At 56.5% G+C, this 137,783-nt stretch overlaps 4 protein-coding genes across 21 annotated transcripts in view; 1 reads left to right on the forward strand and 3 right to left on the reverse strand.

Moving 5' to 3' along the window:
* The first annotated feature begins 2,721 nt into the window (after window positions 1-2,721).
* Window positions 2,722-12,520, forward strand: HCRTR1 (hypocretin receptor 1). The gene is made up of 8 exons (XM_024554496.3): window positions 2,722-2,807; window positions 3,921-4,266; window positions 4,455-4,633; window positions 5,813-6,056; window positions 6,405-6,520; window positions 7,987-8,213; window positions 9,441-9,562; window positions 11,232-12,520. Exons 2-8 carry the CDS (start codon window positions 4,062-4,064, stop codon window positions 11,420-11,422), a joined length of 1,284 nt encoding a protein of 427 aa, XP_024410264.2. The 5' UTR covers window positions 2,722-2,807; window positions 3,921-4,061; the 3' UTR covers window positions 11,423-12,520.
* Window positions 12,521-14,110: 1,590 nt separating this feature from the next.
* PEF1 (penta-EF-hand domain containing 1) lies at window positions 14,111-30,209 on the reverse strand. Its single transcript, XM_024554497.4, has 5 exons — window positions 30,053-30,209; window positions 21,580-21,856; window positions 17,302-17,457; window positions 16,656-16,799; window positions 14,111-15,120 (listed from the first exon to the last, which is right to left on the reverse strand). The coding sequence occupies exons 1-5, from the start codon at window positions 30,074-30,076 to the stop codon at window positions 14,891-14,893; spliced, it is 831 nt and encodes a 276-aa protein (XP_024410265.1). The 5' UTR covers window positions 30,077-30,209; the 3' UTR covers window positions 14,111-14,890.
* Window positions 30,210-37,303: 7,094 nt separating this feature from the next.
* Window positions 37,304-86,080, reverse strand: COL16A1 (collagen type XVI alpha 1 chain). Of its 6 annotated transcripts, none has more exons than XM_045190765.3 (72): window positions 85,647-86,080; window positions 83,950-84,056; window positions 81,957-82,031; window positions 81,732-81,849; window positions 80,735-80,858; window positions 80,181-80,447; window positions 79,499-79,579; window positions 79,223-79,348; window positions 78,375-78,428; window positions 78,049-78,075; window positions 77,452-77,487; window positions 76,427-76,453; window positions 75,319-75,381; window positions 75,001-75,042; window positions 74,835-74,879; window positions 74,699-74,734; window positions 74,315-74,377; window positions 73,938-73,982; window positions 73,760-73,855; window positions 73,551-73,589; window positions 73,001-73,045; window positions 72,808-72,843; window positions 72,218-72,328; window positions 71,782-71,817; window positions 71,516-71,551; window positions 71,328-71,438; window positions 70,904-70,948; window positions 70,103-70,138; window positions 69,911-69,955; window positions 69,484-69,615; window positions 68,695-68,730; window positions 68,381-68,488; window positions 67,936-68,058; window positions 67,784-67,837; window positions 67,528-67,569; window positions 67,146-67,181; window positions 67,006-67,059; window positions 66,767-66,835; window positions 65,311-65,364; window positions 65,193-65,219; window positions 64,416-64,475; window positions 64,186-64,233; window positions 64,000-64,053; window positions 60,619-60,672; window positions 60,352-60,384; window positions 57,918-58,034; window positions 57,790-57,831; window positions 57,595-57,681; window positions 56,897-56,941; window positions 55,925-55,969; window positions 54,139-54,192; window positions 53,539-53,592; window positions 52,968-53,021; window positions 51,369-51,413; window positions 51,201-51,254; window positions 50,867-50,902; window positions 50,474-50,536; window positions 48,059-48,130; window positions 47,824-47,877; window positions 46,947-46,991; window positions 46,714-46,758; window positions 46,342-46,395; window positions 45,852-45,905; window positions 44,170-44,220; window positions 43,716-43,805; window positions 42,242-42,277; window positions 41,387-41,431; window positions 39,899-40,087; window positions 39,502-39,568; window positions 38,592-38,768; window positions 38,341-38,418; window positions 37,304-37,630 (listed from the first exon to the last, which is right to left on the reverse strand). In XM_045190765.3, exons 2-72 carry the CDS (start codon window positions 84,020-84,022, stop codon window positions 37,428-37,430), a joined length of 4,878 nt encoding a protein of 1,625 aa, XP_045046700.2. In that variant the 5' UTR covers window positions 84,023-84,056; window positions 85,647-86,080; the 3' UTR covers window positions 37,304-37,427. The 6 variants fall into 6 exon arrangements, with proteins under 6 accessions (XP_045046700.2, XP_045046701.2, XP_024410266.2 ...); XM_045190766.3 differs by having other exon boundaries at window positions 85,626-86,080; XM_024554498.4 differs by lacking the exon at window positions 78,049-78,075.
* Window positions 86,081-104,687: 18,607 nt separating this feature from the next.
* The window catches only part of ADGRB2 (adhesion G protein-coupled receptor B2), a 35,755-nt gene continuing 2,659 nt past the window's right edge, over window positions 104,688-137,783 (reverse strand). For 2 of the 13 annotated variants that reach the window (XM_053921337.2, XM_053921338.1), the window contains exons 2-31: window positions 132,676-133,486; window positions 121,918-122,001; window positions 121,499-121,663; window positions 120,208-120,372; window positions 119,451-119,615; window positions 119,203-119,370; window positions 119,027-119,128; window positions 118,767-118,873; window positions 117,782-117,976; window positions 117,538-117,606; window positions 117,350-117,458; window positions 116,683-117,013; window positions 116,216-116,321; window positions 115,993-116,036; window positions 115,637-115,763; window positions 115,102-115,205; window positions 114,899-115,001; window positions 114,014-114,164; window positions 113,767-113,836; window positions 113,292-113,358; window positions 113,064-113,149; window positions 112,664-112,762; window positions 110,467-110,638; window positions 110,070-110,165; window positions 109,680-109,719; window positions 108,436-109,055; window positions 106,101-106,136; window positions 105,715-105,813; window positions 105,561-105,617; window positions 104,688-105,174 (exon numbers count right to left, since the gene is read on the reverse strand). In XM_053921337.2, the coding sequence (XP_053777312.1) occupies window positions 104,989-105,174; window positions 105,561-105,617; window positions 105,715-105,813; window positions 106,101-106,136; window positions 108,436-109,055; window positions 109,680-109,719; window positions 110,070-110,165; window positions 110,467-110,638; window positions 112,664-112,762; window positions 113,064-113,149; window positions 113,292-113,358; window positions 113,767-113,836; window positions 114,014-114,164; window positions 114,899-115,001; window positions 115,102-115,205; window positions 115,637-115,763; window positions 115,993-116,036; window positions 116,216-116,321; window positions 116,683-117,013; window positions 117,350-117,458; window positions 117,538-117,606; window positions 117,782-117,976; window positions 118,767-118,873; window positions 119,027-119,128; window positions 119,203-119,370; window positions 119,451-119,615; window positions 120,208-120,372; window positions 121,499-121,663; window positions 121,918-122,001; window positions 132,676-133,471 (4,719 nt within the window). In that variant the 5' untranslated portion in view covers window positions 133,472-133,486 and the 3' untranslated portion in view covers window positions 104,688-104,988. Of the gene's footprint in view, window positions 105,175-105,560; window positions 105,618-105,714; window positions 105,814-106,100; window positions 106,137-108,435; window positions 109,056-109,679; window positions 109,720-110,069; window positions 110,166-110,466; window positions 110,639-112,663; window positions 112,763-113,063; window positions 113,150-113,291; window positions 113,359-113,766; window positions 113,837-114,013; window positions 114,165-114,898; window positions 115,002-115,101; window positions 115,206-115,636; window positions 115,764-115,992; window positions 116,037-116,215; window positions 116,322-116,682; window positions 117,014-117,349; window positions 117,459-117,537; window positions 117,607-117,781; window positions 117,977-118,766; window positions 118,874-119,026; window positions 119,129-119,202; window positions 119,371-119,450; window positions 119,616-120,207; window positions 120,373-121,498; window positions 121,664-121,917; window positions 122,002-132,675; window positions 133,487-137,783 lie in introns of those variants that run through there. The other 11 variants (XM_053921341.2, XM_053921340.2, XM_071220865.1 and 8 more) reach the window with 11 other exon arrangements.

The raw sequence follows: 137,783 nt of genomic DNA on the forward strand, positions 1-137,783 counted from the left end.
ACCGGGTGACAGGCAGCTCTGGCAAACCTCCCTGGGGGGAGGAGGAGCTGGCCTGGAGCTGGAGGACGTGCGGTTCCTGGATCCCTCTGTGGACATGGCACCTGCCAAGAGTGGCCTAGCTCAACCTCGGGCCGTAGCTGAGGGAGCCAGACTCAGGACCAGAGGGACCTGGGGACACAGAGCCTGGCCAGGGTCTGAGAGGGGAGGAAGAAGAATCGTTCATGATCCTTTGTCCTGGGGAGCAGCCATCTCTGGGTACCAAGGGGTGAAGGAAGGGTTTGGCAATGGGATTCCCCCTTAAGGACAGGTAGGACTGTTTCTGTAAAAGTGGATATTGCAGGTGAGAGGGTGGATTCTCAGTCATGACTCCTTCCCCACACAGACACGTGTACCCCCATGTGTAAAGATGTGGGGGGACCTGGGGAGCCCCTTGCTCAATCCAGCCCCGGGTGCATAAATCATGGTGCTCTGAGCTATGGACTGGGTTCTAAGCCTGGGCTGTGTTGGGCTCAGCCGGTGCCCTCCGCCCATACAGACACACACGGTCTGCACCTTTGGAGTCACAGCTGTACCTCGTTAGCTGCAGCTGGTCATTTGAGCATTCTGTACCATCTGCCTCCCATCCCCCATGCCCTGCAGCCCCCTCCCCAACCCCTACATAGCGAACAGTCAGCAGCTCTAGAAGGGGGGGTTAATGTGGGGACACTGGATGAGTCATCTCTGTGGGGGCAGACGTACGAAGTCCATGTACACACACTCACAGAGCCATGGACTCCAGGCGTACCCACATTCCCTTCCCACCCTCACGGGGAGCATACCGGGAGGCCAGTGTTAGTCTAAGCCACATACGCACATCCAGACACACAGAGACAGACACCTCCACACACACATTCCCCACAGATACAAACACCAACACACCAATACACACAGAGACCCATCTAGACACATCCCACCCAGGGCGACTCAGTCATCAACCCGGACCCTGTCCTCTACCCACATGCACCCTCAGAGGCTTGAACACACACACGGGACTCCTCCAGGCACACGCTCACAGCCCTTAATAAAACACAGACACACACACGTGTGGGGACAGGTAGACACACACACACACACACACCCCAACCAGTCCTCTCTTGTGTCACTTCGTCCATCCCCCTACCTCTGCCAGCACCTTGGGCAGGCAGGACAGAGCTTTGTAACCAGAAGGATGCTGGGACACACCGTCCACTGCGCGGACGGCAAGCCCGCCCAGACAGAGTGGGCCTGCGAGTTACCTTCACTCCTCCCCCTGCTCTGGAGAGGCGAAGGTTACCGGACCATCCCCCTATGCTGCCTAAGCTCTCCTCCCACACACTATGCCTAACAGCACCATCCCCGATCCTTTGAAAGGGGGCTGTGGCTGCAACAGGGAAGATGGAGGTTACATCTCAGGAGTCCCCTCCCAGGAGGGAAAGGTGTGTCTCGGAAGGTGAGAGAGGAGGGTGGGTCTGATGTGATACGAAGGTCGTGTCTTGAGGCAGGGGATGGCCAAGGTGACTGCCTGAGGCCCTGGAGGTAGCCCTTCACCTCCCTGTGTTTCCCCGGAAGGCCTGACTCCCACACCTTTGCACCTGCTGTTTCCTCTACCTTGAATTCTCTCTGCTGTTACCACAATCCCCTTGTAGGGCTGTGTTCTCATTCTTCAGGTCTGCCTAGAGGCTCCTGCTCTAGGAAGCCAATCCTGATGCTCTGGCTAGATCAATCTGTCCTTCTGTGCCCCACGACCCCCTGGCCCCCTCACAGCTCACCTCACACCATAGAGGACTTGCCAGGCCGAGAGCCTGCCTGCCTCCCACCAGCCTGGGCACCTCTGTCTGGTGAGGAGGCCGACAGACCTGGAGAGAAGCACAGGCTTAAATCCTAGCTGTGGCTCTGCCGTGTGACCTTGGGCAAGTCACCGCAACATGTGAAACATGATGAGTGCAGTGTTCTCATCAGTAAAATGGGGACAATAACAACTACCTCCAGATTGATGAAATGAGATCACGCATGGCCAGGACTATACAAATGGCAGCTGCATTATTGTAGCTGAGTGCCTGGCACACTGCTTAGTAAATGTTTGTTGAGGCAACCAGCCTCTCTGACTCCCAGCTTCTCGTCGCCACCTACCACCTCTGTCTTGGGAGGGGGAACGTAGGTATAAACAAAAAGGATGGGGTGGGGCAGATAGAATGCGGGCTGGGAAGGGGCGCAGGGCCCCTGGCATCGCTGGGGACTAGCAGCTGCAGTAGCGTCCAAAGCTTGGCCGGGGGCGGTCATCCCTGTGACCCACCTGTGCCATCCTCCTCCTCAGCGAGGTGACAGCGAGGAGGGGTGCAGCTGGGATCCCCTCTGCACTGTGACTCTCGGAAGCTGACCCCGCACCGCCCGCCGGCACTCAGTAGGTGTGCTCTGAATGCGGAGGCCGAAATGTTGAATGAATGCGAAAGGTATGAATGAACGGATGGACGCATGAATGGAAGTGGGATGGAAGCGTGAAGTGGGCAGCGAGGAGGGACCAGCATCTCTCTCCGCCCTCCGGGTCTCGGGTCTCTAAGCTGGGAGACGTGAAGAGGAGACCGGCTGGGGGGCTCCCCTCTCCGCCCTGCCCCTCCCGCCCCGGCCACCCCGCCCGGCGGCGCGCAGCCCAGCGGATCCCGCGCCAGCCACAGCCCGCTTTGGAGCCACAGCACCCTCAAGAGCCCAGCCTTCAGGGCAGGGAGGCGAAGTCCCCGGTTCACTGTCCAGGAAATCAGCAACCGAGGACGCCGGCGTCCCGGAGCCAACAGGTGAGGGCGTGAGGGACCCCAGGCCCAGGGTGGGGGGTTCAAAGGACCCTCGGCGAGAGCCAGGAGTCTCGGGGGATAACCTGGGTGCTGGGAAGCTGAGTCCCCAGGAGGCTTTCCTCCCGGCAAGCTCCTGCAAACCCCCTAAAGCCCTCGCTCTGCCCTCCCCCGCCCCGCCCCACAGCCCCTCACAGCTCGGGAGGTGCAGGGAGGTCCGGCTCAGGGAGTGGGTCCGCCGACGCTCCGGGGGGTCTGGAGGAGTCCCCTCCCCCTCGCCCAGGGGCCTCCAGGGCCCGGCAACCCGCCTACACAGTCCGGGGTCGTCCCTGCCCAGGCGAGAGAAGGAGGGGTCTGAGCCAGAGAGGAGGGGCGGGGAGCGAGGCCGGATTTATGAATGGAGGGAGCGTCCTCCTCGCCGGCCGCCAGCGACCCCTGGCGGCCTCGGGGGGCTTCGCGGCCCGGGGGTGTTCTAGAGCGGCTAGCCCCGGGGTTGAGCGGTCCCGCCCGCGGCTGGGCCTCGGGCTCTCGCCCCACTTCCAGAGACACCGCCAGTTCCTCCCCGCACCCTTCCCCCACCGTGTCCCCGGTGCGTGTCCCCACCGGGGAGGGTCTGGCAGGTCCGGTGGGCGGGCCTGCGTTTCTAAAGCCTCTCTTGAACTTTTTTTCAACCAAAAATTCAGGCCTGTGAACTGATATTCGGGGAAGAATATTTGCAATCGGATGACTTCCCCTCTCAAATCTGTGATGTTTGGTGCATCCAGACAGACTTGGCACAGTAGCTTTGTGACCTTGAGCGAGGGACTCAACCTCTCTGAGCTCCCATCTCCTCCTCCGCAAAGCAGGGTTCTCTGATAATGGGGAAGCCAGCTCCCCGCGCCAGCTTCTGGGTAAAGCACTAGGCACGCCTTAGAGCCCATTGCTCCCCGCTGAGGTCCTGTGAGGTAGGTATGGTCATCACTCCGTTGAATAGATGGGGAAACTGAGGCTGAACGGGGCGAGGTCTGTCCTCCGCAGTAACCCACAGCACAGAGCTGTGAGGACTAAGAGAGAGTTTATATGCAAATTGCCTGGCACTCCCTAATGTCTCCTTTCTTCCTGCTCCCTCCCTTCCTTCAGGAGGTTTGGGGCTGGAACCCCAAAAGAGCTGAGTGCAAGACTCCCGGCTCCCTGAGGGCAGTGGGCCGAGGCCCCGCCCGGCCCAGTGCCCTTCCTCCCCGGAGCCAAGGATGCCTCTAGGCCGCAGCGGCTCCTGAGCTCATGGAGCCCTCGGCCACCCCAGGGATCCAGTCGGGAGTCCCCAATGGCAGCAGGGAACCGTCCCCAGTGCCTCCCGACTACTACTACGAAGACGAGTTTCTCCGCTATTTGTGGCGCGATTATCTGTATCCAAAGCAATACGAGTGGGTTCTCATCGCAGCCTATGTGGCTGTGTTCCTCGTGGCCCTGGTGGGCAACACGCTGGGTAGGTCCCTGTGTCCCTGTGGTGCTTGGGGATTCCCCTGGGGACCGGAAGGAATCATGGGCCTCCCTCTCTCTCCTACCCCCAGCCTCTCTCTACCTGGACGCCTGGGTAGTGAGGGGTGGGGGCTCACTGTGTGGGAGGGTGTGGCTCTGCCACTGGCTTCCCCTCATCCCCACCCTGACCCTCAGTCTGCCTGGCGGTGTGGCGGAACCACCACATGAGGACCGTCACCAACTACTTCATCGTCAACCTGTCCCTGGCGGATGTGCTGGTGACAGCCATCTGCTTGCCAGCCAGCCTGCTGGTGGACATCACCGAGTCCTGGCTGTTTGGCCATGCCCTCTGCAAGGTCATCCCCTACCTACAGGTGAGCTCTGCCTGGTGCCCCTCATCACCCCACTGTCACATCAAATACAAAAACCCTGGCCTTACAGAAGTCTCAGTGACCCTCAGACTTGCCCTTCAGACAGGACGCTGTGGCTCAGTCAGCACCTGTGTGGTGTCATCCTCTAGTGTCAGCAAGGGCAGGCCTTGATCAAGCCTTACATTGGAGGCCACAGACACTGCCCCACATACTCGTACAGAGCCCCCCACCCCCCCCATCACACGCGCAGACACAGCCAGCCACATTCGGACACATGCACAGTCACCTCCAGGTACACGGCACACAGTGGAGGAGAGAGGCACAAGCCCACGGTGACAGACACAAATGCACACTCAGCCTGCCTCCCTGATCGCAAAGGAGGCAGATGTGAGAGGCCCTGCTGGAAAGTCTCCTTCCCTGCCCCCGCCCCTTGCCAGGGCCTTCCCAACCCCCACTGGGAATCAGGATGTTCAGGTGGGGTTGGGGTCTGGGTGGAAAGAGGGTGGCCAGAGGCCTGAATGTCCCCTCCGCTACCTCCCTGTAACACAGAAGGCGGGGGCTCTCCTGGAGGCAGTGCTCACTGCAGGCCTCAGCTCATCCCTGCCTCCCAGAATGAGGACTCTTTCCCAACAGCCTAGGGAAGGGATGGCCTCCCAGGGCAGAGAGAAATGCCTCTTGAAGTTCCCATTGTTTTGAGGTTTTCCACTCAACTGATTAGCGCTAGCAACCCCGAGAATAAAGACAGCAGAGGAAAATCACCCTGGGGAGGTATTTACCCTTTCTGTGCCTGGGTTTCCTCATCTGTAACATGGGGTGAGAGTCCCCGCCTCATGGCGTGGTTGTGAGGGTAATGAGAATGGGAGTGTCTGGTATGCACGAGTTCTGGAAGTGTAGGTTATTATTCATAGCAGGGAACACCTACTCTGTGCCAGGTCTCAGGCTGGACATTTTCTCTCCATGGTTGCATTTATTTTTATGAGGCTCCTGCAGGTGAATGGTATATTCCCACTCCGCAGGTGGGGCTGAGAGGGTGAGTGATTTGCCCAAATCGACACAGCCAGCAAGTGGAGTCAGCATGTACACTGCACCTGGCTCCCGGCATTGCTGGGCTGTGAGTCCCTCATTCACCCCACATCTCTGGGCGGCCCCCAAGAGGACTGACATGGTGTCTCCATGGGGCAGGCCGTGTCTGTGTCAGTGGCAGTGCTAACTCTCAGCTTCATCGCCCTGGACCGCTGGTATGCCATCTGCCACCCGCTGTTGTTCAAGAGCACCGCCCGGCGTGCCCGCGGCTCCATCCTGGGGATCTGGGCTGTGTCGCTGGCTGTCATGGTGCCCCAGGCCGCTGTCATGGAATGCAGCAGTGTGCTGCCCGAGCTGGCCAATCGCACCCGGCTCTTCTCCGTCTGTGACGAACACTGGGCAGGTAATGGTGGCAGCCTTGGGCAGGCCCTCCTGAAGTGGGCACCTCTGGGACACGTTCCCCTGGGGCAGGCATCTGTCTGGACACCCAGGGGGAGTATCTCCCGAGAGGACACTTTAGAGCGGGCACCTACCGAGGACACCTTCAGGGTGGGTCACTCCTCTAGTACATACAGACTTCTGCTAGGGCTCCCCCCAGGATGGATGCCCTCAGACTGGGCAACTCCGGGGTCTCTCTGCCATGGAGCCTCTATGGGGCCCAGCTGCTTGCTTTGGCCCTAATTGGGGCTGGGTGGCATTGCTAAGCAGGACAGGCTGGGGGCCCAACCTTTGCATCTCTTGGCCCCTGCAGATGACCTCTATCCCAAGATCTACCACAGTTGCTTCTTCATTGTCACCTACCTGGCCCCGCTGGGTCTCATGGCCATGGCGTATTTCCAGATCTTCCGCAAGCTCTGGGGGCGCCAGGTGAGGCCCACACTGGTGTCGCTGTCTGGGCTGGGAGAGGGTAGGGTACTGGTGTAAGGGAGTAGACAGCCCTCTGCCTTCAGAACACACTATCCTGGTTACAACCAGAGAGAGGCAAGGCCCAGGGACTTTCAAACTCAGGCCAAACATACTAGAGCTGACTCTGGAACTGAATAGTATCAGTAGCTGCCATTGACTGTACCACTCACTTCCAGCTAGTCTTGCATCCTCTTAACCACCACATATTACCCCCAACTTAATATATGAGAAAACAGGCTGAGAGAGGCAAAGCAACTTCCCCAAACCCCCCAGCCAGGGAGGGGAAGGTCAGGGACTCAAACCGCGGTCAGTGGGACCCAGTGCTCAGCTCAATGCCGCAACACCGTGGCGCCTCCATGTTGCTTGCCGAATCATGCGCTTTGCTCACAATGTTTTCACCGCTATCTCACCAAAGCAGCAATGTTACCCACTTTACAGACGCCAAGTAACGGCAACCAACTTGCCACAGCCAGAGAGTGGCAGAGCCTTTTTGGCTCCAGGGCCTGCTTTCTTTCCTCTATTACACACTGACCCATGGCAGGTTTTGTGGGATGTGTCGTGGGGGCGGGGGCTGCTCAGAGGCCCTTGGCCCCGTGGCAGTGAATCCCAGATGGAGCGGTGCAGCAAGAGCACGCAGGCCAGAGTGTGGGCAGCCTCGCACCCACCAGCACGCGCACCTGCTCCTACAGCCCCCGATCAAGATGGCAGCCATCACTCTCTTCATCTAACAGGCAGGAAAACCAAGGCTCTGAAAAGGAAAGTGAGTTGACCAAGGTCACATAGCTCAGGAATGGCTGAGCTGGCCCTAGACCCCAAGTTTCCTGGACTGTAGCTTCATGCCCTCTGTCATGGGGTGATTCAGGTGCCCAGTGGTGGGAGAGGCTTCAGGAAATCTGTGGCTGCTCCAGGCACCCGGAACCATCACAGCCTTATGGGACCGCCTAAGGCTGGGACCTGTGCTCTGAGGCCCAGGCCCTTCCATGCCACTCACCTGCTCACCCCTTGCCAAGGCTTCCCCACAGGCAGGCGTGGGCCAGGCGAAGGCACAACTCACCTCCACCCTGCCCCCCCCAGCTGGAGAGGGTGATCCGAGGAGGTTGGGTGGGCACTGGGAGGATGTTGCCATGGGTCCCCTGCCTCACTGGGTTTCAGTTGCCTCATCTGTGACTGAGGGCCGGTGACATCTTCCCCAAAGGCACGTTGGGGGTGGTCTCACAATGAGCTAATGGAAAACGAAGGTGGGTTGTTCACCCTTGGTCCACAGTGTCGGTCTCTATCATAAATATTAGGTTCCTTCCTTTGCAAGGGTTGTTCCCTTCGCCCACCTCCACCTGCCCCAGGGTCCAACCCGAAACGGGTCCCAGCAAAGGGGACTGACTTCCCGAGGCGCTCCTCCCACCACCGCTACCTCTGTCTGTGCTGGACAGATCCCCGGCACCACGTCGGCCCTGGTGAGGAACTGGAAGCGGCCCTCAGACCGGTCGGAGGAGCAGGGGCAGGGCCAGGGCACAGAGCCCCCGCCACGAGCCCGGGCCTTCCTGGCTGAGGTGAAGCAGATGCGCGCTCGGAGGAAGACAGCCAAGATGCTGATGGTGGTGCTGCTGGTCTTTGCCCTGTGCTACCTGCCCATCAGCGTCCTCAATGTCCTTAAGAGGTGACGGCACTCAGGGAGCAGTCGGGGGGAGGGGCGGTGTGCGGTCAGAGGAAGGAGCTGTCTCTGCTTTGGAGAAAGACCTGGCTCCACCCCAAGGCAGGTCATTTCTCTTCTCTGAGCCTCAGTCTCCTCATCTGTGACATGCGAATATTAACCGCCCCGGCCTCCTAGGGCTGCTGTGAAAACTCCTCCATCCAGCCACTCAGTTGTCAGATGGAAGGGCTGGGAACACAGACAGTGCACAAGACAGAGTCCCCGCCACACGGAGGCCACATCCAGCGGGAGGAGGAATAAATACACTGGAATATACACTAGAAAATATACACTAGAATGCCGGGCGATGATAACTGCTAAGAAGAAAATAAATAGGGAAAGTGGGTAGACAGTGGCAGTAACAGGGGCTAATGGGATTTTTAAAAATCTTTTAAAAACATACAATGGGTTAAGAAAAAAGCCTCTCTGAGGCAGTGACAGTTGGCAGAGACTGAAGGGAGGGGCTGAGCCCCGCAGGAGGAAGAGCAGGCTGAGTGGAAGGGGCCCCGGCAGGCACGGCCAGTGGGGGCCCACAGGGCGCAGGGAAAGAGCAAGACAGTCTCGGTGTGCCTCTGTACCTGGCCACTTCCTGGCTGGGTGATCGTGGGCCTGTCATTTACTTCTTCGAGCCTCAGTTTCCCTGTTTGAGAAAATGGACAGTGTCTGGGACTCACTGTGTTGCTGCGAGGGAGGATGAGAACGTGGATGGGGAGAATAGCCGGTGACTGAGCAGACGTGCCCTGGTGCCAGTCCCCAGGCCCACACTAGTCATCCTCTGGGCCCCAGAACCCAAAACTAGTCAACACCCCAGACCCAGAGGCCTGGGAAAGGGCCACTGGGTTGGTGTAAGGGGCAGTAGGGACTCCTGTGCTTTACAGCCCTGGGTCTTGAATTCTGTGAGCATCACCACGTAAACACACATGCATCTGCCCCATTTCTTTTCTTTAAGATTTCATCTCTCTACTTAGAGAGAGGGGAAGGAGAAAGAGCGGGAGAGAAACATCGAGGTGAGAGAGAAACATCAATCGGTTGTTTCTCCCAAGTGCCCTGACTGGGACCAAACCCGAAATCCAGGCATGTGCCCCAACTTGGAATCGAACCGGCAACCTTTAAGTTCATGGGATGATGCCCTATCAACTGAGCCTCATCGGTCAGGGCTGCCCCACTTCTGACTGTCCTCCCCCCTGGTCCTAGGGTGTTCGGGATGTTCCACCAAGCCAGCGACAGAGAAGCCGTCTACGCCTGCTTCACCTTCTCCCACTGGCTGGTGTACGCCAACAGCGCTGCCAACCCCATCATCTACAACTTCCTCAGCGGTGAGTGGGCGGGGCAGGCAGAGTGGCGGAGGGCAGCAACAGTCCCCCAGGACAGCCGTCCTCCGCCCCCAATACGAGATGGCTGGGGATACCAGATACGTATGTGCTCCTTCCTGGGAATCATGGCTCCGCTCTGGTAACTCCCACTCAGGGGGAAGATGTAACCCCACCCCCAGGAGCCCTGGTCTGAGCGGGAGGCTGGCCACAACCCCAGCTGTGGCCAAAGGTAGTTAGCTGACCAGCACCTAGGACCCAGTTTTGCAGAATATGCAGACCAGTGAGTGGGTGGGAAGGGCAGCAGCTAGGCCGGCTCACCTCCACCCCTTCCAGGTACATGCATTGCAGGGCCTTCCATCAGCCTGCCCCGTCAACACAGGCTCCCATGGGAGCCGAGGCTCCCATGGGAGCCGGGCCTCCCCATAGTGGAGGCATTGGGGCTAAGGGAGAATGCCTGGCAGAGGGAGAGGGCTTCCCCGTGCCCAGCTAGACACACACTGGCAGAGGGCCCAGAATTTGGGGTCTATCCCTAGATCTGTCCTCTAACACTAGCCCCCTTACTCCCCCCTCTGGAAATCCGGGCCTCCCAGTCCCTCACCCCAACCCAGGCCTCCTCTCTGCTTTCCCACAGTTCCCCCGCCTTCCCTCTACCTCTGTTTCAGGGTGGTCATGCCCCCCCTTCCCCCTTCCCCGACCCCCAGCAGCCCAGCAAAAGTGTGACTCACCAGGGCTCTGACCCTGGGACAAGGCCTAGAGGACAGTTCCAGCTGACTGTTCAAGCCTGGACACAAACAATCTTCAAGAAAATGTTGACAGGGACCAGGGGTCAATGTTATAACCCTCAGTGAGACTCAAGAATTACTCAACGAAGGCTGGCTAGGGGTTTCCAGCTGGGAGGAGAGAACAGGAGAGATGAGCTCTGCAGCAGAGGACACACTGTGTTCCTCTCTTTGGTCTACATTTACTGATCACCTACTTTGTGCACAGCCCTCTGCTGGGCGCCAGACAGCTGGCGGGATGCTGGAACACGAGGTTTCAGTTCCAGATAAAATGTTTCCCTGCTGTCCTTCGGCTGAACAAGGTGGCTGTGGTAGCCCCTCCTCCCCACTCTCTCTTCCTCTTTAAGTTCTTCAGGGTTAGAACCGGGCTGGGTTAGAACTTCTAGCTGGGTGACCTTGGGCAAGCCACCGCACAGCCGTGTGTCCCATCTCTGCAGTGAAGATGAAGGACACCAGCTTCTCAGGCACTGAGGCACCTGGCATGGTGCCTGGTGTGAGGGCTGCTGCTGCTGGCATCTTCATTGCCATGGGACAGAGATGGGGAAAGCCTAGGCGAGCCCCGGGTCACTCCACCTACTCGCCAAGGAGGGCAGAGATGATCCGAGGCCCCTGAGCCAGACAGCAGGTTTGGAGCCGCTGGGCTCAGGGCCAGAGCACAGTCAAGGAATCAGATACAAATCGCATTTCTCCTCGGGAACCTGCTCTGCGGCCTCTGTCCTCTCTCCCTGGTGGTGATGAGGTGGCTCTGGGGCTCTGTCCATCCAGCCCTACCCTTCCTTCCTGGCCCCTCACAGGCAGCTTGGCTTGAGCTGCATGGGCGTCCCAGGGCCCAAGGCCCCTTCTTGCTGTAGTATTTGTCTCCTCACAGCTGTGTCTTCTGTCTCCCAACCAAGGCAAATTCCGGGAGCAGTTTAAAGCTGCCTTCTCCTGCTGCCTGCCTGGCCTGGGTCCCTGCGGCTCTCTGAAGGCCCCCAGCCCCCGCTCCTCTGCCAGGCACAAGTCCTTGTCCTTGCAGAGTCGGTGTTCCGTCTCCAAAGTCTCAGAGCACGTGGTGCTGACCAGCGTCACCACAGTGCTCCCCTGAGCCAGCGCCACCCTGGCTGCTCGAGGGGTGGGCAACCTGTTCCCTGCCTGGGTGGCTCCTCTGGCTCCTGGGGCCAGCCCTGACTCCCTGTGGAGACTGCTGAGTAGAGCGCAAGGCCAGGGCTCCTGCCCTGATTTTTTACCTCTTTGCCCCTGGGCAAGTAACATCCCTTCTCTGAGCTGTGTCCCCTAAACAGGACGGGTGTGAGGGTTAAGCATGCACGACAAAGTGGAAAGCTCTTTGTAAACGGTAGTGTTGTGGCCAAGATTACCACTGTGCTCCTCTCACTGGGCTACACTTCACAGCGCATCAATCCCGATCATCGTCCAGACCTCGGCCTCCTTCCCAAAGAGCCCTCTCCTACCAGTCACAGGCCTTCCCCAGAGCCTGCTAGAAGGGCCCAGCAGCATCTCCACCTGGCCCAGGGACTCCCCAATGCCCAGGCTGCCCTCAGCCAGCCCTGCTCTGCTACCCATGTAAGGAATCAGGGCCCAGGCTTCCCACGGTGGGAACACAGCCCCACCCCCACCAGGTGCCGAACGCACACGCATCGCAGACTGGATCCCTTTGGCTTTGTGGTGTGATAAAACCCTCTCCCTGTGACCACCTGGTGTGGAGGCCGGCAGCCCGGAGCAATAGTAATTAAAAGCCTGGCACTGAATGTTCCCTTTCCTTGTCATTGCACAAAATCTGTGCTGCGTAGGTTAGGAGCAAGGAGGGTGGGGAAGTCAGCGTGGGGGCGGCGGGGAGACAAGCAAGGCAGCCCTGCAGCGCTGTTGTTTGCTGACTACTCCCACCTCCCACACTGGGTCCCCGATGGGCTCCTCGCCAGGCCTCAGAGCACACGAGGTGCTGCTTCGCCAGTTCCCTGATGCCCCGGACCTCAATCCTTGACACATTTGCCTGTTCAGGGGCCCAGGCAAGCGGGGGAAGGGGGGCAGACAGCAGAGTTAACAGACTGCCTTACTATTATCTTCACCTTCTCGGAAATCAGGGCTTGCATTTATTCTCCATGAACTCACAGAATAAAGAGAGAAAGCCACAGACTTGGCTGGATGTGCTTCGTTTGCCTCTGAGATGCTTGGGGGGCTGCCAGAGGCCCTGATCCTCGTTGCCAGCGCAGGAGGAGGAGCAGACTGAATCCCTACTCTGCTGAGAGGAGCGCGAGACATCTGGCAGAGGCCAGCCTGCCTCTTGCACCACCAGGTCCCCTTAACCCGATTAATGAAGGTCCTTCTGACCTCACCAGGCAGGAAGCAGGGCAAAACTACAGTCCTGCCAGGGGCCCAGCCCAGGAATGCGCAAGCGCCCCTCCTCTAAGGCACCGCCAGGACAGGTGGAAGGTGTGGTCTGCCACCCTCCTCTCCAGATGACTCACCAGCCCTGCTCTTGTAGACGTTTTCACAGTTGTGCAGGTGTGGCTAGGTGGGCTGGCCTGGCCGGCCCACTGCGCCCTCCTGGTTGGCCTCAGGATCCAAAGCTGTTCGTTAGGTTTGTAGCCAGGCTTGGAGGTGCGGTGTGCAGAATGAGGTGTGAGGGCTGGCACCCAGCTCAGAACTAACCATGCCTACAAGGACCAACCCAGGTCCTGGGCTCCCCAGCCCCAGCAGACCACAAGGCTGAGACTACGATTGGCATCTTTCTAAAGGTGGGTTTCTGGAGACACTGGGCTCAGTGGGAACAAAAGAATGGCAGAAGCTTCCCCTAACAGCAACAGTTGAGCCCCGTGCCACGGTGAGGCTCAGGCCTCCATTTGGCAGACTCCGGTGAACTGGAGAAAATCCCAGGGAGGTGGCCAGTGTGACAAGGGGAGAGGTGCTCAGGGAGGAGCTGCTGAAGAGCCCAGGAGGACTTGGGGGGGGGTGTGGTGGCAGATTTCCAGGTGTCTGGAGGGTTGGCATGCAGAATGGGTTGCCTGGAAACGCACTGAGCTTTCTCCCTGGAGGTTGTCAAGCAGAGGGTGGACTCGCAGTGGGGCCATGGAGGGGACTCCAGCTCTGGGCGCTGGCTGGCCTCTGGGAACTGATTCCATGTAGTTCCACAGCTAGTCTACAGAGAATGGGACTGACCTGCTGGGACCGACAGAGCTGCTGGGCCTCAGGGAGCTGCAGAACAGCCAGTCCCCTTTCCCAACCATCCTCAGCTTAGGGTCTGGAGTTCTTATCGTCACCCCAAAAGCAAAAGGATTATTACATTGTCACCCTTCACAAGGTCCCCCAGGAGAACCAGAACAGCTGGTGTCTTCGCTTCTGACTGAAATTTTGTCAGCTCACGAGAGACACGCAGGGTGGACTGGCGACCACGCTGATCGAAGAGCAGCAGGAGAGCAGATGTCTGTGCTTCCTGCAAGTGGGAGGAAAGGTGTGCACCTTGTCTGGATGGTAGAACTAGGGCTCGAGATAACAGAAAGGCCACACTTCTGGGCTTCCAGCCCAGGATGCCATCCCTACAACTGTTATAAAACACACAATCGGGTCCTTGAGCTGAGCCCAGCTCCCTACCTGTCAACTTCAACTGGGTAAATGACCTCACGCAGCCTCATGCAGACTACGTCCCCCTCAGCAGCTTCTTTCTGCATGGCGTGGTATGTAGCACATACTTACGTATTTGCTGAATGGAAGAATAAAGGAGCGACTGAATGGATGAGCATATAAACCTGTGGCTGGGAAGGCACAGTGGAGACTGTGGAACAGTTTCATCCTTTTATTGAAGCTTACAGTTTCACTAAACTTTTGGCCCCGAATGAAAAAAAAAAAGACAATAAGAAAGGCATTGGCAGTGGAGGTGGCAACTGTGCCCTGGGCACTGCAGCCAAGCGGAGAATGGTGGGCAAGCCAGGGTCCGAGCTGCAGAGTGCAGGGGCCTGGCCCGAGACACCCAGAGAACAGACTGTCCAAGCTCCCCGAGCAGGGACAGCCCCCAGGCAGCTAGAAGTTAACCCACACGGACTTGTGGGCATGGGGGGGTGGGTTGGAATCCAAGCCACTGGTCCCCAGGGCAAATCTCTTTCATGCTTGGTCAGAGTCCACTTTGAAGAAACTGGCTTCATCTGACAGAGAGCGTGGGAGAGGGGACACAGTTGCTAATGGTAAGAGGCCAGTGGACACTTACCACTGGGGCACAGGGGAGAAAGCTAGAGGCTGGAGCCCAGCCAGTTTACTTGGACGCAAACCCTTACAATGACTGGCATCTCCTGCACCAAGGCTGTGCCACTTAAATGCTCAGGGCTGTAAGGACATTTAATTTCCAGTCCTCTCCTAGCTCAGGACCCTACCTGGGTGGCCCTGGCCCAGGACCCCACCATTTGGTGGCTATGACACAGCCCTCTTGGGGAGCAGTGCTGCATCAGGCAAGGGAGAATCTTTTTCTACAAGGGGCAGGGAAAGACAAGAGGCCCGAGTGCTTCTCCCACTCTAAAGAGCCAGGGGAGGTCCCCTGGAGCAGGCCACTCTCTACAGATAAGCTGGGTCATAGCAGCCGAGAAGCTGTCATGGTAACAAAGTCCTCGAAGCTGAGCCGAATGTTGCCCTGCACAGCTGTGTCCTTCTCCCGGAAGGCCTCGGTCAGCACCTGCAGCTGTGTGCACACCTGGATGAAGCGGTCTAGCTGCATGGCGGGACTGGCAGAGCGCGGGCAGTAGCGGGAGACCAGGAGCTGGGTGAACTGTGGGCTCAGGTTGTAGCCCATCTGGGACAGAGCTGGAGAGGAAGCACACAGAGCAGGCACAAACCTGTCATGAGCACTGCCATCGGCCAGCCCCGCAGAGCACAGCACTTCAGGGGACTTGAACACCAAAGCAGAAAGGGGACAGAAGTCCCGAGGGCCTGTCCAGGGTGGCGCAGTGCAACAGGGCTCTGTCCAGATGTTCCCCTGGGCTGGAGGGCCTCAGCCCTCCTTCTCCAAATCTCCCTACCTGTTCAGGCAGGGGCCTCGGAATGACACCGGGCCGCCCACGCTCGTCTCTTGCCTTCATTATGGAGGGAAGCGAGAGCCCCATCAACTGCCCTGACCAGAGTGGACGGCAGAGGGAGCACAGCACAGGGGTCCCGAGGCCTGCTCTGGAGTCAGAACAGCCCCTCGGCGAGTTGCTTCAGCTCCCTCATCCTCTGACTTATCACCTCTTAGTGGGAACAATACTTACCTGGGGGTTTCAGGAAGGACGAAAGATCACGCACAGCCCTTGGCACAGTGCCTGGCACATAACAGGCACTCAGTAACTGTGGCTACAGTAAGTGAAATCCTCCTCCTCTCCCCAGGCAGGGCTGCTGGGCAGTTCCAAGGTCACAGCCTACGTGCCACTGCCCATGTCCCACCCCTGACAGGCTTCCTTCCTTCCTCCCAAACTGTCTACCAGCCTAGCCTCTCTCATTTCCCCTTTTGCTGGGTGGCCTGAGGGCATGTTATGTAGACCAAGCCTCAGCTTTCTCATCCATAAAAGGACAATCGCAAGGAACCCTTCATCTAAGCAGGGGCTTGGGCGGGGGGCGGGGTGGAGGGAATAATAAACAGTATCTGTCACGCGGGGAGAATGAATGATGTGACATGTCAGAAGCCTTACTACAGTGCCTGGCACGTGGCCAGCATTCATTCAGTAAATACTAGTTTTGTTATGACAATATCCCCCAACCCACGGCCCGGACAAGGGGCTGGGTTTGCTGGGGAACCCTTCTCCCTCCCAGGTGGCAAAGCTCCATGTCAGGTTCTCATGACCCCACTCAGCACCCATCCTCCACAGGCAGAACTGGAAGCAGACCTGGGACCACGGCCTCAGGCCACCCTCCCCATCTGCAATACTTAGAGTGGCCTGGGTCCCAGCGTTGGGAAGCTAACTGCCTTCTGGCAGAGCCAGTAATAGGCCATCTTTCTGAGCCCCTACATGGGGTTCTTTCCATTCTGCATGCTAGAAACCAGAGCAAGAAGAGTCCCACAGTACCCTGGGCCACTACATTCCCATCCCCGAGGCTCCCCGCAGGCGGGGCCTGTCTCGCCCAGCACTGCCAGAGCTCCCAGCACCGGGAGTCCCGCCCTGATCCTGGACCCAGGTGTTCCCTTGCCCAGGGTCTTGGCTCCAAGCCCCAGCCAGGGCCCAAAAGGGGCAGAGAGCAGGTCTGTCCTGCAGGCAGTGTTTTGCAGTGCGGCTGGCATTCGGAGGTCAGAGCCGGAGAAGAGCCCCTGCTCTCCCTTAGGGAGTACAGAGACACCCCGGGCACCGTGTCCCTGCCACGGCCCTCACCTTGCTGCAGCTCCGTGTAGCTGATGGAGCCCGAGCGGTCTCGGTCGTACTGCTGGAAGAGGTTCTTCCACTGCTGGATGAACTTCCACAGGGCTGAGAAACCGTAGACATCGATGCGGCCCGACTTGGTCTTGTCAAACATGTCTTGGGGAGAAGGGAAAGGAAGGCAGGCTTCAAGATTGAGGGCCAAGGGTCCTCAGGTAGTCCTTCTCCATGGAGGCAGCCCTTCTCCCCAGGCGGGATGGAGCAGGAGACCCCACAGGCCCACAGGCCCATACCCGAGACATACCCTCATCAAGTGCCACACCAGCCCCCCTCCTGGCCACCCTTTCCAGAACTGCATCTTCTCTGCGGGCTTGGCAGGTGACCCCCCCACCCCCTGCTGTCTCCTACCGGAGCATGCTGTCCCATCCTGCAGAATGGGAAATGGAGTCAGCCTGTGATTCCACAGGAACTAGAACTAGAACTTAGAAAAAGATCTAAGGGGAAGAGCTCTCAGTCTAGATCTCACCTTGAACTCAGTGCCCTGTCTGAAGTCCTCCCTGGCCAAAAGACTTTCCCCCAGAATGGTCGCCCGCCCACCTGCTGTCAGCCCTCAGGTGGCTCTGCCCCCAGCCTGGGCCCACAGGGAAGAGCGAGCACTCACTTATCATCATGAGGCATGTCTCGTCGTTGAACGAGGACCAGTTGGAGTTGACCAGGGCCTGCTTCAGCTCCTTGATGGAGATGTAGCCGCTGTGATCGGAGTCCACTGACTGGAACCAGGAGTAAGCCTCGGGATCCACGTTGGGAGGGGCGCCACCTGCAGGAAGGGCCAGTCCAAGTGCCTCCCTGACTACGGGTTCGCCCTGCCCACAGTCTCACAAACCCACCTACGCCCGTCTCCCATCAAGCCAACACCCTGACTCTGATGGAAGAGGACCTTCAGCGCACACTCCCGGGTGTTTGGTCACCCTCCACTCTGAATCTACCAGCTTGCCCTGCAGCACTCTAGCCACCTCTACTTGGTTCGCAGTTTCCAAGGAACAAGGACCAGTCCAGCTATTAAGACTTCTCTGAGAGGAGGGATTATGTCTTCCTCAGACTGGAGACCCAAAAATGTTTGCTCGGCACCTAACACGCACAGCCCAGGCACAAGTATTTAAGAGTCCCAGCAGCAGGGAGCCTGGGGGTGGGAACCGGGCCTGACGGCCCTGGCACCCAGGGGAGCTGACAGTCTGTCAGGAGCTGCCAGAGGGCAGGTGACCACAGGGCTCCACCTCTCTTCCTCCCCCGTCACCTCTGATGTCCCTGGAGACATCTCCTCGTCCCACACATCCAGAGAGCTACCCAGTTCTGTCGGTTCGCACACAGGTATCTATCTCCTCCCCTCTGTTCCTCCTGCACCTGCCCGGGTTCAGGCACCTGTCACCTGCACTGTTGTAACAAACCAAACGACCTGGTCACATGGACCGCACAGTTACTCTCGCCACCCTTCACCTGCTGCGAGTGATCTCCGTAAAATTCAACTCTGCCCCCACCAATTTCCCCCAACTCAACTCAGAACTCTTCAAAGGCTCCCGCTGCCTACACAATAAAGTCCAGCATCCTTAAAACGGCATCCCAGGGGCCCCCAAATGGGGTCTACTCCTGTCGGCCTCTCCCACTCCGTCCCCACTGCCCTCCTCCCACCTCTGGCCCAGCCCAGACGAAGCATCGCACTTGCTCTTACCCACACCTGTACCTGCCCACCGCAGGGCCTTTACTCACCCCGTCCTCTCCGCCTCCACCCCTTCTCCCTCAGCTCTCTGCATCCACTTCCTTACACCCTTCAATACCCAAATGAAAGGCTGTTCCTTCCATAAAGCCTTCCTATTTCCCTGTCCCTGGAAAGGCCTTCTTCCCCTCTCCTTCCACTCTTTCTCTTTTATGGCCCTGGTCACTCCACGTTTTTAAACCACCTTCCACGTTAGACTTGGGGCCACCTGTGGGGAGGAGCCTAACTCATCTCTGAATCCCCAGGGGCGGGCACAAGGCCAGACACAGAAAGGGAGGGTGTTGGATTCATGGTAGAGCAGCCTCAGTTTGAGTTCCAGCTCCCGCCCCATGGGCTACTTACAGCCCTGGTTAAGTTACTTAAATTCCCTGTGTATCAGTTCTCTTATTTAAGAAATGAGGGTGCAACAGCATCTACTTCATCAATTGTGAAGATGTACAAAAACCCTTAAATCAGCACCTGCCGCAACCTAAGCACCATATAACTGCTGTTAGTGTGGCTGTGGTTCAAACAGCTTTGTGTGTATGTCGGGAGTGCGTACGCAGCATCTGTATGCACACATGTGTGTGTGTCAGTGGACGGAAGAAGGGATCATTCACTTGGAAGGACATGCAGAGTGAGCTGGAGTGCAGCGGAAGGCTGACAGGTGAGTGTGGAGAAGCACGGACTATCTTAGGAGAAAGCCAGGGTTACACAGCATTGCTAAACCTACTCAGCTGGCCACAGAAAGGGCTCCTTTGCACGGGCAGTACCGGGACAGCCACAGACAGCTATGGAGCCAGAAACCACAGCCCCGCCCCAACGGTAAGGCCAGAGGCTTTGCTGACTGAGGGACCATCTGACAGCCTTGAATAGGGGACCAGGCAGGAGCCACTGTCCTTCCTGAAACAGCAGCTTTGCCATGGGAGATTGAGGGCCACAGCCCCTCCAGCTCTGGAAGCAAAGAGCTCTGACCCTTGCTAGCCTGTGTGACTTTAGACAAATTGTTTCATTTTCTGAATGGTAATCCCCCCGTTTCTAAAACGGACCTACTTCCCAGGGTGGTTGTGATGACTAAATGAAGTAACAGCGAAAGGGAGCTTTAGTGAAGGACGTGGACCGTGTGTGTCCCGTTTCTGCAGAGGAAGGAACATTTACACCGGGCCTGCAAGGACGACAGAGTGGTGACATAGAGCAGAAAAGGCACGTGGCAGGGAAACCGAGTGTGTTCAGAGACTCTGAGGGTTCCTGGGTTGACAGGAGGGAGAAGCAATTCAGGTGAGGGGGCTGGGAAGGCCCCTTAGGTTTGGGGTGCCTTTAAGGTATCTCCTGTGGGCAGTGGGCACTTTATGGGTCAACCCTGTCTTACAGAGCAGTGGCACGCCAGCCTTGGATCCTGGACTCAGCGGGGCTGACATGGGGCTTCAGGTGACCAATACAAGTGACATATGGCTCATGCTTTAAGAAGCACTGCTCCAGGAGGCCACCAGCTGCCCTGGAGAGGAGGCCGAGGTGCCAGGTGAGAGAAAGCTATAGAGGGTAAGTAGCTAAGAGCCTAAGGCACAGCTTTCCTTTCCCCTGCAGCCCCAGAGATTATCTCTGGCCTCAGGCCCTGGAGGGATAAGCCCCACAGCCAGGGGCTCCTTTCCTTGCAAAGACCTCCTGTAGACTGAGAGACAAGATTTTAAAAGGATAAGGAAATCCACCAAGAAGCTGCTGAGCTGAAAGCAAACAGCCAGAAGCTCTGGGCTCTGACAAGATAAAGGGCACTGCTGTGGTGTTTAGAACCCCCGAGGTTTGAGGTTTGCACATCTCCCTCCGAGTCCCCCCCACCCCGGGTGTCTACGATAAGATGCTGCAGCTTCCCAGCAGCGCCATTCCCTGGAGGCCCGTCAGGTGCACCAGAGTGGTTCCAGGCTGCTTTCCTGCTGGCTTGGTCTCCCGGGAACAGCGCACCGTCTAAAGAGGCTGCCTGAATGAGTCTGGGAGGAAGCAGGGGACTGGGCACTCACCTTCCCTGACCCCTGTCTGAGACCACTCGGAAATCTTCACTGAGCCCTCACCCAGGGTTCTCTGCCAGCACTGAATCACCAAGCCCTGCCCCCCACCCCCCATCTTGTCCAGTACCTCACCTTTAGAATCTCTGCTCTTCACCCCACCCCTAGCTCATGCCATCATTCTGCCTGCCTCAGCATCTTTCACAGCATCTGCTGTCACAATAAATGCTGAACACCTCTTTGCTAAAAATGCCCCAGTACGAGTCCTCCCACGGAATATTGTTTATTAAGCCCTTCCCTTGTGCCAAGCACTATTCTCACGTTTACCTGCATGTTCTTATTTTTACTGCATCCTGACTAACCAGCTTGGGAGAGACAGTCACCATTTTTACAGATGTAAACACCAAGATTTAAAGAGGTAAAATAATTTGGTCTGTTCAGTAGGTAGCCTGATCTCAAAAGCCCCAGCTTTTAACAACTACACTATCTTGCTTTTCTACATATAGTAATCGGTCTCCCTCACACAGAAATGAGGCTCCCCCCATGACTGACTGCATCATTATCTGCCATTACTTGCTGATCTATGCCCGCACCTCCACCACCTTCCCCGTGAGGGCACCGACCATCCTGTCCCCTGCCTGGTGGCCTACAGAGCCCCTCAGGAAAGGAGCATCCATTCCATCCTATTGGTATCAGGCTGTACCAGGGGATGTGGTTTGGCCAATAGCAGGTGAGTGGAAGAGATACAAAGTAATTGAAAGGAGAAGCTTTAAGAGGCATCATGCATTCCTTCATGCTGGGTCTCCTGCTCTTTTTTTTCTCCTGCCACAAGAACACACTTATCTCAAATAGGGGCTATTCCTCCAGCCTGGATCCTGGCAAGAAAAGACACTTGGAGCAGAACCTCAGCAGCCAAAACCATAGCTGTCGACATGTAAGCAAGAATAAATAACTGTGAGCAAGCAATAGAAATAAACGTTTGTGGTTGTGAGCCAAAGAGACTGTGGGGTTGCTGTTACCACTGCAAAGCTAACGAGCAGATTTCCATTCCGCCAATGCAAGTTGAAGGTAGAAGCAAGACGCTAAGGTGTCAGAGACCAGGCTGCCTGCACATCCACAGGAAGGGCAAGAATGGACCCTGGATAACTCAGAACAAGGTCAGAGGCACCTGCAGCCCCAAATCCCTACTTACCTGGAGGAGGTCCCTGTCCATAAGGCCCAGGATGCTGGGCACCATACGAATTTGGAGGTGGCTGACCATAGGGGCCCCCTGGGGCCATACCGCCATATGGCCCTCCTGGAGCCCCAGAGGGGAGCCCTCCAGGGTTGGGGTGTCCATAAGGCCCTCCAGGGGCAGGACCTCCTCCATAACCGCCACCAGGGGGTACCCCGCTGCCATAATGCCCTCCACCAGGGTAGTAGCTACCCGGAGGGGCTCCGGGTGCTTGTCCTCCAGCTCCTGGGCAGCCCTGCAAGGAGAGCAAAATGTCAGTCAGAATGGTAAGGCCCGAAACTGGTCACAGCATGGCACCTGACAGCTATAGGGCGGCCACTGCCATTCTTTCAGCTGCTCCTACAGGCAAGGCTGGAACCATGGCCCCGTTACTCAGATGGGGAGCCCGAGGCTTCTAGAGATACAACCTACCCAAAGTTGTAACACCGATGACATACAGCCAAGGCTGGAACCCTACCCTCACGGCTCCCCTTCCCTGCACCCTAAGGGGGCTCCCCAAGGGCTGGGATCATGTCTGGTTTGCCATTTTATCCCCAGCCCCCAGTGCAGAATGGACGCTCAGTAAACATTTATTGTATGAATGAGTAGACCAATGAATCAAATAGAATTCCAAATCCTCACCCTGTGGTAGGTATCCCATCCCCATCTGCAAATTCACAGTACAGAAGTGACCCTCTTCTGTTACAAATGATGTGTCCACTGCATGGAGTCATCCTTAGCACGCCCCTTACCCCACTCCAGCTCATGACGCAACAGCTTTCCCATCCTCACTCATGGACCTGTGGGCCAGGCAGGCCAGACCCTGTTCCTAAGGCAATATAGTGCAATGGTTAAGAGACAAAAAGATCAGTTCAAGTTCAGGTTCTGCCACTTACTAACTGGTCTCAGGACTTACCCTCTCTCAGCCCTCCTACCTCCCAGGTTGGTGTGTGAATGAAATGAGACCAGTCACATGAAGCACTCTGACACAGATCTCCGCACAGAGTAAACACTTGATATCCACGAACTATGAATAATAGCACCTTTCTATGGAGCAGGAAACTCAAGTCTAGGAAAACCATACACAGACTGTGTGGAGGGGCTGGGCCAGAACCCAGGTCTCCTGGCTGTTAATCCCAGGCCATTTGTACATTAGGGCATATGGGGCAGGAGGGTGAGGGGGAGCACACGGGGGGGGGGGGACGGGACAGGGGGCAGCATTCCCTTCTTGTCCGTACTCTCACACTTCTAGCCAGGGATCCCTGAGGCTCAGAGTGTTCAGCGCCAACTCCCTAAATGGCCAGCGAAGGGCCTGGCAGAGCACGGCCCCAACCCACCTGCAGACAGGCTGAGCTCAAGGGCACCAGGAGCAGCTGGGCCCAGCCCTGAGGGGTGTGAGGGGGTAACACCTAGACGGGTTCTAGCTTGATCAGCCTGCAAGGCACACCAATGGCCTAGCCCCCGAGAGCCTGAACTTTCTCTTTTTATTGTGTTTGATAGTTTCTGGGACAGATGTCCTCAAGGCTAAAGACAAATTCACACTTTATCTAATGAGGGTCTGCTTGTTCAAGGAAGGCTTCTGGAGGGAGGACCCTCCACCTTCCCCATGAAGCATCATGGGAGCTCTCCCACCCTGGAAGTGGCCGTAGCTAGGACTATAGCAAGACCCCTTCACAGGCAACGATGTCACAGGCAAATCTCAATTCAAAACTCTGCTCTTACCAGCTGAGTTCATGACCATGGGCCAATGGCTTAATCTCTCTGAGCTTGTTCCTTCACGAGTAAAATATAACAACCCTTTCCTCAACGAGTTGCAAATTATAACAAATAAATGCAGCAGAGTTTTGTTGGTTGAATTTTGACCTGAAGAATCTTTTGATAAAATAAAATTTTTAAAACTGGTAAAAGAGCCCTGGCTGGTGTAGCTCAGTGAATTGGGTGCAGGCCTGTGAACCAAAGGGTTGCTTGCAGTCAGGTTCACATGCCTGGGTTCGATTCCCAGTCAGGACACATGCCTGAGTTGCAGGCCATGTCCCCAGTAGGGGGCGTGTAAGAGGCAACCACACATTGATGTTTCTTTCACTCTCTTTCTCCCTCATTTATCCTCTCTCTAAAAATAACTAAATAAAATCTTAGAAAAAAAACTGGTAAGAGAAAGTTGCTCTGGCGGAAGCAAGGTGGGGGTCCAGAGCCCTCATTGTGAGGGACCCTTCCCTTGCTGGATTGTGAGGGAGCTCTGCAGAATGCTCAATGACCCAAAAGACAGTATGAAAACCATTAACATAAGAGAAAAAAAGTTCTTACAACGGTGTCTGGGATAAAGGAAATGATCAATAAACCATAGCAGCCACTGTTACCATTGTATTACTATTATCAGAAAAGTTCTGGGCCAGGAAACCTCGGGGCGGGGATGGAGGGGGCACTTCAGGAGTGGAAAGTTCTGAAGGAGCTCACAGTTAACAGGAGAGGTACGGAGCTTCTCTCTGTAACACCTAACTAGACAGCACAAGGAAACAGGTGTTTACAATGGACGCCTAAGCCACGTGCCACGGGGTCACAAAGGACAGGTGTGCAATCAGGGAGGGTTCCTATAAGAAAGCAGCTTTCGGCTGAGACTTGAATGAAAAAGATAACCAAGGGAGTTGGAGAGGCCTAATGGGAGAGGTGAGTCATCTAATTGAACCCCTTCAGCTTACAGATGGGGAAATTAAGGCCAAGAAAGGGGAAGGAACTTGTCATGTCGCACTGAGTTGGAGGCGGAGGCAGAGCTGGATCACTCCGCACCCATGCCCCAGTGACCCCCACTGCCGCCTGCTCCCGCATTGCTCCCTTAAGCAGTAGGGAACGGGATTCCGGTGTTGGGCAGAAGGAGGGGCGGGGGTGGGCACTCTGCAAAGAAGAGTCTGGGCACAAAGAACAGGCTGAACACCAAGCCAGGAAGTAGGTGCCCCACAATAAGCCCTGTGAACAAAGCCATAAAGTGCATCCGGCCTAGGGCACGCTGGGAAATGCCCCCAGGCCAACAAGGAAGGTGCTGCCAGCCTGATCTTCTGTATCACCTCCTAGGGGCCTGGTGCAGCCTGGCAGCAACCAACCCTTTCCTTTCTGTCCTCCGTTAAAGCCTTCCCCTATACAGTTTACACAGCACTTTCACACACACACGCACACAGACACTGCTGGCAGCACCCTGCCGAACTCTACGGAAGAAAGGAAGAAAGTAGTAGGCCCATTTTCACACGAGGAAACTGAGGTCCACACCTGTTAAAAGACTTCATTTAGCAAGCCTTATAGAACGACAATCTTGTGTTAGGCTCTGTGCTAGGCTCGGGGCCACGAAACTAAGCAGGGTCTGTCCTTGAGGAGCCCACAGATAATTACAAAGCACTCTGATTAGTGCCACCAGAAAAATCCACTTAAATGCTATCAAGGAGGCACGGGCAGAGGAATTTGTTCTGCTTACTGAATGATAAATAAGCAATAATATGAATAAATGTACGAAGTGGGTCAAGGAAGGCTTCCTGGAGGAGGCAGGGGTAATATGGGAGATGGCAGTGAAGGATGCAAGGGCTTTCTCTAAAAGGCAGGCATAGAAGGACATTCCAGACAGAAGGGAGAAGAGAGAGAAAGGCACGGACCTATGAACAAGCATGGAGTGGTCAAGGAATAGAGTGATAAGCAGGGGCCCAGGGCAAGAACTCAGAAAGGCAGACTCTTCACACCCTCCTTGTCCAAGCACCTCTGCTGCTGCATTTCAGTTAGCTGGTGAGTTACTGGTGTCTCAGAACAGTGTCTGCCCAGGGTCTCCTCCACGCAGCAGTGAGCTCCCCAGGGGCAGACACTAGGCTCATTCATCACGGTACCCCAGGGTCCTGCGCAGTGCCTGGCACCTGCAAGCCTCCATAAATATCTGAACAAATGAATACCACTCTAAAGAGTTTGGACTCGATGCTGGAAGCAACAGAACACCATAGAAGGGTTTCCAATAGGGGAGGAACACGTTAGGAGAATTAACGGGCAGCGCCGTGGAGGATGAGCTAGCAGAGGAGGCAGCAGGCTAGGCGCCGGGCAAGCAGGGCTCGAGCCAGACAGCAGACTTGAAGCTGGAGAAAACAGGATGAATTCTGAAGCTATTTCAGAGACAAACAAGACATGACTTGGCAACTAATTAGGTTAGGCAAGAGCTGGAGGGAGGAGGAGTGAGGAAAGGGAAATGTTTGGAATGATGCAGGTTTCTAGCTGCACCAGAATATGAAGGGAGTGGGGCCACCCAGCGGGCCAAATCCAGGCTGGGGAAGACGGTTCCCAGGGTCACCGAGTTGTCAGTGAAGGTCTGAATCAGAAACGAAAACCTGAGTCCCTGACGCCAGGTTCTTTTATCCTACTCCATGCCGCCAACCTTTTTGAGAGCGTTTCCAAGAGAATTTTATACTGATAAACACAAGATGATAAAAGGAAAAATAAAAAGGCAGGAAGAGTTCAGTAACCCTGGTTTCTAAAGCATTACAGAAACCCTGGGGTGGGGGAGGGGCAGTCAGCGTTTTATTCGGGCTCCGCTAAATGCTACCAGTTCAATGGGCTCTCACTGATCCTCCGTCCTGTGACGCGTTGTCTCCTTTCTCAGACGAGAAAATGAAGGTGCAGAGAGTTTCACACTGTGCCTGTGGTGACGCAGCTGGACGAGGTGAGCAGGGATTCAAACCAGGGTCTGCGTGGCCCCACTATACCACCCCCTTCTGTGCGTTCATTCCATAAATGAGTGGGCGGCTACCATGTGCGCATGCCGGGGACTGTCCTAAATGTATCTGTCTAGTATGATGGATGTCTACAGTGGGGGGGAGAAGCGGAAGGGCTGGATTGGTGCTCGTTCTGAGGCTCCAAGCCCAGTCACCAGGGAGATTCAGAGGATCTTATCCTTCCTTCGCCCCAGCATCTGGAGCCCAATTTGAAAGCCGCAGTATAGTAAGAGACCCCAAAGGCCCTGCAGCCTAACCTCTCAGCCAGTTTGGAACCTCTGGAATCTCTGTCTGTATTCCTGCAAGTGGTGGGGAGCTTCACTGCATCCCAAATAATCCACTCAGAAAGTCCTGTATTTTCTTAGGGCTCTGAGGACTCATTTTTCCACCTCCAAAACCCTTGAGAGGCTTGGAGGGTCAAAGGCTGGTCCCCGCTGAGTCCTGGAGGGGAAGAGAGCAGGCTGCATTGCCGAGACAGCCCCTGCTCTAGAGCTACCCCTCATGTGCCTGCTGTGGGGGCGCTAGTGCCCATTCCAAGGGGTTAAACAATCACAAGACAGAGGAGTGGCTGGGACATTCACCAGCAGAGCCTCCTAAAATATTAAAGGCCAGACACCAGCAGCAAGTAACCAGTGAGCCAAGAACTGTCCCAAGATTTCAATGTCCATGTCTGTGCTGACACTCCAGAGGCACCGCCCTTCCCTCCAGCTTCATCTCCCCTGACTGCAGACCCACGCATCCAACCACCTTCTGGGCCTCCCCCCAAATCTATGCCTCCCTGCGTTCCCATCTCAGTGAATGGGAACCCCACCCCCCACCCCGTGCCCTCCTGGGCCCATTCTCCCAGTGCCCGTGGTAATGGCTCCACAGTACAAATGGGAGAGACCTCGTCAGCAGTTCCCTCACTGCTCTTAGGATGTAGTCCACACTCTTCAGAAAAGCAGCTGATCCTTGCTTACCTATCTCGTCTCATTTCTTCCCCTTTCCTCCTCTTCACGGCTCGTGGACTGATCTCCTTCAATTCCTCCGAAATACTGGCTCTCTCACTTGCTTCCTGGCCTTTATGCATGCTATTCCCCACCCCACCCCCGGGGAATACCATGCCTTTCTTCACCCAGCTAAATCCTCCTGAAGGTTCAGTTTTGGGCTTAAATGTCACCTCCATCAGGAAACCTTCCTCCCCCAGAGACTGAGCCAGGTATCCCTCCTGTGCTGTGCTCGCACCTTACAGTCACTCCCATTTACTGTTTACCACACTGACCCTGCAACGTACACTCATCACCCTGCCACTTGGACACTTACTGTACATGAAACATCACAGCAAGCGCTTTACATGGATCACCTCATTTAATCTTTACAGTAACTCTTGAGTTAGGCATTCTTATAACCCCACTTTACAGAATGGGAAACTGAGCCTCAGACTTTCTAAGAAACTTCTGCAAGGAAATGGCAGACCAGGAATTTGAAGCCAAGTCTCTCTGGCCTCAGAGACCAGGCTCTTAAGCACTGAAACACATCAGGCTGGCTCCCTCATAGGATCAAAGGGCACCTGAGTTTTACTACCCCACACCCAGCTCGCTTGAGAGCCCTGGGGCTAGAGGCAGTAGAAGATTAATAGTTTTGACTCCTAACAATAAGCTGGAACCCTCCAGGGCTCTGTAATAGGTGTAGGGAGGTAACACTAAGCCCCTGGATGCTTTAAAACAACATATTTCCTTTCCTGAGGCATCATGGACCAGGAACTGGACAAGACAAGGGTATGGTGGGGAAACAAAAGCATTTCTTCTGTTCCAGACACGTTTCTCTCCTGTGCCCCTTTGCAACATCTCACTGAGCAGAAGCCCAGGCAGCACTGCATGACGACAGCGATTGCAGCAGCCAGAGCTGGGCCACCACGCACTGGCACACTCTATGTACTAGCATCGTGCCAAGCTCCCTACAGGTTTTACCGCATTTCAGCCTCATGTTAGCCCTATGAAGTACCAGTCCTCTCTTTTGACAAGCAGGAACCGGAGGCCCCCAGCCCTTGGATAATCTGTCCAAGAACATATATTTAAGTAGCAGAATTAGGATTCTAGCCTCCTTCTGTCTAATCTGGAAGTTCGGGCTCTTGATTTCTATGTCACTTCTTCTAGGACGCACACAAATTGCCTCCAGAAGCTCATTAAAATGTAGAACCCTTCCTAGGTGCAGAACAGGTCTAAGGCGGAACCCAGACGTGTGCCTGGTTAACAAGCTCCGAGGTAATTCTGATGCAGACCATCCACTGAGAACAATGCACTATGGCAATGTTTACCGAAACTTTGTTTCTCAGGAATATTAGTGTTCCCCAAAAAATGACCAGATGAAAAAAAAAGGGGGTGGGGGTAGGGGGAGGGAGGTCTCATAGTTAGGTAAGTTCAAGAAATACCGCACATTCTATCCCTCTCTGGCATATTTACAATGTATATTATTAACAAATTAAGAATTCTGAGATGCCCCATGGTGAACTTATTCAGCTCTATTTAAGAGTATTCTCCAGACTTACTTAACCAGAGAATCCTCCTCCATTAGCAATACCTATTGATGTTTCACAAGGCTCAGAGAATGGGACGGAGCTTGGGCAACACTGCTAGCTTATGCTTCCTCTTAACCCCCAGCCCATGCTGGCCTCTCTCTTTCCTACCTCTAAGTATGCAATGAAAGGCGTTTAAATTCTAGCCCTGGCCTCATCATCTCGCTTGCTATGTATGACCTTGGGCAAGCCACTTAATCTCTTCCGGCTGGTTCCTCACCCTTAAATTGGGGGGTAATACTCCCTGATAGCATGTCTACTGGGCCTTCATGACTGAGAAAATGGAGGTCCAAATACTGTGCCCCAAAACCGGACAGCGCTGCACTCCCTCAGAGGGTTCCTGTCCCATCTTTTGGCATGTTAACTACATTCCACGAAGCACTTTGCAACATTCCATATGATCTTGTTCAACAATTTTTCCTGCGTAGGTTTTATCTCCTGAAGTAGTGTGATCTTGGGTAACTCGGGAGCCCTCTCTGGGCTCAGTTTCCTCCTTTTAAAATGAAGGGACTGTTTGGAGGGCCCTCCCAATACTGACCTTCTAGGAGTCTAACGAAAACCAAAAGGGGTCGGCAAGTGGAGAAACAGTCTTTGCTGACAGCTCTGGGGTCTGCTGCCTAACTGCCTAGTGATTTCAAGTCCTGTGTTTTCTCTGGGTTTCTCTTTTCGTACGTGTGAAATGGAGATGTTGGACTACGCAGTCAAGCTCACTTGTGGGGCCAGCTAAGACCAAAGATTCTCGTGATTATTTGGATGTAGTACATCAGGAGTCTGTTTTTTTCCGACGCCCCCAATGATACCAACGGACCAGTGCCGTAAACATCGGGCTGGCGTTGACGACCCCGCCCCCGGGTCCTGTGGGAGCCTTGGAAAAGCATATGGCTCAGGCCAAACCCAACCTGAGTCTGTGGGGTCAAAGATCCCCAAATCCTCGCGTGCGCAACGTCAAAGGGGACGCGACGCGACCTCCCAGACGTTCAGTCCTGGGTGACGTGACACGGGCGCGACCGACCATCCCTTTTCCCTTCTCCCTCGCCCGAGACCGCTCGGAAGCCAGCCTCCGCGGCGGAGGGGTACGGAGAAAGTGGAGAGAAAGCAAAGCCGACATTCTAGACCTGGGCTTGGTAGGCCCCTGCCTGGATTCGCCCACCCCTCGCACACTCACCTGCCCGTAGGGATAGCTGGCCATGGCGACTCTGACGTCACACAGCGGCGATGGGCCGGGCTTCCCGGCTTCAGACCCGCCCCGCCTGGGCCGGGGGACAGCCCCGCTTTTGATTGAATACCGTGTCTGTAAATCCTGGGCGCAGGGGTTGGCGGAAGTGACGCTCTAGGACGGTTTCCTCCGGAAACGCAGGAGGAGCTAAAGGTCGGTTGGGGGGTTCCGGAAGTTTTGGTCGTTCCACCCTTTCCTCCGCTAGAGTGGTCCCAGAGTGGTCAGGCCCGGGTATTTAGTGAGACGCTTGGGTGGGGTGTTGCGGCGGTGGCCATGTTTTAACCTGGCAAATGGGACACGTGACAGTGGCCTAGTTGCTGTCTTCACTCCAAGTTTCCGCCGGCAGTTGTGCCCAGGCGGTTACGGTGACAACTGAGAACAGACAGAGGCTGCCTGGAAAGGACGAAGGCAATGGCTGAAGTACTTCGCTCTGATGTCAAGACACCATGTTCCAATTAGTAGCTTTGGAATGGGATCTGTGGTCTTCAGAGAGGAAAATCCCAAACTGGCATAGTGGGAGAGGAAAATTAGATTGTACGGAGCCTCTTCTTTCCTAAGTGGGGAAACTTGACTTCTAAAGAGGCAGTGATTTACCCTATTTCACCCTGAGAGTGAGGCAGAGTGTGGCCTACAAATGGGGTTAGTATGTCAACTGGTGGTCATTGGTACCAATTCAGTGCCAACGAGAATTCCCAGTTTGGGGTGCAGGGAAGAAGGAAGTTTTATTCATGGCTGTGAGGACTGTAGAGCTGCAGAACAGCTCTGGGGCCAAGCCCCTCTCCAGCTGGACAGCCCTGTTCTGCTCCTGGATGGTGGGCTGTGTACTACACTGGCCTGCTTTGCCCTGTGCCGGTTTGCCTCAGGCTGCTCTCCCAAGACCTAGTGTTTGGTGTTTCTTTTCAGCTAGGGGGAACATAACTCTCATTTTCAGGTGGAATGGGAAGATGTGCTTCCTAAGCCAGAGAAGAGCTGGCTTGTAAGGACAGAGGTCTCCGCCAGCTCCCTGGTCCCTGATAGGTCTGTCCTCAAGCAAATGAGGGCTCCAAAGCCTCGCAATTTGATTGGTCCAAAAGGCACTGTCTGGTGAGAGCTTCACAGTTTTGATTGGATAGGGAAACCCTCAATCTTATTGGTTGAATTGAGATTCCACTGTATGCGCCCTGACTGGGGATTGAACCTGCAACCTTGGCGTGTTGGGACAATACTCTAACCAACTGAGCAACACAGTCAGGGCTTAAGTTCTGCTTTTTTATTTGATCCCAGTTTGCCACCAGGAGCCCTTCTTAGTAGGGGTCTTTTTTTTTTTTCAGTGTTCACAAATGGATGTCCAGTTCTCAGCACGGAAGTCTTGATTGGTCCCTGAAGTAGGTCAGATCCAGGTTACTAAGTGACTTCATAGTCTTACTAATTTGCCACTTGATGGTTCAGGCTCTACACTTGTTGGCACACTTATCTGATTAATTTGTTAAATTCTTCCATATGGGCACAGATTGTGTCTGGGTTTGCTTGTCATTATATCCCCAGCACCTAACACAGTGCCTGACACTGTATTTAAAAAAAAAATAAACAAGTGAATAGTGTTACGAGGTGTTATCCGTTCCAGCCCATCTATCTAGCCAGGCACTTTCCAAAACCACAGTGTTGATCATGCTACTTGCCGGCTGGACGGCCTCCTCTCCAGCTACAACATAAGCCCAACCTCTTGGTTCTGGCACTCCAAGCCCTTCCCCGTTCGGCCCGACCCCACCTTTCCTATCTCATGTCTTTCAGCCCCTGTCTCTCTTCCACTCTTGTACTCCTATGTTCAGTCTCTCCATGTAGCACTCTTGCTTTGGAGTGGAATATTGATTTTACCACTTTCTAATTGTATGACCTTGCGCAAGTTGTTTAACCTCTCTGAGCCTCAGTTTCCCCAGCTGTCGGAAACAAATATGTGGAGATTTGAAAAATGAGTTCACTGCACCTGCTTTTGTCCAGACTTGTGCTCAAACCACTCCTTTCACCGGACCAGCATCCCTCCCATTGCCAGCACTTCATAGCTCAGCTCCGATCCCATTGTCCACCCTCTCACATTCCCTCCAGCTCCAGAGTCAGCCGCTCTCTTGCCTGCCTTTGCACTTGGTACTGTTACTGCTGTATTCCAGCTGGCCTTGTATGAGTTCTCTTTGATATTTTCCCCCAAACCCATTCCTCTCTTTCATCTCAGAAAATCCACACAGTCTCTCAGGCCAAAAAACCATAGGAGCATTCTTGTGCGGCTCTCTTTCTCCACACACTATTCCACCTCCATTTGCCTGAGTTCAAAAATAGACTCACATCTGCTCTTTTCCCCCTGTTTGCACTATCAGCCTAGTCAAAGTTACCATCATCTGTGGCCTGGATCATTACAATAGCCTCTTGACCAAAGCCTCTCTGCTTTCACTCTTTCCCCATGCTCTATTCTTTTTTAAAAAAAAATCATCACCTGAGGATATGTTTATTGATTTTAGAGAGAGAGAAGAATGGGAGAGGGGGGAGAGAGAGAGAAACATCAATGTGAGAGAAACATTCATCAGTTGCCTCCTGTACATGCCCTGACCAGGGATCAAACCTGCAACCTTTTGGTGTATGGGACGACGCTCCAACCAACTGAGCCCACACTCTATACTTTAAAGGGCAGCCAGAGTGATTGTCTTAAATGTAAATCAGATAATGTTATTCCTGGGGTTAAACTCCAGAGGTTTTCCATAACTCTCATGATAACATTTAAGCACATCCTTATGAATTTCACAGCCCTCGATGACCCGTCTGCGTCTCCAGCCACACTTCCTGCCGCTGCTGTCCTCAATTCTCTCCAGCTGTGCTGGCCTGGTCTTCACCCCTGCAACATACCGAGATCGTTCCCACCTCCAGATTTTTGGATTAGCTCTTCTGTCTGGAACGTTCTTCCCTTGACTCCTTGTGGGGACATTCCTTAACACCACATCTAAAGCAGCATCGCCTGCTCCTTTCATTCTCGTCATCCATCACAGCATTGTGTCTCACTTTTTCCATACGTGTCACTCCAACCCCAGTACCTAGAACAGTACCTGGTAGGACTTCAATAAATGTTAGTAGAAGTAGTAGTTTTGTTATTCTGTATTGAATGCTACTAGGTACCAGATATTGAGGTAAGTACATTGTGTTGTTTCGTTTTCACCACAGCCTTTTGAGAAGATACTCTTACCCATTTAAAATGAGGAGATGAGGCTAAGTGATTTTTCTACTACCAAAAAGATAAATGGAGAAGTTGGGATTTGAACCCAGGTCCACAATCTTTTAACTGCTCAGCACTTAGTATTTAGTAGGTCTTGTCTTCTTTTCCTTTGTAAACCAGCCCCCTCCCAATCCAAAAAATAGATGGAATCAAATTCAAAATCTCGGAAAGGAAGAAGTCCTGCAGTCTGGGCCAAAGGGCAGGGGATGTTTGCTGGCAGAGAGACTAGTGACACCTGGCCTGCGAACTTGGGGTCATGTGACATGCTCACTGTATTCCACAAGCACGCTAACCTACTGAGTTCCCATCACTTGCCAAGCTCTGTCTAGGTGTGGAGGATTAAATTCCTAAGCGAATTTCATGCCTGAGCTCCCTCTGCCCAGCAAAGAGCTCTAAGGAGAAAATGGTCTGTTGGATGCCTGTGCTATCTGGGTGCAAAGCCATCCAAGTTATCTCTCAGGCTGTCAGAAACCAGCCAAAGCCAAGTCCAGGGCTGTGCTTCTAAGGAACTGCAGCAGGCCCAGGTGTGTTTATTTTGGAGACAGATGGATAAAAAGGAGATCAAGATCTTCCAAAGACTGAAAAACAATCAACTCACTTCCAAAACCTCAAGTACCTGAATTAGACAGAGGTGGGTGGGGAGGTTCCTGTTATTGTTTCAGCTCTAGCCAAAGAAGAACACTTGGATTCCAGCCCTTTTTCAGAGCACAGAGCACTTTCCTGAGTTCATGGAAGCCCTGTGGTTGACCCATTAGAGGTGGGGCAGAGCTTAGTAATGGAAGGCCCATCCACTGGAAAATATCTCCTCCCCAGGGACACATCATTCCCCACAGGCATCCTGGCTCAGCGCCAAGCTCCAGTGTTGCTTACTGAGAAGGAAGACTGACACTCACCTAATTACTATGGAATTAATTCTCTTTGATTCCAACTAGAGCCAGTTCAAAATTTAAATTCCAATTCGATGCTGTGGATCAGAGTGGGATTTGCAGCTTTCCACAGAACTGGCAAAAATCAGAACAGCAGACATGGCATTCTGGCCATACTGCCCTTCCATTCTGGAATCATATGGAGATTGCACCAATACGTTCTCTTCCCATAAACTACTCAGAACAACACAAAGACCTAGTTGGTTAAGAGGTTAACAGACCACACATGAAGAGTCTAAATAGATTCTGTTGAATTCTGGAGATGGGAGAATATGACAAAAAGGAAGATTTAAATTCCAGAAGGCATCATGTTTTGGGATTTTCCCCTGCAGAATAAATATGCCGCAGCCTTTCTTCATCTCACAGGGCACAGGGTTTCTCAATCCATTCTTCACACTGCCGTCAGTGGGCTCCACATTAGGCAAAGCTGATTCGACACACCCTCGCAGCACACCCTTGCTTCCCACTGTCTCCCCTGCCCCCCTCCGCAGTCCAGCCACACCACACTCTCTCACCACTCAGCACACTGCTCAGCCGTCTCTGGACTTTGGCACTTGCTCCCCTCTGCCTACATCAATCTCTGTCTAGATGCAGTGCGGTCCCTCGGCTCTGTGCTCCCCTAGTGCCTGCCACTGCCCCATCATCCCACTTCATTGTAATTGCTTGTTTAACTGTCTGCTCTCCCCACAGACACTGCGGGGGCAGGCACCATATCTGTCTAGTTTCCCTCTGAATCCCTAGACAGCTCCTGGCACAAGGTAGAAAGAGGAAATGGACTCATCAAGTTAGACTTGGCCAATCTCAGTAATCTGTGTGTTGCCTTAAAAGCCGGGAATACACTAAGAAATGAAGACAAAACACTAACAGGGGCAGCAGGAATGTGAGAAAGCTTCCCCAAAGGAGTGAAAGGCATGCGCCCCACCTTCGTTTCTCTTCAGCTTACTTGGTTCCTGAACTTATGAGCAAAATCCCTGCTTTTTTTTTTTCTGACTATGATAACAGAAGAGACTATAAATTCAACTTTCCATCTGGTTCTTCATGGTCCAAGAAAATACAGCAATTCAAAACTCCAGGAAGATGAGACCTCTGATCATGAAAGCTTAAACCTAGCCTGTCACAGAATGTCCTAAGAGTAGTGTGAACTTGACTCAAAACAAAAGTGAAGAAAGCATCACTTACCTGTAAGGATCGGTGCCCGGGTGGCCCTCCAATGTTTTCTCATGGTGACTGTCCCTGCCGGCCTTCAAAGCCAACCTGCCCCATCAACAGCTGGTCCTTGCTTCTCTTTCTTTCTACTGGTGCCAACGGGCTCCTTGTCATGTGGCTCATCACCAGTTAGCGCTGCACAGAAGGGGCTGAGAGGGAAGCTGGACATCCAAGGGAGCACTTTAACACCTGTCCTCATCCATGGTCCAAAACTGGCCGCTACTTCAATGCAAAGGTGATGGGTTTGCTTTTTAATGGCTTATGTTAGAACCAGGGTTAACTGAGAACTGTCAGTGAGAGAGAAAATGGGGATGGACTCCTATACCTAAAAACGTCATGTGAGACATGCGGGCATGCTCAGGAGCCAGCCTGATTTCATCCCCCTGGCCACGGCACTCCTCTGCTCCTGGCAGAAAAAAAATAGGGCGAAGTTTCTAAAAAGCCACCCATAGGCTGGTCTCCTAGTATTTGGGGCCAAACTGGTGAAGGGAAATTGTTTTAAAGATTTTATTTATTTATTTTTAGAGAGAAGGGAAGGGAAGGAGAAAGAGAGGAAGAGAAACATTGATGTGTGGTTGCCTCCCACACCCCGTCCTCTCCCCCAAGGACCTGGTCTGCAACCCAGGCATGAGCCCTAACTGGGAATCACACCAGCAACCCTTTGGTTCTCAGGCTGGCACTCAATCCACTGAGCCACACCAGCCAGGGCTGGAGAAGGGAATTTTCAGAACTGTGCTGGAAATTCCAGCTCTGGAGAGATCTGACAGTTTGAAAGCTTCAGGCAATTTGGATAAGAATCTGGACCCTGGGTACATTTCTGAGCCTGCTCTGGGATCCCTTTGAAGTTTATCCAATTTGAATAAGCCTTCCAAAATGCTGGGGCCAGTAAGAAAACTTTTTTTGGAGGTCCCTCTGGATGTACCCTGTTGCTTTCTCACAAGGCTGCCAGCCCGTCAAAACAGGGATCTGAAAAGTAGAGAAAGGGAAACTTGGGACGGAATGTTTCAGTAATATTCACCTTGCTCTTCCTCCTTTCTAGCCTTTTCACTTATTGAAGAGACAGGAGATAGATCACCAGAATTCCAGTAGCTTTGAGGACCCTTTTGCCTATGACCCTTTTGTACGGATGCAACCTGTTTCTGAAAGCCTAGAAACCTGTTAGAGTAACAAAGAATAACAAAAGCTGCCATCTGCAGCCCAGGAGAGCTGGTGACAGGGCCATGCGTCAGTCCCGGCTGGACTTGCATCTCACTTCCCAGGGAAGCATTCCCTAGTTGCCTAGGCCAGGGGCTGGAGCCTCTCCTTCGTCCAGTTTCATGGGCTTTTTAATCACAGAATTACTGGAGCATCAAGGAGAGACTGAGTGCTTGGAAGTGCTGCCAGGCCGGGGAACACACTTCAGCGCTGGGTGGCATTTCCCAGTGTGCAACCTGGATTAGCTTTGGGTCACACTCAAGAAATGGAAAGAGTGGGTGGCATACCAGACACTGTTTTCTTCAGGAAAGCAACTAGCAAAGGACCTTTATGAGCAGGAAGTGGGGTCTTCAAACCTGCTTTTGGCTCACTGCAGGGAGAGGCTGAGTGACGTCCCTTCTCTGACTCTGAAGTGTGCTGGGAAGGATGGGACACAAGGTCCAGAGGACCAAGGGACGGTTCAGAAGCAGCTGGAGAGCTGAGCTGGGGGCACTGGAGACAGCAGCACCCCACAGCTCCCCTGTTGCACTGCAGATGATGAAGGGGATGCCCTTTTTGACCCTGGGACCAAATGACAAAGGAGGGTGACAGGGAGGGAGATCAGGGGCTTCACCAGAGAAACCCCACTGGAAGTGGGACTACGGATAGTTTTGTTTTTTTTATTTATTGATAAAAAAATATTAATAGTGATTAAAAAACGAAACATTCACAACCCATCACATTTGTTCCCAGAGGAGTCCTTCATCTACCGGAGACAGTGACTTCAGCCGAAAGGCCCCTTCATGGTTTTCATGGGTGGGTACTGCTGCTCCATCGGCATGGCCCCAAAGCAGTCCGAGGGGCTGCACTGGCCGGCCGTGCCCGGCGGGCCCATGGGGCCCGGGGGGCCAGGGATGCCAGGAATGCCTTGCTGGCCCATCGGTCCAGTTGCACCCATCTTGCCATACCCTGGAGGACCTTGAGGACCTAGGGCGGGAAGAGCCAGAAAAGGAGAATCAGGAGATCCGGACTTAAGGAAAAGAGAAATAATGGTCATGGTCAAAAATACCTCGGATGTGACGAATGCTTCTCAGGTCACAACACGTCCTCACGAAGACCTGATCGGATGCTTACATTAATTTAACAATAACAGAACTACTGGCTAGTTTTGAGGGCTTCCCTGTGTCCAGCACACGGCCGAGTGCTTTGTATGCATCGTTCATTGAGTCTGCACAGCAATTCCGTGACAATGACACTGTCATCTCATTGTGTACATGAGGACACAGGCTCAGAGAGGTGGCACATGTGGTTAAGTGATGAACTGGGTCTCAGAGCCAGGTCAGGAGGTGTTGGTCATTCTCTTCCAGGCTCTATAGCCTGGCTTAAGTGACCTGGTCAAGGTCAAACAGCCATGAGATGCCAAGCAGGATTTGGTCTCACAGTCCGTGGCCTCACGACATCTGACTCTATCCCACTGCATCAGGCTAGCCCAGTTTAGGGCTTGAGGGCGGCGCTGGGTCTTCCACTCCCCACGCACATGCCCTAGCGGACTGTCCTGCACAGTCGCTTTACTATAACTGTTGATTGATAGGCCCGTAGGTATTTGAGGTTCCACACGACTGTGTTATACAAAGAGCACAAGCAAAGGAGGTCTCAGTGGCTCTAGATTCACAGACTTACATGCTGGCTTTTCCTACCTGGAGGGCCGGGGAGCCCATTTTCTCCTGCGATGCCAACGCCGATGTCCCCCTTTTCACCTTTGGTACCAGGCAAACCTAGGACAAAAGAAATAAAATAAGTCCTATTCCAGAGAGAAAAATGACACACCCACTCAGATTGTTAGAAACACACACGCATGCACAAATATATTCACAGCTGACCTCATACAGTGTTCATGTGTGCCCCAGAGAACCACGTGTGCTCTTCAGGAACCAGAGGACGGATTTACCTCTCATTCCCGGCAGGCCCTGCCGTCCTTCCCTGCCAATCTGGCCAGGGAGTCCAGGCGACCCTGGAGCACCCGGCCGGCCCGGAGCACCATCCTTCCCCGGGGGCCCTGGTCGTCCGGGAGCTGCCGCCACCTCCACAGGGAACTGAATCCTAGAGGTGTAGTAAGCCATCCTCTCTGTAAGAAAGGACAGGGACAGGTCAGACGGTGTCCTGGGGACTCAGAATGACCGCAGATGCTGCAGAAAGGCCGTCAGCATGGAATCCAAAGCAGCCTTTCTTCAGAGGGACCTGGTCAGAGCAAGGACCAGGGGGTTGACCCAAGGGGCCTCCCATGCCTTGGCCTCCACGCTGCTTTCCACGGTGACCTTTCTGAAGCACAGATCTAATTACAGTTTATTTTCTCCAACACCTTTCATTGGTTCACCACTGGCTTCAGATGAAAGTCCAGACTCCTGGCTTGACACCCGAGGTCCGCTCCCCATCCCAACGTCCAGCCCCCTGAGGACAGGGTCCCTGTCTTCCCCAGGCCCTAGCATGTCAACTGCTGGACGAGCAAACAAACAGGAAAGCAAGCTTAAAAGGAAACCACAGCAGCCATCTTGCAGTCGCTGCTCGCCCTACTGTCTCGAGCTCATTTCATGTAGACAGTTGCTGTCAGTTTTCCCGTCAGTCTCCATTGCTCCAGGGGGGCTTGGGGAGGACAGGAGGGAATCATTTTATCTCTGAACAGAGCAGGTGACAAGAAACATCTGAAGTCTTATTGAACATATCCCTGAAAGGGGGGTGGGGTGGGGTGGGAGGATAGGGGGTAGGATATTGAGCTTTGAGGAAAAGGAGGCCAGGACAGGGCGGAGAAGCAGCTGGGAAGGGCAAGCAGCACCCAGTGCCACCCAGCGGCCACTAATTACCATCAAACATTTTAATGATCTCTTGTCTGATGAATCTCTTGATTTCATCGTAATTCACCATGTCTCCCTGAGGAAAGAGAAGAAAGCCTGCCTCACTTACACTTCCCAGCCTCCCTTGGGAATAGCTTTAATGGAAATAGAGGATGGAGAGGGAAGCAAAGGTCCCGGGAGCCACCCACAGATCCTAACTGCCGCCCCTGGGAATGGTCCAAACCATTTTGTGCATCGGTGCGTTCTGGGGAGAGGGTCCCAACCCCCCACCCTCCCCCACACAGTGAAGAGCCACTGGTATGGGAACTGTGCTCTTTCCTGCAGAACAGCGGCAAGAGGCTCTGCAACAGGCCATGCTCCGCCCTGCATGTCCAGACAGTGTCTGGGGCTGCCAGCCTCCCCTTACCATGGAGCCAGGAGCCCCGGGCAATCCGGGGTTCCCTGCAGGTCCTGGAGATCCAGGGTGGCCTCTCTCTCCTGCAGGACCCGGTGGCCCAACAGGCCCCATGGGGCCACTCTTGCCAGGCCCACCAGGCATGCCAGCTCTTCCTTTCTCTCCTGCCTGGCCCTTCTGTCCTGAAGGTCCTGGATCGCCCTACAAGGACAGGAAGTCACAGTCCAGCACTGCCAAATACTGTCAAGTCTACCTCGTGATGTCTCAGCATCTGCCCCTCTCCCCAGCCTGCAGCCAGGCCCCCAGCATCTCCCCCTGGACTGTGGCCCCAGCATCCTGATAGGTTGCCCCACTTCACTGCCAGATGGTCCCTCTAGAAGACAGCTCTGCTGGTGTTACTCTCTGCTTAGAAATTCTGACAATTCCCGACTGCCCTCCGAATTAAGGCCTAACTGCTGGGCCATGCATTCGGGACCATTCATGATGTGGTCCTGACCACATCTTCTCCAGCCTCACTCCCTGCCCCCGCACCTCCCTCCAGACCTCGGACTGATGCCCTTCCCCTCCTCTGAGCCCGGTGCACTCTGCCTACCCAGCTGAAATGTTCCTGGTCTTATTTTTTTTTCAATTTCTCTCTCTCTTTTTTTATTGTTGTTCAAGTAGTTGTCTCCATTTCCCTCCCACCATTCCCCCCGACCCCAGCCATCCCCACCTCCCACCCTCCATCCTACCCCCCTTTGGCTTTGTCCATGGGTCCTTTATACATGTTCCTTGACGACCCTTCCCCCCTTTTGCCCCGCTATCCCCTCCCACTTCCTCTCTGGTCACTGTCAATTTGTTCTTTATTTCAGTGTCTCTGGTTATATTTTGCTCGCTTGTTTGTTTTGTTAATTAGGTTCCACTTATAAGTGAGATCATACGGTATTTGTCTTTCACTGCCTGACTTATTTCACTTAGCATAATGCTCTCCAGTTCCACCCATGCTGTTGAGAAGGGTAGGAGCTGAAATGTTCCTGTTTTTTGTGCAGCTTCCCTGACTCCCAAGCTGAGCTGAGCGTGGCTCCCACTGACCCACGGCACTGTGTCTAATTCTCAGTAAAACCCGCCATACTCTAGTGTAAGTGTGACGGGACTAAGTGAGCACCTACTGCTCAGGGACCTCTTTCCGCCCAAGGCAAGGACAGAGGGCCTGGCATGGAAGCAAGATCAAGCAGATGCTTGCAGAATGAATGAATGAATGAATGAATGAATGAATGAGTCAATCAATCAATCAACGAGAGAATGAATTTGAAATTTCCACTCCCCCAATGATAGCTAAGAATCCTGGAACAGCGCCATGAGAGAGGTTTTCAGAGACGAGGTTGTTCTAGGCTCTGCCCACTTTTCCCCCCTGTCTGCTGGCCTTCCCGGGTGTCCCCTCCATGGCTAAAGTCATAGCTGGGAGCCAGGCTTAACCAACTTGTGAGCTTTTCCTCTCAAACCCACTCAGTGCCCACTCACCTTTGCACCAGGGGATCCATGGAATCCCTGTTTTCCAGGGGGTCCCTAGAGGAAAGCAAATGTCAGGGGTCAAGTCCATGCAGCATCTCCAAGCACCCAGGGGAGGCACGTCCCGTGAAAGGACCACCGTCCACAGCCTCGAGCCCCTGCGCTGGGTCTAGCTGGGCTCTTGTATGAGGAAGGACAACAGCCTCCCTGTTCACAGGATGGTAGACAGCCGGAAAGGAAACTGGTGTCCCCTACAGCATGGCCGTGCTGGGTCCCTTGTTACAGACAAAAAGAGGGAAGCCCTGGCTGGTGTGGCTCAGCAGACTGAGTGCTGGCCTGCAAACCAAAAGGTCACCGGCTCGATTCCCGGTCAGGGCACATGCCTTGGTTGTGGGCCAGGTCCCCAGTTGGGGATATGTGAGAGAAAACCAATCGATATTTCTCTCCCTCTCTTTCTCCTTCACTTCTCCTTGTCTTTTCCCTCTCTTTAAAAAATAATAAATAAAATCTTTTGAAAAAAAGATTTTATTTTAAAAAAGAGGTGAGAAGTTAGAATGAAGGGACAATCTATGGCATACTGGGGGGCCTGGCAAACACTGGCGCCCAGAAAATGTTTGTTTGGAATTTATTTTTATTATTGTCTTTTTTTGACCAGATATATCGATTTAAAAAAATAGTGGAAAACAAGTCTCACTCTCATCCTCATGCCCTGGAGCCCAGCTCCTCTGCCCCGAGCAGCACGGGCACTGTGCCCTATATATCTGTCCCGAGACAGTCTGCAGACTGAGAGCCAGACTGAGTGAAGGAAGAAGGGGCAAGGCCAGGCCGGGAGCATGCAGGAGAGGGACAAGTCAGCACAAGCGGTACCTCTTTTCCAGATGCACCATCTGCACCAGGCTCACCCTGGGAAGTAAGAGCAATAAAGATGTGATAAGTGCCAACCCAGCTTGACGTCCTACACTTCACTTTGCCCACCCAGCATGCCCAGCCTCCATTCCACCAATGGGTCATGACCTTCCCCCTCCCCCTCGACACTCTGGGCACGGGCATGTAAGTTAGACCTCTGCCCCACACTCCTGTCTTGTCCTGGAGCGCCACACTGACAGCCCCAGGCTGCCCCCGCATCCACCCACTGAGCCCTAAGTAGGAAGAGCCCACTACACATCTCTGCTTGAGACCCAGAGTCTGGCAGTCTCTGGCTCTGAGTTTATGTTACATGTTTGTTGGATGAAGGTGTGAACCACAGAGCTGGTCAGGTGAGCCTGCTCCCTCCCTAGGGCAGGAGAGACTCCCTCCTGGGCCCCGCCCGCCCACTTCTGGTGTATGCTACGGAATAGGAACTGCAAGGCAACCTGGCAGATTCATCCAGGGGTCCTGGAGGCTCCTGAGCCTGCAGGCAGGGAAGGGGAGGGCTGGAGGGACCTGCCTGCCCACGGTCCCTGGCAAGAGTCCAAGTGAGTGGGAGGTGAGACGTGGTCCTCCTGGCACATGGGTTGAGCAGGGTGAATGACTCACTGTGCTGGGGTCATACACACCCCATTCTAGGCCCCCAGCCCCAGGGTCATTGCTACCGCTCCCCAGAAAAAAAAGTCTGCTTTGGTGGAAAGAGCCCTGATGTGGGGGCTGGGAGACCTGGCTTCCTGCCTCAGCTCCACCCACCGACTTTCTTCCCTGAGGCTGACAGTCGGCCCACCCCACCCACCTCAGTTGGCCTGTCTGGGACCTTTGAAGAGGGAGTACTGTAGTAGCGTGTCTGACTCCACAAGTTCTGGAATCGGACAGGCTCTCCCACTCACCAGCTGTGTGGCTCTGGACACCCTACTTAACCTTGTTGAACTCTGGTGTTCTCATCTGTACAATGGGGACAATCAGACTGACTAAACAGGGTTGCGGTACGGATTAAATGACAAATGTCAAGCCCTTAGTTCTTCATTCAACACATTACCAGTGGTTTCTGAGTTGCTGAGAAAGCTTCATTCAGTAATAGCACTGTGTTTCTCATTCCTGACATTATACATTTTCTGTGGTTACCAACAAGCTCCCCTGGAGAGGGGCGGGGCCAAGTGTCCCCTGCCTGACAGCCAGCGGAGGGACCTCTACAAGTGGCGCTGATTCGTGGTCAGGAGCAGTGGCCTGGTGTGCAGTTGGCACAGCGTTGGCTACTGAGCTTGTCCCTTCTTCCAAATATGATGTGGTCCTACTGTGACACAAGCTCCTGCTGCCCTTTTCCATGCAAACAGCCTCTCCTTCCCTGGAGCCCCCACACGTGCAGTGTGGCACTCAGCTGACAAAACCAACGGGCCTTTCCCCTGGAGCGGTGCTTGAACAGGCAGGGTCTTACCGGAGGGCCAGGGTGTCCAGGTGGGCCAGGCTGGCCTGGAAGGCCTGAAAGGCCCCTTTCTCCAGTAGCTCCCCGGTCTCCTTTCGGGCCCTAGAGAAAAGGGAGGATGGTGAGAGGGGAGGGGAGAGACAAAAATGAACCCCACAAAGCCAGGGGCAGATGCTGCATGGCAGGGACCACGCCCACCAACCCCCAGGCCCCACAGGGGGAGCTGGTGCCTCCTGAACTTGAGACAGGACCCTGGGATGGCCTGTGGCCCTCTTGCCCTCTCCAAAGGCCTTCATCACATGCCAGCTGGGGAGGCCTCTGGAGGCAAGAAAGGCTGACCAGGAAAGGAGAGGGATGGCAACAAGCTGTTCTCCATCCCCCAAGCTCCCTCCGAAAGAAGCCCACAGCAGAGCAGGGCCAAATTCCTGAGGGGGTGGGGGTGGGAATGGGGGCGCCTGTCACTCACCACTGCAGAAATCCCAGCTGGGCCTGGCTGGCCTGGAGGCCCCGCTGGTCCCTAAAGAGAGGCAAAGTCAGTGGGTTGAAAAGAATGTCCAGTAACAAGGCCTCTGGGAGGTGTAGAGGGCCAACAGCAGGAACAAGCCCTAACCTTCATCCTAAATCCTCCTTCCCTTTGGGTGTTGCACTTGAGCTTCTGCTAGAAGATTTGGGCTGGCCCCTGCCCAAAGGCCCTCCCTCATCCTTCCATATCTGCAGCTGGGGCACAGCCCCAATGTCACGTCCCTGAACAGCACTAGGGGAGCTTCCCAGGGCTCCCAGGGCTCCCAGGGCACAGGTTGCTCTCAGAGCATGCTCCTTGAACTCTCGCAGGTGGCTGATTCTGGAGGCGTGGACTCTGTTCTACTCTTCTGAAGTCTCCTGGACAGGAATGTCCCACACTGGGACTGGCACACAGCAGGGGGCTGGGCTGGGTGGACAGAAGAGGGAAGAGGAACCCTGCACCCCCCTTGTCCCTAGCTCCTGAATGAGTCTCCAGTGGGAACACAATTCAGAGTGTGTGACTCCTCCTTCCATCTGTAACATGAGGGGGTCTGAGCTAGACCTGTGGTCCCCAGTTGGAGGCCTTTGGACCCCTTGAGATCTCTAAAAATAGTGATGAAGACCCTAGAGTTCTGTTTCTTGGTCATGAACTATTTTTAACATTTCTAAAAGCCTGCAACTCTACGGCCAGCCACAGTAGGGCTGCAATAAAGTGCCAGTGTATTTACTTGCTTTCCTCTGGAACCCCACCAGCTTGGCGCCCTCACACTGATCAAAGGCGCCCATTGGCAGTTGTCTATGTTACTGATGAGTAAAGTAGACGGAAAATCCATTACTGCTTAATAAATATCCTCTCCAAGTCACCCTATCTCAGTGAATAGACCACCCACTGACCCAGCAACCCAACACAGGAGTCACTCCTCCCCGCCTCCCCGCCCCACGCAGGTCAATAGCAAGACCTCTGCCTCTAATCACATGCCAGATCTGGGCACTGCTCCCCAGCTCCACCCCCTGGCCCACGCCATCTGCATCCTGTCCCCAAACTCAACTTCCCAGTGCCCGCTCCCATCCTCCTTGAACTCCACTCCAGCCAAGCTGATCTTGGGCTCCCCAAATATACAAGCCCCTCCCTGTCTCAGGTGCTTTGCATCACCTGCTCTCCTCCCCCCGCCCCACCCATGACCTGGATGCTCTTCCCCCAGGCTGCTGGACAACTGGCTCCTTCTTTGTCAAAGCTTCCTCTCAAGTCACCTCTAGTCCCCCCTGTGACACCACACCACTTGCACATTAGTTTGTTTGTTGTGCCTGCACAGAAGCTCTGGGATCAGCGGGCCATATCCATCTTCCCCACCCCCATAGTCCTAAGCTTGGAACCATGCCTGGCATGGAGCAGGTGCCCAATAATAATTTGTTGAATAACTGAATGATCTTTGTTTGATAAGTAAATTCAAATGTACCCAGAAAATAAGAAAATGGCAAAAAGCCTAGGAACCACTGGGCTGGGTGAGCCCAAAGCCTCGTATAGCTCTGTGCGGTTGCGGTTGCGGGCTGCTCCCGCGGTCAGGTTGTCACCAGCTCTCCCACCATCACCCAGCTCCAACAGAATCCTCACTCTCATAGGGGCAGAGACAGAAACAGTGAACTCACAGCGTGGCCAGGGGGGCCGGGTCTTCCCTGGGGTCCCATGGCACCAGGCTCACCCTGCAGGAGCCAGGAAAGAAAAAGAAAAGACATAGAAACAGAATTGCACACCTGAGGCTGCTGGGCGGGGAAGGCTGAGCAGAGCAGGTGGAACACCAACAGTCCAGGGAGCCGAGCTGAGCGTAAGCCTTCTAGGGCCCGGGGCACCAGCCCTGCCTGTGAGTATGGTTGCAGAGCCAGACAGAACCCCCAGCCTGAGAAGAGCAAGCCCTGCCTTTGTAGGCTCGCAACCCAACAGCCGATAGAAAGGGGAACCAGTTGCAACCCTTAAGAGGAGGGAGAAAGACAAGAGGTGCAGTGCTGGGCAAAACCTCTCTCAGAAGGCCAAGGACAGAAGCCAGCCGCTTTGCTAGCGAGCGAGAGGAAGTGGCTGCATCCCAGATCAGCAGAGCCCAGAGGCTGCCCAAGGCAGCACCTGTGGATCCCCAGCCCTTACCTCAGCTCCGGGCCGACCGCTGCTCCCTGGGGGACCTGGCTGTCCACAGTCGCCCTAAAAGAGAGAGGGAACTGGAGCTACCAGACTGCCACCTGGCTCTTCCCCACCCCAAGCTGACCCCACCCCAGAGGGGTCTGGCCACTTGCCCCAGCTCTGGCCTGAGGCCCTCTGAGACCCTCAGGCTGGTAGATGGGAGAAGCCCTGACCCAGTCTGCCAGGCACCAGTGGCCTCAGGAGGCTCAGGTGCTGAGATGGCATCTCAGCCAAGGATCAGCTTGTATGTCCAGTCCGTCTGGGATGCCGCATCTGCCTGGGTGCAGGCATTGAGAAGAGCCAAGAAAACCTGCTTGGCAGAGGTCACCAGGCCCATACCTTTGGTCCTGGGAGGCCAGGAAGTCCTGGTTTCCCCTTGAAACCCTGGAAAAAAAGCAGGGAGTTGCCACATTCCTCGCCTCCACCAGAGAGCCCCTTCCCATCCTCCTTCAGGTTAAACAAATCAGACCAACCTATGGAGGATCTGGGCCACCCCATGCACCAAGGCAGAGCCACACTGGCTCAGCTTTGGTACCTCCCAGCTCCCAGCTCCTCCCTGCAGCTCAGCTTACCGGGGGTCCCATGAGTCCGGGTGAGCCAGCAACACCGGGGTCTCCCTAGGGAAAGAGAGCAGGGGCATTGAGACAGGAGCTCTGTCCAGCTTGTACCCAACTCATTCACCAATGTTTTCTCCCTTCTCCAGCTCTTCCCCAGGTGTCCCAGGATGGAGGGAGGTCCTGTGGGGCAGAGGAAAGACTCCCAGCTGGACTCAGCCTCTGACTGGTTGTGGCCCCTGCATGAGTCCTCCCCTGCTCTCTGGACCTCAGTTTTCCTTCTTTTGGGTACAGAACAGGGTTGACCTGGAAGCTCTGCCCTTTGCCGTGGCCCCATCCCTTTCAGATGCCCCAGCAAAGTCAGACCCAAGGGGCCAGCCTGGCTTGAATCCTTCCATGTCTGCAACTGGGTTTCTTACACTAGCCTAATTGGGTCCCTTGGGTTAATCCATCCACTCACAAGCTGGAAACCTCGGTTCCCAACAGTAGGAGCTACAGATGGGGCAGGAGCCCAGGTCCCTTATGTCACTGTGACCGACCACCCAGGCCACCCTGCCTGTGCAGGCTCTGAGTCAGGCACCCAACACAAGTGGGGCCCCAAAGGACACTAGCTGTTCCTTTAACTGTCTGAGTTTCTGGACAGGAATTTACTCACGTCACTGCCCTGCCTTTGGCGAGGCCCAGCTCATCCAAGCTGGCTAAGGCTACCAGGAGAACTGAGACACCAAGGCGCTCTAGTGCCATCAGGGAAGTGGGGTGTGGTGAGAGGCAAGCTGAGAGAAGGTGTGGGCACCCCCCAACAGAGATGGGGGCCACTTCAGTTCCCTTCATCAGGGCTCCCTCAACTTTGGCTCTTGGAGAAGGAAGGGGGTGCCCTCCCTGCCCATTATCTCACCCTCAAGCCGGGCTTGCCGTCCTTCCCATCCAGACCATCCAGGCCAGCAGGGCCCTGGAAACGGAAACAGGGGTTTGCACGTGACCGTACTGGAACCCTCAGAGTGGGGGGGCCTCACCCAGCCCCCCAGCCTCTGCACCCCTTACCCAACTCCCGGCCCTACCGAATACACACATGCAGACACAGGCATGCACACATAACCCATACCTGTCAAGCTAAGGGGGCACACACTTACCTGGATTCCGGGAGGTCCTGGTGGTCCAGGAGGCCCAGGCATGCCTGATGGGCCTCGAATGCCTTCGCTGCCCTGAAAACAAGCCCCCAACAGAGTTAGCAGGGCCTCAGCCCACGTGGGAGACACGGCCCTGGGCCACACGTGCAGTGACCACTGGAGGTCGGGATGGCTGGCTTCCAACCCCAGTTCTGTTCAGGACCAAGTAGATGTATTCCACACACCAATCCCCCAAGAGGGTCTATTTTTGTCTGCGAGGCATTCCTCACTGTTCTACGAGGAAGGGACAGAGCCTGTGAAGTCCAGCATCCTCTTCAGCGTTGACCAGGGGCTGGCATGGTGGGCGCTCGGTAGTGGGTGCGAACTGAAGGCATTCAACTCATGTCGGTCCCAACAAGGCGCCAAGTACTATATAGCCTCTGATTCTCCCAACTGAGAATGGGGAGGCCCTGTCCTCAAGGAGCTCCCAGCCCAGTGAGGGTCACAGGCTCACAATTGGGGGCAACACAAGAGTTCCTGTGCTCTGCGGAAATAAGGGGCTATAGGAGCTTGGAAGACGGAGAGGCTCCCTCTGGCCAGGGTCAGGGGAAGTATCACCAAAGGTCACCGGATGCTAGACTCTGAAGGACGTCTGAAGTTTGGGCAGGTGGAGAAGGGGAAAAGGGCATGCCAAGGGAACTGCAGACAAGGCAAGGACTTGGGAGCGGTTACATGCCTGGCCTAGCCATGGGTGTCTAGGGAGCCCGTGTGATGGGTGGGAGAGGAGGCTGGAGGCATCGGGGCCTGGTTGGCTGTGGGCCCTGGGCTCCGTGCTCAACTTTATTAAAAAGAATCATGATTTTCAAATGGTAATTCTCAGAGTCTTGGGGGTTCCTAGGGGGCCTCAGAGCTAAGGGCACAAAGCGGGGGCCCAGATGGGGGACTCAAGGACGCCCTACCCTTGCGTTAGCCAGAGAAGCTCCATTTGTATCTGTTTTATAGACTGAGGGTTAACACGAGCTTCTGTGCAATGAAAAGACTTGAGGAGTACAAAATAAAGTGGAAACACTGCTACAGGCACGGGGGAGCCATTAAAGTTTCAAAGAAGGGGAGTGATGAGAACGGGACGGGACGTTTGAATTAGAGTGTTTATGGGAGAAGGGGGGTGGGGTAGCGGGCATCCCTGCGAGGAGGGCTGCTGCCTTCTCCAGTGCAGAGGAGGTGGCTGCCCTGCAGCAGCGTCTGTGGGGTGACCAAGGGGAAGGGGTCCAGCTGGAAATGGCACAGAGGGGGTTGAAAAAGAAGAGCTCTGGCTGGCATCGCAATGCCACCAGCCACCAGGAGGGGTCAGCCCAGCCCCAGAAAAATGTCAGCTCCACAGGGGCTGGGGAAGAACCGCTGGCCAGAGGTTTGGGATTGTCTGCAATGACCCGCCTAAGGTGAGCAGGCAGCCCTGGAGTGCAGAGCCAGCACAGAGGGCTCTGGCAGTGGCTGCCACCCAGGCCCCTCCCAGAGAAGGGCAAGGAGGTGGCCTCCACCACTGCCTCCACCATGGGTGGTAGGCCCTGGTTCTGGAAGCAGCCTGGGGGCTCTGCTGGGCTGGGAGGGAAGTCTCAGCTTTGCCTCTACCTTGCTAGTGCCTCTGGGATGCCCTGGCCTCCGGGCCTTATTTCCTTACTTGAACAGAGAGCGCTTAGACCAAGACAAGCCCTTCAGTAAATCATTTCTGCTGTGCTGTGTGAGCTCCCTGACAAAAGAGGGTCCCCACGAGGGTGTTCAGAGTGCATCTTGGGGCCTTGTTACACCACCCAGCTGTCACATCCGAGGAGCCCAGAAATTGGGCCGAGACAGGGACGTCAGCCCTCCCCAGACCAGGGCGGTTTAGCAAACCAACCCTGGAGGAAGCCAGCATGGGGGCTCCCCAGACTGCTGCCCCTTCCCACCCTTGTCACTGGGCCCTTGGGGACAACATGGGGACGACACCTCCAGGTTAGTCTCTTCCTGCTCCTGTCAGACCCAGAAGGCAAACACCAGAGCTCTTCCCGCTGTGGGGCTTCCCACGCTCCCAGGGTGGGCGCGTTCCCCTCCCCACCTCAGATCCCCAACTTCCCCCTTGAGGAGATGAAGCTGGCCTCCTGGGCCTGTCACATCCTAGTCACGCAGCTCTCACTATACCCCTCTGCCTCATTCCTCCCAGCCCCTCCCATCAGGCAGAGACCTGGCCTCAGGCTGGTGGGTATTCTGGGCCCATCCCTAGGAACCCACTGGTTTGCTAGCAGGGCAGTTTCTGGGGCCACCCTGGAGGGCTCCCATTCCCCTCTCTCGATGTGACAGGGGCAGTTCTTGAACTTCCAAAGGCTTGCTGCTGGGGGTGAAGCAGGGATGTGAGAGCTGAACAGCTCAGATCTGTGACTGTGGACAACACGGGGTCCTGCTCACCTTTTCCGCTGGGGGTCCAGGTGGGCCAGGTGCTCCTGCTTTGCCTGGGAATCCAGGGGGACCCTATCAACAAAGAACCAGGCAGAAATGAACATGGGGCTGGAGGGGAGCTCCCCTCCTTCTTCCTGCTGCCTGTGCTTTACTGTTGTTGATGCTTTCTAGAAACACCAGCCAGGAGCATTGAGTCTGCAGGCCTGCTGGGCTGGGGCCCACCCAGGAGGCCCTGCTCTCCAGGTCCCAGCTCCTGGAATCAGGCCTGGCCACCCAGGCTGTTCCTCTCATGCCCCTTCCCTCCCCTCCTTGGGCCCATCCTGCTGAGCCTGGCCTGGTCAGGCCTACTCCCCTCCCAGACGGGATCACATCAGACAGAGTTGGCTTTGTGCCTTCACTCACCGGTGGGCCTGGAAAGCCTGGCTGGCCTTGAAATCCCTGTGGGAAGAAAGGGGGACAGTTTGCTGTGCTGCCCCTTCTGTCCTACCTGGCTAGCAGGTAGAAAGAGGGATGGGATGATATTGCTTCTAGACATGGGCGTTTGCCTTCCACTCGGCCCAAGATGGCCAGCAGGTGAGGCTCTGGGCATGAGGTCGAGGGTTACAACCTGAGGTGGATCGGGGCTGGGAGGCCAGCGCTGGTCCGCCCTCCACCAACGAGATGACCCTGCACCCCAGCCTCCCTCTAACTATCCACTGTGGTCAGAATGGCTAGCCACGTCCTAGTTGCCACTCACCTGGTCACCCTTCTCACCCGAGCTCCCTTGGGGTCCTCGCTCTCCTCGGGGACCCTGTCATCACAGAGGACAATGCAGCTGGAACTCAACTGTCCTGCCTCAGATACCAGGCCAGAACCAGGACCAGCAGTCCCCAGGACCACATCTCCCCGCCCCTGCCTTACTCACCGCTGGGCCTGGGGGACCTGGGAGGCCTTCAGATCCTGGTGGGCCCTAGAGACGCAGAAGAGCAAGACTGATCACTCTGACTGGAGGAAGTGGGCAACGAGAGGACAGGGCAGAGGGCGGGACAGGGCGCAGAAGCAGGAGGTGCAGTAGAGGGCCCCTCTAAGCCAGCAGGACTCCTCTCCCCAGTCTGTTCAGGCTTCCCCTCTCTTGTCTGAGCTGCTGGACTAGCCTCTTCGCTAGCCCTGCCCCTCCCGGCTCACTGCAATCCAGCCAGCAACTGGCCGCCATGTCCTCTTCAACATAGCTTGGATTATAACACTGTTGCTTCAAAACCTTCCATGGCTCCCCTCTGCCAACTGAATGAGGAGCACACTGGCCACCAGTGCTGGGTGTGCAGTATTCTGTGATCTTGTACTGGCCCCCCCGCCTCCCCGCTTCACTTCCCTCTCCCTTTCTTATCTTCTGCCTTGCTTGGTCAGCCCACTGTTCCTAAGCACACTCCCCACATCCACACCCTGGGCCTTTGCACAACTGGACCCTCCACTACAATGCCCTCTATCCCCTGACCCCTTCTAGGTCTCTCAGATCATTAGATCATCAGATGGCTCAAAGCTGTCCCTTCAGTGGCCCCAGCCGTGGTCTCTCCCTCTGGGATTCCCCAGTACAGACAGCCACGTACCCCTCCCCGACTTCATTCAGGACTCAAACACCACCTCCTCAGAGAGACCCCCCTGGCCCTCCATGTACCAGCGTCTTGCACACCGCTCCAGCCCCTCTCCTAATTTCCCTGTGGGTCTTATCTGTCATTATTTGTATGTGTTTGTTTATTCGTCTGTTACCTGCCTCCCCCACTGGAATGTAAGCTCCACGAGGGCAGGGGACTCTATTGCCCATTCTATTCACCACGGCGCCCCCAGAGACTGGCGGGCACCCAGCAGGCCCATGAGAAATATTTGTTACTGAATAAATGCATGGTGGGGCTGGCTGCACCAGCGGGGCCTCGCTGACATGGGTGAGGGGGACAGTAAGGCTAAGGTTTGGGTGGTTTATCACAGACAGACTCGGGGTTGCATGCAGGCTGTACCCTAAGTCACTAACTAGCTGCAGGGCCATGGGTGAGCCACGCCACCTCAAGAGCTTCAGGGTCCTTGTCTGACAACAGCCTGGCTCCTGCACTCAGCGCAGGCCTGGCTCTGCAAAGGGTGGGCCTGGGCTTGTGTGGGTGCAGCTGGCCAGGTGGCCGAGTTGAGTCTAGATCCCAGGCCTGGGCCTCTCTGCCCACCCCTGTCAGCCTGCCTTTGCTGGGTGGGGGTGGGGGTGTGTCCTGCTAGCCGACTCCTGGCCCCCCTCCCCTTGGCAGCCCGGGGCCATTGGCTCCATGAATCCTGCTGAGGTTCTCCTCACAGCTCTGGCCACCAGCCTGTGCTGACTGCTTGAGATGCAGCTGGAGTGATTCAGGGGGCAGGGAAGCAGCGGTCCTGTGCCTGCCTCACAGGCTTCTGGGAAGATCTTAGTGGCCGTGGTGGAGGCGGCAAGCAGGGACGGGCTCTGTTTGAAGCCCTGCTGCCACCCCAGCGCTGGGCTGCAATGCAGACTCACCGATTCTCCCTTCTCTCCCGAGGGCCCAGCATAGCCACGCTCTCCCTTGATGCCCTGAGAAGTGAGCAAGGACAGAGGAATTAGCCCCACAGCCTGCATGTCACGGCACTAATGAGAGGGGTGGAGCCTGAGGTCTTACACCCTTACACAGGCTGCCTGGGGGAAGAGAGGTGGGCTGCTCCTTGCCAGCCACTGTGGTCCTCGGTGGAAAGAGGGGACATGCCCACCCAGCAGGCTCCTGTGTGGGGCAGCATCTCAGTGCTGCCCTTCCAACCCTGTCAACACCCCCTCTCCCAAGCAGATCTCAGTCTTGCCGGGTCTCGGCCTCTGAGGGCACTCTGAGAGTCTGGCCCTCGACGTGCGGTGACTGCAGTGAGCCCCCAAAGCAAAGTGGTAGCACCACACCACACTACCAAGGGGGCTTCCAGCGGGGAGTGTGCATGGACGGCCTGGCAGAGGCATGGGCCAAGATGCTCGGAAAGAAGGAGCTGCTGAGGGACACCCAAGCCCGGTCCTGCCCTGCCCACTACCCCGAGACTCCAGCACCCCCAAGCCAGGGCCTCTTACTCACAGGCAGTCCCGGTGGGCCCATAGCACCTGGGTAGCCGGGTTGCCCTGGAGCACCCTGCAAAGAAAGGTAGACATGATCAGCCCCCTAACATTTCTGTTTCCCCTTCCTGGGAAAAAGGGTGGCCAAAGCCAGAATACCTAGAGCTGCCATTCAGCAGGCACCCACCCAGTTCAGTCACCGCTGTGGGACATTTTCCCAAGGCCCAGGTTCGCTGGGTCTTGACTACCTCCGAGACCCTGGGAGCTGAGCCAGAGGCGGGGGCCCAGAGCAGGGACCGACAAGGGCCGGGTTGGGGGGTGTGGGTAGCAGGGACCTGCTAGTGCTGCAGGAAGAGGAACAGAGAACAGCCCCCAGGGATGCCTGTGGAAACCAGGGGACAGAGGTGTTTGCCCCTTACAGGGAGTTGGGGCACATGGAGATGGGCTTCCTTGGATCCTGAGGTGGTATGAAGACCCCCATACTGAGGGAATGGGGGCTGAGGGGTAAGAGTTTCAAAAGTTGGGGTCCATCTCCCATCTTCCACACAGCAGCCACCCTGGGGCCCCACCTGTCTCCCCAGGGTTCTTCATCTATCTCCGCCTCCCGCTGGCCTCCTCTTACCGGTTCCCCTTTCTCCCCCGTCAGGCCCCTGAGGCCTCTCTCTCCTTGAAGACCCTTGGAGAGAAAAATCATGAGCAACTGTAGGGGAGAGGCTTCCCCACCCAGCCCCTGACTCCTGCCCCTGCCCTGCAGCCCTTCATGTCCTTTCCAGGCAAAGATGGGGGCTGCTGGCAGCCCTCTAGGGTGCCGAGCAAGGTGTCCATAGGGCATGTGTCCTGGAAGGGTGACTGCCATATGCGGGTGCCTCTCAGAAGCACAGCCCCCACGACAGGTAACTACAGAGATATGTCCCCCAAGGTGGGTGACTCCCAGAGGGTACCTCTGAGGCAGGTGACTGTCATTGGTGTGCCCTACTACAGGAATTGTCTGGGGTGTACCCTAGGAGGGTGACACGTGTGTGCTCCATCTGTGATGGCAGCTGTCAGGAGAGGTGTCCCTACAGTGATGCTCCCAGTAAAATGTACCACTGGACACCCAACACTTACCTGTCCAAGTCCCCCCTCCCCCCTCAGTCAAAATCACCTTCTTTGGGGGACACAGGGGAGAGACATGGGAAGGCTGCCTCCAGAGCAGTCCCTGTCACTCTTCAGGGTAGAAAGGGATAGCAGTGTCAATCAAAGCCAGGGCTCCCACCCCTACTCCTCGCCCTGCCCTTTGCATATTCACCACAGCATTAAGGGGACGTGTCTGTCCCCCCTCCCTCGTGCCCACAAGAGGCGGCGCCCAAACCTTTCCACAACACAAGACAGATGGCTAGACGGACAGATGGCCCCTTCACCCAAGCAAGCAGGAACAGACATGGTCCGGCCAGGATGAGGGCACGGGACAGATGGAACTGCGACAAGGAGGGCCCAGCTCCCTGGGCCTGCACCGCCAGGCCGGGGAGGAAGGGAGCCAGGCCCCAGAGCACACAGTCTGACACCCAGTAGGTTAGTTTCCATGACCCAGAGCAAAGTGAGGATGAGGATGGCTCAAACACACTTGTGGCGATGATGAAGGCGTGGAAATTAAGAACACCTGGCAGAAGGAGCAGACCAAGATGCCGAGAACAGAGGGGCAGGGCCCCCGACTTTCAGAAACCCCACTGGCTGGCATCACATGTCCAGCCTTGGAGCAGACTGGGACTGGAGCCAAGAAGGAGGAAAGGAAGAGGAGGAAGCTGAGAGCTTCCTCCAGGACGATGGGAAAGGTGTAGGCACTGTCACCCTTTGGTCCCCGGGGTGCCTCTGGACAGCCCTGCCAAGCAGCAGGGCAGCAAACCTGTGCCAGCCTGCAATGTGAAGCCCTAAAGCTTTGGCATCTCTGCCAGGCTCAGTGCCAGGCGCCTGGCAGGACCCCAAGAACGACTTTCAGCAAATCTTCAGTGAACACCGAAGGTGGGAGAAGCGGGAGGCAGAAATGAGAAGGGAGGAATAGAGAGGGCCCCTAGAGGCACCAGCTTAAAATAAGAAGGTAAAATAGCTCCAGATGACTGATGGGGAGTGATATGCAATTGTGGGAGAGAAAAGGGAAACAAAAGCGATGGGGGAGGGTGGGCAGGGGTGATGAGAGAAAGAAAGCAGGAGAAGTGGGAGAATGGGAAATGACAAGAAGGCAGACGCTGGGAGGGTGCCCAAGCTGCTGGGTCCTCAGGGAGCCTGTGTCACTAGCCACCATGCCTGCAGGGGGACAACGACAAGCAAACACGGAGGACAGAGGTGAGGGCATGACAGGGAAGGAGACAAGCAAAAGCCACAGAGACCTGGCTGGTGGGGGGAGGGGAGGTTGAGCAGCACTAGGTTCTTACAGGCAATCCGGGGGAGCCAACGGCACCAGGAAAACCTGGGGGGCCCTGGTGGGAGAAACAGGCAGGTCATATCTCACAAGCACAGTCTCTCTGGGGCACAGTCTTGGGCTGAGGGGTCGTGGGAGAGGTCACGGGGATATTTCAAGGCAGCTGGAAAAGATGCTCATTGGATGTCTTGGCCCAGAGACGCATGCTCCTCCCCTTGGCTCCAGGAAGAGTGGCTCTGCCATCAGCAGAGATGAGAAACAGCCCCCAGAGTCAAGCGGCCCTTCCCAAGTCTTCCCAGGTCTAACTGAACCCCCTTGCTGGGGCGGAAGCCCCTCATGCCTGTTACCTGACCTCCAGAGCCCCCAGGTGGGTGGCTCCTGCTTCTAAGATAGTTCCCACCAGCCTTTTTTTCTCCAAAGAAAGCATTTTCAGTTCTCCCAGCCTTTTCTAATTACTTCTATTCTTCCATATCAACACCACAGAGGACTCCGGGGGGATGCCCCTTGTCTGGCCTTCGGAGGCATGTCCTAGAGATGGCCCCACAGAGCAGGGGAGGGCAGCTCCAACTCAGTCCCCGGCCCCTGTAGGGGCTGGTGTCACGGGGGCATAGAGAGATCTGGCCAGGCTGCCACATGCTTTCCTGGCTGCAGAGACCAAGAGCCAGAAGCCTTGTGCCCCCACCCCCGCTGCCTAGGCCAGCCTGAGTCCCTTATGCAAAACACAGCGGGGATGGGGGTGCGGAGACACAGATGTGTCCTGGAGGCCTCCTCTAAGCAGGACCACTGGCAGAGCAGCAGGTCCCCAGGGGTCTGGTTGTGGGAGTCCGCGGTCCCCATAGACGCTCTGACGAGAGAAAGGAGTGGGCAGTGGAAGTTTCCTCTTTCTGTCCCACACAGCTCCCTGGACACATGGCAGCAAAATGGTTCCCAAGCACTAGGACCCCTCTGAGAGCTTCTCAAGCAGGCCAGGAGACCCCATACTTACAATGGGGCCTGGAGGACCCGGGGAGCCCCTCATGCCGGGTGGACCCTGCAAAGGAAGCCAAGGGAAATGGATGAAGAGGCTCAGGCCCCACAGAGCCCAGGGTCTCAGCAGACCTCCTGGCTCACCACGGCCCAAGTCTGCAGGCAGCTGATGTCATAGCAGGATGTGAAAGCTGATGTCAAACCTTTCATTCAGTTCATCGAATCATCCAGTACATATTTATTGAGCAGCTATACTACGTACCAGGCGCTGCTCCAGGTGCTCGAGACACAGCAATAAACAAAACACAAAAATCTGCTCCTTGTGGTGCTTACACTTTAGGGGGGAGGCGGGTGGTAATAGATAGAACGGGAGCTGGCCCGCAGCTGGTGCTCGGTAGGTGCCTGTGGAATGCTCTTAAGTGAAGGAGATACACAGCATGTCAGACAGTGATGAGCGTGACTTGGACAGAGGTGGCAGCTAGGCTGGGGAGGGAGAGTGTCTCATGGACCAAGAGTGGCCAGGAAGCCAGTGTGCAAGGAGAGAAGTGAGGTCAGAGCAGTCAGGGGCACCAGCTGACCTGAGTCCTCAGAGGCCCCTGAAGGACTCCCAAGAGACAGGGGGCCACTGGAGGGTCCAAGAAGACATTTGGCAGCAATGAAACTGCCCTCAGGAACTAGGGGTCGCTGCACGAATGAGGGCCCAGCCCTTGGTCTTACCTCTTCTCCTCTCTGGCCTGGCAGTCCTGGAGGACCGGGCAGGCCGGGACTCCCAGCACAGCCTGGGTCGTTCTCGCTGTTGTCTCCCTGGAGCGGATGGAGATGGTGGGAGTGAGCAGTCAGGGGCCCTCCCTGTGTGGCTCAGGGCAGGCTCAGGCGGTGGGGGGTAGGGAAGGAAGGTGAAGGCCCACTCACCCGGGCCTCCTCAGCTCTGGGGCGCTCCCGCTCTATGAAGCACTGTGAGGGACGATGAGAGGCTCTGTCAGGTGAGGCCACCAGGGGCTCTCCCTGTACCAAGGCTGCCCCTTAGCCCAGCCTCTTACCCGGGCACAGTTATCAAGGCCTGGCACGCCGGGGATGCCCTGGTCTCCCTTCTCCCCTTTCTGCAGGAGGGCCGCTGGGTGGGCCGTCTGCCTCTGGACACAGTCCCCGCAGAGACTCTGAGGAGGGAAAGGGTCTGAGATGGCGGGGAAGGACCAGATGGAAGAGCCCCCCCATCTGAACTCAGCCTGCGCACCCTGCCTGTGGCAGGCAGCCCTCCACCCACCCCTCTTCTCCCCAGCCACGTCCCTGCAGCAGCTCTGCTCCATCCTCAGGGGACACAGTCCCAACACTGGCTTTGAGCTTCCTCCAAGAAGCAGCGCTGGTGGGGCCCTGCCAAAGCCACTTTCCAGACAGGCGTGTGGGAGGAGGCAGAGGGGCCCACAGAGGGACCATCTGTCCTGGTTGTTCCTGCAACCTGCGCCCACTGTGAGGACACGCCATGAGGGTTTAGGCTGAAAAGGCTGCTCCGAACAGCTTCCGCAGAAGCAGAGGAAGCAGCTGCAGGAGCCGCTGGGCCTTTTGCAGACACCCTGGGGGATGGAGTCTGCCTTCTGTCCCCAGCAGGTCCCAGCCGTCAGACTCCCAGTTCACTGGGCCCAGCAGTCTTCCCAACAAGAAGGTCTTCCCCTTACCTGGGGGTTTTAACCTCTTTGGGTCACAGAGCCCTCTGAGAGTTTGATGGAAGCTATGAGTCCTCTTCCCAGAAAAATAAAACCCACTAGTAAAAAAAGCAGACTACAGTTTCAGAGGACTGGGGCGCCTGGGGTCTCTGCATGGCCTGGTGGGTTGTCCATGAACCCCTAGGCAGGAGCCCCTGCTCCACCCTCACTGTTGCCTGCACAGCCCAGTGATACAGCTGTCATTTACTCAGCACCCACGTGCCAGTCATCATAATAGGCCTGTGCACCTTATCACACTGGACCCTGACAGCACAGTGAGGCAGGCCATCTTAGCAGCGTATGGAGATAAGAAAGCCCACACTCAGAGACAGCGTGGCTTGTCCAAGGCACGGGGGAGCCTGGACAAAACCCTGGCCTGTCTGAGGCCAGAGCTGGTGCTCGGGCCACAGGCCCGGCCTTCCTCTGGGCCGTGCGTGCATGTGGTGGCAGGGGCTCCTGGTCAGCACTCCCTGGGGTGCCAGCTGGCCCCTCTCCAGACTGCTGCTTAGGGCCCTCTGCAGAGCACGTGGTCAAGAAGCCACCAGAAGAAGCGCTGCCCAGAGAAACGTTAAGCCCTGCATGAGCTACACAGTCACTTGCCCAGGGGTGGGACTTGGAGGAACCCCAGACTGCCGAAAGCCTGGGGGAAAGGAGCTGGGGTTTCATTGCCACAACCCCACTGTGCTCTAACATGTCACCGCTGCCAGGAGGCTCACCTGGCCTCGGGCTGCCTCTGGAGACGCTGCCGTCAGGGGCAGCGATTTTCAGTGTGTCGCAAGAATTTTTAAAACATGCAATACCTGACTATTTAGCCAGGGGCGCTGACCTCTTTTCCCTTAGATTGTCAAATAAAAAAAGACAACAGCCAACACAACAATAGCTGTCCGGTGTGAATGAATCAAAATCATACCTATTTTTATGTCAGATCAGCAAAAATATATCTTTCGGAGTGGTGCGGAATTTTAAAATTAATTTTTGTGTGACATGAGGTGAAAAAGGTTGAAAATCGCTGGGCTAGGGCAGGAGCAGTGCAGGCATGCCCCATGCTGTCCTGACTCAGGGGGGTAGTGGGACATCCAGGGCACCGACGAGCCAGTGCTAGAAGGTGGCAGGACAGGGGACTCTGGTGGCCAAAGCTTGGGAAGGACCCCTGAGGATGCTGAGCTGCAGGAGAGAAAAGTTCAGGTCTCATCTCCAGAGGTGACTGAGCAAGGAAGGGCTGTGTCACCCTTGGTTCCCAAGGGACAATCTCAGCCCAGCTTGAGAGGCCAGACCAAGCCACATCCTCGGGTATGACCTTGCCGGGCACAGGCTGACTCTGCCTCCAGGCTCCAAGTCCCCTTGCACCTCTAGAATTGCTTCTGGAATCCCCTCTCCTTCCTGGATTCTTCCCGGATTGACCAGAAGATGGCTGACGGCTTCTCCAAGGCCCCCACCCAGTCTTACCGTAGAATGCAACCTGGGCGGGCAGGCCTGAGATTTCCCCCAGTGCACTTTCACCCTCCCTGCTCTGCTCTGGCTGCTGCTGGACCCTGGCCTGGCGTGACCAGGGTGGTAGAGGGCTTTGGGGTTGGACCTGCCAACAGCATCCACCACGTGGGTACCTTCTCAGGGTTCCTTCAAACAGGGGCCCTTCAGCAGGTATTGGCTGAGGGTTAGGTAGGAGCTAGCCCCTCTTCTACATGCATGGAGCCCCCATCGCCCACGAACAGCTCCATCTGCAGCTCTCTCTGCCATTCCCGCCAGTCCCTACCCCTCCTTCTTCCCCTCTTACCTGAAGGAGGTGCTGTTCAATGGGTAAGGATCCCTGCAAGAGATAGATGGGAGGGCTCAGGCGGGGGTGGGGGGGAGGAGAATTATGGCATTAGGTGGAGCCTTGGGAAGCCACATGCCATCCAGGCTTCTCCCAGCCTCGGAAGAGGGAGAGAAGAGGGACCCTCCCCACCACTGATGCCACTGCAGCTCAGGGCACTGGCCTGGCAAGCTCAGCCCTGGGAAGGGCAGGGAGGCAGCTGGACAGTGAGTCCTGGCCAGTACTTACCAGTTCTGCAGGCAGCCCAGGCTGTCCCGGCAAACCGTTGTTTCCAGGCACTCCCTGCAGCCAAGAAGAGATGCAAGTGAGTGGACTCCCCTCTCTAGCCCACAGGGCTCCCTGCTTCCTTCCCACCATCCCCGTTGCCTCTTCCCCTCATCCTGCAAAGCTGAGCCCATATTCTTAGCTTTAAATCCCCAGATGTGTTCATAGGGTGACCCCCAAAACCAGTCTGACAGGGTGTTTCTTCTCCACGTGTTACCGGAAGTCAGAAATTAGGCAGAGGGTCTTCTACATAGTAAGTAACCATTGCTTCTTTCTGTGCTAAGTCCTTTTCCTACATTTTCTCATTGAATCATCACAATTCTATTGGTGAACTAGGTGTTATCTCCATCTTAAAAACAGAACAAGAGAGGGTGAGTAACCGCCCAAGGGCACAGGGCAAGCAAGGCACAGAGGTGAGGTTCAGAGTGAAGACCACTGGCTTCCACTCCCCTCTCAACCACGATTCCAGCATCGCTTCTCAAAACACCCTCCCAAGGACACTCGTAAACAGACCAGTGTGGAGCCTGGGGAGTCGGACCTAGTTAGGGGCCAGTTCCTACTTCCTGCATAACGTTTGGCAGGTTACGTGGGAGAAGAAACAATCTCTGTGCCTCAGTTTCCTTACCTATAACACAGGGTTAGTTTACAGCGAGGCTTAACAGGAGACCGGAGCTGTACGGAGCTTAGTGCACAGCCTGGCACTCGGAATGCTCACGGGAAAGGATTGCCCCCAGACTCTGCTCCCCTGGCAGACTCTTGGTGTGCGTATGCATGTTACGTGCTCCATGGAAGCAGGGTGTGTGCTCCCCTTCGGATCCCCAGTGCCCGACAGGGAGGCGGCATGCACGAAATACTGCGGAGCGAAGGCACCCCTGGTCACCCCACTCTCCCGGCTCGGGATTTCTGTGGCCGGCGCTGAGAGTTGGCCGCCCTTCAGGTCCCAGTTCCCAGCAAGGGAAGATGCACCTTCTCCCACCAGCCCACCAGGCTCCACCAGGCCTGGGTCAGACCCCTTGTCAGCCCCGCTCCCTCCTCTTGCACCACCGTGTCATCGCCCAGCCCTGCTCATTCTGTGTCCTAAAGGAGTTCATGGGGTGAAGTGCCTAGAACAGTGCCTTGGGAAGGGAAAAACACCTTGAACGTGTTAATTATAATTATGCCCTAAATTCTTATTCACCCCCTGCTCCGCTCTGCATTGCCTGTGTATTAGTTCAAGCCTGATTTTTGTGATTTTCTTTCCCTGCCTTCCCAGAACTAAAATGCCCACCTACTGTTCTACTGTAGATGTGAACAGCTGTTTACTTGCTGTCTACTAGCTATCTAGCCTTGGGCACATTTCTTAACCCCTGTGCCTCAGTTTCCTCTCCTGTGAAACGGTGAGGGTTGCATGATATAACCAAGCAGTGGCCTTGGACCAGGAAGTGCCGTGTGTCTCTGAGCCAGTTTCTGCACACGAAGGAGGAGCTGCAGGAGATGACCTGACCTGGGGCAGGACCTGCGCCCTGCCTGGCCCAGGGCAGCTGCCCGTTAGAGGCGGCCTTAACCTGGGCCCCAGCGCTGGCACCGGAGGAGGACTCTGGTGCCTGGGACCACCAGGCTCAGCAGTCACTGCTCTCTGCCTCGTTCCCCCAGCATGCCTTGGCACAGCTCACACTGCACCAGCGTGAGTTGGTTAACGGATCACTTCGAAATGACTGTCGTGCTTCCCGAAGCAAACTGCAAGCTCCCCGCAGACAGATTCCTGTTTCCTGGTGGGAGTGCAACAGGAAGCCCCGGTACTTGGGAAACGTGTAGCTGCCCCTGGGGGCCCAGAGCTGGCTCTGCTTCTGCCTCTGGGTGAGACGGAGAACTGTGATCAGAGTGGAGGCTCCCATCAGCAATGGGTGTGCGTGCACGTGCGTGAGTGCACATGCGTGTAAAATCTCCAAATCACCAGGGCCGTGGGGAATACAGTTTATAAAAAGCTTCCATGTGATTTTGTCCTCCTTCATCAAGTGAAAATCACTCTTCCAGGAGCTGAGAGCCAGACATGCAGTGGCCACTGTCTGTGCCTCCTAGGAGCCCCGGCAAATGTGGCCTGGTGTGCAAGCCACTGGGGAACTGTCCTGGAAGGTGGCACAGGGGAGAACGTGCTCTGCACTGGGAAGCTCAGTCCAGCGCCACCAACTCCCAGCTGGGTGACCTCAGCCAAGATTCGTCTCCTCTCAGAGCCCCAGTTTGCCCAGCGGTGACTTAGGGATATAACACCTTCCTATAGCGTTGGTGTAAGGCTCCAATGAATGAGAGAATGGATGTAAAATAAGAATACCAGTTGTCATTGTAAAGATGGTGAATGCCTTCTAAGCATCTACTATGTGCCAGGCACCGTTCTATATACGTTGCATGCATTAACTTGTTCGAAATTCACAATAGCCCAATGAGGTACATGCGGTAATTATCTCCACTGAACAGAAGAAGGGCGGGAACACAGAGAGGGTCAGTAACTGGACCAGCATCACACAGCTAGCACATAGCAGAGCTGGGATTCAAAGTCAGGCTGCCAGGCTTTGGAACGAACACTCTAATCACAGTGTGGGGGGATCTCAGCTCCAACCACTCTCTCCTTACTACGTCTGGCCTCCTCGCCGGAGGTGGCGCATTCCCGCCTCCGGCCTTTGCCCTTGCTGTTTCTGTCGGGAGTACTCTCCCAGGAGAATAAAGGGTAACGAGGCCCATTCCTCATACTCTTTACGTCTCAATTCAAATGTTACCTTCTTTTCAACATTTCCCCACACCTCTTCCCTGCCTCCCTCCCATTTTCTACTCCCGCTCCCTACTTTATCTTTCTCCTTAGCGTGTATCATCTCCTGACATACTATATTTCATTTATTTATCTTGCTCATTGTCTGTCCCTCTGACTAGGAAGCAAGCTCCAAGAGAACAGGGATTTTTTTTTTTTTTTTTGTCCACTGTTTTATCACCAGCATCTAAAAAACCCAAAAAACAAAAACTGTCCCTGGAAAATAGCAGGTGTGCAAAAAACAGGGGTGGAGCTCTGTACCAGTGTAAGAAATGTTTTATCTGACCCAGATTCTGGGTTCCTGACAGCTGGCCGAGGCCTGGGCCTGGCATGGGTGTCAGTAAGGTAGCTGGGCTAGGGCACAACAGGACATGCCTTGAAAAAAGCCCGGGAGTGCTCAGGCCTGCCCCAGGGGTCAGTGGGCCCTCCACACCACCCTGGGGAGCAGGAGCACAGACAAGTGAGAAATGGCAGGCGTGTGTGCTCGGCGGGGGAGCAGCACACCCTGGGGTCCAGCACAGAACATGCGCCTTGCCTCCCAAACTCATTCTCCTATCCCCATTCACCTGCAGCCCAGGCATCCCAGGGGGGCCTGGTGGTCCGGGAACTCCTGGGGGACCCTGAGGGAGAGAAGAAATAATCAGACCCGGAAGAAAGCTCTGCCCCATTGCTGGGGGCAGCAGTGTGAGGGCGGGCAAGCCGAGAGGCGCTGGCGGACAAGAGGAGAAACAGAGGAGACAAGCGACACACACCTGCGGGCCCGGCTGCCAGGAGCTGCCCATCCAAAGTCCCGGAGCACCCTGGGTGGGAGTGGGGGTCGCAAAAGGGGAGAGGTTACAGGCAACGTCCACACCAAGCGCAGGGCTGCGTGGGGAGGCAGCTGGCTGGGGCGCAAAGCCCTGCAGGGCTCTTGAATGTTGGGCTGTGGCGGGAAGCCAGGCCTCTCCCCCTGGCTGGGGGGAGGGCTCTCAGCACCACTTACCGGCATGCCAGAGAAGACAGGGTCTCCTCGGGAGGGACAGGAGCACTCCCCAGGCTCACCCTGAAAAGACAGGGGCCTTTGTCAGAAGACAGCAAGAATGGAGGACCTTCTGGAAACTGACAGCTGGGAGGTGGCACAGGCGCATGGGATGGAGAGGCCAGGGTTTAAATCTAGGAATTGCCTCTTCTGATTGTGCATTTGGACAGTCTGTTCGACCCCTTGAACCTCAGTCTCCTCATATGTAAGGTGGGGGTAGTAATGCCAAATGCACACACTGTCACAAAGATGGAACAGATCAGTGTATGTAGAGTTCCTGCCCCGAGGGAGGCACTCAGCAAACAAGGGCTGCTGCTCTGCCTGCGTTTTCAGTTCAGCGCTGTCTACGGCAACACAGGTGTTCTCAGCCTGGCTGCAGGGCCCTTCTCTCCTGGTCCCTCTCATCTCTGCCCTTTCACCGCTAGTCCTTCCCCACCTAGTCCCTGTCCCTGTCCTCTGACTCAGCACCCATGTCCATGCAAAAATGCAGCTGTTCCTGCCCAGAGGAGGAAACTTGGAACTCTCTGGGTCTCCTGGGATCCTGATAGAGCCCTGGGTCAGCACCCAGGTAAAGTGGGGAGCATTTGGGGCTCCTGCTCCCTGGGACCAGTGAGCTGGTGGAAGGCAAGGAGACCAGCGCAGTCCCCATTCTCCAGGCCAGGGCCATTAGCATGCAGTATAGGTTCCCCTGGGTGGCAGGACTGTAGGGACTGCTAATTTCCCCCGAGGGATGGGACTTGCCTTCTCTCCCTGAGATCCTTTTTCACCCTGCAGGGAAGAAACAGAAGAAGATGAGTAGGTAAGGGTGCGGAGGCAGGGCCACCTGTGGCTTCCTGCTGCCTTGAGACACTGTACTCACGGGCATCCCTCTGGCTCCTGGAGGTCCAGTCTCTCCTTGCTGCCCATCAGGTCCCTTAAGAGAGAGAGCCCAGGGTCAGTGGTTGGCGCTACACAGCAGCCAGCCATCAGCCTGCCTGCAGGGACGGCTACGGGACAAAGAGAAGCAGTGCCAGGCTCCCCTGGAGCCCGTATCCCAGTGCCCCATTGTGGAGGATAAGACTGAGACGCAGGAGACAGGCAGAGGAGGAAGGAGGAAGAGGCCTGGCACTCCCTGATCACCATGTCAGAGAGCACTGACGGGGATCCTCAGCCCTGCCCCCAGTGTGGTGCTACTGTTTCACAGGTGAGGAAACTGAGGCTGAAGGAGATTTTGTGACAGACCCAATAACATGACCACACCAGGCCCATGCGGCCTGAAGCCCCTGCCCTCTCCTTCACCCTTTGGTGTTGGGCACACATTCTCTCTATCACAGAGGTCACCTCGGGGGAATTACTGCAGCTCCTATTCTATCAACAAGAAAGGGGAAGCTCTGAGAGGCTGGCACTTGCCCAAGGTCACAGCTAGTGAGTGCGGGGCAGAGACTGGGGAGCATCCCTGATGAGATGCAGGTCTGGGGAGGCCAGTCTGGCCACATGAGGATGCTGGCAGCTGCTGTCCTGTGGGACATGCCACCTTCACACAAGGGACTGGAAGCTCCCCAAGGACGAGGAGCACCTTCACCTTTGCCTCTGCTTCACCCTGGGAGTCCCTGGGACAGGCAGGGAGGGACCGTGACAATCAGCTCTGTGGGGCTGAGTGGTGATCCTTGACTGGGGATTGAACCCACAACATTTTGGTGCATGGGGTGGCACCCCAACTGAGCTACCCATTCAGGGCTAAATTTGTTAAAATTAAATGAAATGTAAATTTTAGTTCCTCAGTCACACTAGCTACACTACAAGCGCTTGACAGCCACACGTGGCTGGTGGCCACCCTCTCTGGCAGCATGGAGCAGAGTGTCTCCATCCCCATAGGGAGTTCCATCGGGTAGCTCTGGTCTAGATGATCCCCAACTACTCCATGGCTTGCAGGGGGGGTGAGGGAGTTCATATAGGGGCTTTGAGTCAGACAGAACTGGGTTCAAGTCCTGGCTCTGCCTCCTCCCTCTCTGGCTTTCAGTTTCCTTATCTGTGAAATAGGGTCCATCAATAGAGCCATTCCAGTACAGAGCGGCTGGGAGGATTAAATGAATCCCTGTTTGTTCAGAGCTTTGCACGGGACCTCGGCACAGTCACCGCACAGAAAACGATGGTGATCGGCACTGTCATCGCTCAGGTGGTCCTCCTTCTCCGAGGCTGGGCCGAGCGGAGGCCTCTTTGCTCCCATCCCCCACGCTGCTGGGGGACAGGCAGGGTCAGCCCCGTGCCCTCTTCCCAGCAGCAATGCCCTTGGTCCCAGCAACACCCGCAGCATGGAGCACAGAGAGGACCCTTACCGGAGGCCCAGAAACACTGGCACCAGGAAGTCCCATGGGTCCAATGGCTCCTTTCATCCCCGGAGATCCCTGCGGAAGAGGGTACAAAGGTTGTAGAGGCAATCCAGCAGGTGAGACACACCAGACCAGGTCTTGGGCAGCTCTCTGATGGGCATCACTCAGTTCCCATGTTCCCTGCTCCCGACTCCAGGTCACACTGAAGCACTGCAGGCCTAGTGCCCAAGGAGGCAGAGGTTTACCTTGGTACCCTTCTCTCCAGCATGGCCAGGTGGTCCTCGAGGTCCTGGGAGCCCCTGCAGATGGAAGCACAGTTAGCTATCCCTTATCCTAGAATAGCCCCTTCCCCTGCCAGCCTCCTCCAGTCCCAAGGCAGACGTACCTGAATGCCAGGCAAACCCTGGGCTCCAGGTTCCCCCTGCAAGTCAGAAAAGGCAGACTGGGCCACACCTATCCAAGCCAACCTGTCCCCTGGCCCTGCCCCACTGGCAGACTTGGTCTGTGGTGGGTTATATGCCAGCCCTCAGAAGAACACCCCAAGAAGACCTTGAGGGTCAAAAAAGGCAGGAGTCAAAGCCAAGATCTTGGACAGAAGCAAGGCTAAGACTGCTGCACAACTCTATGCCAGAGCTGTGCCCTTGAGCATTTGTGGGAGGGCAGAGCTTTGTGGTTTTCAGAGTAGGTGGGAGTGGACAGCTGGCTAGTGGCAGTGTTGTTGGGGGGGTGGGGTCAGTAGGCAGGCACAGGTAAGGCTGCAGACTCACCTGGGGCCCCTGGACTCCTATTCCTGGAGGCCCAGGCTCTCCCTGAAGAGACAGAAGGACATCCTTGGCTTGAGAGCCCCACTCACACTTGACCACTCCCACAGCCCTTCCTCCTTAAACTCCTCCACCGTTTCTCCCTACTCTATAGCTAATCTCCATCCCCCACTCCAGCCACCTGCCCCCATGTATCTCCACATCCCATCCCCACCCTTACCCATACATACCTGCAGCTCAGGTCCCCCATACTCACACCTACCTGTACACCCTTCAGTCCTGGGGGCCCTTGAACTCCTGGTAGACCAGGCTGGCCCTGAAAGACACAGATGGCCCATGGGTCCCACAGAGGAAAGGGGGAGAGATGGGAAGCCCAGGCAGGAAAGGGTCAGAGGGCAGGCAGCCTGAACTCACCGGTTTCCCAGGCCGGCCCACGCCTTCTGGGCCTGGCTCTCCTTTGAGGCCTGGCTTCCCAGGCAGTCCCACCACATCGGTCGATGCCCCCTGCAGGCTGGGACAGGCGGTGCAGCCATCACCCTAGTCAGAGATGGGCATAGCCAGGAGTGGGTAAGCCAGGGCAGCAGTCAGGCCAGCAGGAGGCATGAAAAAGGGAGGGGGGTGATCCTCATACCCCTCTGAGAGCTCTGCCCCTCCACCGCCCCCACCTCAGCCTGGGAGATCAAAACAGACACCTGGCACTCCTAGCTCTTCTCCTGACTCAGGGAAGAGTGGAGGCGCCTCTACCCAGTGCTTCTGGTGTCCTAGGAGTCTCACAGCCCAACCCCACAGTCTTCCCCCCTCATAACTTGTGGTCTGATTTCTTTTTGTTCATGCAACAAACTGCCCCCGCCTAACTGACCTTCTGTCCTTTTGGCCCCATGGGGCCCCGAACCCCAGGCTCTCCCGACAGTCCCGGCTGCCCCGAGGTGCCAGGCATTCCAGGATCTCCCGGATTTCCTGCGTCACCCTGTAAGGAGTAGGGATCAAGGAGGGCAGAGGTGACCCATGTGGGGGCAGGCTGCCCTCTTGGGACCTGCAGGTACTCAGAGCCCTTCGCTGGGCCAGGGGACTGGGCAGGGAGAAGAGAGCGGGCACAAGGCAATCGGGAAAAGAAGGCAGAGAGGGCATCTGAGAAGAGGAGATGCCCACCCATGCCCACCAAGGCTTTCTCACCTTCTGCCCCTTCAATCCACGCTCTCCAGCCTTGCCCTGAGGAGAAAGCATTTCTAGCACTTTACTCATACCAGACACCCCTAAGTGGCTGACACTGTGCAAGGCCCAGGAAATGCAACAACACACAAAACAGACCCAAATCTCTGCTCTCAGATACTGTATAGATTAAGCAAAAAGATTTGAGCCAGACTCCTGCCTGGGTGACGCTGGGCAAGTCCCTTAGCCTCTCCGTGCCTCAACGTCCTCATCTGTCAAATGGGATGACAAAATAGCACAGGCGTCTCCATGGCAGGGTTCTAGAGAGGTTAGAAGAGCTGATGTACGTGCAGCAGGGTTGGCCTGTTGTGCGCATTGCCAGTGTTTACTGCTCCTGGCAGAGCGTCAACTAGAACAATCACCACAGTGGTAACTATCGTTCCTGAGTGCCAACTGTGTGCTGCTAAGTGCTTCACGCACGTGATTCCTAGGCTGTACCCACCATGCACAGGAAACAGGCTCAGAGAGGAAAAGGGACTTGCTTGAGTCCAAAAGCTGGTAAAAGGCAGCCTGGACTTCGAACCCAGGCCTGGCTGGCCCCAGGCTGGTACGCTTTCTGCACACCCTACCATCCTGTGTCCCAGGGTAAAGGACAGACGCCTGTCAGGACAGCTCTCTCTGGGGACAAAGGACCTACCCTCCCACACACTGCCACCTACTCCCCACTGCCCAGGGAGCCAAGAGACCCAGGTGGGATCCCTAGCCTCTCTTGAGCCCCATCTGCATCCCCCCTCCAGAGGCCCTGCGACTCACCTGTTTTCCCGGCAGGCCGAAGCCTGGAGGCCCAGGCTCTCCCTTTTCTCCAGGAGGGCCAGGCAAGGCCAGCACATGGCTGTTCCCGTTCTGAGGCTTGGACGGAGCTGAACATGGCTCACAAGGCTCCCCCTGCCAAGCAAGGACAGAGGGCTGGGCTCCCCAGGCCAAGACTGGAATTTGGGGAGTGTACCCGGTCCTGAGCTATGGCACGTCTACAGGGCAAGGGGTATTTCAGGAGAGGCTGGGAAAGAATAGGTAAGAAAGGAAGACAAGGGCCAAGTCATCAGGGGTCTTGAACGTCATGCTAAGGGGTCAGCTATTACCCTCAGACCCTGGGGAGCCACCAAGAGTCTGAAGGAGAGCAAAACGAGTGCATTGGGGAGGTCAGCCCAGGCCGTGGTGCGGGGACCGTCTCCACGCTCACCTTCTCCCCTTTGATGCCTGCAGGTCCCACGGGCCCTGGTGGTCCCTGTGTGATTTAAAAAAAGGATGTGTGATGCCCAGCATCTTCCTGGGCCACGCTGAGGCACCATCCGGGCCTGTCATCTCCCCAGCAGTGGGCAGCACCTCCCACCTTGTCCTTTCCCAGAGCTGTGGCCATCCCCAGAACACTTACCAAACTGCCAGCTGGCCCTGTCTCCCCGAAATCACCCTGAGATCAAAGCAAAGAACATAGGGTCAAATGGGGCTGCAAAGCTCTATTTGAGAAATGACAGGTGTGGCTTGCTTGGTAGAGCCGAGACTGAACATATATTTCAGGTTTCTCACACTTGAATACTCGTACACCCACAAAACCCCTCATCTGAGTCACGCTGCATTGTGAATTCAATGCTGTGATTTGTCTCCAATGCAACCGTAAATACAAATGTTAACACGGGCTCTGGAATGGAGGGAGTCAGCTGAGAGGTGAGGATGACAGAATCTGGAGCCAGACTTCCTGAGCTCACATCCCACTTCTGCACACACGCCCCCATGTGACTTTGTGCAATTTACTGGGCCTTGCTGTGCCTGTGTTCCCTCATCTGTAAAATGGGAATAGTGAGGTCTCTACCCCATAAGGTAGTAAGAGGAGGAAACAAGGTGGTACATGTGCAAGCACTTGGCACAGGGCCCTGCACATAATCAGCAGTAAAGAAGTGTTAGTGTTATTATATTATCATGAATATGCTTAATCGTTTTAGATTATCGATAAATTTAAAATACGACATTAAGGAATTTTCTGGGAGAACACGGGAGCTCTCAGAAATAAATGCGTTGACTCCAGTTTGCAACACATTGATGAATTTACTTCACTGTGAATGTATGGTTTGATCTCTTATCTTCTTATCTATATTAGATAGAAGACCCGCCCGGGGCCCTCTCCCCTGTCTTCTTGCTAAGATGCCCTGGTGTCCCCGACCTGTAACCTGGGTCTCACCTTCTCTCCTTTCAGCCCCGCTGGCCCTGGAGCCCCAACTTTCCCCTGAAAAACAATCAAGCTGCAGTTACAGCATCTTCCCAGCCCCATCCCTCCCGGACTCCATGGGCCCCAGTGTCCACCAAGAAAAAGAATTGTGGCTCAGAATTACAAATCTCACAGCCCTATAGGTAGCTGGGCCATTATTTCTGTTATATGGCTGGGCACCCAGAGGTTCTAAGAGGGAGTTCTGGGGCAAGACACCTGGGGCAGTGCAGGAATGGAGGAGGGACCAGGTTGCAAGCCTGGGACGCCTGCCTCAGGGCCTCCCTCCTGGTGTCTTGAGACACCATCCTTGAGATGCAGGGGCCTAGGGAGCCAGGGAGGCCACCATGGAGCAAGGGTGGGCTGGACTGGTTTGTGCTAGAAGGAAGCAGTCACTCACTGGGAGGCCAGGCAAACCGAAGGCAGAGGGGCCCACGCCCCCTTTGACCCCTGTAGAAGGCCCAAGATGCTGGGCCCCCATGGCTGGGCCGCAGGACAAGCAGGACTCCCCCTGGGGAAGAAAGAGAAGGGGTCAAAAAGGCTCCCAATAGTCAGAGGGGGGCAGCCAGGTGACTGGGGTCCCCTCACCTTCTCTCCTTTTGGGCCTTGGATTCCGGGGTCTCCCTGCAAGGAGAAAAGGTATATGGGCTGAGAGTGTGCATGTTGGGATGCCCCAAACTTCCCAGACGTGTATGAGGACAGCAATGTCACACACCACAAACACTTCAAACACTCAAAAGTTCTAGGTAGTTGAAGGTCAGGAGCACCCCAGAGCCAGGGCTCATCAAGCCACATGACAGATGGAGGAAATGAAGCCAGGGGAAGCTATCCCACCAGAGGGCTCTTCTACATACCCGATCACCTTTTCGTGCAACAGCTCCCAGGCCCTCCTAAAAGAAAGAGTCTGTGAGGGAGCAGGCTGGAGAGTCCAGGCCCGGACCCTAACCCAGCACTGCCCACTCCTCTCCATCACTTCCAGCCAACACCTAGTCCCAAGAGGAGGGCGCAGCCTTGCTCACTATAAGGGTTGGCTCCACATCAGCTTGCCCAAAAGGCATTTTAGCAGTTCCTCAGGAACCCTGGGAAGTTGCCATGGAGACCTGGGGTGGCTTTCTAGCCCAGCCCTAAACTCTGTGGTTCAGCTACTATCCATTGAGCTAAGTGCCCAGACTCTCTGCCCATAATCTCTCTATGGTCATAAGAAGTACCCAGCCTCTCCGCCCAACACCTCTCTATGATCATCCCCCACGTTTTTTGTGGGATCCCTCCATGGCTACCCTAGGCACTCACCCAGGCTGGTGCAGGATCACCCGGTTCCCCCTTGGGCCCTGGTCTTCCAGGGAGCCCCACGAAGTTCTGGAACCCTTCAGGCAGCGTTGGACATACTTCACAGGGGTCCCCCTAGCCGAATGAAGAGACGGCAAACAGACAAGGTGGGGCTGAGACCCAGGGGAAGACAAGGAGCCTATAGACATTGGGTGGGCCAGCGCCTTAGCCCCAGCATCAGAGGGGACAGCAGGAACACTGGAGGGGCTTTCTGTTCAACTGACTCATTCATTCAACTAATGATTCCTGGACGTCACAACACTGCATCCTCACCACCAGCCATAGAAAGCACTGTGTCCCATTTACTGATGTGGAAGCTTGCCACGGGCATAAATCATGTGTGGCTGAGGTGGGGCTTGAACCCAGCTGTGCAACACCCCAGCCAGGCTCTTTATCTGATGATCACACATGTGCACTGTAGTAACAAAGAAGGGATGGGGGTCCCCTAAGGAACGTCAGCACCCTTGGCCTCTAGGCCCTTGAAGCTTAGTGTCACCTCCAAAGAAGGGCTCCCACCCCCAACCCAACCTGGGGTACCCCAGACAGGGACTCACCTTTTCTCCCTTTAGCCCTGGCACCCCTGGCTTCCCCTGCAGGAGAAGCAGTGGGCATTAGTGCCAGGGCAGAGGGACTGGTGTGCCAAGAGAGGGCCCAAGGACCTAGCCCCCACTTCTGGAGGCCTTGGTAGGGCGGACTTGGGCAGGATGGGCAGCACCCCCACCCCCACCCCCAGTTGGAGTCACTCACAGGTTTCCCGCCAGGACCTTCCTTTCCCGGCACGCCAGAGCTGCCCTGTAATCAGAAGAAGGGTTAAGGAGGAGGCTTCTGGCTGTGACCTCAGCCCATTCACCCCTTCCCCATCCAGTTCCCATTCTGGACGGCAGGATAATCTCTGCCAAACCTCCCATCTCCTCTTTGTCTGTTTGCTCAGCAAAGACTCCCTTCCTGTTGCCTGCCCTCCATGCCTAATGCAAGTCCTTCTGGTTGCAAAGGAAGGGAGAACACGAGCCCCCTTCCCCAGGTAGTAGGTTGGAAAGTGGTCTGGTTGACTCCAGAGGAACCACAGCAGACAGGCAAACATTTCCAGAGCTCTCTGCTCATGAAGGCACAGGGCCCTGAAGTGAACTGGGGCCCTCCAGCGTGGGCCCCTCTGGTCGCTACCAGACTTGGGCCTGTGCTTCCCTAGGCCTGCACCCCAGCCTCCTCAGACAAACGCCCAGCTGCCCCACCCCCATTCTTCTGTCTCCTTCTGCATAGCAAGGCCTCCCCATATACCCTCTCTCTAGTCTGTGCTTACCTTGTCTCCTTTACGGCCTGGTGGGCCACCTGGGTCCCCCTGAGTGCAGAAATAGTGTCAGGTAGAGGCTTCCCAGGGGCTTCAAATTATAGGGAGGTCTACTCTAGCCCCTTCCCCCAACCATAACTCTGGGCCTTGCCTCCCCACCCCTGGCCAGGCAGGAGAGTGTCTCTGAAGAAAGGATGGTAGGAGGGGCAAGGGGTACTCACCGGGGTCCCAGGGAGTCCTATTCCAGGGGGCCCAGGTTGGCCAGGTGGCCCGGGCTCTCCTGCCAGCCCCTCAGGCCCGACAAAGCCAGGGTCTCCCTGGTCAGACGTGACATTAGTGTGAGAGAGCTGCTGCCTCAGCCCAGCGCCCACTCCCCGCCCCACAGCACCCACGACTCACCTTCTGCCCTTTGGGCCCCATGACACAGATCTCTCCAGGCCGGCCCTGTGAGGGCACAAGAGCGGCCAAGGCTTGGCACCTCCCCAGCGTACAGACCCACCACCCACCCAGCTGTCCCTCCCCAAAGCCAGACTCCACCCAGTACCCTGAGGTCATCAAATGTCAACCCCAGAGAATTAGAGGTCAGGGGCTCTTAGGCTGGGAGTCAGGAAGCCCCCTCCTTGCTGTGACTCTGAGGACACAGCCCTCCCCTCCCAGGTCTCCGTTGTCTGAGCAAGGCCATCTGAGTGGACTCTGGTGGTTAAATTCGAGCATTCCGACATCCCTGTCAAAGGACATGCGGTTGTGGTGGGGAGGGGCCCCAGCGCCTCACGCACATCTCGGCCTGGCTTTCCCGTAGAGCCCTTGATGCCTCCATCTCCCTTCTCTCCTTTCTGGCCCTGCAGAAGGCAGAGACAGAGTGACCGGGGTTGAGAGAAGGGCTCAGAAGAACCAGGGCCGCTCTGTCTGGGGGAGAGACAACTGCCTTCTAGACCCATAGTCTCTGCCTCCCCTAGATTAAATGGCTTTGTCACCACAGGAGGGCAGACAACAGGAAGGACTCCCAAACCAGCCAGACCACCCACTCTGGGGTCTGTGGCATCCCCCTCTAGGTGTGGTGGGAGAGTTGGAGGGTACTGCCAACTCTGTGCCCAATGTCACCTCCCTCCTCAACCCACAGGCTCCTTGGGCACCCACCCCTCCAGATCCAGGCCCATTACCTTCTGGCCTGTGGAGCCCGGGAGTCCTGAGGGTCCCTGAGATAAGTTGGAGACACAAAAGAAGGGGTGATAAAGGAGAGGGAGGCTGGGGGCCAGGGCCCCCCTGCCCCTGCCCTATCCCTGGTCCCACACTCACCAAGGCTCCTGATTCCCCCTTCTCTCCCTTCGGGCCTTCTGAACACTGAGCAGGGAGAAAAGGTGTTGAGAGGGGCCAAGGGTGCCATGGACTGCCAAGGGCACAGCCCCTTCCCCAGGGCTGACCCCATGCTGGCCTCAGAGCAGGTCTTGCCTCTAGGTCTCACCTGAAGCGGGGCATCCGCAGAGATCCGGACACAGTCATTGCCCTGTGGGTAGGGAACAAGGGGTCAGGGGTGGGACCTCCTAGTGGAGTCTCCCTAGACCTGTTTGAAAAGGATGGGCCAAGGAATTCCACAGCCCTAGGTGCCCTTAGAAAATAGAGATTTCCACACACTAACCCCTAAAAAGACCCTGGCCCTCATCCCTCATCTGGGCCAGGCTGCCGGTTTTCAGCTGAGAAGGAGACATGATGGTTTTCATCCCAGCCCACCCCCAAAGCACAGCTGGGAAGGGCCCTGCAACAGGCAAGGCTGGAGACTTACCCGGGCTCCCTTCTCTCCCTTGGGGCCCGACGGACCAGGCAGGCCCTGCTCACCTTTCCCTCCCTGTGGATGAGACCAAAACAGGTGCTGGGACCAGAGGGGGCACACGGGAGCCTCCCCAGTCTGATCTTCTCCACCCATCCACTCCACATGGGTGTGTAAATGCACACAACCCCACCCCAACCCACACCACGCACACAGCACATGGATTCCATATGCACTCAACCCAGGCCAAGAGGCTATATCTGGCCATCTACAGTCTCACGCCTAGGGTATCTCTCTCCCCACACCCCTACTCAAGCACAGCAGCTTGCACACAGCACACCCAGGGGCACAGGAGCACGTGCATGGACACAAACGTGGAGCAGCAGAAACCCATGATGGTGAGTGGCAGGCTGCCTGAGTTCAAATCCTGCTCCCACCACTTTAGTATGTGACTCAGGTCATGTGACCTCTCTGCGCCAAAGTTTGTCCATCAATAAAATGGGGTCGTGTCAGCACCTACCTCAGGTGTGACGCTGCAGGAAGTGTGCTCAGCACAGAGTCTGGCACTCAGCCAGCACTCACACAAAGGGGGCCTCAAGAATTACATCACATACTTGGGCACGCACAAGCTCACATCCGCATGCATGCAGCCTATCCCATCACCCACAGGCTCTGCAGTCCTGCCGAGTACATGGGTTCAGCCCTCAATATCACTGGATAGGCTGCACACGTGCCAACATGTGTTCGGAGATACATGCAGCCACGTGCACACACAATCACTCTGACACACCCAGTCACACACACGGGCACAGCTGGGACTCAGTCTTCCCTGAAGTGAAGTGATAGCACTCAGCCCACAGGATGCTTGAGGGGGTTCAGGAAGGTCATAGACGAGCCTGTGTGTGGCCCAGGGCCTGAGGTGCAGCAGGGCCTCTGGGAAAGGCAGTTCTTAACATCCTTACGCACACCCACTCTTTCCAGCACACACACGTCTAGCCACCACACACACCACAGACAGGCTCGGGTGGCCCTGAGAGGAGCACAGCCCCGGGGCCACATGCTGTAGGACGGGCTGGGACTAACGAAGAGGGCAAGAGTGTCCTGCTCTCCAGCTGGGACTGACCTTGAGGCCAGAAGGACCAATTGTGACCTGAAGGGACAGAGGAGACAGCATTACACCTCAGGGAGGGTAAGGAAACCAGGGGTCCAGAGAGAACAATCTATTTAGCCAGGGTCACACAGCATGGTGGCAGGACCAGCAGGCTGAATCCCGGGCACTGCTCGCCCCCCAGGCCAACCAGCAGGCTGACTTTGTATCCAAGGCTGTCAAACTTGCCGAGGGGTCTAACCGACCTTCTCTAAACCTCCCTGGCTTTGACTAGCTCCTCCCTTCAGTTGCTAGGATAACATGGCTGTTCGGTTGCCATGGTAACCCCTGTATATCTGGGTTACCATGATATAACCAGAGTTATCAGATCTGGTGGGGGACTGAATGGAAACAGAGGCGGTCAGCAGAGGGGAGTACTTCTGATATCCCCCAAGGGTGCTGGAACTGAGGGGAGCTGAGGTTGTAGCCTTTGTGGGCCGATGTGACTTGTCAACTCGGAATGTCAGGCCTTGATAAACTGGTGACTCATGCTGCCTATGGAAGAGGCACAGCTGGGCGCCAGCTGGGCTTGCACTGAGCCCCTCTCCCTTATCCTTCTGGACCCCAGAGGGAGGGTGGGCCAGGGCCAGCTAGAGAGGGATAGGAGGGGAGGCCTTGCACCAACATGTGTTTGGGCGGCTAGTGCTGGGCTGCCCTGCCTCTCTCTAAAGATGATGTGTGATGCCCTCACGCAAAGTGGGCCTGAGTCCCTGTGGAGCCCTTCCGGCCACCAGCCCATCCCCATTCCACCCTGGATCCAAATGCACTGCCCAGATCCCAGGGTGTGAGGTTCCTTCCATGCAGCCCTGGCTTGGTGAGGGTGCGGGTGGGGGTCAAGCCCAGCTCTGGGGGATGGGCAGGGAGGGAGTGTGAAAGTGCACAAAGACCCCCTTGTCCTTAACCAGGAAGCTGCCAGCAAACCTCTAAGCAACGCCCACTCCCAGCCAGTGCCGACCCCCAGCCAGTGTCCACCCCACCCCGCACATCTTCTATTCACTCACATTGCTTTCCTGGGCACCATGGGCACAGGGTGGGCACTGAAAGGGAAGAACAGGCCAGGAGGTCAGTTCTGAGAGCCCAGGACCAGCCCTCCCCATCCATTCCTCCCCATACACACCAAGCACACAGAACATCACATATGTTCTGGGTGGAGTCTGAGAGAGCATGAAGATAGGAATCCTACTCAACAAGCCTTGCGCCTTATTCCTACCCACCCAGAGCCAAGCCATACCTCTCAGATGAGGAAACTGAAGCCCAGAGAGGGAGAGCAGTGGCCACTGGGTCACAGAGCAGGTCGGAGCAGAACAAGGCCCAGAAGCTGGGGTCCCATGGCCAAGGTCTGGGCTCTCCTCATGATTCCCATGGCCACTTGCTGTCAATTCAGCCAGAGTGTCCAGAGCTAAACCCTACCCCCGACCCCTTAAGGAGAGGCAAGGGGCAGACAAGGCCCAGAGTTGAGCCCCCAAGGAATGCTGGGAGCTGTGTAGCCATTCTGCACCCCCATGCCTGGGCTCTGGTGCCCCAAAGCTTTATTCAAAGGGTTCACGCTGGCACCTCTTCAACCAAGCTCTTTTTGCCAGTCTAAATGGGAGGCTTACCTCATCAGGGGCCATCTCCCGGTGGGCCTGGGAAGAGGGAGGGCATGGGGATGGACAGGGAATGGAGAGGGTGAAGAACTGCTTCTAACTCCCCTGCCTGAAAACCATCAGGAGCAGGTACCCTCCACAGTGCCAGGTACTGTGCTGTCTCACTCCCATTCACCCTTCCTTCTCAGAGGGGGCACCTACATGTCTGAGCCCTGTCCAGGAGTGGGGGGCAGGTGCGAAGAGCGTGGGAGTAGAGTCTCTTATGCAAGGAATTTACAGAGGGCACAGAGGGCAGACTGAGGGCACCGTGGGCTCCTCCCCCCACCCACCATCTCTACCTTTGTTCCCCTTTCTGCACTCTGTCTGATTCTTCCCGTCAGCTGGGCATCCACCTAGGCAGACAGAGTAAAGGGGAACTTTTGAGGAGGGGGCAGTTCTGGGACCCACGCTGGAAAGGGACACTCAGGTAGGGGCCACAGGTACCCCTTCAGCCTGGCAGCTGGCACCTCCCATGGCATCAAGAGCCTGTTCAGGCCCCTGGCATCCCACAGACTCCCCCTCCTCCTTTTCCTTCTACCCACGTGATGTCGGAGAAAACAAGACCATGAATCAATGAGATCCTGTGTTCCTGCAGCCAAAGGCTGGGCATGATGCCCAGTGGGCAGCGAGGTTACCCAGGCAGGGGGTGGGGCTAAGAGAGAAACTGGGCTTCCCTGCTACCCCTAAAGAACCTGAAAATGAGCAGGGCAGCTGGCCATGGTGCTGGGCGCAGAACCAGCCTGGCATTGGCCAGGGCTGGGCCCAGGAGAGCAAGCAAGCCCTAAGGGAGGCAGTGTGGCCTGGCCTCCTGCCCCAGGTATCCCTGTCCTGGAGAAATCGCCCTTGGGTACAAGCCTCATCCTGCCCTCACCAGAAGGGCCTAGAGTGGCATAAGTGAGGGTCTGGGTGGTGCCAGAGCTAAATGGGCAACACTCTTAACGCCACAGGCAGGCAGGCAGAGGGTCGACTAGGGGGCCGTGTCTCTGCCTCCCTAAACCCTATAGGATGGGCACACAGACAGGTGGGACTTCCAGTGCCCTCTGTACCCCAGGCACAACCGAGCCTGGGGGCGCACTTCAGCAAGGCTGGGTAAGGAGTAGTCTCACCATGTAGCCTGTGCCCATGTCTGTCTGCCCTGCCCACCCACCTTGCTGGTTTGAGGCTCCTCTAGGCAGAAGCAGCGGGTGTAGACCTTGCCCTCAGTCTGTGGATTGATCTCGACGAGCTCGTTGTTCTGGGTGTCCCGACGGGCCTTGGAGGTCTCTGGAGGGCACTGCCCGGGGTGGGGAAGGGCTGGATTCAGTACAGAAGGCAGATCACACCCCCCATCCTAAGATCTCTAGGCATCCTCTTCCTGGTCCCTACCTCCAAGGTAGTGTCCCAACCCTACTCCTCCCAGATGTGCTGGAGCCAGGCCACTCACCCCTCCCGGTAAAATCTCACAGCAGCCCTCCTCGAGTACGAGTTCTGGGTCACAGTAGATGTGCGCCTGCTGAAGGTCAAACTGCAGGGGACACACAAGTCATTGTCACTTAGCACGTAGCTCTGTGTCCTGGCCCCCAGTGAGGCACAGAGATGGCTCTACCCTAGGAGTTTCTGGTCTGACCAGGGAGGCCATCAGGAATATAGCTGTCACCAAGAGGAAAACAAACTGCTCATGCAGGAAAGAGGGAAGGGGGGAGAAATGTTCGCTTTGGCCCAGAGAAACAGGGAAGGAAGAGGCTCCCTTCCAGCTGGGCTTGCAGGACCACTAGACATTCAACAGACGGTACGCAAGGAAAAGCATTCCAGGTGGAGGTCACAGCATAGGCAAAGGCATGGAGGTGGGAAAGCACTAGGTGAGGCGGCCGACTAGAACGGAATCGACCAGAGCAGAGCTGCGTGGCCAGAGGTGAAGGAAGATGTTGCTGCGGACATTTACAGGGACCAGATCATGAAGGGGCCTTGAATGCCAGGTTCATATATTTAGCCTGCATCTGGAGGGCAGTGGGGGACCATGAGAGGATTCTGAGCAAGGGGAGGACCTAGGCAGAAACAGATTCCAGGGAGCTTGCTCAGGCTCCCAGAAAGCAGGAGCAGAGGCCAGAGCCCGACCTAGCACTCACCGAGATGGGCTTGGCCTGCTCGGCATCCAAGCCCAGAAAGACGTGACCCACAGGCCGGATGGGTCGCCGGGGCCCCAGGGGCTGGGAGGAGGCTGAGGTGCAGTCCACATGCACAGAGGCCACGCGTTCTGCCACGCTCAGCAGCAGCTTGTGCCAACGCAGGTCAAAGAGCTGGGGCACCGAGAAGATGCAGGACACAAAGTCGCCATCGTGGCTCCGGGCCCGGAGCTCCAGGCTCTGCTCCTGGCTGTTGACTTCCAGAGAAATCTGTGTGGAATTGAGAAAGATGCAGGATGGAGAATCAGAGCCCCATGGCCAGAGCATGGCAAAGGGCCCTCGAGCTCATTTCACAGGAGGGGAAACTGAGGCCCTGAAAGGAATGAACACTGCCTGGGGTCACAGAGCAGTGCATCCTTCCAGAATGAGATAGATGCTGGTGGGTGGGACCGCAGTGGGGGCAGAGAGGCCCCAGAAATCCTAAGCTGGCACAGAAGCTGGGCTAGACTGGTACTGCTCTCGGCCCCAAGAGCAACGGGGGTAGGAGTGGGGCTCACCTGTGGGTACCCATCTCCATCGGTCACTTGAAACAAATACCATGTGCTCTGGCGGGTGTGTTTCTTCAGCAACACGGTCAGCACCAGGGCAAACTCATCGGGGAGACCCCGAGGGAACACTCGCCTGGGGACAGAGCAGGGAAGGTGCTCTGAGGCTGGGGAAGGGCCTACTTGCTGCCAACCTAGGCCTCAGGACTGTTGAACCTGCACAGGGTAAGTGCAGGCCCACACCTCCAAACCAACACACAGCTGTGCACATCCTTTCATTCTACAGACATTTCTTGAGTGCCCAGGCAGGGGGTGCCAGGTGGGGGTCTGGCTGCTGGGGATGGCAATAGACGGAACACAGAGAAGGTGCCTCCTTGTCATGGAGGCTTCAAGTCTGACAGGAAGGGGCTGGGGGAGCAAATCGCAAACAAAGACCCCCCCCAGAATGATATTCCACCATCTCATAACGATGGTGGCGAGTGCTTCCCAGGAATTCAGGATGTCCTAGGGAGAATAACTGGGTGCAGGTGGCGGTGGGGGGTAGGGGGGGGATAGGGGAAGAGATACTGGAAAAAGATGACAAGGGATCAGTAGGACCAGAGGAGCAAGAAAGAAAGAATCATTTTGGGAGATGAGGCTGGAGAGGCAAGCAGGGGCCAGAACATCCAGGGACTTGTGGGAATTTGGACTTCACACATAAGGGCAGACGTGCACACACACACACACACAGACTCTTGCCAGGTTCCCACCCCCGTCCTGGGGTCCTTATGACATCCACAGGATGCAGGCCTGTCCCCAACCACTGTGAGCCAGAGAGAGAGGAGGGACACAGTGTGGGCCTGCCAGGCACCTCCTCTTTGCCCACCTTGCAAGCCCCGGGAGTGGAGACCACGGGGTGGGAGAAAACGACCCATGGGTGCTGGTAGGCTTAGCACCTTAACATCCAGAGCTGCTGGTGAATGTGGCTGAGGTCAGTATTGACTCCCAGCGGCCACTTCAGGGCCTTTACCGTGTGGGCTGGGTGAGTGGGGCCGCCCCCAGTCGCAGGATGAGGGGCCCATTGGGGTTGCGGATCTTCTTTATGGCAGATGTCTTCATGAGGCCGAGTCGGCGGATGAGGTTGAAGCCTTCGGGGGAGACACCAGGTGAAGAGCTCAGCTGGGCAGATGAGGAGGGGTACAGGCCACTCCAGGGAAAAGTTGAGAGAAGTCAGCAGGATGAGATGGGCACTCACCAGTCACATTGGCCGATAAGTCACTTCTGTGTTCCAACTTGAGTCCTTCTTGCTGCGAAGGCGGGCACTGCTCACCTGGAGGAAACATTGGCGGCGGGGCACTTGGCGGGCTCAGGCTGAGGTGGCTGCACAGCCGGGCTCTTGGGGATCCAGGAAGGAGTTTATAGTCCCCACTCTGGACCTTTAGCCAGGCTGTGCCTTGGACCAGCTGTCACCTCTTGCCTTTTGACCCTGGCTACCCTGGGAGCCAGGAGGAGCCCCCAGCATACAGATGGGAAGACTGAGGCCCAGAGACATAGCCCAAGGCTTTGAAGGGAGTCCACAGTCGATCAGGATGAGAATGCCTAGAACCCAAATCCCCCAAGATCCCACGTCAGGGGCCAGACCAGCAACAGAGAGAAGGAAAGAAACCCTGGGAGGCCCTAGAACTCAGTGGGAAGTGTACATGCTGTGCTCCCTCCATGACATGCACCCCAGCTGGGGACAGAGCACCTCAGGGGAAGGAGATGTTGGGTTCAGGCACACTTGTGTTACACACAAGCTCGTGCACGTCTCTGAGCATGCGTGAGTTGTGGATGTTTGTGCCACCAGGGACACCATATGCAGCTGGTACAAGTGTTCTCAATGATGGGTTGGATTCTACTTCTCACATCCAAAGCAGAAAAGCAGGCCAGAGAACAGACTGACTTTTCACCTGGACCACCACCTTGTGAAACAGCGAAAAGAGACTGAGGGCCTAAGTGGACCACAAGCTCAAGGGAACCATCATGTCCTTGGGGCTCCATACAGGGCTTATTAAAGGGGTAAAGGCCCCTGGAGAAGATGATAGCTTAATTCAGGTCCTCAAAACCCTGAAGGGACAGGGGGGCACCAGGGGCCCGACTGAGCAGAAGTGTTGGGAGAGGTGTCACAACAGAAGAGACAGGCTACAATCACAAAGGCCTTGCCACCAATGCAGATGTGGTAGCCGGGACAAGACAGTGAATCCAGCTCCTAGAAGCTGGGCTTTGGACTCCTGGCTGTCCAGCTGGAATAAGGATCCTGGATCCCTAGGCCCGGTGACTCCACTGGAGTCCCGCTCTCCCAGGTCTGCCCAGAAAGATTATCACTGCAGCAGCAGCAGCAGAGGGTGACTCAGCCCATGGCAGTGGGCCCGGATTCCTTACAGATGTTGAAATGCTCTGCCCCATCCCCCAGGGAACCCGGTGAGGGAAAGGAGAGCAAGGCACATGTGTATACATGCAGAAACACATATGTACACACGACTCAGGCAGTCACATGCACCCAGGTCCTTACCCCTCCCGCATCGGCACGCTGGTTTTTCTGCCTCCTTTGGCTCTATTGGTGTTCTAGGAGTTCTATTTCTACTCAGCTAGGAGAGTAAGCTATCGAACCCATAGGGCACCCAGCAGGGTAGGGCAAGTTGCCCGGTCAACTTCCTCTGGCTTTGGGCCTTGGAAAGCTGCACCCTCTGTGTCATGCAGTGTCTGGGCCTCAAGGCGGGCCCTTTATCTGAGATCCAGGGCCAGCCGTGGAGGAGGAAGAACACTTTGGCTGGAGGATGGATTATCCACCTTGAAAAGGACTGCAGGGGCCTGGGCCTCTTTCAGGATGCAGCTTCTTTTTGTAGGGACTGCCAACCGCCTGCTCCTCCCTAGCCCACTGGCCCTACCAGCTCTCTGTGCACAGGATGGGTTTGCGTATTGGGAGGGGGTTGTTGTCTCACGCACAGACACAGGAAAAGGTACAGATGCAGAGCGTGGCCCAGAGACACACAAATGTGCAGACAGACAGACACACACACCACACACGCTAGCGCACTTCACACAGGCTCATGTGGACAAACACCGCAGGCCACCCTGAGCCCAGCCCCCAGACTCCCCTATAAATGCCCACGTGGCCCGGGCACATGGTCATATAGATGCCTAGGACCTGGCACCTCAGGGAGCCAGTCACAGGCCTGTGGCACCCTGATCTTCGGGTCTCGTCTCACCTGTACTTGCAGCATGACTGCAGGTGGCCCAGAGACCGAGCAGCCATAGGCCTGGAGCCCAAGATGCCCACATCCTGGTTCAGAGAGGTCAGCCAGAGCCACAGCACCTGAAAATCATGGAAACCAGGAAGGTGGATTCTTGAGCTCCCACAGCACAATTCCACAGGTGGGCAAACCACAGCCAGCCCGCGGGGCCCAAGCACTGGCACCGGGTGGCAGGAGGTCTGGTCAGGTATCAGTCCCTCTTAGAGGCCCAGCCACAGGCTTCGGGCTATGATTTGGGCCAGAGTGATATTCAAAATATTTAACCACCGGCATGGCATGGACACCAACCAGCCAGAGCAGAATGTTGGCTGGAGCACCAGGAGTCCAAGTGGCAGCTGGCTGTGCCAGTGGAGAATTGCTGGACTGAGGAGAGATCTAGAGGGTCCTAGAAGGCCAAATCGATTGAGACAGTGAGGGGGCTTGAGGCAGAGGCTATTTATCAATATTTTATCAACCTGTGTGTTATATTCACATAGATACTAGCCTGGCACCTGGCTAGCTGCACCCAGCTCAGACAGGAGGCCCTGCTAGGCACCCACAAGGTCAGGGGCTGACGATTGGGCTGAGACTCCCGGCAGGTATCACAAGGTTGTATGTGCACCAAGGAAGCTTCTCCCCCCACAGGTACAGTTGGGGGGCGCAGCAGGTCACCGGGGCTCAGGACTTCATTGCCAACCTCCGGCACTGATGGATGCTCATCTTTTAGTTTTATTAAGCCCTGTATGGATGGACCCAGATAAATCAATGCAGACTCAGCAAGCAGCCAGCAGAGCCATACATCATCCAGCCTCCCCTGAGACAGGCAGCTTGCACGCACACACATAGAGTCATGCATGTGTCAGCATGACACACAGTTATATACAAGCACATATACACACAGACACTTATATGCCAGTGTATGCATACAAGCCTACCTACTCACAGGCATGCTCACAGAGATCCACGTTCACCGATATACGTAGACACAAGAGCCTGCACATACACACACGTGCACACAGCTAGCCTATGAATGGCCTTCCTGTTGGGAAGTTCTTATGCAAGTCTGACCTCATTCCTTCCAGCTGTAATGGAATTCTATTTCTCCTCCCTCGGCCCCGGATAGAGAATGAGAACAGAAAGGAATCCCTCACCTCAATATTTTGGAGCTAGGACCCTAACCCCCTTCTTCTTAGGGCAAAACTGTTCCCCACCTTCTTCAGCATCCCCCACTCTAGGAGTATGCACATCCCATCTCCCAAACCCTATCCTGGCCTCTCCTTCCTGCCAGTCAGCGGAAGGGCTGCCAACTGTTCGAGACACGTGAATGCGTGTGGAGGCGTGAACATTGATATGCTTGTATCCCCTTCCTGCTCCTGATCTCCGGCTTCCACTCTCCTGGCCCCAACCAGAGCAGGGGCTACAGGGATGGATGGAAGAAGCCTCCAAGGAGATGATCCTATCCCATTCCAAAGGCACAAATTTGGGGGCAGGGAGAGTCAGAACTGGGATGGAGTTTAGAGCTCATCCCCCTGTAGAGAAGTCACTTAAGATCCAGAGAGGGAAAGCCATTTACCCCAGGTCACACAGCAAGTGGGACAGAAGGGACATTCAGCCCAGTGCCTGGAGGCAGCCCGTTCCACCCCCCAACTTACCGTGGCTGGAGATCCCCCTACCTCACTTAGTAATCCAGGCAGCTCAGTGCAGCCAGCCAGGGGAAGCAGGGCCTGGGTTCCTCAGGCCCACAGGGAAATCCTTGATCACTTCTGGTTGTCCTCAGGTCCCCAGCTTCACAGGTCCTAACTTTTGGGGCCAAATGCTGCCCGGCGAGGCGCTGGAGCCTGCCGCCGGGACTACCGGCCACTCCACTCCGGGTGGGGGAAGTGGGGGAGGTTCCAGGGGGCTGGGGACTAGCCAGGGCTGCTAATGGAACACAGCTGGACCCGCCCGCCAGGCAGGAGGAAGGCGGGAGGGCCAGGAGGGGGCTCGGCATCAGCACAGGCAGCGGACAGACAGGACAGACTCGCAGCCCCGTTCCTGGCCTGGCTGTCCTCCCAGGCCCGCCCTCCCAGTTCCCGCCAGGTGAGCCAGTCAGCCAGCAAGGCGGGACCCTGCGTGCCCAGAGCTGCCCTGCAAGGGGGCTCTGGGGGCAGGCGGGTGGGCGGGGAGGCCGGCCCTTTAAGGGCCAGGCCTGGAGCTGGAAGGGCCTCCCCTCTGCCACCCCCTTCCCCTTCCCAGGCTGGGCCTCCAGATGGCTGGGGTAAGGGGTGGAGACCCTCCTCCCCAGTTCTGTGGCACCCGTGACGTGGCTGTTGCCCAAGCCTTCTTGGTCAGCTTTTTCCTGTTTCTCAGCCTAACTTCCAGTGAGTGTTTCTAGGTTTGTCTGAATTGGGAAGAGGGTGTCTGCCCACAAGGAAGGGGGGGTAAGGGGGAGTTGTAAATTAACCCCTTCTGCTCTGACCCCTTTCCCTTATACTCCCTTACTCCAGGAGATTAGAAGGGCTCCAGTCCCTGTCCTCTGCCTGTGGCTTCAAACATACTTAACTTGGACTCCATTTTCGCATCTGGAATGCAGAGTAATGACCGATACACCGCACAGGGTTGCTGTGAGCAGGAGACGAGTCAAAGTCTGTAAAAGTGCTTACTGCAGGGTCTGGCTCAAAAGAGGAGCTAAATAAATATTCACTGCTACAATCACTATTATTGCAAACCAGGCGGGAGGTGGGGGTGGGGGAGGGGTGATGCTGGGATTCAAGCGTGTACCCAGCAATGGAGCGGCCTTGCTTTAGAGTCAGGACCCTAGAAAGCAAGAGGAACTGAGGTTGGATGAGAGATTGGACCTCTGAGGAGAAAAGAGCAGGGAGCGTGTCCAGTCTGTCCAGAGGCAGGGGAATCATCGAGGTGACCCTTCCCAGGGTCTCCCACTGGAGGCAGCAAATTTGGGGGCAGCAAGGCTGAGGAGCTGCAAAGAAGTAAGTTTAAGAGGCCCATGAGTGGGAGGAGTGGGTGTGGGGGTGAGAGACAGCAGCTGGAATGCTCTGGTTTAGGGGGGCTTCCAGTAGAAGCAACATGGTGGAGCTCTGGCCCTATGGCCCCATCTAACCTGCCTCCAGAGCCAGAGGCGCTGAGTCTGCGGAAACCCCAACCACAGCCATGGAGGCGCCCCATTGTGGTCCCTGAATGGAGCCAGCCCAGATGTGGCTACAACCAACCGTGGTGAGGCCTGGGAATTGCTGAGCTCAGCATGCGGGAAGTGGAGGGGGTGGAGCTTTCTGGGTGCTCTGGCCCCAGGAGTGGGTAGGCCAAGGCCCAGCCTGGCCACATGGGGCTGCCCCAGTGGTGGGCACTTGGGAAATAGTAGTCAACACACCTCGGTCAGGCTCCTTTAATCCTCGCAACCACCCCAGCTGGGAGAACTCGATTCTTATTCCCACTTTACAGATGGGGAAACCGGGAGCACAGGAAAACTACAGCTCACCCAGGATCACGGGGTTAGTGGGTCGTTGGGCAGGGACCCGTGCCCAGCTTGGCCTGGACTCACAGCACAAGTTCTTCACCACCCTGCCATCCTGGGCAGCTCATACCCCAGACTCTCCCAGGCCAGAGGGGATATCTGGACCCAGAGCTGGAGGGGCCTGAGAAGGGGGAGCCCAAATACCTTCCCACAGCACCCCAAGATGCTCACCAAACAGCCAAGCCTGGGGTGCATGCTAACCCTGGATACACCATCACAGACACAGCCCAGAAATGTGCTTGTGCCCCTCCCTCCCTCTGACACGTAGGTACATACCTCCAGAAGTGTGCAGTCAGATACGCTCTGTTGTAACATGTGTGTGTAGACTCCACATGTATATGTAGGCACTTATATTCACGCAGACACATGCACACACACAATACTCCATATAAACAGACACAATGAGACACAAACAAACCCAGGTGCACGAGCACAGCACTGCAGGTACTTGGGTGTGCACACATCCATGCACACACAGATGTGTGCATGCACAAAATACAGGCAGAACACACACATGTGCCCATAGGCATGATGACTCATATAAGCAAACAGAGAAACCTACAGACCCCCAGCACATACACAGGCAGCCATACAGACACAGGTGGCTCTCACAGAAACCGCCACTCACACATGCGCACATGTACACACATGTGTGCCTGCAGTGAGGCTGACACATTGCATTCATTCAGCCCCAGAAAGCCCTGCACGCCAGCGAGCAGGGTATCCCCTGGGGCTGGGCTCATCGCCCTCACCCCAGATGCATTGCCACGAGGTAATCAACACTGCTAATCGCCAACAGCTGCCCTGGAGCCCGCCTGCAGCTGCTGGGTGGGGCTACCAAGGCCTCCTGGGCCTGGGGTAGAATGCCCAGATGTCAGCAGTGCCCACGGGCCAACCCACCATTCCGCCCCAGCTGGCCACTGGGGAATCCCTACCTGGCATCGGCAGCCCCTGGGGCTGGGGGAAAGCGAGGAGCCAGGACAGGGCCAGGTCCTAGAACAGGCCCGGGAGCCCCCACGCAGCCCAGCAGAGCTGATCTGAACTGCACGTGCACACGGACACACCTGGGCCCTCACGCATGTGCACACACACAAACTCATGGGCATATTGCACGTTCAAAACAGCCCTCTTGATTATTTCCCCACAGATCTCTTTCTCCCTGTCTACCTCATTCCAGTAACAATTCATTCGGACGTTCAGTCTGAAAATCTAGTCATCAGTCGTTCCTTCCTTTCCTCTACCACCCCCACTATTCTACCAGTTCTACCCCAAAACACAGCCTGCATCCACCCACTTCTTCCCACCCTCACCCAAACCGCCACGCTGTTTTGCCCCATTTGTGCAGGAGTCCCCAGCCCCCACTTCCCACCCAGCAGCCAGCAAGACCTTTCCAAACCCAAAACTTTGATTCCACTCTCCTGCTTCAATCTTCAGGGTCTCATTTCACCCACAAACCAAAATCTTCCCCTTGGCCTTACCGAGTCCTCCATGATCCGGCGTCTGCCTTCCCGTCTAGCACCTCATCGCTGCAGCCCCACTGGCTTCTTTCTCAGCCCTGAATTTGCTAAGCTAGTTTTCCCTGCAGGGCTTTTGCACCAACTCTTCCCTCTTCTGGAAGGATCTGTCCCTGACCTTTTCTAGGCTGGCTCTTTGACAGGCTTCACCTCATAAGTCACCTCCTCCCCAGAGTGGCCTTCCCTGACTGCCAGATCAAGAGGAGCCCTGAGTTGCTTCCTATCACAGGACTCTGTTGCAAATCTCTGCATAGCTCTGGTATGTGTGTGTGTGTGTGTGTGTGTGTGTGTATTGTCCTCCATTGGTGAGCAAGAAGCTCCACAAGGGGCCCAGGGGTCCACCGGGTCTCACTGCCCTACCGCTGAGCCTGGCACCCCACAGGCACGCACTGGGGGGTCAGTGGATGGATGGACACGAGCACCCTCCACTGTCTGACCTCAGACACAGACAGGCCCCCACTGGAAGTGTGCCGTGCAAACACAAACGTGAGCGCACACGTGTGCAGAGATGCACACATGCACACAGCTTCTGGGTCACAGAGAAGAGGCTGAGACCAGAGAGCCAAGGTGTCTCTCCACCTCCTCTGGTTTCTCTGGGCGTCTTTTTGGCCCGTCTCCTTCCCACACCGATGTCTCTCCCACCACCCCTGTCTTCTGGTCTCTGCGTCCATCTGTGTCAGATCTCCGGTGCTCCAGCTCGCTTTCCTCCCTCTCTGTGGCTCTGGCTCCTCCGCAGCACTCTCTTGCCTTTGTCTCTCTGTTTCTAACTCCTGTTCCCCATTTTTGGATCTGAGTCTCTAACTCTGCCTCTCTCTCTCTCTCTCTCTCTCTCTCTCTGTCTGCCTGGTCTTTGTCTTTTGCTCACGCTTCCTGTGTCAGTATCTCCCTGTCTCCTGTCTCTGCTTACCTCGGAGCTTCTTTGTTCTCTGCTTCTCTACACCCTGTCTGTCTCTGTTCCTGGCTCCATACCTCTGACGCTCTGACTCTGTCTCCCATCCTCCCTCTCCTGGCCCTGAATCAGCCCTGCCACCATGTCTCATGGCTGTCTGCATCCCTGTGGCAGGGAGACCCATCATTCACCTCTGATGGCAGCTTTACAGTCTCAACGGGCAGGCCGGTATGGCACTCCACTGAGACCCACCTCCGCTGCAGGGCCATGGCGAGCTCTAAACCCTTGGCCCTGGCAACTTCAGCCTTGGCAACACTTTTAGATGCCCAGCCAGGGTGTCTCACTTCCGTAGCTCATGGCACCAGGCACCTGCCGGGTTTGATCACCGTGCGCTCCTGGAGAGGCAAGCCCAGACGCAGGTGGGCACTGCTGTGGGTGTGGCCACTCCAGACAGGCGGACACTGGAGAAAGAACACTACAGGCCTCTGGGGCATCAGCGTGGTTGTCCCCTGGCTCTGCCCACCTGTTCTGAGGGACCTGTGGAGAGGTTACAGGCTCAAGAGCCCTGGATTCCTGTCCACTGAGTGACCCTGGGCCCAGCCTCCCCACTATACCATAAAGTAAATAGTAGGATCCCGTGTTTATATGCCTGGTGTGTTAAAGCACCTAAAAGCACTTCGCCCGGTTACCTCAGTAGTTCTCCCCAGGGGCAGTTTTGCTCCCCAGGGGGCATTTAGCAATGTCTGAAGACATTTTTAGATGTCACAACTTGGGGGGAGGGGGCTCCTGGTATCCAGAGGGTAGAGACCAGGGACACTGCTAACCATCTGCCACTGCATAAGAGAGTCCCCACAGTACAGAAATATCTGGCCCAAATGTCCGTAGTGACAAGGTGGAGAAACCCTGCTCTACCCAAAAGGGAAGATTCTGCTTCTCAGAACTCCCACACTCTCTCACCTCCTTTCAACTCCTAATCGGCCTCTGTCCAGGGGTGGGGGCCGCTGGAGGACACCAGAGTTTGATCCTGGCTCTGCCTTTAATGACAGTCCCTAGCATCCACTGAGCCCTTCCAAAGGGCTAGCTGGCACCATGCACAGAGAAACGCGTTTTGGTCTCACCATGGCCATGGGAGGTCCCGGTGCTCTTTCGAGCCTCGTTCTGAGCATGAGGAGGTGGACAGAGAGAAGGCGAGTCCTCGACTCAAGGCCACCCAGCTGGCAAGGATGGAGACTGGTCATTTGGAGGCAGACCCACAGGGCAGAGTCCCCCCTGGGAAAGAGCCCATACAGAAGAGGTCTGGGCAAGTCCTTTCCCCTCTCTGAGCCTTTATTTTTTCATCTCTCAAACAGGATCTACTCGCTCATCTAACCTGGCAACAATTCTAGGAGGCAGGTTCTGTTGTCACCCCCTCTTCACAGGCTAGAAAGGCAAAGGTTCAAGATTTAAGTCTCAAGGTCATAGGGCTGGGTGGTAGTAGAGCAGGGATTTAAACTCAGCTCTGCCTGACCCAAGGGCCCATGATCTTAAATGAGTCACCCATAGCCCCCCAAGTGCTATAAAGCAGCAGAGCCTCACTTCTGGAGCTCGGAGGGCTTAAACACAGGTTGCCGGGCCTCACCCCAGAGTTGCTGATTCAGTGGGCTGTCTCCTGAACAAGTTCCTGAGCGATGCTGCTACTGCTGGCCCAGGGACCACATTCGAGAACCCCTGCAGTAGCACATATCGCCTGTGCCTGGGTTCAAATCCGGCCTCCAGCTCTCTTGATAACTTTGTGGTATTGCTTAACCTCTTCCTCTGAAAAGCAGAAATGACAGCGACATCTATCGCTTAGGGTCTGCTGACAGGATTAAAGGAGATAATGACAGAGGGAAAGACCCTCTCATGGAGCTGGCACCTAGTAAACGCTCTAAACGCTCACCTGCATAAAGATCCCCAACACAGGCAACGTCCCCCTTTCCCCAGACAGACCAAAAACTCCCAGAGGACAAAGGACTAAAACTTCCCCTTCCCCTGCCCACCAGCCCCCTCCCCAGCCTGCACAGAGAGGTGTACAGAGCCGACATCTCAGCGCACACAGAGGACAGGCAGTGGGATGCGTTCCACACCTGCCAACGCATCCCTGAGGCCTCTGCTATGCAGCACGTGGCCTGCAGAGCAGGGTGAGGGCAGAGCATGGGCCGCGCTGAGCACGCCCCAGCCTTCCTCCAGGCCCTGCCCCACCCTCAATGATCCCTTTGGGAGCTGCCGGGTGGGAAGCGGAGTTTGGGGGGCCCCCTTCCATCTCTTTGGCTACCAACAACCCAAGTCAGTCCTGATGTGCTGTAGGGCCTTTAAGCCAGTCCCTAGGCCTTTCTGGGTCTTAGTTTCTTCACCTAGAAATCAAACAAGAACTCAGCATAGTGACTATAGGCGGGGGCTTCAGCCCCAGAATAATTGGGTTCAAACCCCACCTCAACCACTTACTGGCTGATCACGTCACCTCTTGGAGCGAGTTTCATTTTCCTAGCTGGTGAAACGGAGTTGCCCACAGCTCGCACAGATGCTGCGAGGGTTACTTGAGATGATGCATATAAAGTCCTGAGCACAGTTCCTGGGACTCAGTAGATGCCAGCTATTGCATCCACACGACGAGGAAGTGTAACCTCCCTGCCACAACACCGGCAATTTGTTGGCGGGCTTCCCTTCCCACCTGGCCACTACCCCAACCTTTTAGCTTTGAGACTGTCTTAACCTTCCTTACCACTAGGGGGTGTGAGAAGAGCAGTTGGGAACAGTTTCCCAGAAGGGGTAAATCTGAACAGAAGCTTGGAAGAGGGAGGAGTATAATTGATTATCAGCTCCTGATTTATTTGAGCATCTTTGTGCCCTGCTAGACTGCATGCCATGGGAGGAACTGCTTTTGCTACCATTTTATCCCCAGAGCCTACGGCAGGCACTAGGCGCTTTATAAATATTTGGTGGATGAATGAAAGAAGGAGCTCAGCTCTTTTCAAGGAGGAACTCCCCTCCATGGAGGGCAAACCAAGGGGTGTCCTGGGTGAGGTGTGCTGAGGAGGGGAGCATTATGGGCCTCCCAGATTCTTTCCCTGCATGTAGGAGACTGAGACAGTTAGACTCGTAATTTCTACAAATCCTGGACTCTCAGCTCTGGCGGCTGCCCAGCCCCAGCCCATCCCAGCGGTACCCCAGGCTGGGCTGGGGAGGCCTGACAAGCTAGCTGGAAAGGGAGGCTGCAAGACAGGCCAGGGTGCAAACCCAACTTTTTCATCAAGGCAGAAATAAAGATCTGAGCGTGTTTGATCCTGGCTCTCCTACTTCCTGGCTTTGTTCTCTTAGGCTAGTTCCTTCACTTCTCTGAGCCCTGAGTTTCCATATCTGTAAAATGGGGTGATGATAAGACCTAACCACATGGAATTTGGGTGAGGAGTAAAGGAGATAATGTGAAACTAAGCCCAGCTCACAGTAGCCGCTCAAAGGTGTTCACTATTAACATTATTATTGGGGGGCAGGGGGGTAAGTAATTCACCAAGGACTCTTGCCCTGCACCTCACACCCACATTCATCTCTGAGTCCTCCTGCCCACCCTCATTGTTTACATAGCTGATTTCCGGTAGCTTTGAGAGGTCAATGACATTTCTGACAGATATAAGAAAGGGCTTCACCCCCCGCCCCTCCAAAGTGACCTAAGTAGCAAATAATATGTAAAGAAATAAAACCAACTGGAGTATTGTTGGCCTTGACCATTCAGGAAAGGTCTGACACTGGTGCTTCCACAGAAGAGGACAGGTGGTTAAAGGTAGGAGGAAAGAGCTTGGGGCCGAGGACTAGGGTTCAAGGCCAGTGTCTGCGTTGATGCATGATTTGCCTTGAGGGGGGTCCCGTTCCCCTTGGCAAAAAGGGAAAGCTGAACCTGGAGACCCTTGAGCCCCTTCCGTTCCCCAAGTTTGATGGTGACTAACTTGCCGAGCTGGGATTGAACCCAGGTGTACTGTAACTCCCAGTGTGCCTGTGCTGTTTTTTAAAAAATGATTTTAACCCACAGGACAATCCGAAGTATCCCGCATTAGCCCCATTTTACAGGTGCATGGGCGTCATCCTCAACTTGAGCTCTTTAGAGTAAGACAACAGGCCCTAAGAAGCAGCTTGCTAAGAGGCAGAGCTGGGATTTGAATCTCCACTGTGTGAGATGCCCCTTCCTCTCTCTGGGACTCAACTTACTCTTCTGTAGAATGGGGATGTTAGCTGCAGAATTCCTAAGATCCAAGTTGGGACATTTTGTTCCTTCAAGCCTAGGTCCCCACCCAGAGAACAACAACCCCTTGGGCCTGGGCAGGCTACAAAGGCAGGTATAGACGTGACTGTCCCGCCAAAGAATAGGGGTGGAGGGAGGGTTTGCTGTAGGCAGCCACAGACACACAAAAACAACTAAATAAATCAGGGCCAGGAACTCCTAATCCTTCCCGGCTGTGGCTGCTACTGCTCAGCTCACCGGCCTGGGCCCCCATGGCCTGGCCTGCTCCCTGGCGACATGGCACAGCCAAGAGAGCAGAGTCGGGCCAACAGAATGAGGTCTGGCGGTCATGGTAGCCTGCGCTCCAGAGAAGGCGGGATGCCCTCCCTGCAGGGTGACTCAGGCCTCCCAGAACCCCTCCTGGGTGGGCATGTTCCACGCCTTGGTCTATTTTTAGAGCAGGCTCCAGGCCTGAGCACCAAGGGACAGGGGAGGGGGACCTCGTGAGGGTCGCGGGCGCCTGAGCAGCTCCTCCAGCCGACCATCTGTAAAAGAACGGGAGCAGTTGGGGTGAGAGTGGGGAATCGCAGAGTTGAGGTGCAGACCCAGAGACTGCATCCCTAACCCCCTTTCCCTGCCTCTCCTCAAGGCCTGGCAGTTCCAGGGAGCTGGGCGCGGCCTCCGGAGAAACGACGTCTATTAAGTGCGGCCAGACAGTCGGTCTGTCCGGCTATTGAACTTGGGGGCCAAAGCGGGCGCGGCTCCCAAGCGACCTTAGAGGCTTGGGGGTAGAAACCTGAGGAAGTTTCCAGGTTCTAGGGATCCGGACCCCACCCTGCCGCTGGCCACGCCCCTGGCCCGCCCTGGACCCTACCGTGATCGGGGTGTCTTCCCTGACTCCACCCCGCCTCTTATCTGGCTCCGCCCAGCTCTGTCCAACCCTGTATCTTGATCCCAAGGTCTGGACATCTAGGGCACTGGGGCTGGGCCGGCCTCTAGGGCCTGGGCCGCAACTGAGAGGAACGGGAGCCTCCTCCCCCATCCTGGGGTCGGGGAGGAGAGGAGAGCTGAGTGTCGATGGGGGCGGGGGTGGGGGGTAACAATGGCGCCGTTGACGGGCAGGCCACTAGGCTGAGGACGCATCTGTGTGAGCCGGGCTGTCTTCCAGGTTTTCCAAGCCGCTGTGGCCGAGGCCTCCCCCGAGCTGGGAGACAGCCCTCTATACGCCGGCTTAGAGCACAGAGCGGCACACGGAGGCCCCTGGGGCAGAAGTGTCTGGGCTAATGCCCCTACTACTGGACCCTAGAGGCTAAGGTCACAGTCCTGCAGTGTGGGGGCAGCTGATGGTCCCAAATACGTGGGCTCGCCTGGCGAATTCAAGGACTCGGGGTTGAGGAGGGCCAATGGAGGCCCATCCCACTAGGGGCCAGGGGTGGAGGACAGGAAGAGGAGCCTGTCTCCCAGCACCAGCCCTCCATCTAGTGGGAAGTTTAGGAATCTCGGGAGGCAGAGGTGGGGTGGTGGGAGGGATCCATTGCACCCCAAACCTTTCTTTCCCTGGATGTTCCTCTGGCACCTACACACCACCATCCTGCTCCCTCTGCTCCGTCTCAGAGATTCACCCACGTAGCCATTTGAAGGTCTGTCCCACCCCCCAATCCGCCCCAGCTGCAAGTCCTGTCCCTTCTTCCTCATGCTTGTCTGTGGACGATGCCCTCTCTCTCCATCACTGCCACTGGCCCAGGCAGCCACCATCCTTGGCCTGGATCCCTGCAGCTCCTGCCAATGGCTCCCCATTCCTACAATTTTACCCTCTCCCCATCCATTTTTTTTACTACTAGCCAACCGGTGTCTCTAAACCAGAAATCTGGTTGTGACACCTCTTGATTAAAATCTTTCCATGGCTTCTCATGGTCAAGGTGAACTCCAAACCTTGGCTCGGGACTTGGGAGGCTCCACCACCCAGTCCCACCTCCTTCAGCCCACGCTATTCTCACAGGGCAACTGTCTGTTCATCGCTCACCCCTGTAGGTTCTCATCTTGAGTCCTTGACACCTGCTCTTCCCTCTTCCCAAAAGCATTTCTTCCTTACTGTCTTCAGGGCTCAGTGTGGCAAAAACTCCCCTCCTTGCAAGGCCTTTCCAGACCCCCAGGTATAAGTCTGGTACCCACCCCTGTCTGAGCTCCCACAAAACTCAGTGCCTTTCTGCCCCTCTCAGATATCACTGCCTGGGTCTCTAAAGTCTATCCGCTCTGGTAGCAGGATACTTTACTGAGATGTTAATTGTTTTTCTTTCCGCCCAGTTCCAAGCTGGTAGCCAAGGCCTTTGGTTTTTCTAGCCTCGGGGAACTGTGCTGGCTGAACACAAAAGCTGCTTGAAGTCTGAGGATGGCTCATCCTGACTTTTGAAAAAGCAAACCTCCTGGAAATGACTGTGCTAGGTATTCCCAAGGGATGGGGAGAAGAGGGCAGCCGATGTGGGCAGAGAAGGGAGAGGGAGCAGCTAGCTGAAGAGGGAGCAAAAGTAGGGATTCTGTGAGCAGTGGGGGCCTCAGCAGCACCTCCCCTGACAGATGACCAGAGCTGTGGGGGGCTGGAGGCCAAGCACTGGTGTACCAGCCTCAGTGCCCCCAAGTGGCAGAGGAGCAGCTGAGTTGCTGAACCCCAAGGAACCATGTGGACTGGGACAGGGGGGCATCTCCGTGTGACCTATGAATGCCAAAGACAAGGCACCTCCTCCATGCTTAGGCCCAGGTGGGACAGCGTGTCCGTGCACAAGCCTCTACAGGGAGCCCCAGTGAGGGCTGAGGTTGAATTTCCTGCCAATTCCTAGGAAAGGACTTACAGTGAGTCAGACTGGAGCTGATTTAACGAAAGAGAAATGGGGTATTTCCTGAGACCGTGTGCCAAGCTTCCTACCTGCTACACCTGTCTGTTGCATTCACACTGCAGGGCTGAGATGTGTGTGCCTCATTCAGAACTGAATGCCCAGGACCCAGCACGGTGCCTGGCACACAGTAAGTGCTCCAAACGTGTTTGCTGAATTCACTTTTCCTTGGTAACTACAGATGTCGTTCTAAAATCCAGGTCGGTTTCAGTGATTCCCCAGCAGTCCTCAGAATAAAATCCAGACCCCTATCATGGCCCACCAGGCCCCCTCTGATCAGAACCTGCCTCCCTTACAGCCTCATATCTGCAGCCTATCCATCCTCCCGCAGTCTCCTCTGCAGCCAAACCACACGATTTGCAATTCCCCAAACTTGCCAGGTTGTTTCATGTCTCCTGCCTTTTCTTACTGTGGCATCCTTGCCTGCAGTGCCCTTTCCCCTTTCTCTACCTGCTGAGCTCTCAATTAGTCTTCAAAGCTCAGCACAAGAGTTTCCTTCTTTAAGACGCCTCCCCCTAAAGGCAGAGGAGACAAGCCCCCACTCCGGTCCATGTCTACCTCTCTCTTCCTCCAGCCCTGTTTCCTGGACTGTGGGCTTCTCTAGTGTGGTAATTCCCCATGCCCGGCACAATGAAAGATACACATTTGGTTCTCTGTACATGCTCACTGTCCTCTGAGCATTGGCCTTGACCCTCCGTGGATTCATGATGTGACCTCAAGCGACCTCTGCCCTCCATGGGCCTCAGTTTTCTCTCTGCACAATGAGGGCAGTAAAACTCAATGGTCTCTAAGGGCCCTTCCTACCCTCACTTGGGTTCAGAAGTGATGCCATGTGAAACCTAAGTCACCTGTGTGCACTGCAGGCCAGCTAAGGACAGAGCACGCTCGGCTATGCCGCTGCACATGTAGCACCTCTGCATGGCCACCTGGGAGCAAGTCCTGCCCCCTGCCCCCAAGTGGCTGCAAACGACACTGTCACAGAAAATGTACTTGGTCTCCTGAACTTGGATGCTCTGCCCTCCCAACCCCCATCCCTGATCAACCATTTGCCTTGACAGTGAAAAATCCAGCAGCAGTGGGAGCTGTCAGTCCAGCAGCAAGTTAATATGCAAGGAATGAGCTTCCTGCAATATGCATGCCCTGAGGTTGGAGTCCTGTGGGGCTCTCCCCTTCCCAGGCCTGCGCGTGCAGCACCACCCCCCTACCCACTCGCCAGCACTAGGCACACACACAGTCGGCCTGTGGCAGGGCACTGAAGGCCAGAGATTACCTCTGCTTCCAGGATACCCATCCTCTTGATGTCCAGTTGGAACCTTAAGCACCACATTCTTTCATTATCCATTCAACAGTATCTTTTAAGTTCCTACCATGGGCCGGGCGATGGTATGTATGTCAGTGAATCTAACCCTATTCTGCCCTCAGGCTCCCAGTCTAGTGAGGGAGACAGACAATAAGGAGGGAACAGGTGCTATAATCTCAGGTCAGGAGAAGCAGTACTAAAGGATTAGAGTGATATGAGAAAAAGTGACTCGAAGGGGCAAGGGGTGTGCAAGGAAGGCCTTTCTGAGGAGGTGACATTAGAGCTTCAATCGAAAGAAGGATCCAGCCCTGACTGGCATGGCTCAGATGGTTGAGTGTTGTTCTGCAAAGCAAAAGATCACTAGTTCGATTCCTGGTCAGGGCACATGGCTAGGTTGTGGGTCCATGTGCAAGAGGCAACTGATCAATGTTTCTCTTCTCTTTCTCCCTCCTTCCCCCTCTCTCTAAAAATAAATAAATAAACTCTTTTTTAAAAAGATGACATCCCAACAAAGTAGATAACTGGGGAAGAGCCTTTTAAGTGGAGGGTACAGCACATGCAAAGGCCCTGGGGTGGGAGAAACCATGAAATGTGGGAGGAGCAGAAAGGAGGCCACATGGCTAGAGCTCCATCAGTGAGGAGAGCGGTAAGAGACTCAGTCAGCACTGTGGCAGGGGACCATACTGGGCCCCACCTTTGGGCCACAGTATGGAGACTTACCTTTATTCTGGAGCCATGGGGGGTTTTGGACAGAGGAAACAAAATCCATCCCTTCCCCCTGCTTCCCTCCTCCTCAATATCCTTCTTGCAGACCATGTCTTCCTCATCTTTACCTTGTCAGTATCCAGCTCAGAGCCTGGCACAGCTTGGCATCAGAGAATGTTTACTGAATATATGAATGACTCCTTCAGGCTCTTCTGGTTCCAGGCTTGACTGAGTGGCTCAGAGAGGGCCACCCAGGCCACTGAGAAGTCCTTGGGCAGCTCAGGGTGGGAGGCATCTGGGCCAGATTAAGACACTTAGATGAAAAGAGACACCATTGAAGAGCCTGATGTTCCCCCTAGATAATTCATAATAGAAATGATACTAATCCATGAAGCACAGCATGTGCATATATGCTGAAATGAAACTTCCTTTTGGGTTTTTGATTGCAACATTCTGGATGAGTTCAATCAAAGCAGACTTTCTTTCCACGTATGTGTGTGTTTACATGTGTTGCTGCCACCTTGCTGGTGCCCCAAGCTCGACTTTCTGCCCATTGGGTCAGTCACCCAGTGGTACATGGCAGGCCTGGCCCAACTGTCCCCTCAGTGATGTGGCCTTGGCTCATGAGCTGGGGAGAATGGGGAGCCACAGTGGCCAGGACTGACAGTGGACAGCCCCACAGTGGTGTTGGAAGCTTCTCGATGCTGCACCAGGTTGGGCAGCTACTCAGTGTGCCAACGGACTCTGGGGAACATTGTTTTGGGCCATGAAAGCTTATCCCTGCCCATCCCTGATGCTTGGAAAACTGTACAAAATGACCAAGGCCCTAAGAGACTTCTCAGAGGAGGAATCTGAGGCTCAGAGAGGCTACTTAACTTGACCAAGGTCTCTCAGCCTGTTGCCATTTGAGCACAAGTCTGGCCCCCAAAGCAGATGCCATTCCCTTTCTGAGGGCGAATGGGCTGGGCTGGGGAAAAATGCCAAGTGTCCCACATATGGATCCACAGAACTAACAAAAACAAACAGTGGAGCTGGACATATCCAGCCTTGACATGGGCCCTGCCCACACACCCCCTCCCCACACTCCACCGGCCTCTTTCACTGCCCGGCTGGACTCTAAGCCTCTAAGCTCGATGTACCCCAAGTACTCTCTGGGGCCTAGAGGTGGACCTTCACCTCGAGGTCCCCATGTGGGTTCCACAGCATCACACAGGCTCAGCACTGGGCACCCAGGAGAGGTTCCAGAAGCCTGAGCTGGCACAGCCCTTGGCCCCTCACCTGTTTCCCATGGTGGTGGTGTCCTCCACAGCTTCTGTCCTTCCCCATCTTGTTCAACCCCCGCCCACACCTGCTCTGTTTCTGGACCCTGCAGGGAATTAGACTCAACCTGCCTGGGAGGAAACTGGACCTCCCCTCCCCACCTCACCGCACACCACTGCCACCCCCTTCCCTGTCACCTCCCTCCCCAGAGACAGGGCTCAGGAACTTCAAACGAAGCAGATCAGTGGTGCTTAGGGAGAAAGAAGGCTGGGTAGCTCAGGGCAGCACCCACACATGGGGGCTGGTTTCCCCAAGCCAACCCCAGGCTGAGCTCTGCCTCTATGGAGTTCAGGCACCACCCCCACCCCCAGTGGGTAGGAAGTGACAAATGAGCCTGAGGAAGTGGAGGGGGGCAGTCAGTAATCGATGGCATTAACATGATGTCCAAATTAAATATTGACTTTCTTGGTTGACTCTAGGGATGCCTGGATTGATGGCTAGGGCTGTGCCATGCCACTGCAGGCGATGGGGACATACCAACCCGGAGCAGGCCTAGTGGGGAGCTGAGATTCAGGGGGAGAGCTTACCTCTGCTCCTGCCTGGTCAAGGAAAGCAGAGGCATGGGCTGCAGAGAGAGCCAGGGCACCGTGTCTATATCCCCATCTTGTACCCTGGGTGCTCCCCATTGAGCCCAGAGTTCCCTCCTCCCAGAAGGTCTGAGGGTTTGTTGAGTGCCCATCCCATCCCCACTCGCCCTCTTCAGGAACAGTGGCTGGCCTGCAGCCCAAAAAAATGAGCGGAATCAATTTCTGTGATGATTTTCATTACCAGGTCTCCGGACCCTGCCTCCCAAGCTGGCAGGGCTGGTTATTTTTGGTCTGTCATTGTGTAGGATCTCGGGGAAGGGGTAAGGGCCTCTCCATTCCTGGAAACATTCCACTATCCTCTCCAGCTAATTCACCTTCAGAGCCTACAGTGGGCCCTGAGCTTTTTCTCCAGCTTCTCATAGCCCCACTTCAGGAATTGTCTACACCATCTTCATTTCCTCCCACTCTGTGGCCCGCTCCAGTACAGCTTCCTGCCATGCCGGTGATTCTAGCCCGGCCCTTCTGAGTTCTAGTCCTCTGTAATCATCAACTTCCCGCCTGAAAATTCCCTTGACCATCTCAAAGGTATTTCAAGGTTAACACACCCAAGGCCAAAGCTGCTCCTCTTCCTGTACCCCAAATCCAATGGCAAGGTCATCCCTGCAGGTGTGTAAGGCACAAGCCCACAACTCATGCTTGGCTCCTTCCCATACCATCCACACCTACATACATATAGATTCCATGTTCCCTGCATGGCACCACCCCCAGTTTAGTTTCCTTCATATGGTCTTGTCACTGGTCTCTCCACATCCCCCTCACTCTTCAGTAACCCCCCCAATCCATTTCCCATCCACTGAGAACACAGATCATGCCAGTCCCCTGCTCAACACTCTTCTTGGCATCCCACTGGTCTGAAGTCCCTTATCGGAGTCTCCCCGGCCCTGCACACTTAGCATGCCTTAGGGCCTGAGAGGCTGGGGGTCTTCCTGGGATGGGTAGCCTTGTAGGAGTACTGGGGAAATAATGGGGGTACTGGGGAATGGCCCTAAAAAGCCCCAAATGTGGACCCCAGGAGCTGCCATGTTGGGTAAGAGAAAGCCTCAAGGGGAATGAGTTGAGAGAAGCAGGAGCTGGCAGCATCCCACCACCAGGTTCCCCCTCAGGCCACCTAGGCCACCTAATTTCCTTTTAATTGGTGCCTAATGGGAGTAAATTAAACCCAAGTGAGTTTTAACGTGTTTGCTCAAGTGCCAGTCCCAACCTACCCTTCTCCCAGAGTCTGGGCTGCAGGTGGGAGGAGGAAAGGTAGGTTCTGGGGTGGTTGTAGGGGTTGGGGAGGGGGTGCAGCCCCACAGGTCTCAGGAGCTGCTTCTGCTTCCGCTCCCTGCCCACCTGTATGCCCTAGTCCCTAGACCCAGGAACACTGACGTAGGGCCTACTCCATGCTAGCACCAGGCTGGGGGCCCTGCCGCACCTCCTTGAGCCCTCTCTGTGATGCAGTGATGCAAGGTAGGACTTGGACTTCCATTTCACAGAGGACACAGCATTGACTTGCCCAAGGTCATTACCTTTTTTCTGCCTGGACCTGTGCTGTCCAATATGGTAGCCACTAGACAGAGCGGCCAGACCGAATTGAGATGTGCTGTACACATAAAACACACACCAGATTTCAAAGATGCAGAATGAGAAAAGAATGTCGAGTATCTCACTAGTGATTTTGTTATGTGTTTAAATGATGTATTTTGATCTATTGCACTACATATACTAAAATGAATTCCACTTTTAAGTTTTTTGAAAATGACTACTAGAAAATGTTGGATGTAGTTTGCATTTTTTTTATTGGACGTTTCCTGGGGCCTGGTCTTATGGAGGTCAGACTTTTGCTCACCCATGACTCTGCCACAGTCTGGAAGGCAAGGAAAGGCTGCAGCTGAAGCTTGGGTGAGCCTCTCAGGCTTCCTTCTCTCTTGGGAGGGCAGCGGGCCTCTTTCAGCACCCTGGACAGCACCTAGGACTGGCTTCTCACTTGGGGTCCTAGGATAGCACCCAAGGCCAGGAAGAATAACCAGGGGAGGGGTAGATATTGCCTGCAAATTGCTCCCCATGAATAGGCTCATGTCATGCTCCAGATAGCCAGTAAGGAAGGCTGGGTAAGAGTTATCATTACCCCCACCTTGCAGATGAGGAAACTTAATATTTGGGGAGATTTGCACATCTCATCTGTTCACTCAGCAAAGACTGGCTGATGCCTGCTTCCTGTGGAGCCCTGGGCTGAGCGTACAAACCCAAACCAGGCCGACACAGATGACAGCAATTCCGTGTGAGCAGTGCGACAGTGGAAGAGTGTGCCAAGGCTGGGGGAGCCCTGCAAGTGCTGCCACTGGGGCAGGGTGTTCAGGACGGCTTCACAGAGGGGTCACTTGAGCTGGATGTGGAAGGATGAAAGGGACTTTGCCAGTGTAAGTGGGAAGGAGTTCCAGGCAGAAGACAGGGCATGTGGATGGGTGGGGAGGCGAGAGGTGGGCCAGGAGAGGTGTGCAAGGGAGGGCCTTGCATTCTATGCTAATTCTAGTATCCTCAAAATGCTTCTGAGCAGGACAGCGGCCTGGTCAGATCTGCATTTTGCAAAGATCACACCTGGGCTAGGTGGACAAAGGACTGGATAATGGAGGCAGAAAGAATAAAGACAATGAGGTAAGAAGTTAAAGTCCAGGAAAGAAATGACAGGTTTTTAGATATTAGCCCAAATGGAAGGGCTATCTGGCCTACAGATAAGGAAACCTGAGTCAGACAGGGTCCGGTGACCTGCCTAAGGTGACAAGGCAAGTCAGTGCCTGGGAGAATGGGGACCTAGAGGCAGAGAGGAACAGAGCCCTCAATGCAGGGAAGCTCTGCCCCTGACCATGGAAGTGGCGAGTCTCAAAGCCCTGAGCTGCCTCTGCTGCAGCTGTGGTTGCTATTTGGGCAGAATCAACATGGTACACGCCAAACTTCCTTCTCAAACCAGATGAAAAGCAAGAAAGTAGGAGAGGAGAGAGGAATACACTTTGCAGCTCAACCCCACAGAGATCCTAACTGTGGTCAGTGGAGCCCAGGGTTGGGAAGGAAGGGGACAAGAACACTTGCACCCAGAGGGCTCTAGGTGGTGGCTCAGATAAAGGCCTACCCCGGGAGGTGGAGTAGGGCCTGCTGTCAGGAGGTCAGAGACAGGAGTTTTGGTTGTGTGAGTCTATCACCCACTTCTTGGAAGCGACAACCTCTCCTCCCGAGGTTCCCAAGGGGGTTGCTAATCACAGTGCCCCACCCTGCCTGGCACCAATCAGAGCCATTCCTTGGGGGTTTGCTGATTGGAATCCAAGAGAAAGTCTCCTTCCCTCTGGGGGCAAAGTTGAGTGATGAGAGCTGGGAGATGGAAGCCTAGCGGGCTGAGGGGAGTAAGGAAGCTTGCCCGAAAGAATGGAGCCATCAGAGAGCAGCTGGAGGGGATTGAACATCTGCTGGCAGAGTGACTCTGGGTCCCATCATCCGAGGCCCACCACCACCCACCTGGTGAAGGCAGCTAAGATCATCACAGCCACTGGGGAAGGCCAGCTGCATGGGGCCCCACCCCACATCCCAATCTGTTTACCCTAAGCACCTACCGGGAAAGAGGTGTGTCCAAGGTCACCCAGGGATTCAAGGGCAAAGATGGAGTCAGAGCCTAGGTGCCCCCTCCCAGTCAGGGCTGGCCTAACCCCATCACACAGTGAGGGGAACCAAGGAGATGAACAAAGCTGGGGTCCCAGGGCTGGGCCTTCACCCAGGAGAAGGAAACAGCTCAGCAGCAAAGTCCACAGAGTGAAGTTTATTCCCAACAAAGTTCCCCTCCCCCCTCCCCAGCCCAGGACAGGGACAGACAGGCTGGGGTGAAGACGGGCTCCAGTGGCTAAGGGGCCTCTCAGAAACGGGAAAGGTCCCTGGCCCCCCGGCCACGCTGTGTCCAGCTCCTGCAGCCCTGCGGAGTCCACTGCGCCTCCCTGCCCAGCCCTCGGGAAAGGGGAGGGGGCGCTGGCTCCTGGGTGGTTTCAAAGTGGAGTGTGAAAATAGAGAGATATATATATTTATACGCAGTGGGCAGTCCAGCGTGGCACTCACACCTCTGTCTGGAAGTCACCATCCGGCGGTTCTGTGGGCTCCCAGGCTGCTGCCCGGTGCAGGGCCAGACGTTCTCGGGGCTTGGGGGGCAGTGAGCCCAGTGTCATAGACTTGAAGGTGCTCCAACTCTGATGTCGCCGCTGTTGGGACAAGCTTGGACGCTCCCCTGGACTGGGCTTCTCCTGTGGAGGGAGCAGGAAGGGCCCGTGGGGATGGGACAACACCCTCTCGCCCATTGTACAAAGAACACACTGAGGAAGCCCAGGGAGAGCCAGTGATGTGCAGTCACTAAGCAATCAGATGCCAAAGTCAGATTCAAATCCAGATCTGCCTGCCTTCAGAGTTGGGGTCCTGCCCCCTGGGACCATATCCCGAGTCTGCCCACCCTCCTCAAGACCCTGGTGGACCCCTCATCAATCCTCCCCATCCCCACACAACCCCAGAAGTGCTGCTTGTGCCATGGGTAGGCCCTTGGTGAGGCAGGCCGTTTGCCAAGGCAGGAAGGTGGACAGGGAGGGAATGAGTCCCTCAAAGGCCCCTCACCCCTACCCAGTCCAGGGATACTTACACTGGACAGGTTCCGTTCAGTCGCCCCACCCGAGGATACACTCCACCGCTTCTCCCTCTGCAACGGGGGCCATGGGTCAGGGTCTGACCCAGAGGCCACTGCGCCAGGCTGAGCCCTGAGCTTCGGGCCGAGTAGCCATGGGAGGGACCCTCACCTTGGCTGTGGACTGGCTGCGGTAGCGGTCGAAAGTGTGGAACTTCTGGTTAAGCTCGTGGTAGAGTTCAGAGTGCCGTTTCCGGGTGTGCATCACCTTCTGGGAGCCAAGGGCATCAGAGGAGGTGCCCCCCACTGGGGGTACTCTGCATCCTGGGTCCCCACATCCCTGCCTGTTGCTGGCCCCTCTAGGACAAGGCCTGGCTCTCTCTTCACCCCAGAGCTACAGGACTGGATGGTGGGGGAAGGGGAGGATGTTGGGAAGATCCCACAGAAACCACAGGCTCGTAGGATCAGGCTCTGCAATGGGGCTTAGACTAGTATTAGGAGTGGAGCCTCCAGGGACAACCCCCGCCCCTTCAACACATACATACACACAGCACCTACCTCAAAGTCCAGGTCTGAATACCGTAACTTCTTTCTCTGGGAAAGCAGCAAGGAGGCAGTGAAGAAGAGCTTTTTTACCACATGCAGGGACTGTAGAGCCCAGAAACCTAGTATCCCAGAGCCTGACCCCTGTCCAGGCCCAGAAGTTCCGAATCCCTAAAGGGCAGCCCCTGGGGTTGTGGGAAGGGGGGCGGGGCCTGGGGGATGCGGAGCCGAGGCACCACCCTGAGGGGGGCTGCAGCGCAGACCCCTGGCCCACACTCACTGCCATCCCTACAATGCACACACGCAGACGCTCGCAGGAGGCACACACTGGCACATGCGCAAACACACAACTGCACATGATCCAAATATCCCAGTACAGACTCACAATGTGGCAGGGACATGGATTCCCACACGGGATCACAGGGCAGACATTCCTTCCTCTGTGGCCTGAATTCTACCCCTTTGCCCCATCTTGCCTCTTTCCCTGTCCCTAGAACCTTCCACTTGTCCTGCAAACACAAGGACTCAAGCTTTTGACCCCCTCTTACCCCTTTTCCTAAAAAGCCAGGCCCTGCCTACCTGGCCTCCCCAACCCCTTACTGGCCTCTCTGGCCCTCACTTGCCTAAGGTCACCTCCTCCGAGGTCTTAACAACTTACTCAGTGTCCAGTGCCACTCAAGGAGGATGCCTTAGAGTCTCAGAATGCTGGCATGAAACCAAGGCCAACGTTCCCAGGTTACATTGGGGAAACTGAGGCCCAAGAAGGGAAAGGGACTTGCCTCAAGGCCCTCAAGGATGATGCTGAAACCCCCATCTAGATCCCCCAAGTCCCCGGCTTGGCAGACATGCTCGTCACCACTGGCCTTCATGATACCACTCTCTGGTCCTCCTCCCACCTCCCTGCCTGCTCCTTCTCCACCAGTACCCCTGGCTTCCCCAACACCAGGCTCTGCAAGCTCTGCCCTGGGCCTTCTCCTGCCCTTCACCGTGCACATATGTGTCCCCCGTTCCCAGCCACACCTCTGTGTCTGGAGGCAGCACACCTCTCCTTGTCCCTATGCCCGCAGCTGTGCCCAAATGAATAAATTCGGAACCCCCCGCCCCCCACCTCACACCCCCTCCTCCACCTCCGCGCCACCAGTTTTCCACACCAGAATTCAGGATGTCACCCTTGACCCCTCAAGATGCTGCCACATTTATGGCCACCTCCCACACAAGGAGCCCAATGCTGGCCCCTCTGTGGTCCAAGCACTGCGGGTGTCCGCAGACCAAAACCACGATGCTAAGCACCACCCACCCCCAACGCTGGTGTCAAGTTTTGTCTTTGTTACGCCTTCCTGTTTTTGCCATCTGCAACAGGAGCAGGCACCAAATGTTCAAAAGCATTTTGGGAGAAAAAAACCTAAACTCGCGAACCTCCTAGATGCTAACTTAATTTCCTTCCTGCGGAGGATGGGGAGCAGGATTCTGAGGCTGGACATGAGTAGCCAACAGTGTCTGAGCTATGACTCTTGCCCTCTTCCTTATCCACAACTTCCTCGTCCCTCCAACTAGAGTTCTAGAATGTTCCAGAGTTCTAGAGTGGGTCACTACCACCTGCCTGTTCCCAGTGATTCTATGCAGGGAACAACAGGTCTGAGGAGGCCAGAGGGAAAGCGGGGCAGAGAAAGGGGCTTGTGTTTTCTCAGAAAGGGGAGGATCAATCACCACCAGCCTGTGGGCGGCTCTGATGCTGATTTGGGGATGGTTAACAGCAGCAATTCCCAATCATCCAGCACCTTCTAGAATCCCACACAGAGATAAATGTTTTGTATGACTCAATTAGTCCTCGCCACAACCCCACAAGGAAGCTGCTGTTATCTCCACTTTACAGCTGAGGCTCAGAAACATGAAGGCTCAGAGAGCTGAACTGGGGCTCAGAGAGAGATTCTGCTCAAGATCTCACTGCTGACCACAGCGGCCTGATCGGAACCCAGATCTGCACGACCAGGAGGCCCAGGCTCGCAGCACCTGGTCTGAGCCTCAGGCCCCTTAAAGCACGATCCATCCTAACCATCCACCCAAAAGTCGGCACTACAGCAAGTGTGAGCGCATCAAGCAGGGCACCCTCAGCACATGAAGTCCAAGCCCCTTGAGGAGTTCAGAGGAGCCAGGATTTCCTTGGACTTGCTGTGGGCACTAAGAGAAGGAGAGATGCACAGCACGTGCATTCCCAGCAACTCGGTACAAAGATGCTGCTCGGAGGTGGCTGCAGGCCGTCCCTTCCTGGCTGCTGCTTGGGACTCAGACCCAGTCTCAGGCATATGGGGGCAGGCCTCCCACGCCCACTTCGTGCCCTAGAGCCCCTCACCTCCAGGGAGCCCAGCTTCATGGTGGAGCCAGGCACAGTGCGGGGCATGGTCCGGCTGCGCTCCCCCGGCTCGGGCACTTGGCGGGCGCTGGGTGTCGGTGGTGGTGGTTGGAAGGTCATCCCGTAGGGGTTCTGTAGAGACCCATAGGCAGGGCCCAGCCCCAGGCCCGAATGGTCCACAGACAAGAAGCTAGGGTAGCCTTCAGTGTGGGCCAGCGCCTTGGCAGCCCGTCGGGGAGTGCCCTCAGGCCGGGTCCTTGGGGGATCCTCGCCACCTCCACTCCCACCGCCAGGCTGCAGGCTCAGAGTCCTTCGCGGCAGCACCATGTAGTCCCCCTCGGAGCCAGGCTCAGCTGGCCGTAGCCATGTGAGGTCCAGCTGCCGCAGGCTGCCCTCCCCACACATGTACACGGGGTTGGCCTCCTGGGGGGGTGGGGGCTCCCCCAGCCCGGGCGAGGCTGCCATGGGCATCAGGATATTCCCAGGCAGCGGGGAGAAGCTGAGGCCCCCCTCAGGACCCATAAGGCAGGACTTGGGCTCCTCGTCCTCATCCAGGGACAGGCGGGACAGTGTGCCTGTGATGGTGGATGGGTTGCAAGTGTTGACCTCCTTGAACAGAACTGGGGGCAGGAGTGGGAGGGAGGTAAGTTGTGGGGAGGAGGAACCCCCATGTGCCCTTGCTGGGCAGGTACCAACCCCCTGGGCTCAGATGGGAGGAAACTGAGCCCTGGAAAGACGGCAGGGTGACCGGCACTCTCCCCCACACCAGAGGGGTTAAGAAAACAACTGGCCCAGAGACCCAAAGCAAGGCAGGGCGAGGAACAAAGGCCCAACTCCTACAGGTCAGCTCCTGCTGCAGGTCCTGACCTCTGACCCCACAGCCCCGAGACTGTCAAAAGGGCCTTGCTCCTCCCCCTCCCTGGGCAGCTCCCCAGGAGACAGAACTGGGAAGAGATTCTGGTAAGAATTATGGAAATGATACAATACTGTAACAGCCACTATGTTCCAAGCACTCTGCTAGGCACCTGATGTCCCCTAATTCATTTAGGGCTCAGAGAGGTAGGCTGTTTGCCCAAAGTCACACAGTAAATGTGTTCATAGCCTTGAATCCACTAAGGGCTGTCTGACTCCAAAGCTAAACTCCACAGTCAGACCCCAGTCAGGGCCTCCCACAGTGGGGCTGGGGGAATCTCCCTTCTTGACCTCCCCGGGGAGCATTCTCAGCTCTGAGCCAGTAGACTCACCTGTCTGACAAGCCAGATCCACATCCTTTTCAAAGTCTGACTATAGGCAGAGAGGGACAGAGTAGGTGGGCAGAGAGAGGATCAATGTATCGGGGGGTGGGGCTCAGTCCCTTCCCTACTCACCCAGAGGTGCTACCCACAGCACTGCCCAACAGAACCTACTGGGGCCCCAGACATGTCTCCTCCCAACCCCATTGGACAGGTGGGGAAAGTGAATGAGGGAAAGACTTGCCCAATGCCACCCAGTGACCAGTGGCTGAGGCTGAATCAAGCCTGATCTCTGTCCCCTCCCTGCCACGGATGGGGGAAAGGGAGGGGCCTGGGGCAAGGAAATGGGGGTGGGGGGATGCTCAGAACCCACCCGTGTCCTGCCCAGGCCTCCTCACTCACCAGGATCTGCAGCTGCCCATTCTTACAGGAGTCTGGGGAGTCTTCGCTCTCATCCGCCCGGCACACGCCCATCTGGCACTTCACCACATCCTGGACCTGGGGGCAGCGGGTGCCTGCTGGCCTGAGTCTACCCAAGGGCCTCTGGCCATAGCTGGCTGAGTCTCCCACCCCAGGCTCCCAGGTGGGTTCGGAAGGACAGAAGCACATCGGGCCTAGCGGGAGGCTGAGAGAAGCAGAAACGCCAGCAGCCCAGGAGGCCAGGCCCTTAGCTCCCATGCCCAGAGCTGCCTGGCTGGGGGCCTGGCCTGGGCCTCAATCCTCCATCTGCAGGGCGGGGAGAGGCGAGAGTACTGGCCTGGTGAGGTGGGTGCAAAAGGACAGGAGAGGCCAGCCCCACCTCTCGGCGCAGGAAGCAGTGCACTGCCGTGATGACAAAGCCTTGTGCAGAGTTGAAGACAGCGAAGAGGGCCTGGAAGAGGACGGAGCGGCGGTCTGTCATGGCCAGGACGGCGGACATCCAAGTGAGCGCCAGCAGGGGCAGCACCACGCAGGAGCTCCAGAGTGAGGCCCTGAAGACACAGTGGAAATGCTCGTCAGGCTGACACTGCAGGGGGTAGGGTGGGCTAGGCCCAGGGCCTGAGCTGAGCCTGGAGCCCTTAAGCTGCCCAAGACTGGCAGGGCCCCAAGCCCCAAGACCTCAGTGACGTTGCAAAGCAGAGACGAGCTGAGAAGCCAGAGTCAGAGAAACAAAGAGGGACAGAAATGGAGAACTATGGAGCCAGAGCAGGGACCACAGAGGTGGGAAGAACACACACGTGGGACCCAATGGGGCTGAGCTACAGCCAGAGGCAACATCAGGGGACAGAGAAGGAGGAGGCAGAACAGGACAGTGGGGGAGAAGAGAAGGGAGACATATCCAGATGCTGTGACTTTCAGCTCCAATTTGCACAAAATCACAGGCCTGGACCACATCCTCAGAGACTCTGGGAGAAGAGAAAAGGGACAATGAGAGAGGACGCAGTGAGAGAATGAGACAGGCAGACACGCAGGGACAGGAAGACTGAATGGGCAGAGACCACAGAGGGTGTCACAGCACACAGATCTTTGGGGGAAAGATGGGGCCAGGCCGGTGCAGCAGCGGCTCGTCCCCTACTGTTCCCCAAGGAGGGGTGCCAGGCCCCCAATGGCTGCTCAGAGCCCTGAGCAAAAGGATCATGGTTGGGGCTGGGGGTGAAAGCCGGGATCAGGGCCAAACCCATACATACCCCGCCTCCTTCACAGGAGGGCAGAGCAAAAGGTAGGCGGGCCCTGCATCCAGCCGCCAGTGCCAGCCCGCCATCACTGGCTACAGCCCACATGGGCACAGGAGGGCAGCCTTCCTCTACTGGGCCAGGCGCCACGCCCAGCCCACTCTGCCTCATGAGTACCCCAGGTGGCAGAGTCAGGCAGGGGTGGGCACAGCTCCCAACAAGGCAGAGACATGGGCAGGGGGTCAAGACCTGTCCTATGAAGAGTGGTTGGGGCCTGCTCCTCATGGCAGGGGCAGGCACAGTGGTCTCCACAGCCCCTGGGGGGCAAAGCCAAGACTAAGAGAGGCCTAATCACAGTCATAAGAGCTACCATTGATTAACCGCTAATTTTCTGCAGGCCCTACACTGAACACTTTACATACATTAGTTCACATTGTGATCAAAACAGCTTCAATAAACAAGCATGGTGGGGGTTATTATCCCAATTTACAGATGAAGAAACTGGAGTGCGCCCAGCTGGGCAGAGAGACCAAGCTGGGATGCAAACCCAGTTTGGCTGCCTCCAAAGCCCAAGCTTTTAACTGCTAGTTCTGACAGACTGGGTCAGAGAGGCAGCTGGCAGCCCAAGTGACAGCGAGCTTTCTACTCCACAGAGCTTCGCAGAGACGGTGCCACCCACCCCCAAAGGCGATGTGCAGCCTGACCCTAGAGGCGCACAAGATAAAGCTGGACTCCACTGCGCAGGGAGGCGGAGATGCATTTCTGGCCCTGGTGGAGGTAGCGCCTGAGGCCCCGGTGGATTTGTGCATGGCTGAAATTTTAAAATTCTCAGCTGCCAGGGACAGTGGTGTCTCAGTGACATAATTCTCTGCCTCCAAGATTCTCTGTCTCCCAACTGGTTGAGATCCAATGCCTCTCAAATTCTAACTTTCAGATTCCATGACAGATGATAAGACTATGATTCACATTCTAACATTCTCAGCTTCTGATTGTCCTATTCTAAGATTCTATCATTCTAATTCTGAGGGTCTATAGGCTCAAAACTGCTAAGGACCTGAGCTTCTATGAGCTCCTGTAGGTTGAGGTGTAAGGAGGGGTCTTTAGCTGTGCCTAAATGTAAGCTGGCAGTGAAGGCAGGGGCAGGAACGAAGGGGTGGGCACAGGAACCGGATTTTCCAGGAAGCACAGACATTCACTCCCAATGCCCTCTGTCACCTTGACACCAAGCCCTTGGCAGGACAAGCTTTCCAGGGCACTGGGCTGATATCCCTCCTCCCCCCACCAAGGGTACTGCCCCCCATTCTTTTGTCCCACCCACCCCCCACTCCCCGGGGCACAACTAACATGGCGTTCCTGGCCGAGGCTGAGCTGAGCAGGGGGCTGGGGACCGCTCCACACGCTGAGCAGGGGAGGAGCAGCCTGGCCCAGGGGCACCGCTCGGACCTCGGGGGCAGCACAGACATGGGAGAAGGGGGGAAACACATGGGAAGCAGGAGGAGAGGGGCAGCATGAGCCCCGAGCAGGGTGGGAGGGGGAGGGCAGGTGAGAGAGAGAGAGGTGGGTTAGGGTGGGCGAGGGACCACAGGAGAGCACCCCGAGTGCCCGCTTGCCTGCACCCTTGAGGCACCAGGGTCAGGGAGTCCCAGGCAGTTGCAGGGCCGAGCCCTGCCTCCAGGAGTGGCCACAGCCCTCCCTCCCTACACCGTTTCCCACACGGCCAAGTCACAGAGACCCCCACCCTTACCCGGCCCTCTGTTTCTTGGACTTGTCTGAGATGCCGTCCCGAGCCATGAGCTTGTTGAAGACGATGATCCCGATGAGCATATTCACCTGGGGCCCAGAGAAGCAGGGTGAGGGAGACATGGTCACTGGGTGCGCTCCTGGCAGGGAGAGCCCCAGGTGGGAGCTGGAGTGCAGGGAGGGCTAGACCCCCTGGGCCACACCCCTCCCAGGACACCGAAGGAACACATACCAGGACAATGACAGCCGCAGGGCCCACAAAGGCATAGAGCAGGCCACCCTCAAGAGAGAGCCAGCAGCTGGGGGGTGGGAGAGAAGGAGCATTAGACACCCAGGCACACTCCTCCCCACCCTTAAATACCATCCCCCAGAGCCCCCTGGGCTGCCAGGCCCACCTCGGCAATGAGGCTGAGCCCCCAGCAGGATTGGAGGGAGCCACTGGCTCTTGGTGAGCCTCAGTTTCCCCTCTAACAGAAGTACAGACCCTCAGGCCTAGCCCCATGGGGATCAAACAAGGCTAACCCCTCAGATAAATGGTTCTTAGAGATTATCCACTCCCAGAACAGTCAGGGAAACTGAGGCTCTGAGATGGGGAAGGACCTGCCCAAAGCCACACAGCAGGCATGGGCCAGAGGCGCAGCCTGTAAAGGCCTGAGGCCCAGGCTGGGGCTCTGCCAGGTTCAGTAACCCCACGGGAGGCCACGTACTAGCTGGATGTGCCGTATCCTTTGGTGCGGGTAAAGCCAACAGACACGGCCACCACCAGGGCAGGCAGACCTGGGGGAGTGGGGGAGCCAGAATGAGACGGCTAGTCCTCAGGGTCCTCTCATCCTCCCAGACCCCAGCCCAGGTGACCCCGGTGCCCACAAAGGTGAGCCAGGGCCGAACCTGAACCTGTCTTGCTGCCCCTGCCCCCAAAGCCCTTTGGCAGAGTCCAGCACGGGCCCTGCTCACCCCAGCCCAGGCAGAGGAAGCGCTTGCGAACGAGGCGGGTGCGCATCCGTCCAATGACAGCCAGGTAGGACTGCCAAGCCTCAGTGAGCACCCAGCAAAAGGAGGAAAGGAAAAAGAAGTGCAGGAAGGCGGCTGTCATGGTGCATACACCCTGCAAGGAGAGGAGAAGGAGGGAGTGGCCCTCAGCAGCCACCGGGGCGAGAGGCACCAGGCTTCCCACACCCGCTGCTGGGTGCTGCCACGGCCACCCACCCAAGCTCCGCCCCCCACAGAGCCCTGCCAGGCACCCCCATCTTCCTGCACCCACACACAGCACGACACAGGCCGGGTGACATGCACACAGCATTCAGCATCCGAGAGGCAGGCGGGCAGGCTGCCCACACACAGACGAGGTTGGCGGGGCAGGGACAGACAGGAGCACCTGCCATGTCATGGCCAGGCGGGCTCCACACCTGGCACTCACAGTGCTGGCACTGTGCAGAGAAGGCTGAGGGGGCATAAGGAACAGCCAGCACAGGTCATCCACAGGCAGATGGCACAAGAGGCCTTGCTGAGGCGCCTACGTGTCCACAGACATGAGAAGGCCCCAGCTCCACACATGCCACCTGCCCTCAGGTGTGCATGCAGGCGCTCAGCTCACGTGGACACCCACAGATGTACACAGACACTTACCACTCGAGCACACACACCCCTCCTCTCTGACGCCTTCACGCACGCTCACACACAATTACCCACACCCTCACCCAGCACACGGCCGGAGCGTGTGCAAACACCCATCACTTAGGTACAAACGCACACACACAGGCACCGCCTCCTGCAAGCACCCTCCACCTTCACCCTCCAACCCCACTCTCACTCCCTGATGCCCCAGGAGCCTGCACCTGCCTTGCTCAGCACCCGGGACTGGCCCACGAGGATCAGGATGTTAGACGCCAGGATGGACAGGCAGAAATTGAGCAAGATGATGGAGCGTTCAGATTTTATAAACCTGAGAGGGCACAGTGGGCAGAGACAGGGGAGCTGGCTGCCCAGGTCCAGCCTGGGATGACCGGTCAGCTCCCACCCAGCCTTCCCAGTGTCCCACTTACCTCCAGAAGGCAGCGTAGATGGCAAGCAGGGTGAGCAGTGCCATGCAGGAAACAGCACAGCCAATCACAAGGGGCACCGAGGGGGAGCCCGCCAGCTCCAAGGTCTGGGGGAGATGAGCAGACGTTCAAATGGGTCACTGGGAGAGGGTAGATACAGGGGTGCCCTCAGCCTCCCCACTTCCTGTCTGGTGGAGACTGGCACCTGCACCTCTGTCACGGCCACACACAGAAGGGGCTCAGCACTGTCTGCACAGGTGCACAGAGCAGACCATGTGGAAGCATGTTTATGCTCACCACCCACACTCTTGCACATGTAACCGGACAGGCACATGTGTGCACGCACACACACACAAATGCCCACCGCCACACCACCCCCAGGCACGTCTCAAGGAGACAGACTGCCGTGTGCAATCCCAGAAGTGCTTCTGCTCAGACACACATGTGGGATCACCAGCTTCCTGCTGCCACTGTCAGAGATGGCCGCTGGCAGCCCAGGCGCCCCCTTCCGGCCCAGCCCGGGCACCTTCCCACTCACCAGGTCCTTGGGCGGCTGGGCCAGCACAGCAAAGGTGGACGGGCGCTGGCACTGGCAGCGGGTGTGGGCTGCCTGGGTCTCCAGGGTCTGGCAGCTCTCAGTGTCCCAGTCCCCTGAGCTGGCGTCCCTTGGGTGGGGGAAGAGGTGGAGTGAGACCCAGCCCAGCTCCACGGCCCCACCCCCAGCACTGGCCACTGCCCAAGAACAGGTGAATCCAGGGCAAGGCCAGAGCCAAGAGGCAGGCAGTTGGGACCCCCAGGATTCGCCCTTCATCCTGGCCTTCCAGACAGGAGATCCCCCCGAGGAGAGGTCCTAGGGCTGCACTGTTCCCCACACAGAGCCCCTGCCCCACTCACGCTCTGGAGTAGTCCCAGCTGGCACAGTGGGGATCTGTGGTGCCCTGGGGAGCAGAAGACATGAGCGCAGTGTGGGCTGGGGTCCCCACCTCCCAACCCACCACGCAGGACCCACCCAGGTCTGAGGGTGGGCCTGCATCGGGCACACCACCTCCCAATCAGACAGGCCTTTGGCCGCCCATGTTGGGATATTCCCAAGGTCCCTGCCTGGGCCCCCACTCACATTAATGATGTAGGAGAGCTCCACTGTGATAAGGGGCTCAGCTGGTGGCTGGGTAGGGGGCCGCACAGTCACTGTCATCACCCGGGATGTGACGGCCAGCGGGGGCCTGGGGACAGGTTCTGAGGTCAGCTCCTGCCAGCAGGTGCCCAGACCCAGTCAGGAACCCCAAAGTTGCTCCAGATGGGGTCAGGGGGCTACCAGGGGTCAAGTCCAGGGAGAGGCCTAGAGCTCAGTGGGGCCCAAAACTTCAGGTGAGGTCTAGAACTCAGTCCAACACGCCCTGGACCTCAGCGAAACCTCACGGACATCTTTGAGAAGCACCTGTACACAGAGCCAGGCAAGGGGTCCCCGAGTCTGCAGGAGGATGCAGCTGGAGCTCTTGGTGGCCAGCACAGGCTCAGTCCTTCTCCTCTCACCTGGAACTCCCTGAACCTCTGAAGCCCCACCCACACCTCCCAGGCACTCACCTGGGAGGCGGCAGGATCAGGCCCAGGGTGCGGTAGAGCACAGCACCAATCACAAAGTAGGAGGAGGAATCCTCGGGGTCTGCTGGGAGGAGGCGCTGATGGGAGTAGCCTGGGCCAGGGGGCACTGTTCCTGGGCCCTTCCCCCTGCCAGGACTGCCCGACGCCTCAGAGACAACCGTCTTTCCTGGGGCGGACAGGCTGAGCACCTCCTTGGGCAGGAAGAGGCGGTCCTCCGAGTGCCGCACCCAGTCCTTCATGCCCCGGCGGCCCCGCATGGGGAATGTGATGTCACTGGACACAGCTGACACTGGCTCTCGCTGAATGCTGATCACTGCAGGGGGACCGGGGATGGCAGGCCACAGCAGAGACAGACAGACACACAGAAGACACACCCAAGGAAAGAGAAATGTGGGGGGACAGACACCAGGAGGGCGGATGCAGACATACCGAGGTTGGCGCCAGCCCAGAGGTGTGGGGACACGTACAGAAACACGACACATGGGTGGAGCAGGGGAGAAGCACGGAGAGAAAGGGACAAAGAAGGAGTTAAACGGAAAGACAGGGCCCCAACACAGAGAGAGAGATAGGAACAGCCTCAGAAACCATCCCTCTCCAGTGAGGGCCTGCACCCCACACCCAGCGCCCGCTCCCTGCCAGCCTCCTGTACCCAAGTTGTCCGTGACAATCAACGAGCTCTGAAAGGCCTTGAGGGCATCGCCCACCAGGTGGATGAAGTCCTCCACGACCCGGAGCAGGTGCACAGAGCCAGGGGACACCTGGGGACGGAGGATGTATTTAACAATCCAAGATGGAGGTGGATCATGGGGGAGGAAACCTAGAAGCCTAGCCCCTCACCTGCTGAGCATCATCCCACTTGTCCTTGTTTTCTGCATCCACCATGAAGCTCACCACCTGGAAGAAGCGCTGGGGAGAGAGCGGTGACTATCAGGAAGTCTCAGCCCCAGGGACGAGAGCTTCCCCAACTTAGCCACACTTGCCGCCCCCAGCAGACTCTGCCATAGGGGCCCAGATGCCACCCCTTCAGTCTGGAGCTTCTGCACCCTCAGCCCTCCCTCCCCTCAGCAGGGCAGGGAAGTACCTGCACATCATCAGCTGAGGGCACATAGGTGGCCCTCTTGAAGGTGTCAGTGACGTTCCTCAGAATGTCCACAGAGAAGAGCAGGTCTCCGCTGTAGTAGGTGCGCCGGGCCAGCAGCTCCTGCAGGCTGCGCACCACTTGTGACATGCCCTCGCCTGCCAGCATGCGCTGCCCCTTGGCCAGGTGCTCCCGAAGCTGCAGTTGACAAGGGGGCTGCTGTCGTCAGAGTGTCAGGAGCTGGGACCAGGCCCTGGCCCATCCCACTCCAGTCCACCCACTGCTTGTGTCGGGAGAAAGGGGGGGAAAGGCAGAGATGCTCAAAGGACTCACGGGGAGACAGAGTTCAAGAAAGAGACCCACAGAGAGAAACTCTAAGGATATTTTTAAAAGCCTGAAACAGAAATAGCTAGAGAAGGAAGGTGCTCAGATGCACATACAACAGATGATAAGCATGGTGCAGGGACTGGGTACTCCCCTGGCCCAGAGGGTCACGCACACTCCGGAGTGTAACTCACTCATTTTCATATTCTCTCTCTCTCTCTCTCTCAAACAAAAGTTCCAAATGCAAACACACAACTAATGCCAATTACAGTCAGACGAACAAGCACACACAGGCCACATTCGCTGACAACATTCTACGCTGGGCACGGGGGACACAAAAATAAATTCAACTTTGTCTCCGGGCATCAGGGAGTGCCCAGTCTGACAGGCAGGACACACACATTTTGAAGAGCACTCATTATACTTAATGACTGAAAAGCTCAGGGGCCCTAGGCATACAGAGGTAGGCACTATGGGTAAGGAAATGGTAGGCCTTGAGGTATGATTAGGAGTTTGCCAGACAAGGAGAGGCACAGCCAGGCAGAAGTGGGCACACACATATACGCCAAGGCACATGGGCATGAGTGAGAATCAAGCTCCCTTCACCCCCTACCGGCGCCTGGGGCGGATCTTGTGTTGCCCCAGCCCAGCCGGGCACACTCACTGACAGATATAGGTAGCGGTACTCGTGGGAGATGCAGCGGGCAAAGCTGGGCAGCCCCCAGTATGCCACGCCCTGGGCACTGAGGAGACAGCGGCGGCTGGCAGACCCTGCAGGGGACAGGACAGAGGGTTGAGTGTGGGGGCTGAGCTCTCACCCACTTCACTCCACACCTCGGGCTGGAGGATCAAAGAGGCTGGAAACCCAGAAGGGGACAGCGAGAATGACAGGGGTGGGGGCCTGGAGACAGTCCTGCCCCTCACCTGAGGCATTGGGAGGACACTTGTTGTAGATGATCTCACCCGCCGCCGCCTTCTTCCACGTCATCAGCATCACGTACTCGTCCCTGCACATCTCGTGGAAAGCTGTGGGTACAACGAAGGGGCTCAGCCAGGCCCACGTGCTTGTCCCCGCACCCCCAGGGGCCTTTGAGCAATACCTGGACACCTCTTCTCACTGCAGGGCTTCACCTCCTCCCCGGTGCCCTCACAGGGGTAGCCCTGTGTGCCCGTGGCCTGGCACATGCGGAAGCGACGCTGCCAGCCTGTGTCACACGTCTTGGAGCACAGGCTCCATGAGTTCCACGGTCCCCACTTGCCATCTGGGGCTACAGGAGAGGGCGGGCATGAATGACCCCAGGCGCCCCCAGGGCCAGGATGGTCACCTGCCGCCCTTGCAAGCACTCACCCGGGCACTCAAGGTTGCTGCACTCGCGGGTGTCAGTGAGGGCACCAGTACACGTGGCCCAGGCTGGACCTGCCACGCTGCACTTCCGGCTGCGCTGCTGAGTCCCATTGGCACAGGAGGTGGAACATGGGCCCCAGGGACCCCACTCTAGCCACTGGCCTTCCACTGCATGGGGAGACACAAGCGGGGGTGGCTGTTGAGCAAGGGATGAGGGAACTGGCAGAGGCAGAGCCTGCTAAGCATTGAGACTTGAGCCAGGCCAGACCCACTGGAGAGGGATTGATGGGCGGGGTGGGGGGGAGGGGGGAAGTGAGCAGGTGGTGCCTGGGCTCGGTCCTGCCTGCTTGTCACCAGCTCCAGAAACACAGGGCACCTCTCCACTCAGCATGGAGGCACACTTTCTCTTTTGGCTAGGGAAATGGGTCACCTTCTGATTAATCTTTGTCTACACTTATGCCCGGCTTCCTGTGCCCTCACCACCCAGCTGGCCATGAGCACCAAAGTGCTACCAACAGAAAGGCTAGCCCAGGGCTTAGGGAAAGGGGCACTGGCGAGCAGCCCCTATTGGATGGGGTCAGGATGTGCCAATTCCAACTCTGCTGGGCCAGGTCACCTCCCACGCTGACAGTCTCCCCATGCTTGGTCAAAGTTTAGGGGCCCCCAAGGGCAGGACACTGGACCCGACTGTCTCCTCTAAGTCTCCCGACCCCCACCCGGCTGGGCAGCGCCCGCCTAGAAGCCCACGGGCGCTACTGACCCGGGCAGGCAGCCATACTGCAGAGCTTAGTCTGCAGTTCGGGACCCTCGCAGGCCTTGCCGCCGTGCTGGGGGGGCACGCAGGTCCGCATCCGGCTCCGAGACCCCCGCCCGCAGCTGCGGGAGCACAGGCTCCAGGACCCCCACTCCTCCCACACGCCGTGCACTGCAAGGAAGCACGTGGCCTGTGGCTGGGCCGCACCTTGGCCCCGCCCACTGCCCATCCACCCGCCAATCAGGAGCTCCGGCAGTTCTGTGACCACTCCTCATTGGCTCTGTTCTGGGCCCCAGGACTCCACCCTTTGGGGAGATGTGGATGAGACGAGTTTACAGTCCAAACTCACACAGGACACCCGGACAGGGAGACTAGAATCAACCCAGAAGGGGAGCCAGGGGTCCTCCCCTCCTGGGAGCACAGAAAAGCCCAGGAAAGAACTCAAGATCTACCCCCACCCTACCCTACCTTTTCCCTCCCCACCCCTCCCCACCCCCAGACCCAGAGCAGGAAGCCAACACAGCAGGCCTGGAGCAAGAGAGGTGACCCTCTGCCCCCAAGTGCACGGACACACAGGAGACAAGAACCTCTACATGGACACTGACACAGAGCTCACACTCCAGAACACGGCTTTGCCCCGGCCCTCCGCAAGCTCCTGCTGCCCCCAGCGCCAAGACCCCTTCCAGGTAGCCCTAGTTTAGTTCCACAGCCAGGAGCTAGCCAGCCCCAGGCACCACTGCACTCCCTCAGGGCATGGGGAGCAAGACTGGCAGAAGCTCCCCCCTCCGCACCCCCCCCACCAGACGCAGGTCCCAGGCAAGCACATGCACATTCTCAACTCCGTGCTGCACTGAGGAAGGCCTCAGGGGCCACAGGAGGCGTCCTGGGGAATGGGATGGAGAGTCAGAGGAGGGAGGGGGTTGGTCAGGGAAGGTTTCATTGTTTTAAAGCATCATTTGTTTTAGATCTTGAAGGTCAGGCTGAATTTTGATAGCCCAGGTGTGGGGGATTGGGAGATAGGACTAGAATAAGGAAATGCAGGGGGGTGGGAAAATGCAAGGGGTGCTGGTATAGCCAGAGCACAGGGAACATGGGGGGCAAGAAGGGTAAAAAGATAAGCCTTACTACCAGGCCCGAGACATCTGTGCCCCAGTGCCCTGGGTGGGGCTGGGCACAGTATGGGGGGCAGTCAAGTTTGCTGAATGACAGAAGGCAACCACCTCTGGCAGATTAACTTGCCCGAGTCCCAGGCAGGACGTAACCTGGCAGGCAGACCAGTCGGGGAGGACGGGCATACCTGGGCAAGTGGCTGAATTGTTGCAGGGCCGGGTCTCCCGCAGGGGCCCGCTGCACAGGGTCCCATAGGGGGAGGACACACAGGAGCGGGTCCGCACCTGCAGACCCTGCCCACACGTCAGGGAACACACGCTCCACGGGGACCACTCCTCAGCCGCCGGGTCACCTACAAGAGAGGGACAGTGTCGGCGGCAGGGGGCACCTTGCAAGCACTCGGTCTCTTGGGAATCCTCCTACCCTGAGCCCAAGTGACAGGCCCTTCAGGAGGCAACCCAGCCCTGCCCACAGGCCTCACAGAGCAGAGAGATGCCACTGAGCTCCAGGACGCAGACACAGACAGGCACACGCCAAGCACACATGCCACCAGACGCCACACAGTCGGGCTCCCGCCACAGAGGGAGGGAGGCGGGCCCGAGTTACCTGTCTGCGCCAGGTATACCCCAGGCTCATCTGCAGACCTTGGCCACTGGGTTTTCACCTTTGGTTCCTCTTCCGGCTCCTCACCTGGAACACGGAGGCAGCAGCAGGGGCTTAGCCAAGGCCAGCTCTGTCCTGCCAGAGTGGCACAGAGGAGGCAGCCTTGCTCGCCCTCAGCCTGAGGGTCTAGAACCAACTGCAGACAATGCTGAGAGAGCATGGGGTCCTGCCCACCTGCCCCGCCCACCATTTTACAGATAAGGAAACTGAGACTAAAAGGCCACAGGGGACTAGCAGGCAGCCTCACAGCTCTTTTCCTCCTCTCACACCAGGAGAGACGGGAGAGGCGAGAGGCGTGGCCTCTCACATTCATGAGCCCTGGCAGACTTCTGTGCCAAGTGCTGTCACACTGTCCCCTTTAATCCTCCCCTGGGAAGTAGGGACCCCATCTCTATGTGAAGAGGAGGAAACTGAGGACTAGAGAGGGAAAGTGACTTGGCTGAGACCACACAGCTTGGCGAGCCTGAAGCCCAAGTTCTTTCCCTTCAGAGGTCTGACTCCTAGGGCTGCCAAACACCCAAGCTGGGCAACTGTGACCCACATCCCCCCACCCCAGCCTGCCGCTAGGACATGATTCATGCCAAGCCAGGGGCTGAGTCTTGGGCCTGGATTTGGCTCCCCAAGCAGCACCGGACTGTGACCTGGAGGCACAGGTTCAGAAGGCTGTTCCTCTGAGACCCAAGGGCTTAGAGGGTCTATACCCAGCAGACCCTTCTTCCCACTGTCCCTTTGCCCAGGAGAGCGGCAATCCTCCAGGAGGCCGATGCTGCCTCGGGCCCAGCCTCACAGGGCTCTTGGCTGCCCTGATTTATGTGTCTGGTCCAGGCCTTGGAAGAGTCACCAGTGCTGGAGGAGGGGCTGGGAGCTCCTATTCTCCAAAGCCAGGCCTTCCTGCTCAGATATGAGCTCATCCAGGCCCAACCCCCGCAGGCTGGGTAGTAGGGACAGGGGCAGACAAGAATGCAGACAGGAGAGACCCAGCCCACGTAGAGTTGCTGGGCAAGTGGGACTGGAACAGCATTTGGGGACAGGGCTCAGCGCATGCTGTCCCCAGACCAGAAGGTACTCCTCTCCCCAACCCCTGGGCCCTCTCCTATTTCTAAAAGTCACATCAGCACACAACAGGCACTCTGTGTTCGAAAGAACCCAAGAGGGCTGTACTCTTCCCAGCCCCTGCTGTGTGGCCCAGGCTCTGGATCAGAGAAAAAGCTCTGAGGGAACCTGCTGTCCAGGGGGCCTTCAGCTGCCACTCAGCCCAGCTCTGGTCTCCACGCTGGGGCCCCTCCCGCCACCTCTGCCACCAGTCTTAAGACCTGCTCTACATCATCCCCGGCACTTCTCCACCACCTCTAAAACCTGGGCCTCTAGGACATCTCTGGAGTCAGGCAACCCTGGACCCCAGCTGGGGCGTGGACACTGACTGGCTGTGTGACCTTGGGCGAATGTCGCTGCCTCTCTGACACCATGTTTACCTCTGAAACAACACTCAAACACTCCCTGACAGTAGGCCATGAAGCCCTTAGCATGCTGCTTGGCCTGTGGCAGGTGCTCAGGAGCAGGAACTGTCTGGCTCATTCTCGCCATCTCCCCTCCCCTCCCCTCCCAACCCCCTCCCAACCTCCACCCCTTCTGCACCCTCACAGGCCACCCTTCAGCCCCCAGGCCTCCTCCCTTTGAACAGCGTCTGCAGCGCCTCCTGGCCTCACTCTGGGCCCTGTCTCCATCAGGACCACTGAGAAGGTGCTGGTGGCGTGCCTGCCAGCTCCCAAATCTGCTCACCCAGTCCTTCCACCGCACCCACCCCAGAGCCCATGACAAGCCGCCTTCTCCACAACCACCCCCAGGCTGCTGAAGAAACCCACAGCTGCACCAACTGGCACCACGACAGATCCAGGGCTGCACATCTGCTGGGCGCCCAGGCTGCTCAGCAGCCCCTCTCGGCTCCCTGCCTTCCTCATGCTCCAGCTTGCCAGCTGCACCAGACCTTGACCTCTCTCCTCTAGCCCATCTCCACCCACCCCCTCAGCAACCAGCTCTGTTACAGAGAATGCAGAAGCTATGATACAGGAGCACCCCCCCTCCCCCCCCCCCCCCCCCCCGCTTATCCCACCCCTCCAACAGATCTCTTCACAAAGGCCAACCCCTCAGCCTGGGCCTGCACCCCACCCCTCCTCTGTCTTCTCAGGGGGCTCCATCCATTACCTGCTCTCCCATCGCTACCCCATCAGCATTTTCTTCTTGTCAAAGCCCATGAACGTGTCCGGGCCTCCTCCATTCCGGGGGGAACCCTCTTTGACCCTCCTTCCTCCTCCTGCTACTGCCCTCTGGCTTCTCTTTGACATCCATGAGTGGTTCACAGCTGGCACTCCAGTTTCTCACCTGCCACTCACGTCCTTGCTCAAATGTCACCTCGCCTGGTAACCCACGGCAGTCTAGCTTCTGACTACATCTTTGTACAGAAACCATTCTTGACAAAGTCCTCACCGCCCTCCTGGCTGCTACATCCTACGGACACTGTGTCGGCCTCATCCCACTTGACCCCTCGGCGCATTTGACCCTGCTGCCTCTCCCCACCTTGAAACACTCCCTTCCCTGACTTCCTGCCTCTCTGGCTCCCCCATCCCAGTCTCCCTACTGGTCTAGTTTCCTGCTGCTTCGGGCATTCGCACTTTGTACTGTTTTCACCGCACACTCCACAACCTTCTCCAGGCTTAATGAACCCCTCTGCATGGCTGTTCCAAGTCATTATCCCCAGAGCCGCCCCCCCCCCCCCAACTCCTGTCTAGTCTCCTGCTTCCTGAACAGGTCTTCTGATGGAGGGCCCTCAAACTCAGCATGTCCAAAATAGGATCATCATCTCCTTTCAAAGTTCCACCTGCTTGTTCCCCACCCTCTTTGCCCGACAAACTCCTATTCGACCCTCAAAACCCACCTCAAATGACCTCTCATCTGAGAAGTCTTCCTTATCCCCACTCCCCAGGAGGAACTGGCTGCCCCCTCTTCTATGTGCTCTCTCATCACAGATGATTCCACCTTCTGACTGTCTGAACGTCCCCCCACCCATGAGCCCTTGAAGAAAGGCTGCCTGTGAGCCCTCTCCCCAACTGCGGCACACGTCCACACAGAATCGCGCCCATGGAAGTATCAGAAAACACGGATGGACAGACTCCTCCTAGTTTCCTCTCCCTGCCCCCACCTCATGGTGGGGTGCAGGTCACTGGAAGCAGTCGTTTACAATCTCCAGGGTCAGCTCTGCCCAGCAGCCCTCCACCATTTATGAATAAACATTCTGGAGATGCCTTCGACCTGTTGCAAATCCAGCCAAGAGTCCCCTTATCCGGCTCTTGTTTTGGTGTCTTGACCGTCATCAGGTGCATAACAAGCCCCCACCAGCCTGGCATCCAGGAAAACCGTCAAGCAGGAACACATGACCGGCCAGCCTGACCTGTTTGCCGTGAACCCACACTGCTTCCTGAGGTCTCCAGTCCTCTACCTACTATTCCCCAGCTGCCGCAGGCCAGCCCCACGACGTAGCCAGGGGTGATGGTGCTGGTCACTAGAATCCACCTTAATTGAAAATCAGAACATGTCCTAGGTGCAGCTTGAGTCCCTCTCCTAGACTCCTGGGCTGGGCCAGACAGGGGAAGGAACAAGTCCAAGGCCACACGGCTGGGGCCTGCACTGACTGCGGTCCTCTCCACCCCAGACCCCTCCCTCGGAGGGGTGGCCAGCGATTTATTTCCCCACATGTGGGGGAAGAGGACAGAGAAGGTCAGAGGTGTCTGAATATTCTAACAAATGTTTATGCAGCATCTACCATGTGCAGGTCCCAGTCACCCAGGGCACAGAACAGGGGGCATCTGGGAGGAAGCTGAGCCAAGAGGACAAGGAGGGGTCCGGGAAGGGGTGTGAGTGCCCCCAGAACTCCCGAGTGTCCCACCCAGTGAGCTCGAGGCCTTGCTGGACCAGGGGCTCTGAAGCTCGCGGGCCTGCAATCTATCATTTTCCCACCTGGCTGCCTGACGTGAGCAGAGAGAGACCTGCTGCCCGGGACAGGCTTCCCGGGTGACCCCTGAACGGGGCTGTTTTGTTTCGAACAAGGTGACATTTGCCGCACAACTGCTACATGCCAGTCACCACGCACTCTACACCACGTCACTTCATCCTCATTGGGACATATTCCCCCACTTATTAGTAAGGAACAAGGCTCCAGCGCTGGAGTGAGGCTGACAGGGATTCGAACCCAGGCCTGTCCGACTCTGGAGGCTGTGCTCACTCCACCGAACTGCACTGGCTCTGACAAAATGCAGCTCAACTCACACCCCCTCAGAGACACCTTTCCTAACTCCCACGGGCCCCCAAGCCACTCCCTTGCCCCACCAAAGCCCCTCAGACGTGCCTCTATTATTTACTTGTTTTCACACCACTTTTCAACTGTTCCTTTGCACCTCTACCCCAGCCCCGAGGTGAGCCTGCTTATCCTCTGTAGCCTCTGAAGTGACTGTCTAGGAGTCTGGCCCCAGACACACTCCCTGCTTGAGGAACCTTCAGTGGCTCCCCACTGCTACAGCCACCGTGTCAACCTCTGAGCCTGGCGTGCTCCGGCCCCCACTGGCCTTCCAGTCCCGCCCTCCCCTCCCCACCAGGCAGCCAAGCACACTGCGGGCCATGGAAAGAGTGGGAAGAACACAGATTCGGGGGCCTGATTCCCGACTCTGCCGTAGTCTTGCTGTGTGCCCTTGGGCAAGCTGTCTCACCTCTCTGAACTTATAAATCTTCAACTGAAGGTAAAGATGATGCTTCCCGCCACAGGTTCATTGTGAGAATTAATGAAAACAAGAGATGCAGACCACCTGGAGCACAAGAGCCTCCCGATGATGAGGAGCTGCCACCCCTTCTTGTTTTCCCTTGAATATACAAATGCTTTCCTCCCTGTACCTTCCTTCATCAGCTAATGGTGTTTCCTCCCCTTGGAATTCCCTTCTTCCACATCAATATGCCAACATCTTCTACATGTCAAATGCCACCCCTTCCAGGAAGCCTTCCTAGGCTGACCACATGAAGGTTTGGGTATGCTGGTCCCTTCTCCTGTGGCTTAGACCCCAGGCTGCCTCCTGCTGCAGCTCTCATGGGCACTGCGGGAGGGTCGCAATCTGCCTCTCCCCTCTTGTACAGAGGGCCTAGCGTGGGGCAGCCAGACACACAAGAGAGGCATTCAGCAAACACTGGCCAGATATCCCTGAGAACTCCTCCACCCGACCTACCACACAGGGACCATTCTTGTCTCACCCCTGGCACTGGCAGGCAGAGGGGGCACAGGCTCTGCCATTTGAGCAGGACTGCAGACCCCGCCCCCCAAACTCCACACAGTCCAACCCCCTCAGCCCCTTTTGTGGGGAACTTGTTAAAAATAATCATGATAATCATCACTTCCACAGAGAGAGCCATGCGATTTATAAAACGGTCCCCAGGCTCTCTGTTTCCTCCCTGAGGCTGGATCCAGAGCCCTGGGTACCAACTGATCCCCTTGACACGTGGCTCCCTGGCCCCAGCAGTGCCTCTGGTTCCCCATAGTGCATCAGAATCCCAGGGGTGCAGGGACAGAGAGAGGTGGCTTTTGGAACTTCCAGGCTTCACCTCTGCAGTTCAGTACAACTGGTTGTCCCTGTGAGACCCGAAACCCAGCCAGGATGCCAATGCCCTTCCATGACTTCCTCCCCCCGCTGCTGGCCTATCTGCCCAGCCTCCCAGTGAAGCTAGCTGGATCCCTGTCACCACCCCCACAGGGACAGGAGCTCCTCGAGAGCAGGGACCATGTCTGACTCACCCTGTCCCCCCCATCTTCCCCACGACATCCATCTTCTTGCTGCTCTACTTAAAGCCCGTGGCCATCTAGGTAAGGTCCCAGTGTTTTCAGATGCCAATCAGAGCCCTGGCCCCATCTCCCACCCCTGGGCGGGTACTGCCATCCAGTAATGCCATTCTATGTAGCTCCCTGTACCTGGCTCGTTAACACCTCCATGCTCTTGCAGGGGCTGTTCCCTCCACCTCAGAAGCCCTTTCTCCTATGGGGCTTCCCAAAGCATGCAACAGGTGACGGGGTGTCTCGCAAAGGCGCCATTAAACAACCATGGACCACGGACGGTGAAACTCATCCCCTTTCCAAGTCTCTTTTAATTAGGGTGACGATGTGCCTATCTGCCTGGGATAGTCCAGGTTGCACTGTCGCCCTGGTGTAATTAACAGTACCCCCTACTCCCTTTATAACCTCATAAAAGTCCCAGTTTGGATGATGAATTATATGGCACCTTACTTTCCATCCTTCCAGATGCATGAGAGATGGAGTCTCTGGGCTTCCCAGACGTTAACGCGTCCCTTAGCACATGCCGATTTCTCTTTCTAACAAATGGAGAGCAGGGGCGAGTACGGTGCTAGAATTTGCTACTATCACTTGGTTTTCACTATGGTCGTTTCCTTGGTTATCTTCTATTTCAAATAAGTGTTATACGTTTTCCATTTATGATATGAAATTTCTCTTTAGTACAATGAATCTAAAAGGCAAGTCAATTTGAGGAAAAATTTCAGAGGCTAGTGAATTCCTATTCACCCCTCAAAACCCAATTCAGGTTCCCCTTCTTTAGGCTGCCTTCTCCCCCTCTGTGGTCTGATCCCCGACTCATCCTCCTCCCTTGACGTCAACACAGGTACTGCATCATACCCGTTACACTAAATTGTGACAACAAGCAACTATTCATTAAGGATTAACCATGTGCCAGGCACTTGCTAAGCACTTACCCACGTTCTCTTGCTTAATCCTCACTACTATTCCATGAATAGCTCTCCCATCCTCATTTTGCGGGTAAGGAAATGGGGGCAAAGAGACTTACCCAGGGTCACACAGCTAATCAGTGGTGGGGTCAGGCACTGAAGCTGGGGCTGGGCGACTTCAGCCTGTGGCCTTGACCACACTGTACACTAGTGGTCGCTCTCCCCCACCAGGGGGCAGAGGGGGCGCCTGGTCCACCCCAGATCTCATTCACTCTGAAGTGGCCCAAGGCCTAGCACAAACTTTGCTCCAATAAAGACATGGAGGTGTGTGTGATGGATGAGCTGGGGCTCAGCCCCTGCTGAGATGTCGGGGGGGAGGCCTGTGCCCCACTCTCTATCCCGTGAGAGAGCATGGAGCTCCAGCAGACAGCGCTGGGCTGGAAGGATCTTCTGGGAAACACACTGCACACGCTAGGTCTTCCTCTACCCCACCCAGAGACAGGCCCTGCCTCCCTGGTGTCTGAGCCCCACCTACACAGGCAAGTAAAGCCCCACTTCCTGCCACCAGACCAGGCTGGCCAAAGGCAGGGCCTGAGTGCTGAGAGGAGAAAGGGCAATCTAGGACCGGGCTGGACAGATGAGAGGCAGCTTCCTAGAGGAGACAGGGCTTGAGTTGTGCTTAGAAGGATTCAGAAGTTCTGGGTAACCAAGGGCAAAGGGCATTCCAGGTGAGGGAAACAGCCCAAGAAAAGGCAGGGAGGCTAGAAAGCAAGGAGTTCAGGGGCCAGTGAGGAGCCCTGGCTGAAAAAGGGTAGGGGAGTTTTAGAGGGAAGGCTGGAAAGCGCGTGGGGCTAGAATGCCAGGCTGAGGAGTTTGGGCCGCAATGAGGAGTTGCTTCGGGCTGTATCAGGGAAGTAACACCCAGAGAAACGGGGGCCCTGAAGTCCCAATGGGCAGCATCTTGTCCCAAGTCACACAGCAGCAGTGGCAGAATGGAGATTTGAACCAGCTCTTGCCTCCCAGGCCCAACACTCAGGGGACCCCAGGCTCACCTGACGGCCATTACTCAGGAATAAGCCCAGGTGATAGGGAGGATGGGCAAGCAGCAACCAGCCAAGGGTGGAACAGATCCCCTGGGGGGCAGCAGGGAGCATGACAGAGGAGGGAGAGGGACTACAAGAGTGAAAGATACTTTCTCCCGGGTGTCACTTTGCCATCCCCATTGGCTGATGCCTCCTCGGGACCAGAGGGTCAGTGGGCAGAAACTGCAGGTCGGTGGCTACCCCCAGGAACGGGGCTTTGCAGCTGGCACCACCTCTAGAACCCACCTTCCTGCCCCGGCCTCCGTACCAGTCCTCCACCGGGCTCCTTCCCGCCTGCCGTCTTCCCGTGCTTCCTTTTCCCCACTTAACAGATTGCGGCAGCAAGATGGCACAAATTTATGGCTCAACTCACCAAAAATAACAAGAGATCTATCAAAGGCAGTTTGCGTGAAATTAACAGGCGCCTGTATACTCTTGTCAAATGCTCTCAGCTCTGAGGCGAGCCCAGCCCCTCTGCTCGCCACTACCCACCAGTTCCCAGCCTCAGCGCTCGCTCTTCCACTACCCACCAGCCCTGCCCCAACTGACCTTGCCATTGATCCTACTTGGGGTGTCCTAGAGGAGGTGAGCACAGCTCCCTGCCTCAGTACCTGGCAAAGGAGCCGGGAAGGTCCTGGTCTTCCCGTTCACCACCATCCCTACCAATCTTGTTCTCAATCTGGCAGCTCTGTGTGCCAGCCGGTTCTCCTACAGTCTGTACATGCGGCCAGCTGGCCCAGTGGGGAGAGGGTGAAGAGAAGCATGGAGACGAGGCCAAGGGCTTGGCAAAGGTGGCACTGCCATTGGCACAGAGTGCCCTGGGCCCTGATGATGCCACTGGCCCTCAGACACTCCCTGCCACATGAAGCATACTGAGTCTTGCCCCAGAGAGACTGGGCAAAAAGGATGAGGTGGCAGAGTGGAAGGGTCTCTTGGTTACCAGGGGAAAGGAAGAGGCTGTGCCAGCCCAGCCGTGAACCCCAATGTGCTGTGTGAGCACACTTATGATGGCCGACACCCCATTATGCCCTGCAACTGCCCATACAGCCCTCCTGCAGGCAAGCCCATGGAGCAGCCTGGAAACATGCCAAGCAGGACAAGGGGCATGAACAGAGGTTAAGCTTGGGAACAGCTGGGAGGTGCAGGGGAACATCACCCCCAGGGCTCCCTGCTCAGAAATGATACCGGGCCTCCTGCCCAGGGACAGTCACCATCTAACCTCACCTGTCCTCAGTCATAGAGGCTGCTGTGGAGTCTGCGATGACGGTAGGGACAATGGTGCCCTTCCCGTAACCAGTCCTCTCTGATCCCCAAAGACACCCAAGCTACCAACCAACCTGTTTCCGGCTTCAACCAAGCCCAGCTGGCAGCTTCTGGCCCTGTGCTTCACATGGCAGCCTGCCCAGATGATGCCTGCCCAGGAGGGCAGAGCCTTGCTCCGTCCACTACAGACTACCAGGCTGACAGACTACAGGGAAAGCTAGACAGAAGAACCCACCCTTTGCTGAACAGGATGGAAGCCCCACAGAGTGACAGGCAGTGGCAGCCAGGCCGGAAGAGCCATAAACCTCCTCAATTATGCTTGACACTCTCCTCAAACGTTCGACAAAGAGGCGAAATTCCATTTCTTCCTGCAGGCACTAAATCCCAGGCCAGCCTCCAGGGCCTGTAACCTACCCATGGCCTCGTTGTCACTTGGACAGCTTCATCGACCACTGTTGAGAGGCCAACCTGGCCTAGGACAGAGGCCAGAGCAAGGCCACTGGGCACTCGTCGTGGTTGGGCATGATGCCAGATGTCTCATAGAGGCTGAGATGCCCCTCCCCCAAATCATGGATGCCTCACCCGAGACCCTCTGCCTCCTTGTAATACTCTCAGTCAGTCCAGATGTCCCTTACATCCATCCCAAATGGGAGAACTGAGGCCCACAGAGGGGAGGGAACTTGCTGTTAGTACCAGAGCTGAGAATCAGATCCCAGATCTGCCTCCCTCCCACCCTGCTGCCTGCCAGGAGCCCTGGCCAGTCCCTGGCCAGCAGTGTTCAGCAGGAGCGCAGCTGAGGAGCTTGGGGCCTTGAAGCAGCAGGAAGGAGGGCTGACAGAAGGGAGCTGGGGTGGGAGCAGGAGCAGGCAGGACTCAAGGGCTCAGGGAGCTTTTGCCCAGTCAGCAGGAAGCTCTAGCAGCTGGCGGCCTCAGTCCCAGAAGACATGGGCCCAGAGCAGGGAGACAGTGGACGGTGGGAGCCGAGCCAACCCAGCCCTCCAAGGCAGGCTCGAAGCTCAGGCCTCTTCACCCAGGCACATTCTTCTGTGCCTTCTTGTGCCCTGACCCTGGGGCCACTGCCAAAAATCAGTGACCCATGTGGCAGGAACACAGTCGTGCTCCCTGCCTACTCCAGCCTCCAGGCAAACTTGTCAACTTGCAGTGCTAGGGCCTCCCACAGCCACTCCCAGCTTGGGCCTTTGCACACTCTGCTCACTCTGCCTGGAAGGCCCTCATCACCCCTTTGGCTTGGCTCACTTCCACTTGTCCTTCAAATTCCTGCTCCTGTTCCACTTCCTTCAGGAACCCTTCCCTGACTGCCTGATGAGGCGGTCCCCTCCCTGGGTTCATCACGATGCACTGTCTGATCTGTGCCCCATTCATCCACCCAGACTGTAAACACTTCAAGAGGGAGGTGTGACCCTAATCCATTTGGGTGACCCCAACATCTAGACAAGGCTGGACTCAGAGAGAGAGGACATGGGTGAAGGGCTACATGAATGGCCCCAGAACCTGCCAAGATGGGCACCAGCAGGCACCATGAGCCCCCTGGACATAGGCACCCCACCCAGGCCCAGCTTAGACTCACCATATCTCATCTCAGTTGTAAACAGGTCATTGCTGCTCCCTGAGTGCAAATCGGCCTCAGCAGATGGGGCTGGGCCCCCGGGCACCAGGGCATTGGACAGGGTGTGGGCAGCAGGGAGACCTGGAGGTGTGGTAGCGGCAGGGCTGGCCCCCGCCTCACCAGGGCAGCTGCAGCCAGGCTGGGCAAAGCCACAGGCCCTGCCGGCAGCACGGCCACACTCCTCACTCCAGCGGCAGAGCACACCGCAGGTAAACTGGCTGGAGTTGTTGTTGTTGATGAGCAAGACCTCGACAAAGCGGAAGGCCAGGGCCGTGGGTGCCAGCAGGCGCCGAGCCTCCGAAGGCTCAGCCGACAGGCACAGCTGCACGAAGTTCTTGTCGAAGTGCAGGAAGGTGAAGGGGCCTGAGCCACCGCACAGCTCCAACCCGGCTGCTGCCTCCTCCTCCTCCAGCCGCCCCGCCTCCGACCCCACCTGGGCCACTGCCTCCTCGAGGCTAGGCCGCAGGCAGGTGAAGTTGACCAGGTAGTGGTCCAGGGGCAGCAGGCGGGGTGCAAAGTGGGCGCACACCTCCTCCTGGCGGTTGAAGCGCAGGTACAGGGAGTACTTGGTGGGGTCGGGATTCTCCAGAGTCCAGGAACAGCCCGAGGCGATGGTAGGAAAGAGGTCCTGCAGCGAGAAGGCCCCGTAGAGCACACCAGAGGCCAGAGCAGAGCAGGCGCTGGGGTCGGGGTCGAAGGCGGCGGCCAGGCGCAGGGACAGAATCACAGATAGTAAGAGGGGACAGGCTGGGGTCATCCTATGTCCCTTGCCCTGTGGAGAGAGACAATGTCAGTGGTCCCAGACACAGCCAGCACGGGCTCTGAATCTCTCGTGGCCAGCTGTAGGTAGTGGGCCTCGTGGTTAAGACCACCTGTATGATCTTAAACAAGGGAGCCTCAGTTTCTTACCTGTCGACGAAGACACCTGGGAGAGTACCTGGAATCTTGCAAACACTTAAGAAACAAACATTCGTTGTTCTCACTGTTATCCTGTGGCCCTTGGTCAGTCCCATCAACCACAAGCATCTCCGCCTGACAGTCAGATGCAGCCCCAGCCCCAGCAGCCCACCCGTGATCCCCAGAACCGCTGCCCGCAGTCGCAGTGTGTCGTGATCGGCTGTGGGGCGTGCCACGCGTAACCCAGCAGTAATTGTCACAGCAGCGGTGTTTGACAACGATTTGCTTTTTTATAAATCGGAGCAACTCAAGGTTATTCCCGGAACAATGTCATTCTCACTCACTTGCTTTACTGAGTGGGAGAGAAAGGGGAGGCGTTACCACCCGTGTGCCAGGGGCCGCACACAGCCCGAGCCATGCGCGAAGCAGGGCGGCGCAAGCATGCTCGTCAGGAGTGCTGCTGCGGTGGATTTCCTGGTGGACGCAAGCAGGAGAGGCGCCTGCAAAATGGGTGCAGTAACCGCTCTCGAACCCTTCTTCCCCTCCAGCCGTGGGTTATCTTCCAAGGCCTGGCTCAGGGCCTGCTCCTCCCAGTGAGGCCACCAGGCCGTCTCCCTGCTCTTAGCTCCCACGGCTTTGGCCTGGAAGTCTGTACCACCCATTCATGACCTCTGACCCTTGCTATTTCCCCAGAGCTGGCTCACACATCCCATGAGTCTTCAGGCTCCTAAGAGTGGAAACCAGAGTTCACCGGTTCCCACCTTCCCCCCTCCCCAAAAGTGATGCCCTAAGCTGAGCTCCCAGCAGGTGTGCATGTCCTCCAGGTGTGGGAATGCAACAGGGCCCAAGCCCAACTGTGACAGGTATAGCAGGCAGTCGGGCCACCAGCCAGGACACAGCCACTACCCACAGCCTGCTCAGGCCCAGTTCCAGCCCTGCCCCCAAAGCAATCCGCACTGCCTCCTCCTCCATGTCCACAGCATAGCTTACAGCACCGGATGGGCCCCTAGGGCCTGCTTGTTCCACATTAGAGGGAAAAAGATGAGGCTCAGAGAAAGGAGGCAACCTCCTCAAGATCACACAAGAGTAGCCAAGCTGGGACTGGAGTCCAGGACCTTCGGCCCCAGCGTGGGTTTCTCTCTCATCCACCAATAGCCTCTTGCTTCGCCCCCTTCCTTCCTCAGGCTTCATGCCCCATGGACCAGCCATTATTAGCTCTGGGAACTAAATCACAAACATAGGAAAATGCACAGGTGCGGCTAGAGTTTTCCAAGACAAAGCTGCTCCCCAGGGACAGATATCCTCTCAGCTGTTCAGGAGTCTAAATAGTGGCCAGAGGTGGGGGCGGGGGGGGGCAGGAATAAGAACCCCAGAATTCCCATCCCTGTGCAGCACCCACGGAGCTCCTCACTGCCCCAGATCCCACATGCTACAATTCTGAGCCAGGCCCAAGGCCTAGCCACAAAGAAGCACTTGCCGCTCCCCAGCCAAGCACTAGGCAGTACCATTTCCCGGGGAGGAGCCATCCCACTCTCCTCCAAAGACCCAGCTGGAGTTTTTCAGCAGAAGGCAGAGAGGCTATGTCCCCACTGTCACCCCAGTGCTGAAAAAGGAACCAGACCCTGGTCTTCCCCACCGCACATCATGCCTGTCCTAAACTGTTCGGCCTGCCCAGCCTGCTGTGGCACCAGCAATGCCAGAGGCTGATGATGAGTGACATCCAATCCCCCCACTGCCCCCAATTATTTTTAAGCAGGCTGCAAAATTCAGGCCATGGCTGGGGCTCAGCGGACGGTAGGTGAGAACTCATTATAACTGGCCTCGCCTCCCCTGCTTGAAGCAGGTAGGGAATCCCCCCACACAGATACCAACACACATGAGCCTGAACATCCCTGCAGGCATGCAAAGAAAAGCATGTCTGCATAGATGCATATTCGAACAGGTGATCACAGGCATTCTGCATGTGAGGAGACATACAGGCACATGCATGAGTGCAAACGGATGCGTGAATTCACATGCACGCAGGGCTGCGCACATTCACATGTAGGAGGGTGTGATGAGCTAACTGCTTGTTCACATGTGCAGAGATGCAAAGGTGCTCTCTGGTGTGAGCACGCACAGGTGTTTGGCTCTCTGAGGCTCAGCCTATGACAGCTAAGCGTCAGGCAGGATCTGACCTGCTGCTACTCCCTTTGTGTTCCTGGACCCTCTTGGGTCTCTGCGGCTCCCTGTTCCTAGCCCTGACCCACCAAGAAGCACTAGGTCCGCAACCGAAGGGCCACAGCCTGGCTTCTGCAGCACTGAGCCCCTCCTAACCCCGCCCAAACCCCTCCGCTACTGGTCTCCTTCAGACCCCCGCTTCACATCAATTCTAGAACTTCTAGAATTGCACCCTGAGTAGGTATAACCTGCACTGTTCCTGCTGTGACAGAAGACTTTGTAGGGGCCCTTCTTTATGTCACTCCCCACCCACAAAATCAGGCAAGGAGCCCAAGGCCAGGCTAGGTCAGGGAGAGCCTCCCCTGGGAGGAGACCTAGAAGAGTCCTTGCCTCACAGGCAGCCTCAGTAGGTTATTACCCATGATTAACCGCCCTGAGCCTCAGTTTCCTACCCTGTGAAAGGGACCCCTGCCCTCAGGATTGCATGCCCCCTCGTTCAGCCTCACTGGGGCTAGCACAGAGAGGGCTTCCTTCCCCTCTTCTCGAAATCTCACAAACTCTCCCCTTTCCTGCCGAGGTCAACTGCCACCTCTAGGAAGGCTCTTTGGGTTGAACCAGAAGAGTGGCTTTGCCACCCGCAAGCCCACAAACCCTCCATGCACAACAGCTAATCAAGAGAGGCATGGAGGTCAGCCCTGAGGAAGCACTTCCTGGGTCAGGAGGTTAAGGAGACAATAATGAAAAGGCCTTCTCCCTCAGGACCTCCCTGGGCTGAGATGGGGGAGTTGCTGGATGGAGTAATCTCAGTCTCAGGGACTCCCGCCCTCCTCAGGCCACCTTCACCGCGTGTCTGCCTAGCAAACCTGGGAATCCCACCCCTGCCCAAGCACACTCAGACCCCCTTGTTCCCAGGTCCACAGGCTTGCCCAGCCTCTGGCTTCCCTCCCTTCTGCGCCAATGAAGGAATCAGAGGCTTTTGAAGCATCTGGAAGGGCCAAGACAAGACTGCTGTTGGGGGACGAGGGGAGGTAGCAGAGCGGCGGGGTGGGGCACCGCAAGCCAAGGGCTGAGTCTCCGGGGTTCCCAGGACCGACCCCGATCCGCCCAGTCGGCTAGGAGCAGGGAAGCTGAGCTGTAGGGAGCCGGAACCCGGCTGCGGTCAGGGGAGGGGCGGCAAGTGGGGGAGGGGGCGCGGCGGTTTATCCACCTGGCAGCTTCAATTTGCCGACCCGTCACTCATCCTCCACCTCCCTTGCGCTCGCTGCGGGCCGGACCCAGGCAGACGCGGGCAGAGACCCCAGTCAGGGCCTCTGAGTCTCCTGCCCACGCACCTGTGGGGATGGGGGTGGGAGCGAGGTCCTTAAGGACCCGTCTCTCGCAGCTCTGGCATCCAGGAAGGGGCACACCCTCCATCCAGCCCCTGAGCTGGTGGGCAGGACCAGAGGGAGGGGGCGACCCCTCCCCCCCAGACTGGCCTAGAGAATCGCTCCACCTCTTTCGCGCGTGGGTCTCTCTGTCCCGGGAGGGGGGCTCAGGGAGCCTCCCTCACACCATAAGGAGGGGGATGAAGGGCGGCCCCCAGCCCCCCAGGGCGGATGCCGCGTGGGCAGCGGGGGAGGGGGCGGTGACTCAGCCGCCCTCCGCCCGCCTCCCCGGAACTTTGCAGCAGCTGGAGCCCGCCGTTGCTACAGGAACGGAAAGCTTTTGTTCCCCAATGTCTGGGCTGCCTGGGCAAGAGGGAGGCTGCCACTCCCAGGTGAGATCCAGGCCTCGCCACACTGCCCACAGGCTTCCAGCCCAACAGAACGTCACAGATTCGAGCCCCCCTTACCCCGCCCTTCACTCATGCCAAAGCCAGGTTTCTTCAGACCCTTGCGGCCCTGAGGGCAGGCCCTCCCCTAACTCTGATCTGGGGCACTAACTCCCTGGGAAAGTTCCTGAGAGCATCCAGTCTCCTGGGTGGGGGAGGTGGGGATGTTTCTGTGCCCTGCCTACTCCTCTGTGCCCGATTT

This window comes from Desmodus rotundus, chromosome 3 (genome assembly GCF_022682495.2).
Source record: "Desmodus rotundus isolate HL8 chromosome 3, HLdesRot8A.1, whole genome shotgun sequence".
Taxonomy (NCBI): domain Eukaryota; kingdom Metazoa; phylum Chordata; class Mammalia; order Chiroptera; family Phyllostomidae; genus Desmodus; species Desmodus rotundus.

Bases quoted from the DNA above. Each gene is read 5' to 3' on its own strand.
- PEF1 (XM_024554497.4), bottom strand. From the start codon at position 30,076: ATGGCCAGCTATCCCTACGGGCAG. The intron at 21,857-30,052 runs GTGAGTGTGCGA...CTCTCCTTGCAG, and splicing joins CCAGCTATCCCTACGGGCAG to GGCTGCCCAGGAGCTGGAGG. The intron at 15,121-16,655 runs GTGAGGGCCGTG...CTTCCTCTCCAG, and splicing joins CTACACGGAGCTGCAGCAAG to CTCTGTCCCAGATGGGCTAC.
- HCRTR1 (XM_024554496.3), top strand. From the start codon at position 4,062: ATGGAGCCCTCGGCCACCCCAGGGATCCAGTCGGGAGTCCCCAATGGC. The intron at 6,521-7,986 runs GTGAGGCCCACA...TGTGCTGGACAG, and splicing joins GCAAGCTCTGGGGGCGCCAG to ATCCCCGGCACCACGTCGGC. The intron at 9,563-11,231 runs GTGAGTGGGCGG...CTCCCAACCAAG, and splicing joins CATCTACAACTTCCTCAGCG to GCAAATTCCGGGAGCAGTTT.
- COL16A1 (XM_045190765.3), bottom strand. From the start codon at position 84,022: ATGTGGGCATCTTGGGCTCCAGGCCTATGGCTGCTCGGTCTCTGGGCC. The intron at 56,942-57,594 runs GTAAGACCAAGG...CTTCCTTTGCAG, and splicing joins CAGGCCAGAGAGGAGAAGAG to GGTCCACCCGGCATGAGGGG. The intron at 46,396-46,713 runs GTATGGGCCTGG...TCTCTCTTTTAG, and splicing joins CTGGCCTCCCAGGACCAAAG to GGCGACTGTGGACAGCCAGG.